The sequence below is a fragment of the Podarcis erhardii genome (genome assembly GCF_964252035.2).
Source record: "Podarcis erhardii genome assembly, chromosome: 5".
Taxonomy (NCBI): Eukaryota; Metazoa; Chordata; class Lepidosauria; order Squamata; family Lacertidae; genus Podarcis; species Podarcis erhardii.
Window position 1 is genome coordinate 94,049,284 of NC_138509.1, and position 109,243 is coordinate 94,158,526.

The 109,243-nt window shown below is 48.0% G+C and overlaps 2 protein-coding genes across 3 annotated transcripts; one reads left to right on the top strand and one right to left on the bottom strand.

The window, feature by feature from the left end:
• The first annotated feature begins 18,210 nt into the window (after nucleotides 1-18,210).
• On the top strand, nucleotides 18,211-93,604 carry CLCN2 (chloride voltage-gated channel 2). Of its 2 annotated transcripts, XM_081862305.1 has the most exons (24): nucleotides 18,211-18,376; nucleotides 46,028-46,184; nucleotides 61,524-61,655; nucleotides 62,382-62,510; nucleotides 63,002-63,135; nucleotides 63,312-63,389; nucleotides 64,801-64,879; nucleotides 68,913-69,038; nucleotides 70,217-70,301; nucleotides 70,400-70,501; nucleotides 71,863-71,947; nucleotides 73,162-73,317; nucleotides 74,117-74,186; nucleotides 75,892-76,002; nucleotides 79,074-79,287; nucleotides 79,569-79,702; nucleotides 84,268-84,452; nucleotides 84,663-84,768; nucleotides 85,437-85,513; nucleotides 85,675-85,734; nucleotides 88,753-88,791; nucleotides 89,937-90,041; nucleotides 91,586-91,672; nucleotides 92,130-93,604. In XM_081862305.1, the coding sequence occupies exons 1-24, from the start codon at nucleotides 18,323-18,325 to the stop codon at nucleotides 92,322-92,324; spliced, it is 2,700 nt and encodes an 899-aa protein (XP_081718431.1). In that variant the 5' UTR covers nucleotides 18,211-18,322; the 3' UTR covers nucleotides 92,325-93,604. The 2 variants fall into 2 exon arrangements, with proteins under 2 accessions (XP_081718431.1, XP_081718432.1); XM_081862306.1 differs by lacking the exon at nucleotides 85,675-85,734 and having other exon boundaries at nucleotides 18,212-18,376.
• Nucleotides 93,605-99,175: 5,571 nt separating this feature from the next.
• LOC309342941 (alpha-crystallin B chain-like) lies at nucleotides 99,176-102,040 on the bottom strand. Its single transcript, XM_081863932.1, has 3 exons — nucleotides 101,749-102,040; nucleotides 100,787-100,941; nucleotides 99,176-99,424 (listed from the first exon to the last, which is right to left on the bottom strand). Exons 1-3 carry the CDS (start codon nucleotides 102,023-102,025, stop codon nucleotides 99,251-99,253), a joined length of 606 nt encoding a protein of 201 aa, XP_081720058.1. The 5' UTR covers nucleotides 102,026-102,040; the 3' UTR covers nucleotides 99,176-99,250.
• Between the last annotated feature and the right edge of the window lie 7,203 nt (nucleotides 102,041-109,243).

A 109,243-nucleotide genomic window follows, 5' to 3' on the forward strand; every position in this document is an offset into this window, starting at 1 on the left:
TCCTATGCTCAATGCCCTGTTCAGAAAGAAAAGCCTCAAACTCTTCTGAACAAAACTCTCCACCCCTGTCAGTGAAAATACAATGTACATTCTCATGATGTACATTCCTGAGCCATTTACAAAACTGACGAAACTTAGTAAAGGCTTCAGACTTTTTCTGCAGCATATAGACCCATGCATATTTAGAGTAGGAGTCTATCAAAACCATGAAAAACCTTGAATTGCCTCTAGAGAGCGCTAGAGGCCCCACTAAGTCTGCATGAATGACTTCGTATGGTTTCTTTGCCTCTCTCCCAGACTCTGTACCTTTGGGAGCTTGCTTTGCCTTACTCTCAGCACAAGAAACACATTTCATGTGGTAGGGACATTCTTTCAGCTTCATACCCTGAACCATATCAGGCATTTTTGCCACAGCCTGGAAATTCAAATGACCATAAACACGGTGGTAATAATGAATACATTGGTCATGCAACTTCTCATTCTTATCAATAGACAAATTGCAACACTCCTTCTCAGTTGCTTCTGCAGTACCTGTACCTGAAACAAAAGGCAATTGGTACAGACCATTTACACATTTTGCATATAGAATGAGCTTGCCATCTCGACGAATTTCACAGCGAGATTTAGCAAACACCACCTTAAAACCCTGATGATCAAGCTGGGAAACACTCAACAAATTGTCCTGAATATCAGGCGCATACAGGACATTCTTAATAGTTGCATTCAGGCTCTTTAAGAACACAGTTCCCTTAGCCAAACTCGTGAGAACTGTCCCATCTGCTTGATGAATTTCTTTCTCTTGCTTCTCAAGCTGAACAAAGAGATCCTTATCTTTGGCTACGTGGTTGGAACAGCCAGAGTCAATCACGAAGAAACTCCGCCCACGTTGATTAGAGCAGCGAGAGATCAAAGCCTTTGAAGTAGCAGGTGCTTGGGGATTTCGTCCTCCTCCCCCTCTGCCTCTGAAGTTTCCCTTCTTCTTTGAAGATTTCTTGCAGCACTGAAAACTCAAATGGCCTTGTGCTCCACACGAAAAGCACCGCTTCAACTTTAGTGCTTTAACAGCAGCAGTTTCACTTTCACTTTCCCCTGCTAAAGACTCAGGCACATTTTCAAACACATTTTTAGCAGCACAGTCCCGGCTTTCTCTAACAGCCTGTCTGCGATCCCACTCATTCAAGAGCACGCTAGACACATAATCTTCTGTTAGCCGGTCACCAGGCATTGTAGAAATCTGGGCAGCTACTCCATCATAAGAATCATCTAGGCTATTTATCATCAGCATTGCAAACACAGCCTCTGAAATAGCCAGGTCTCGCTGAACAAGGTCCTGTCTGAGACGCTTTAACTGAGATAGATGGCTAGGCAAATCACCACCTTTCTGCAACTGCAACCTGCACAGCTTCTTGAAGAAAATCACACTGGAACCAGCATTTTGTCTCAGATGCATATCTCTCAACTTATGCCAAACAGCTTGTGCAGTCTCTTGACCCTCTAAGTTCACCAGCAAGTGGTCTGAAACACTCAAAACAATTGTCCCTCGGGCTTTCATATCTGCAGCATGCCACTCAGCCCAATCATCATCATCTTTATCTGGAGGGTCATCTTCTATCGTGTGAAATAGCTTTTCCCTCTGCAAAAGCGCTTTCATCTTAACTTGCCAAACTGCATAGTTTTCAGGCGTGAGGAGAGGAAAGGACAGAGCCATCTGGCCAGAATGTGCACAGGCCATGTCTGCTATTACTTAGAGCAAGACGCTTCCCTCGTGCAAACACAGATAAAGCCTTGGACTTCTTCAGCCACCCTCTCTCCCACTCAGAGCGCAATTAACAGGCAAACAGGGACGCTATCTTCTTTCTTTGGCAGTCAGCAACATACCTCAAGCAGCAGCAACAGCAACAGCGGCAGCTTGAGCACTCTGCTCCAAAACAGCTCTGCTTCTAGGCACCACAAATCAGTCCAGCATGCAGCCTCCGTTCCGCCGTCCAGCGATCAGCAACAGAAACCTCTGGCGACTGGGACGACTGGGATGACTGGAACAATGACTGGTCAGATGACTGGGCCCATAACCGATGTCAGCATCGCCCTTGAGCCAGTGTACCAACTGGACTCATGCACTACAGCCCCGACTGGGCTAGGCGAGCTGGGTAGCACTGCCAGAGACCTCCTTTCCCACAGGAACAGGTCACAGTGCTGTGGACTCACAGCTTGGAGCTGAGAGCACCAGATTCACTGTCTCAATTATACAGTCGTTGCGCAGCAGCGTTTTGCAGAGTCTTGCAGAGTATAAACCACTCGGAGAGCAGCTCTGTAGAATATATTCCTTTTATTCTATTGCTACAGCTATAATACAAGACTATATACAGAGCTAAATATTCTGAGCATAAATCAATGCTATACTCTGAGTGCCTGCAGCTGCTCTTAGCAGCAATCTTATCTATAAACACGATCTCTTGCACTCTCTCTCCGACACACTGACTGACTCTCTCTCTCTCACAGAGACTCACTCACTTGACTAATTAAGTAGAGAGCAGTACATTGCTCCTCCTCTCTGTAGAGTCAGCAGAGACCTCAGGAGATTCTCAGGAGATTCTTGGGTATGGGAGGGGTGAAATCTCCTCATGTACACCACCTTGAGCTCCTTGGAGTGTAAATGCAACCAGTGCTTTTTTTTCTTAAAAAATATATGTTTAGTAGTACTCTCATTTTGACTCAAGAAAATCACCATTTTATAGTTCAAATCGGAGGAAATAAATACAGTAAATGGACAAAAGTACAAAGATTCACAAAATGTTTAGGGGTATGCATACCCCTGCATTCCCCCAGAAAAGCACTGAATGCAACGATGATGATGATGATGATGATGATGCTCATCTGACTGGGTTGCTCCATTCTGGGTGGCTCCCAACAAAAATAGTAAAAATACAATACAACATCAAACACTAAAATCTTCCCTAATCAATTAACTCTGCCTGGAAGAACTCAACATTCAGTCTGCCTTTCCCTTTGCCAGTCTCCTAGGGGGTGGGTTGTGGGGGTGTTGTCAGTTCCACTCTGCCTCCTCCCTTTCAGCTGGAAATGCATCTTCTCCAAATTTTGGTGGGCATCTCTCAAAACATTCAGGCGAGATCCCCAGCTATCACAAGGCCATCTCTTGGTATTTAGCTCCTGTTGATGAAGCATCAGCCACCCACTCGCTCCTATTAGCCTGCAATCAGCCCTGACAAAGGCATATTTTGGAGGTCCCGCTGTTCTCTCAGATATATCTAGCTATCTCCACCAGTTAATGCCGGGTCCATTGAGAGCAGAGGTGTCCATGACGCATGAATGAAGGTGTCGCTTTACACATCCAGGTCCCCGGGAGAGCAATCTAGGGAACGGCCCATTCACAAAAGCAGCAGGAGGCCTTCACACTCCCTCTCCCTTCCTCATGCCACAAGCTGTGCCAAGAATGCAAGTTCTTCAGCAGCATTTATCCTTGTGCGTATTGACATGGATGGGCCTGGCAGTTGTGTAAGATCTTAGAAGGGCAGAAGAAAGCTCTGCAAGTAGAACACCCTGTTCACAGGATCTGGGCATGTTAGGTTAAGAAAGATCTCGATAAAAATTGATCCTGAGGGGGCAAGAAAAAGGACAAGCCTTGGGCTTTGGATCACATGCTGAACAGATCTGACCTGGTCAAACAATAGCTGGGAGTTGGGAGTGTCCACAGTTGGCAAGTCAAAGAAGGGGGACTTTTCAAACAGCTGCAATTCAGGAATCCTTACTGTTTGTGGTGGAAACAAAACTAAGAAATTTTAAAGGCTAACCCCTTCTAAATCTAAACAAAATAAAAAAATTCCTTCCAGTAGCACCTTAAAGACCAACTAAGTTAGTTCTAGGTATGAGCTTTCGTGTGCTCTAAAGACATTGGATTCTTATCTCATTATACATGACAAAGCCATTTTTCACCTTCTCACCCCTTGCTTTTTCCTGTAAGACCTATTGCAGTCGTTAAGAGTCGTCAACAGGCTCATCACAGCTATCTGCCAATCACCCATTCCCCCCACCCTTCTGAGTAATACCCCTCCCCACCTTCCCACTATTTAGAAGGGTCTGGTGACTTCTGTTTCAGGGTATCTGAAGAAGTGTGCATGCACATGAAAGCTCATACCTAGAACTGACTTAGTTGGTCTTTAAGGTGCTACTGGAAGGATTTTTTTTATTTTGTTTTGACTATGGCAGACCAACACGGCTATCTATCTGTAACCCTTCTAAATTTGCAGATGTTTAAAGTACTACAACGCTCTGTCTGCATACACATGAGATTTTATTCCAGAATCAACAGAGCCGTCAGTTCTTGTTCTTTCTACAGAGTCCTCACACAAGCTAGATCTACTGTGTAATTTATTTTTTGGCCCCCATAACAGCTTCTTGAGCAATTGGCTTCATTGGGGGGGGGGCTCATTGCGGATTGATTATGCATTGCCTCTCGGAGTGCCCATTTGAAAACAGATAGAAACAGGCATAGGCAGTCCCAGCAATGTTGTGTAACCACACCTGTACAATGACATTGATCACAATTATCGCTTCCTATTTCATTCGCCTGAGGCATGCGCAGAGAGGAAAAGAATGGATAGCCTGACCAAGGGGAGAGTTTTCAAATGCTTATCAAGTAACTAGTTTAAGTGTGCTTGTTAAGTGCTTGTTAAGTTGTTAAGTGTGCTGGGAACAGGTGGTTCTGTGATGGAAATAGAGACCTCCTAATAACTCTCTTGCCGACACCTTGTCACCTTGCCTACAAAGGTCCATATAATTAAGGCTATGGTTTTCCCAGTAATGATGTATGGAAGTGAGAGCTGGACCATAAAGAAGGCTGATCGCCAAAGAATTGATGCTTTTGAATTATGGTGCTGGAGGAGACTCTTGAGAGTCCCATGGACTGCAAGAAGATCAAACCTCTCCATTCTGAAGGAAGTCAGTGCCCACTGGAAGGACAGATCCTGAAGCTGAGACTCCAATACTTTGGCCACAAGAGAAGACTCCCTGGAAAAGACCCTGGTGTTGGGAAAGATTGAGGGCACAAGGAGAAGGGGATGACAGAGGACCAGATGGTTGGACAGTGTTCTCGAAGCTACCAGCATGAGTTTGACCAAGCTGCAGGAGGCAGTGGAGGACAGGAGTGCCTGGCGTGCTCTGGTCCATGGGGTCACGAAGTCGGACACGACTAAACGACTAAACGAACGACTCTCTCCTTTTCCCTCTTGAATTCCACAAGGACAATGGTGGGATTGAGCCGTGTTAAAGTTATAAATTTAATATACATAAAATGATGTGCTCAAATGCATTGTCTTAAAAAAGTTGTAATGGAAAGTTTGCCTTGGGTAAAAAGGTTCCACTCTGGCAAAAGCGTCAGAGAAGGCTGGAATTTTCCCATTAGATTGAGATCAGCTACTTTTGATGACTCATTTCTGGAAACACAAGCTGCAGAGTTCTCACAGCAGGGAGGTGAAACTTGAGAAGGCAACTTGTGCCTTTTGTAGATGGCTGGTGGCTGCAAGTTCTGCAACAATGAACAAGCTTAGGCTCTAGTTCTGGGACCAGAAAGAGGAAAGTTTACTGAACTGCATAAAGGACTGAAATTTATTGCTTGTTTGCTATGTGTTACTTTGCAACATTTATCTTATTGTAGCTAGTATTTAAGAAAAGCTTTGAAGCACATTCTTGTGGTGGAGAGAATTCCTTTTTATACAAAGGTCCAGATCAGGGATTGTGCTGAAATACTCTGACAAGGAGGAGGGATTACTGAAGCAGTATATTTGATGCACTTTAGAGCATGTAAAAGTGCTATAAAAATTTAGCCTTATTCTCAGCCCTGAGATTGCGGGTCTCTGGCTGTACTGGTGTATTCGGTCTGCAAATTCCCTTTGTTCCTTGGTGAACCTCAAGGTGGCATATATGGGCTTCTCAGGCTGCCTTGCATCCAGGAGGACCTGAATTCCAGGTGCTGTCCAGGCTCAGATCTGCTTAGCTTCAGAGAGGTGTGTACGTCTTGCACCTTTGAGACACATTCTTTGTCCCAGTTGAGAAACCACCGAGTATCATTAAAGGGAAGGGGGAGAGGAAGGTTACCAAGGTGGGTCAAGGTTTGTAGGAAAGAGACAAGAACCAGATTCAGAAAGTCGGATACAGGCTGGATGTTGCTTCTCTACCATAAATCCATTATATTTATGATGCTATAGTGGGAAGAGGTAAAGTCCACATGAAGAATGGGGTGGTGCATTTGAGGTCCCAGCCAGCAGCAGGCAGGACACAGGTCCACTCTGTGAGTGTGTGTGTGTGTGTGTGTGTGTGTGTGTGTGTGTGAGAGAGAGAGAGAGAGAGAGAGAGAGAGAGAGAGGGAGAGGGAGGGAGGGAGGGAGGAAAAGTAAGACAGGCTTGAAATTCAAGGCATCCACATGCACTAAGCTACCTCTTCACAACTGGGCCAAATGGTTCACATTTAAAAAAAATAAAATAGAACTTTATATTTGGATGGTCAACAGGAAAGCTTTTCTCTCTTAAGAGCTTTTTACATGCATGTTAGCTGCAGCTAGGATTTCAATAGCCCAGCAATGGAAAACCTTGAAAAACATACATTTGTCTTTGTGGTATAGGAACTTATGGACTAGGGCTATGGTGGAAAAAACAACAACACATAAACTGCATGTTTCAAGGTGGAGGATCCAGGTCACTCGTCTGTCATCTGATGGGATTTACATTTCACTTTGAACTGGTGCAAAAGAAGAAGAAGTAGCCATAATAAAAACATAACTTTAAAACAAACAACTTATATCCCGGCCTCTAGAGTGAGATGAGCGCACAACCCTAGAGTCTGTCAAGACTGGCCCGTACAGGCAGGGGTACCTTTACCTTTAATAAAATTAAATACCAGCAAACAGCAATTAAAGAGAAATTCACTCTTAACAATAGCCGCATATGATTGCTAAACTATAATCAATAAAAATGACAGCAAGACACAATGCATAAAATACCACTGGATGTACAAAACCATGTAAAAGAATCAAATTGAGAAACAAAGGCAGGTTTGCTTGGTATAAGTTATGATGTAATACCCTGCTACTGCACTTTTGGGTTGTTCATAATAGCAACAAAGGAAATTTCAAAAGCCCCAATTTTGTTTTTCAGTGACAACCCGCCTTCCTTTCCACCAAATGCTACAAGGGGGCAAGCTTTCTCCTTCTTTCCAAATTGCCATTTGTTTTGTTTCAAGGCGCCAGCCTCAGGAGCAACAGTTGAGGGGGCTGCTACTGCTGCCCCTCATAATCTGCAGCCTGAAGTCGTTGCTTCACGCTACCTAACGGTAGGAATGGTTCCACCTATGTTCACAGGGAGAAATTCAAGAGGCAGGAAGCTATCTACGTCAAGGCCAGCTTTTGCAAAATATCCTGGTATTTCATAATTCAGATTACACAGCTCAAGTACATATGCCTTTCCCTGGTTGTAGGATCCCAGGCTCTGCAGCTGCAGTCAGAGTGATGACTTCCTTATCGATGGAAGAAAAAGGGGATAGTTAGAACCCAGCCCCACCCTTTCGTACCAACCAAGACGGCCGCCATGACCTTGGCTCGAGATGGAAATCCATGGAAAGAGACACACTAGATGTGTCATAAAGCAGAGCTTATTTACAAAGAAAACAGGAACTGGCAAGACCTGAATTTAAGTAAGAAGCTGTTAAGACATACTGCGTAGGTTTCATCTAGAAACAAAAGCTGGAAAAACAAACAAATCTCTTTAAACTTCTGCTTTATTGATGTGGGCTTGAAAAGTCTAGTCTAGTCTATCTATGGGGTTTATTTTGCCTCTCCCCAGAGACTCTCAAGGCCCAAATGTGTCCTTTCTCCAGGGATTAGCCTGCGTCTCATTGTCACCTGGGGTAAGAGGGTAAAGCACATCCCATAACTGCATCCGCCCTGCCCATCTTCCCCCCTCCCTCCCTTCACTTGCCTACGTTGGACTAGGGATGGGCAAGAATGTCAATCGCAGTTTCTCATTTTTGCAACTCTTACATTCAGTTCTCCACATTTCCTCATGCTTGGTTTTGTTATGCTTATGATGGTGACTATTTCATCACTTCTCATGAAAGTTCACCAGCGTTTTGATGTGAATCTCTCCCACCAAGCACATCTTCGCACAAACACTTTGCCTCCTATACAAATGTCTAATGTCTTTTTATGGTATGTTACTTTCAGCAAGATGTGTGCTATGTTTATTTATTGCGTTCCTATCCCACCTTTTTCTCTAAGAGCCCCAAGGTTCTCCCCCTCCCTCACACAACAGCCCTGTGATAGAATTGTAGAGCTGGAACGGACACAGAAGGAATCTCAGGTCAAGCATCCTTGACAGATGTCTCCTGGGATTTTGTGGGACTCCAAATCCCATCAGCTCCAGCCAGGATGGCCAATGGTCAGGAATGATGGTGTCTGGAGGGTCAACTGTTCTAGAGAAAAAGAATTAAATGCTCCCTCCCTGCTGCCTCCTTGGTTCTCCTCTTCTAGGAATGCTGCCGGGCTTCTCCATATCAGTGACACAAGAGTGGAGTACCTGTAGGTCTCAGGGACACTAAGCCGAGGAGGCGCCATCTCAAAGCCAGGTAAGCAAGGCACTGGACTCTGGGAAGGAGACGTTAGACTCTGACAGGGTCCTAGAGTCTCCCTGTGTGCTGGGCCCGGGGGTAACCCGGTCCAGGTCCAGTCCAGAATCCGAAGGTTCCACTAGGAGCCAGTCTGACAGGGTCAAGGCAGGAAGCCAGGCAAGGACAGGCACAGGATCTCAGACAGGATCTGGCATACAGCAATGTTGCTCCCACAACCTGGGGCGGGGTCCAGCAGTCTTCTATCTTTGTCGGGGTAACGGCCGGTCCTGATCCCCCAGCCACTCACTCCTCTGTTTCGCCTGAAGGGGAGCACTCCCCCTGCGAGTACTCAGGTCTCTCCTTCTCTCAGACCTTAGTCTCTGCAGCTCGGGAGACATCGGTGGGTTACTTAGACCCAGGGGCCACCTCAGCCTCCCCTGACTAAACCGGTAGTGGAGCAGCTGTAAGTGATGGCCCAGCTGAAGGCAATGAGGTAATCCCCACATCTGGAGCCAGGGCTCAGGCCCCTGACTCGGCCCAGCTGGTGTTTGTGGCAGGGGAACCTGTGCAGACTGGGACTCTTCAGGATCAGGCCCCAGACTTGGTTCAGATGATGCCTGAGGCAAAGGATCCGGTGCAGACTGAGACTCCTCTGGTTCCGAGTCTGAGCCCAAGTCCCAGGCCATCACACTCTGCCTCTTCCCCAAAGCCTACTTAGTGCTTTCCCAGCTTCGTGTAGGAGGTGAGGGGGCTATAGGACCCTGCCCGAGGCCCCCACCTCCTTCCCAAAGCTTGGGGCCTCCTTAGCCACCTTTGTGAAGGCTGCACAAGGGCTGGCGGCAGGCAAATTGTGGCCTCGCACAGGGCGCCATAGTACCAAAGTCTGCCACTGCCCTGCAGCCCTCCCCCAAGCTGCATCCACCTGTCTCACCCCAGATGCCATGTTTGATGCCAAGTGAGGGGCAGGTAAAGATCTAGCTCCCACCAGGTTTGCAGCCACCTGGCGAAACCCCAGAACACTTGCAAGTGGATGGTGCTGGTGAAAGGTTGTGCAAGAGACTGTGATGAGGTGATTGGTGCCGCCTGCAAACTTGGGGCTCAGCTACATTAGTTAAAAAACGTTTTGAATTTGTTATAAACATGTAACACCACCAGAGAGCAAACAAATTCTCTATGTGATTTTTACATAGTGTCCCCCCCCCCTTTTCTTATAACGATTTAATTTCTGACTAATTTTAGCGGTTCCCCCCTGTGTGTAGATCCACCCTGGGTCAAATAAGAAGGGAGGGTAGAGGTAAGGATTCCACAAACAAAACCATAATGAAATATACTCAGAGTTGCAAAGTGATTTCATGCTCTTTATTCAGCTCATAGTGGTGAGGAGGAATGAATGCCAGTCCCCTCAAAGTATCTGCTTTATATACATTATTTACACAATGGGCTGCACATGATTGGCTAATTCTGGGATTCTACTGTAAGCCAATCAGGTTGTGGATTCACTTATATCTGGAGCATGATTGGGTGGTTCCTGCCAACCAATCATACTGCTGCATTGTTCTAGGACCAATCAGACTGCTGCATTCTGAATCCTATTGTTCTAGGACCAATCAGACTGCTGCAATTTGGATCCTATTGTTCTAGGACCAATCAGACTGCTGCAGTTTGGATCCTATTCAACTCAGTACATAACACATAACAAAGATGTGTGTGTTAATTACATCCACCCCATTAACATCAGTTTGGCCCATGGTCTTGAGTAGCTGACTAGGCTAGGCTCCTGCCACAGGGCCAAAGTACATGTGGAGCTATTACGGATCTGTGTGACCCTGCAGAGCTGGCTCTTATCAGGGGAAGAGGCTGCCAAGAGGCTGACTGACTTGCTGCTGAAACAGGAAGTGGTTATTGCCTCCCTGGAAGCCATAGCAGCTGAGAGGAGGAAGAGACTAAGGCTGTGTTCTCACACTCCTCTTTCCTGTGCCCTCTTTGGACTTCCAGTGCTGGGTTTTTAAACCCGTGTTCCCACGACATTATCCCAAATGCGCATGTATCTTGTACTACCCTTTGTAATAAAATAGCACTGCTTGATGCGCCGTTTCTCAAACCGTCCTCACATGGGTTGTGCTGTTCTCACTTCGCCTCTAGAGCAAGGCAGCATGCAACCACACATTAAAAACACACGGCTAGGGATCCCCAGCACTCTTAACAAGCCACAGTTCCCGAGATTCTCCCATGTGCTTTAAATGTTCTTTTAAAGATATACGGTGTGGGTGAGACCAAAAGTGTGGATGCCTTTGCATGGGGTAAATACATTCCTGGCCATCAATAACTCCTCCCCCCCCCCATGTGTACACAGAAACAAATCAGAGACAGCTGAAGGTGAAATCCTAACCCTGTCTACTCAGAAGTAAGGGGGTGAGGACTGGAGCAGCTTTAATCCTGTAGAGAGGGGGGAGAAGAGATATAAAAGCATCCATGCTCTCTGTTCAGCTATACCAGCACTTGCTTTGGGCTTGGCTCCTATTGCTGTTGTCAGGTTTCTCCTGCAAATATTCATATGGTTTTAATTGAGGAAATGCAATAAAGCAGATTTCTTGACTGCAATTTCTGGTTCAGTTATGACTCCAACCATAACTTCAGGCCATCAGCCACAGCATCTCCTGACACCTTATTTTCTTTTTCTTTTTTAAAGACAGCTATTGCGGAAGGGTTAACCCTTTCTCCACACTATTTTCCTCAATGGAAATTTACCCTCTCTTTCCCCTTTCTTTATTTTTCATTCATGATAGGGATATGAGGCTCACGTTGCAAGGCGGGCATAATTTTACACCACCTGGTACCACCAGACCTGTAGCCAAGCAGGAAGGCAGTATAAGAATGAATGAATGAATCTTTATTTGCGTCAGCCATCGGCCATAGCAATAAAACAACAATACGATATACAAAGAGTAGAAATAAAAAGTCAATTACCTGTATATAAAATACATTTTAGGGTTTTGAATCAATAGGAGGGCAGTGTAAAAAGCTCATGAGTCTGGGGTTTCCCTGGGCCTCGAGGCTGCAAGCAAAGGCACACCCCTTTCCATTCTGCTTGCTCAGATGAGCCATAACCAACCAGCATGTACAATGGACACCTCTCAAGTAGGCCATGGTTCACGGCCAGGCTCCTGCAATAGAACATTTTGTTTCTTTATGTTATTGTTCTCAATTGTCCCACCTACAACCATACTTTGTTAGCTTTGTGAATTGCATGCCATTCACAGGGCAGATATGGGCTGTTTTCTCGCCAAAGGATCAGCTTTCACCTTCCTTCTGAGTTGCTGCATTAGCAACCTCCCTGGGACGTGAGCCTGGGCAGTGCGTGTGGAAGTCCTGGGCTGCCCAGACAATAAGATCTCCCTGTCAACCACACTGATGGGGTCCAAAGGAAAGCAGAGCAATACATTTGGCACCAGCTTGGCTGCAGGAGTTGATGGAAGGAGGTGACAAGGCGCCACCTTAAGAGACTCCAATCCAGATTGGCGTAGGAATGCCCCAAGTGTCAATACTTGTCATGTTAATGGTTGATCTCCTTACTCTCTTAAGAACATAAGAAGATCCTACTGTATCAGGCCAATGACCCATCAAGTCCAGCATCCTGTTCCCACAATGACCAACCAGATACATCTGAGGAAACCCCCGCAAGCAGGATCCGAGTGCAAGAGCCCTCTCCTCTCCTGTGGTTTCCAACAACTGGTATTCAGAAGGCAGGGAAGTTTTTAATGTGTGACATTTTAATGCATTTTTAATCTTTGTTGGAAGCTGCCCAGAGTGGCTGGGGAAACTCAGCCAGATGGGCAGGGTACAAATAAAAAAAGTATTATTATTATTATTATTATTATTATTATTATTATTATTATTATTATTCAGAAGCACTGCTGCCTCTGACTATGGAGGGAGAATGACCATCATGGATGGCCAACACCCCTGCTTTTTAAATTTAGCTTTTACTTATGATTTTTTCTGTGACACAAAAAACAACAACAAATAAACAAGGAGAAGTACATCTAGTGTCTCCACTTTCAATTCATAGAGTCTTTTTTCACCGTTCGTTTACATTTGACATCTTCTTCTTCTTCTTTGGCGTTAACTCATAGCTGAGTAAGATTTTCTTCCATAAACACGGTTTTAACAGTGAATCCGTAAGTGACTGTGGAGGCCAATTCTGGATCCACACGTCCTTCCACAGTGGGGACATGGGTTTCCGGGTGGGAGCTGATCAGGGTTTGCCAAGCATGCCTTCCTCTTAGCACATTTCTCCATTTCGTCCTGAGTTCGAGCGTCTTCAAAGCCCATGACGCCTTTGGTAAAGACTGTTTTCCAACTGGAGCACTTGCAGGCCAGTGTTTCCCAGTTGTTGGTGTTTATACTACATTCTTTTAGATTTGCCTTGAGAGAGTCTTTAAACCACTTTTGTTGACCACCAGCATTACGCTTTCCATTCTTAAGTTGGAAATAGAGTAGCTGCTTTGGAAGACAATAATCAGGCATCCACACAACATGACCAAGTCCAACAAAGTTGAGGTTGAAGAATCATTGCTTTGACACTGGTGATCTTTGCTTCTTCCAATACACTGTCATTAGTTTGCCTGTCTTCCCAAGTGATGCGTAAAACTTTTCAGAGACACCATTGATGGAATCTTTCAAGGAGTTGGAGATGGTGTTTATAAGTGGTCCATGTTCCACAAGCATACAGTAAGGTTGGTAGTACAATTTGGTATGAGACACTATTGTCATAAATTTTGTGGGGAGAGAGGAGAGGGAGAGGGTTGGGGGCATGGAGGTGATGAACTTTTCATTCTCTTGCATAGTGTTTGAGCAGAGTTTTTTGTCAGAATCTCGTTGGTAGGTCCTTTATTTATATGGTCCTTTGTTTTTATTGGTGTTGTGAGAGATTGGAGTGTCCAATCCCTTTTAAAGCCCTCTAGGTTGGAGGCCATTGCTGCCTTCTATGGGAGTGAGTGCCATAGTTTTAACTATCCACTATGTGAGGAAGTAGGGATGCAGGTGGTGCTGTGGGTTAAACCACAGAGCCTAGGGGTTGCTGATCAGAAGGTCGGTGGTTCGAATCCCCATGACGGGGTGAGCTCCTGTTGCTCGGTCCCTGCTCCTGCCAACCTAGCAGTTCAAAAACACGTCAAAGTGCAAGTAGATAAATGGGTACCGCTCCGGCAGGAAGGTAAACGGCGTTTCCGTTTGCTGCTCTGGTTTGCCAGAAGCGGCTTAGTCATGCTGGTCACATGACCCGGAAGCTGTATGCCGGCTCCCTCGGCCAATAAAGTGAGACGAGCACCGCAACCCCAGACCTAATGGTCAGGGTCCCTTTACCTTTACCTTATGTGAGGAAGTACTTTTATTTAGGCTCTTCTAGCCTTTGGACATAGTCGTCTTTCTGTTTCAATAAGCAGGTGGTCCGAGCTGCATCTTCTGGTGTGCTTTTATTGACTATTGCTCCTGCGTTACAGGCCACGGCTGAAATTGCCTTGACTGGCTTTGCGTTTTGAAGTTTATGCAAGCAGCACCCTTAAGGAGTCGGGCAGGTGAGAAGTCAAGGGAACAAATTTGGGGAGTTTCTCGGAATGCCAGCAGACCTGACTTCCCCCTTTTACACATTAACAGCCCAGCCATCTGTCTGCCACCAGTGCAAAGGGCTGACAAAATCGTTTCCAAAATACTGGAGCAGTGTGTGGAAGCAGAGTCAAGTAAGGCAGAGACAGAAGGTGAAACGTAGTGGGATGGGCAGGATCCAAAACATGCTGGATTGTCAGAAACCTACAACATGGCAGATTCCCTGAAACCATGGGTGTAGCCAAAGGTGATGCCCGTGCCTGAAGCCCCTCCAAATATGACCCTCATCACAATTTGTTTTGGTTTGCTGTATTTTATTTTATTTTATTTTATTTCATGCACTGAATATGTTAGTGGCAAAGTGGGACATTAGTAAGGTTAAAAAACATAACATGGCTGGTTGCAAGGTGTTATGTACTGAGTTGAATAGGATCCAAAATGCAGCAGTCTGATTGGTCCTAGAACAATAGGATTCAGAATGCAGCAGTCTGATTGGCCCTAGAACAATAGGATCCAGAATGCAGCAGTCTGATTGGTCCACAGGAGCCACCCAATCCAACTCCAGGTAGAAGTGAATCCGCAACCTGATTGGCCTACAGGTGAATCCCAGAAACAGCCAATCACGTGGGACCCATTGTGTAAATAATGTATTTAAAGCAGACATTCTGGGGGAACCTCCATTCCTCCTCACCACTATGAGCTGAATAAAGAGCATGAAATCCACTCTCAACTCCAAGTATATTTCAGAAACAATGCAGGGAAGGATAAATTATTTCAAATTTTTGTTTTGTAAAGAGTCAAGAAATAAGCAGCCATTTGAAAAAAAAACAAAGCAAAACAAAACTCCAAAAGGGGGCAGTGCCTATTCTATTACAGAGCTGACCATTCACCAGTTCCTGTACCGCTGCCTGAATCCCAGAATTCAGAATTTGACCATTCCTGGCCTAGAAGAGCTTGAAGGTTCAACAACTTTTGAAGGGAGGGGAAACATTCCCAGGGCATCAATTTGCAGCTCTTCCCCTAAACCTCCATGTAGAAAAGGACAGGAGATGAACCTGCAGGAACAGGTCAATGGCACCCTATTCTCACAGCAGCCAGCCAGCCAGATGCCTGTGGGAAACTTGCATGCAGCCTCTGAGCACAAGAGCTCTCTCCCCTCCCATGATTTTCAGCAACTGGGATTTGGAAGCATTTCTGCCCCCAACTTTCCTTTCTCTGTTCCCAAATCTTCCAACATTCAGCTTCACTGGATGTCTATGAGTTCCAGTGTTGTGACGGAGAAAAACTTTTCTTTATTCACTTTCTCTGGCTGTGCATAATGCTATAAACTTATGACTTGCTTTTTCTCTATATTTAAGAGATCCAAACACTGCAACCTTTTCCACAGGGGGTAGGAAATGACCTTGGTCATTTCCCCAGAGTGGCTGGGGAAACCCAACAACAATAATAATAATCTCCAGGGAATTGTGAGACAATAGAAAGCTGCAATTTACCAAGCCTACCTCACTGAACTAAGGAGTTCCACCAAAGACAGGTTACGTTCCAGGAGCAACCTGGTAGACCTGCTTCTGAAATAGTTTCTGGTGATTAAGATCAGATTAAAGCAGGCATGTGGCATCTCCTTAGAGATCCATCATGCTTCCACCCAGTGGCACATGCAAGAAAACAGCTCTCCGAGGGCTGCCACCCCCTCCCCGCGCTGCCCTCTGCTTCTGTAATGTAGCCTGTAACCGGGAAAGGCTGTGAATAAGGAAGACACATCCTTGCTTGTTCTGCAGGGCACCTCCTGCCAAGCAGCTGTGCCCATTTCCAGGAATTACGCCTCTTGCAAAGGCTGGCAGCCATTGTTGACATTTCCACTTTACCCAAGCGGCTCCAAACCGGTGCCACGATGTGCTGCGTCCCAGTAAGCAAGAGCAGAGGAGGGAGACGGCATGGGTGCACCAACCCCGTGCAAGGGATCTACTGCCGCCCTCCCTAATTTGCCCGCGCAGTTAAGCTATGGAACTTGCTCTCACAAGAGGCAAGACGAAATTAATTCGTTCCGTGAGTTTTTTCGTCTTGCGATTTTTTCGTCTTGCGAAGCACGGACTTTGGAAAAGCTTCAAAAAGCACCAAAGTCTTCAAAAACCTCAAAAAAGGCTACCACACCGCGTGCTATGAGTTGCTCCTCGAAGTGAATGCACGGTTTTAAGAAAAAGGAAACAAACTCGCAAGACAAAGGAAACAAACTTGCAAGACGTTTTCGTCTTGCGAAGCAAGCCCATAGGGAAATCCGTCTTGCGAAGCAACTCAAAAAACGAAAAACCCTTTCGTTTTGCGAGTTTTTCGTCTTCCGAGGCATTCGTCTTGCGAGGTACCACTGTATAAGCTTAGATGGCTTTGATGGAGCGTTGGAAATATTCATGGGGGAGATGGCTGCCGATGGCTACTAGACCATAATAGCTATGAATCCAGAATTCAGAATGCGGCAGCTAGACTGGTGATGGGGAGTGGCCGCCAAAACCATATAACAACGGTCCTGAAAGATGTTCATTGGCTCCCTGTACGTTTCTGAGCACAATTCAAAGTGTTGGTGCTGACCTTGAAAGCCCCAAACGGCCTCAGTCCAGTATACCTGAAGGAGTGTCTCCACCCCCATCATTCTGCCTGGACATGAGGTCCAGTGCTGAGGGCCTTCTGGCGGTTCCCTCGCTGTGAGAAGCCAAGTTACAGGGAACCAGGCAGAGGGCCTTCTCGATAGTGGCACCCGCCTTGTGGAATGCCCTCCCGCCAGATGTTGAAGAGAAGAACAACTACCAGACTTTTAGAAGACATCTGAAGGCGGCCCTGTTTAGGGAAGCTTTTAATGTTTAACAGATTACTGTATTTTAATACTTTGTTGGAAGCCGCCCAGAGTGGCTGGGGAAACCCAGCCAGATGATGGGCGGGGTATAAATAATAATAAATTATTATTATCATTATTATTATTATTATTATTATTATTATTATTATCATTATTATTATTACTACTACTACTACTACTACTACTACTAGGGAAATAAATCACATTTCTTAAAGCTACGACAGTCTCTGCCGTGACTCAGTTCTCCAAAGGACCACAGACCTTGGGTGAGTGCCTGGGACCCCATGGGTTCTTGCCACCACTCGGCAGAGGGAGGCAGGGAGGCACCCAAGTTTTGAAACAATATTTTCAACAATATGGGTTAGGAAGGGGCAACCCATTCACAATGTACACCACATGTGCAGAAGATGGAGAGGCGCAACATGCGGCATAGAAATAAAATAAACGACTCTCCCGGCGACCCCCCTTTATGCAATTAACCTCAGCTCCTTCCGGCATCGGCTGGGAGGGGTGGGGGCACGAAAGGCCAGAGAAAAGTGATCACTGCAGGAAGCCACTGGATCCTGCTGCAACAGGATCGGGTGCGCGCGTGGGGAGGAGGGTCACCTTGGTCCTCCCCACCCCCCGCAGCGTTATACTGAGAATAAAGACGACATGGTGCGTGGGGGGAGAGAGAGGATAGGGTCGCACTTCTCAATCCTCCCCGCTGCAACCTCGATGGCTGCGCAGTCCTCTGCATTTCTCCTTAGGAGGTAACCTCTGCTGATTCAAAGTGGCTTCCTCGCGAGTAATACCGCCCGGCTGCGAACTTCCGCGCGCCTAACCCGAGAGGAAGTACCATATCGGACCTCCAGGGAGGCTTTCTCCCGTGTAAACGTGCCCGGGATGGGACCGTCCCACCTACGCGCGCTCCCGGCTTGCAGATCTTCGCCCCTTCGCTCCATCCCGGGCCGGTGGGCGTCGGGTTGCCCCGCCACGACGCGCCTCTTGCGGCCCCTCCCCAAGCGTCCCACCGGTCCGCCTCCTCCTCTCCTATTCCTCCTCCGCAGCGACGGCGCCTTTCCCGGTGGAGGCGGAGCGGCTGCCCCGGGACCTCCCTCGGGCCTGCCCTTGCCAGCCAGTCCGGTCCCGCCCCGTGCTGGGGGCGTGGGGAGAAGCGAGGAGAGGAGCCAGGCGTCCGGGCGCAGGGCGCAGCGAGTGCTGCCGGGGCTGCTCGTAGGAGCCTGCTGGCGGGAGAGGGGCGCCCGGAGCCGGCCACGATGGCGGCGGACAGCGGCCTGGAGCAGCGGGCGCTGCAGTACGAGCAGACCTTGGTGAGTGGGGCGGGCTGCGGGCGGGGGGCTCTGCCTCGGCGCTCAGCCCCGGGGTTTCTTTGCACCGCAGGAGAGGGGAGAGAGTGCCTTTGAGCGCGTGCAGAGCGCCGTTCGCCGCGCGCGGGTTCCCAAGGCTGCCTTCAAGCCAGGACCTTTTCACGGTCAAGTCCTGGGAATTTGGGGGAAGAGGCGGAGGAAAACAGGGCTGCTGCATTCAGAGGAGGGGAATCGCGGGACCGGTTTGCAAAAAAGAAGAAGAAGAGTGCTTCTGAGCATGCGAGGAGTGTCGCGTGGCACCTCAAAAGACCACCACATTAGTGCCGCTTGGCGGAGCGGGCGCTAAGAAGCTTGCGCTCTTGTGCGCTGTTCCCTGGGAGCAAGTCCCATTGAACTCAGCCAGACTTGCTTGCTCCAAAGATACGCTTAGGTTTGCACCGTGGAGTTAGCGGCAGGAGTGAGCTGTCTTGTGGAAAGCCAGGCCACTAGCCCATTCCTGTTCAGTGATGTCTGCACTGACAGGCAGGTGCTCTTAAGAGGGATCGTCCCCAGTTCTACCTGCGCGTTGAACCCGGGACGTTCTGCATGCAGAGCATGTGTTCTGCCACTTAGTTGTTGCCCTCTCTCTCCGAGTTCCCATCCCTGTTGCTCCAAGCCCGTTCCTACGCACCTGGGTTTATGCGGCATGGCTCAAAGGCAGTCATTGAGCTGCAAATCACCCCCACCCTCAAAAGACCCGAAGAGGAATGGCATGGTTGTGGGGCTGTTGGTTAATGCCCTTGGCTTCCTTCTCAACAGGATGCTAAATGTGGGGAGAAAGCCATTTTCCAAGGGATTTTAAGGTAGTGGGCACCCCCAGGGGTTGGTGCAGATCAGGGTGGCAAGAGGGGCACAGAAGGCGATGCTTCGGGGGGGGGTGTGTGAATAAGGCCACTTGTGGGTCCCTGGCTAGAGGCGGGTAGCAGGGCATCTTGAACGGGCATTGCCAAAGGGGATCTAAAAAGGTAAAGGGACCCCTGACCATTAGGTCCAGTTGTGGATGACTCTGGGGTTGCGGCGCTCATCTCGCTTTATTGGCTGAGGGAGCCGGCGTACAGCTTCCAGGTCATGTGGCCAGCATGAATAAGCTGCTTCTAGCGAACCAGAGCAGCACACAGAAACACCGTTTACCTTCCCGCCAGAGCGGTACCTATTTATCTACTTGCACTTTGACGTGCTTTCGAACTGCTAGGTTGGCAGGAGCAGGGACCGAGCAACAGGAGCTCCCCCCATCGCAGGGATTCAAACCGCTGACCTTCTGATCGGCCACAGCGCCACCCGCGCCCCTTAAAGGGGATCTAGCAATGTACATTCAAGCCACCTCAAGATTGTTGACCAGGACTTGTGTTTAGGGAGGGAGCATATGAATCCTGTTTGGGATTAAATATATTAAACAAAATAAGCAATAAGATGGATATCTCAGTTGTGGGGGAGGCTGGCGTCTTTCTCCTAATATCACAGGTGTTGTATGGGGTTTGGAAAGAGTTCATTTCAAATTTGGTCTTGCTGTTTCATTGCAAACTTTTTTTTTATTAAAAAAAACCACCTGCTGCCTGCCTGCCTGAGTTTGGCTTTAGTTTCCTTCTCAGAAAAGAATCCTTGCGGTAGAAGGACATGTGAGACAGGTTAAAAATAATAATTCTGTTTTTTTTGTATATGGTCTTGTTTTTGTACATTTTTCATTATTATGAAAACGATTTTGTTTCGATTTTGTGGGGGAGGAAGGGAAAGGAGATTGTTAGCCGCTTTGAGACTCCTTCGGGTAGTGATAAAGCGGGATATCAAATCCAAACTCTTCTTCTTCTTCCACTTGGGAACTGGTTTCACATTGGCATGGGAAAAAGTTGCCCGGAGTAAAGCGTGGTTTTGCCACGGGGAACTGAGGAAGGCAAAGCTGCTGTTGAGTGTATTGGGGGACAATTCCTGGGGCAGGGGTGTCCGTGAGAGCTCCCTGTCAGGGACTTGGACATTTGTTAGTGACAGTTTGGAAAGAGTCAAGACTGTCTGACGCTGGCAGGGGAGGTGGCAGCGCAGTCATGCAAAGAAAGCTTCACTTTCTGTCTCAGGGGAAGGGAGTCTTACTTGAATACGTGCTATGAAGATGACTTGTGTTTGTTTCTTATTTTAAGGGGGGGAAATAGAGCACTTAAAAAAACCCAGAGGAATCTACCTCAAACAATATAAAACCAATATCGAATAAAAACCAGCAAATAGTAAAAACAATGGTTTGTTTCTAAATTATGTGTTTGGATAGGCTTGCTATCAGGTTAGCTTCTTCTTGAAGCTGTGGGGAAGACAAATGCCTATGCATGTTCTGCTTTCACATCTGCAGCCCTCCAGATGTTGGGCTCCAACTCCCATCAGCCCCAGCCAGCTAGCCAATGATCCGGGAAGATGGGAAATGTAGTCCAGTAAGATCTGGAGTCTTCGTAGCTTTATGTACAAAATGGCTAATAATAATAATAATAATAATAATAATAATAATAATAATAATAATAATTTATTTATACCCTGCCCTTCCCGGTTCAGAAAACTGGGCTCAGGGTGCCTAACAACAAATTTAAAACACTTAATGGTGATACAACAAAAAATAGCATAAAATACAGTATAAAAGCGTGAATAACCATAAATTCAAAGCTCTAAAATCAATTTAGGGGAAAATCCATCCAATAAACATTAGGTGATTACCAGGACTAGCTGGCTAAATTAGTCCTATTTGGGCCAGCAAGGAGGCCAGGGGAGAATTAGCTGTGGGATCCCAGAGCGGGTAATCTTCATAAAGGGGGGGGGGGGAAGGAAGGGGAATAAAAGATCAGGATAAGTTCAAATTGAAAGCCAGGCGGAATAGCTCTGTCTTACAGGCCCTGCGGAAGGAAGTTAAATCCTGCAGGGCCCTGGTCTCATGGGACAGAGCATTCCACCAGGTCGGAGCCAGAGTTGAAAAGGCCCTGGCTCTGGTTGAAGCTAATCCAACTTCCTTAGGGCCCGGGACCTCTAAACTATGGTTATTCATGGACCTTAAGGTCCTCTACGGGGCATACTAGGAGAGGCGGTCCCGTAAATATGAGGGCCCTAAGCAGCTTGTTCTAGAGGCAGCTTGTGAAGAAGGAGACAGAGAGCTGAATTTTCAAGGAAGGTCCCTGGGATATTGTGGAAAAGATGGGCTCCCAACAACCTTTAGATGACCTATCCAGGACAGTAGTGAAATACTACTCCACCTCTGAGACGAAAACCAAAACACACAAAAAAGATTTATTAAAGTGGCCAAACACTTAGGTTATTCAAATAACTTCTGCAAACTATTTTGCATAAGTTGAATGGTCCAGAAAAAATGATATACATCAATAGGCTTTCCAGAAGAAGGCCTTCTCTGTGGCGGCCCCTAAGTTGTGGAATTCCCTCCCTACAGAGTGCACCTAGCAAATGCTGAATATTTGCCTCTTTGCTCTGGCCTTTGACCCCTGAGACCGGTGTTTTCTGGACTCACACTTATTCCTGCAACTGTAATCTGTTTTAACTGTTTTCAATCCTGCACTGGCTTTTCCAGGGGGTTGGACTAGATGACCCTTGGGACCCATCCAACTCTACAATTCTGTGATTCTACAACTGAATTTTCAGTTGTCGTAACCCACCCTGGGACCTGCTGGTGTAAATTGCTGCTGTTGTTGATGTGGGGAATATTAAAAAAAGTTAGTGATGGGTAGACATTCATACTTTCAACTGAATGTCACACTGCCCCAAATTCTACCACCTCATTATGCCTCCTTCACAGAGCGGCTGTTGAATCCATCTTTCTGCTGGGACCAAAACAGATTCCTGGCATCTTTTTACATGGGCCTTGATCCTCCAGCTGGGGTTCCTCCTTCTGCCGCTGCATCTGATGTGTGCTGTTGACCACAAACGAAACTTTCCAAATTGCTTACTGATCTGCTCCCCCCCCCAGCCCCCTTTCTACTTTGTGCTCCCATCGCCTTTCCGCCTAATCTCATGTTAACACCACTCAAATGCTTGCCACTGGCACCGGCCCCTGGCTAGACATATTTAGCTCCTTTAATCTTCCCTTGTAGTCAGCTCTCCCAGCTCCGTAATTGTGTAGCTGTGGGCATGTCCAATTTCTTGCTGTCATGCCTTCGTCCTCTGTTCTTCTATGTATCACACACACACACACAGCCTCAGCAGGGCATGACGACCACTGATTTTGGCTTTTGCATCTCTGCTCATTTCCTGGCTTCCACTACTTATTGCCTAATAATCATTGCCATCAAGTCATTGCAGCCAGTTTTCTATGGGTCCCTTTGACTAGGTTGTAAAGCTGCCCTTACTTCAGGGCTGCATGGGGAGCCTGCATGGTATACCACAAGGGTGGGGAACCAGTGGCCCACCACATGTTCAGGGAGAGGCCTTAGCTCAGTTGCAGAAGGTCACAGGTTCAGTTGCTGGCATCTCCAGGTGAGGCTGGGAAAGGAATCCTGCCTTGAAGTCCTGAAGTGATACTGCCAGTCAGTACTTAGCTACCTAGACACGGGTGGTCTAAACCACTGAGCTTCTTGGGCTTGTCGATTGGAAGGTTACCAGTTCGAATCCCCGCAACAGAGTGAGCTCCCGTTGCTCTGTCCCAGCTCCTGCCAACCTAGCAGTTTGAGAGCACACCAGTGCAAGTAGATAAATAGGTACCACTGCGGCGGGAAGGTAAACAGCATTTCCATGCGCTCTGGTTTCCGTCACGGTGTTCTGTTACGCCAGAAGCGATTTAGTCATGCTGGCCACATGATCCGGAAAGCTGTCCGTGGACAAACGCCGGCTCCCTTGGCCTGAAAGCGAGATGAGTGCCGCAACCCCATAGTCGCCTTTGACCGGACTTAACCATCCAGGGGTCATTTACCTTTACACATAGACCAATGGTCTGACTTGGTATCAATGTTAGAAACTCAGATATATAACCTGGGTGCCAAATGGCTCATTAAACCAAGGTTACAGTCGCCAAAACGGAATGTGTAGTTGCAAGACTTATTTTTCAAACAATGGACTGATTATGATTGATTCTTAGTTAAACATTGGACTTGTTCACATGACAACCTTGAGCTAGGTTGAGTTTTGAGAACTTGAAGAAGAAAAGTCACTTGATCCAAGGACAGTCCACATATATACTGGCCTATCCTGACCTCTTTTTCTTAATTCATTCTGATTGGGCAGATAAAATGTAACTGATAGAATAATACAGGATAGGGTATTGGTGTGTAAAAACAGTCAAGATCCAATGATCCCTAGGCATGTACCTCCCGATGGCACCTGGGCATCTTCACTTCGTCGCAAAATGCAGCTGGCTAATTTCGAACACAGTTTGGCATAAGGGACCTTCCTCTGTGCTGTCTCAAATGGCTGGACTACAGTTCCCCTCAAATGGCTGGGCTACAGTTCCCCTCACCCCTGGGCACGTTTGCTATGGTTGGTGGGAGTTGGAATTCAGTATCTGTAGGCTTGCAGGTTTCCCACACCTGGTGTAGTGGTTAGAGTGTTGCACCAGGACTGGGGAGGACCCGTGAAACGCATTGGGTGACTTTGAGCCAGTCAACAGCTCTGAGCCTGGTCCGCCTCACAGGATTTCAGGGAGAGTTGAATCATGATACAGTATACGCAACCTTGGATTTCTGGTTAAATGCAGCCAATGATTGCGAGTCTTGTAGAAGACTGCATGTTCAAAACTTGGATTCTGGGAGGAAGGTTAGGCTGAGCACTTGAGTCCATTCGCAGATGCAAGCTGTTGCTTGACTGGGTGAATCGGCCTTAGATACTGGGAAAAGGAGACTTCGGGAACAGAAACAGTTCCTTGATGCATCTCATTTTCTGAACACTTAAGTTTGGTTCGCCCTTTGAATAGTCGTTGTTTGATGACTACATCACCATCAGGAGACAAACCTGCCGGTGTGTCAAAGCTACATACCGTATTTTTTGCTCTATAAGACGCACCAGACCACAAGACGCACCTAGTTTTAGGAGGAGGAAAACAAGAAAAAAATTATTCTGAATCTCAGAAGCCAGAACATCAAGAGGGATCGCTGCGCCGTGAAAGCAGCAATCCCTCTTGCTGTTCTGGCTTCTGCGATAGCTGTGCAGCCTGCATTCGCTCCGTAAGACGCACACACATTTCCCCTTACTTTTTAGGAGGGAAAAAGTGAGTCTTATAGAGCAAAAAATACGGTACGTCTTCCCACGCCACCTGAAATTCAAGACTTTTCAACCATCCATTCAGCTGCCAGAGCCTCATTCATAATCCTTCAGTTACCCTGCACGCTGCAACTTGCAACCAAATTGACTTCCCTGGGAAGTGTTGCGTATGAAACATCACACGCAGGCGAGTTGCTCTGTGGGTGTTGCATTCTCTGTGATGACCCTGTCCCATGGGGAAATTAATCACCGGCTTTGTTAGCCTGTTCAGTCATCTGTCCCTGGTCACAATGGCCTTTGTCATAAGGTGTCTGTTACATACATACCGTATTTTTCGCTCTATAACACGCACCCGACCATAACACGCACATAGTTTTTAGAGGAGGAAAATCTGTAGGCATGCCACCCATAGGCATTCCCTCCATAACACACACAGACATTTCCCCTTACTTTCTAGGAGGAAAAAAGTGAGTGTTATGGTGCAAAAAATACGGTATGTATGTATGTAAAAATGGTAAAGGTAAATGCATGTATAATAATAATAATAAATTTTATTTATATCCTGCCCTCCCCAGCTGAAGCCGGGCTCAGAGCAGCTAACAACAATAAAAGTAACACAGCATTCTAAAATCAAGTCATTCTAAAATCAATTCAAAATCAAATTAATGGCAACCATTGGGCTAGAGTTCTGTGAGGATTACCAAAGGAGGGGGTCAGACTGTGCCTTGGCCAAAGGCCTGGCGGAACAGCTCTGTCTTGCAGGACCTGTGGAAAGATGTCAAGTCCCACAGGGCCCTAGTCTCTTGTGACAGAGCGTTCCACCAGATTGGGGCCATGGCCAAAAAAGCCTTGGCTCTGGTTGAGGCCAGCCTAACCTCCCTGTGGCCCAGGACCTCCAAGATGTTTTTGTTTGAGGACCGTAAGGTCCTCCGTGGGACATACCAGGAGAGGCGGTCCCGTAGGTACGAGGATCCTAGGCTGTATAGGGCTTTAAAGGCTAAAACCAGCACCTTAAACCTGATCCTGCACTCCACCAGGAGCCAGTTCAGTTGGCATAGCACTGGGTGAATGTGATCCCATGGCAAGGACCCCATAGGAGTCTTGCCACGGCATTCTGCACCCGCTGGAGTTTCTGGGTCAGTCTCAAGGGCAGCCCCATGTAGAGTGAGTTACAAGAGTATGCACGCAGAGCCAAGTATAGATGCTGTAGACTGCTTTTGCAATCTTTCTGTTGGCTACCTGAAAGTCTAGATATGCATGTGGAGAAAGTGGGCAGGAAGACATGGGCATCCAATGACTCCGAATTTTGGCATCTTAGGACTGGCAAAAGAAAGCATACCACACAAAACATACACTGGCAGTTTGTTTTTGGATTATACGCATCAAGAAGATTGTGTTTATAACCCCTGAGATTTCATGGTACTATCCTAGAATCGTAGAGTTGGAGAGTCATCTAGTCCAACCCCCTGCCAAGCAGGAATCTCAGCTAAAGCATTCGTGACAGACGGCCATTCCAAACTCTGCTTATGTGTAAAGGTTTTTTGGAGTCCCCAGAGAGAATTTGAATTGATATCTTTAAGCAAAGTGGTTGATGTGTTGTGAGTTGTGCTTTTTTTTATGCGTGGCGTGAACAATGAAAATCAATAAAAATATTTAAACGAAGACAAAACTATTCCGTTTGCTCCCCCGAGAGTCAGCAGTGGTCACCAGCTTGGATGGCTCCAAAAAGAGGATTAGGCAAGTTCGTGGACTGTCATGGACTGCTAGCCCTGCTGGCAATGTCATGCCTCCACTGTCAGAGGAAATGTGCCTCTGAATGCCAGTTCCTGGGAGTCACAAGTTGGGATACTGCTGTGGCGCCCAAATTCTGCTTGCGGGTTCCCACAGGCATCTGGTTGGCCACTGTGAGAGGAGAATGCTGAACTAATGGTCATTTGGCCTGATCTAGCAGATCTCTTCTTATGAAACCTTGTTTAACTGAAACTTCTGGGACCGAGGAGCTGCAGAAGGGAGGCAAAAGTCCGGGGTCCTGATCCAGGTCTGTGAAAATCTCTCTTTAAACTTGTTGCATAGTCTCTGTTTGCTGTTCCTGAAGGTCTAAAGCTAGGGAAGTGTTTCAGATTCTTAGAATCTGCAGAGGTACTTACTGATAAAAAATGTACCTGTCTAGGCCAAAGTCTGTCATGGAGAAGAAAAAGTTCAGCCTGCGTCTGTTGTCTTTTCCTAGGAAAGATGGTCAGAAACAATCGCTGAACTGCTGCTTCAGAAACACAGGAATCTTCCTTATACATTGCTCCATCTAGCACATTGTTTTCCAAACTTGGGTCTCTAGCTGTTTTTGGACTACAACTCCCACCATCCTTAGCTAGCAGGACCAGTGGTCAGGGATGATGGGAATTGCAGTTCCAAAACAGCTGGAGCCCAGGTTTGGGAAACGCTGATCTAGCCCCATAATGCCTGCACTGACTGACAGCAGCTCTCTGAAGGTTTCAGATGGGGAACACTCCCAGGGACCTTCTGCAGCCAAGGCAGATGCTCTGCTACTGAGTTCAAGCCCTTCCCTAAATATTCTTTCTCTCCTCCCTCTGGCCTTGCCTGTGCTCCTCTTGCATTTCTTACAAAGTTGTGAGCTGACAACGGTGCCACTTCCAGCCTTCTGGGGAAAACAGAGTCTCCGGCAATATCACACTTGCACGATTCAGGATTGTGTAACTGGAGAGGAGTCATAGCTCAGGGGTAGAGCATCTGATCTGAGTTCCTTTCCTGGTATCTCCAGGTGAAGAGCAGAGGCAGTGGCTTGCATTGGGGTAGGGGGTTGTGGGGGGAGAATCCCCCTTGAGACTGCAGAGAGTGACTGCCAGCCGCAGGCCCAGGTTGGATGAACAAATGGTTTGTCTCTGTGTAGGACAGCTTCATCTGTTTATGTTCCTTGGCCTCTGCGGTTATGTTCCCAAAAACCCAGGGCATTTGTTGTTGGGCACCTGATTTCACATTAGGTGGATCTCAGCCAGGGATGAAACTGGAGTCTCTCTTTTGCCAGAACTCTTGCAGTGCTGTCACAGAAGCAAGAAGGAATTTCAGGGCAGATTAAAGACTTAACAGATTGATCGTGGCATAGGTTTTTGTGGGACCAGATGTTTAAGGGGTTGTATACACACCTCTGTACATTTGCAAGCCAATCTCAGCCCATCAGCCATTCCCACCACCCTTCTGAGTAATAGCCCTCCCCATCCTCTCACTATATATAAGGGTCTGGTGACTTCTGCTTCAGTGTATCTGAAGAAGTGTGCATGCACACGAAAGCTCATGCCAAGAACAAATGTAGTTGGTCTCTAAGGTGCTACTGGAAGGAATCTTTTTATTTTGCTTGATCTACTACAGATCACCTTGAAATGTGCCAGAACACATCTTGATTTCCGTTTTGCCCATCCCTGTTATAAATATATTCCTTATGAAACACTCCATCTTTCCAAGAATTTCCATTGCTCTTTTGCAATATCTCCTATCTGTCTATCTGTCTTGTATCTGCTTGTAATATGATGGAACCACCTTTCCTGTCTGGGGTTCTTGGCAGACAAAGATATTGGGAAATGGAACTGTTGCTTAGATGGCTGCGGGCGACACATTTTGCCAGCTGTTGTGAAACTTCTTTCTCTCTCCCTCTCTGATCTGCCCTTCTGCCCAGTGTCTGGATTTGCAACCTCTGCAGTTGCCTCTCTCCTGTCCATCAGTCATGGTGTCTGGCTTTGGAAAACTTCAAAGGGGACTAGCGGATAGGCATTTGTGATGGTTATCTAGACAGGGCTGGGGAAAGGAGACCGCATACTGCCCAATGTGTTCCCCGTCCCACACTAGTCTGTCTTGCAGAGATGATGCCTTGATGGAGCTTGATCAAGCTGGTTTGAGCAGAGAGCCAGTGGGAACTGATCTCCCTGCCCCTCGCCCCACTTCCTTGCTCCTTTGTAGTCAATTAGATGCATCCTATTTTCCCAGGGGGGGTGGCTGGTGGACAAGTAGCTCAGTGTGAGAACAGGCTTATTTGATTCTTTGAACATTTATGATTATGCACGTGCATGCGATAAATCAAGGCAGCTCACATCATAAAATACAACAAAATCAATTTGTAAATATCTATAAAGCATAATTGAAAACAGCAAACAAACAGCAATAAGTTATAGATAGGTAGCCGTGTTGGTCTGCCATAGTCAAAACAAAATAAAAAAATTCCTTCCAGTAGCACCTTAAAGACCAACTAAGTTAGTTCTAGGTATGAGCTTTCGTGTACACACTGTGTATCTGAAGAAGTGTGCATACACACGAAAGCTCATACCTAGAACTAACTTAGTTGGTCTTTAAGGTGCTACTGGAAGGAATTTTTTTATTTTGTTTTAAACAGCAATAAGTCCTGGTTGGCTAAAAGGAGAAATCCATATTGTGAAGGCAATATGTATTGTCTAAAAAGTACAGCTTTCAAGAAGCACCTGAAAGAAGGCAGGGACAGTTCCTGCTGAATCTCCAAAGGTAGGATTGAGGTTGAATCCTGGCAAGGCATAGGTACTGTTTGGGCGGACAGGGGGAGGGCAGGTGTGGGGGATTCCCTGTTCCCGAATGGGGCAACTGTGCCCCTGAAGGGCCAGGTGCACAGCCTGGGAGTCATTCTGGGCTCACAGCTATCCATGGAGGTGCAGGTCACGACAGCTGAGACCCTACCTACCTGCACAATGTCTCACCAGAGTGGTCCATGCAATGGTCATCTCCCACTTGGACTACTGCTATGCGCTCTATGAAGGTGACTCGGAAATGACAACTGATCCAGAATGCGGCTGCCAGACTGGTGACTGGGAGTGGCTGCCGGGACCATATTACACCAGCCATAAAGGATCTTCACTGGCTCCCAAAACATTTCTGAGCATAATTCAAAGTGTTGGTGCTGACCTTTAAAGCCCTAAATGACATCTCCACCACCATCATTTATCCCAGACATTGAGATACTGCTCCGAGGGCCTTCTGGTGGTTCCCTCCCTGCGAGAAGTGAGGTTACAGGGAACCAGGCAGAGGGCCTTCTTGGTAGTAGCACCCTCCCTGTGGAACGCCCTCCCACCAGGTGTCAAGGAAATAAACAACTATCTGACTTTCGGAAGACATCTGAAAGCAGCCCTATATAGAGAAGTTCTTAATGTTTGGTTTTTTATATTGTGCTGGTAGCCGCCCAGAGTGGTTGGGGCAACTCAGTCAGGTGGGCAGCATATAAATAATAAAATTATTATTAATATTATTATTATTATTATTAGTAGTAGTAGTAGTAGTAGTAGTAGTAGTAATAGAGAGTTAATTCACAGGGCAGAGCCTGCAACGCTGATATGTATCTAAATCCTGGAGGGCTCCTATGTTCAGAGGCCTCTGAATTCTCCTTGCTGGAAATTGCAGGAGGAGAGAGGGCTCTTTCACAAAAGTCTTAATTGTCCAGGATGCTGGACTAGATGGAGCCTAGGGCTCATCCAGCAGCATCCTCTTATGTCCTTAAGATTTCTTCTTGTTTCACGCCTTAAGAGATGCCCTTCCCTTCCTTTAGAGGCACAGTTTCGAAAAGTGTATTTACACTCTCACTGAGTAACTAGCCATTAAAAAGCCAGGCATTTAATCAATTAGAAATTTGTCGAGTGGCAGATAGCCCTGATATTTACAAGTAAGTTTGTTTTTTAAACCATTGTAACCTGACCTTTGGATGGGCTGGAACACATTGGAAGACATCAACGCGCTCTTTGCAAGCTCTAGATGGGGACTGTGTTGCTGTTGTCGCCTTGGGGAGCAGCTTAAAAGAAGTTTTGGCCCATATCTGGATGTGGGGGGGGGGAGAAGACGATAAGTGGACAACGTGTTCAATACTAGGAGCGTCCTTGGAAGTTGGGGCTCAGTTTGGAAGCCCCCCTGCCCTTACTCTCCTGGCCCTCCTGTAGCATGAAAGTATATACTGCATATATTTCCAGTGATAATCTGTTGTTGGAGTCCTTGCGCCAATGGGACAGCTTGGTTGGAGTCAATCCTAAATAAAGAAATGCACGTGCTGCCTTTTTTTGTTGAGAAGGATAAAGAAAACCCTAATCGACAGGCCCTCTCTCCCTTTCTAACCACAAGCTTCAGTTCCCTTGTTTTCTTTCTCCCCTCCCCGCTTCCTTCACCCACCCCGCAAAAGTTTGCCCGACTCTCTTTGGCCATTCCAGTTTTGCCTCTAGCTGACCTTGATCTTTCCCCTGGTGGCTGCCTTATCGCCAGCGAGCTATCTGCCGCCTAATCCCATTTTATGACGGGCTTTTATGCTCTCCCTAGTCAATACACTTGCCCCAATTGCCAGCGCAAACGTTGCACAACTTTTTCCAGGGAATGGTGATACGGAGTTCTCTTCCTCTCTCTCTCCTCCGTCCCTGCAGCTCAACTTCTCCTGCCTTGCTTCCTGTCCACAGAGTTAGAGCTGGAAGTCATGGGTGTAGTCAAGGTGGGCCTCTGCCCCCCCCATCCAGTAAAACAATAGAAATACTTAACTAACTGACCAGTCACATCGGTTGATGGATCCGTGGTCTGGCTCAGTGTAAAGGCAGGATCCCTTTTTCCTGTGAGGCAGAGTGGCAAAACAGCGGCTACCTAATACTGAGTGGAGGGCATTTTGCAACACCTGCCCTCATTTCAAGGATTGTGTGCTGCTCAACACTCCCTTTCCCCAGTATGGTGCCTTCCAGATGTTCATAGAATCATAGAGTAGCGTCGTCTAGTTCAATCCCTCGCAATGCAGGAATCTTTTGCCCAACGTGGGGCTTGAACCCGTGAACCTGAGTCTCACCCTCTGCTGGCTGAGCCCTGCCAGCAGTAATTGGGGCGAATGGGAATCATAGCACAAAATGTCTGGAGGGAAGCAGGTTTGGGAAGGCTGCCTTAAGGTTTTGCTCTGCCCTGACTTTTGCCATAGTGTACCTTCCTACATTCATTCCTTCTCTCTCTCTCTCTCTCTCTCTCTCTCTCTCCGTCCCTCCCCTCCCCCAACAGTGTTTAATATAGAGTGGTACCTCGGGTTAAGTACTTAATTCGTTCTGGAGGTCCGTTCTTAACCTGAAACTGTTCTTAACCTGAAGAACCACTTTAGCTAATGGGGCCTCCTGCTGCTGCCATTCTGCCGGAGCACGATTTCTGTTCTCATCCTGAAGCAAAGTTCTTAACCCGAGGTAGTACTTCTGGGTTAGCGGAGTCTGTAACCTGAAGCATCTGTAACCGGAAGCGTATGTAACGTGAGGTACCGTTATACTGATTTATCTCCCAGTGCAGCCAGCTGTGCTTATTGCAGAATAGCTGCAACTCCAACCATACTCCGCAGTACAGTGGTACCTCGGGTTACATACGCTTCAGGTTGCATACGCTTCAGGTTACAGACTCCGCTAACCCAGAAGTACTACCTCGGGTTAAGAACTTTGCTTCAGGATGAGAACAGAAATTGTGCTCCAGCAGCATGGCGGCAGCCGGAGGCCCCATTAGCTAAAGTGGTTCTTCAGGTTAAGAACAGTTTCAGGTTAAGAACGGACCTCCAGAACGAATTAAGTTCTTAACTCGAGGTACCACTGTACTTATTTGCTAACTGGATTGGATGTTTTCCTGGGGTAGAGGGGGATGGAATAGAAGCAGGGATCTATTTTATTCTTTTGTTGTTCTTCATATGCATGCTTAGTTAGGCACAAGAGCGTCAGGAAGCACTTTACATCAGCATAAATGATGATGATGGTGATTATTTTATTTATTTGTATAGCTTCCTTCGTCCGAAGAGCTCAGGGAAGATCACAGCATAAAAATACAAGATAAAAACACAAGATACATAATAAAAAGAGGAACAAAAACAAAACAAAGCAATAACTCCCCTCTTCTTTCTGCACCTGTGTACACATACAAACTAATTTTTGCAATGGCAACTGGATAGTTCTCCCTATAATGCAGGGCTGTGTAAACTGGGGCCCTCCAAATGTTTCTGAACTCCAACTCCCATCACCCCAGGGAGAGTGAGTTAGAAAACAGGCATTCCCTCTGCCAAATAGGGATTGTTTGTGTGTATGGCCATCAAAGCACTAAGTAGCCCGATCCTGGGCATGTTTGGGGGTTTCTGCCTTCAGTTTGCAAAGCCTGCGTGGCTGTGATCAGCTTTCATGGCAACCTACATTCAAGGGAGACAAACGGATCTGTTCTTTTAGCTGCTGTTCATTTTGTTAAGAAGAGAACAAGGGACGGATAGTCTGACAGCAACTTGGGGTCAAAGTAGGCTTGACCCTTACTTACGTGGGTGCCATTAGCATATCTGTTTTTACCGTTTCTGTAAGCAAAAGCTCTTGTTGTCATTGTCTAAAGCAGTTCCAGTAAGTGGGACCTGCAACAAACGCGGCGTAGACAGCTCCTGTTCACTGTTCCAGCCGCACAGCCCATGCCCGCCTCCAGGAAACTCCATTTCATCCCTCCTCCCTCCCATCTGGTTTTCCATTCCCTGCCCGAACAGCCAGTCTGCATTCCTCAGAACACTGAGCATGCTCATATATTTATTTATTGTACTTCTGCAAGTCTTGGGGTTCCCTTCCCCGCAAAGTGCTGACACCTCCCTCTTGTATTACTGCTTTGGATCCACAAGTGTTGCTGCTTGCAGCAGAAAGGCAAGAAAGCAATTACGCTGTGCCATCAATGCACCTTAGATTTTGCAGCATGTGAACAGGTCCCTTTGCCTCCTAAAGAGGTAGAATCAATCCTAGAATTGTAGAGTTGGAAGGGGCCATGAGGGTCATCTAGTCAAACCCGCTGCAATGCAGGAATCTTTCCCCTAACGTGGGGCTCAAACCCATGACCCCAAGATTGAGAATCTCATGCTCTACCAACTAAGCTGCCATCAGATCTTGCAGTCTATGGCAGAGGAAGGGGAGGTGGGGCTGTGGGAGCAAACAGGGAAAGAAAATGAGTATTTCAGTTGCCAAAGGCTTTATGGAAAAAGTGAGGGGGTTTTTTGGGGGGGGGGTGGAGGAAGGATCTGTAGGAATGAGAGTGAAACCCACGGGTTTGCACATTTTGCAGCATAATAATAATAATACCCCGCCCATCTGACTGGGTTTCCCCAGTCACTCTGGGAGGCTCCCAACAAAATAATAATAATAATAATAATAATAATAAAGCAATAAAACATCAAACATTAAAATCTTCCCTAAGCAGGGCTGCCTTCAGATGTCTTCTAAAAGTCAAATAGTTGTTTATTTCCTTGACATCTGATGGTTTGTGGTCTTGCTGCCTTCCCATTAGCCATAGCCAACTGGAGTCCAAAGTGTCTGGAGGGCACTGGGGGAGGGCAGGGGGCAAGGGCTGGAATCTTTATTTGTCCACAAACGCACTTGGTGGCCATAGGCAAGGCGCTATCTCTCAGCCTTGGCTTTTCCTCCCCTCCTCCCCCCCAATCCCCCGGCAATAAGGGATTGATAATAATCCTGAATGGTTGCAAAGATTACTGAGATAAAATATGTGTGAATCACTTTGAACCTTCTAAAGCATAATATGAGAATGATGGGTGCTATCTATCCAGGACGTTTCATGCCACTTCCTTTGCCAGCAATTTTTACACGGTGCAGATAAAGAAGTCTGTGTTGGACATTCTGAGAATCAAACGCTGCCTGTGGTGTAGTGGACTGTAGCCAGCAATGCAATGCCTTTGCAGTTTCCTTCTGACTTGCCTGCTTATTTGGGGTTCCAATCCACAGGTTCATCACTGATGGCTGGCCTTGGTAGCCCAGCTAAAAATCGTGGTTGCCAGGCCCCTGTAGTGGTCTCTGACCTGTTAGCACCTCCTCATACTGAATTCAAGGTACAAGAATGGAGATTCTGACCCAACATCAGGAAGAACCTCCAGACACTGAGAGCTGTTTGACAGTGGAACAGACTCCCAGTAGAGGCGGTGGAGTCTCCTTCCTTTTAGGTTTGCAAGCAGAGTCTGGATGACCATCCGCAGTGGATGCTTTAGTTGAGTTTCCTGCATTGCAGGGGGCTGGACTAGATGACCCTTGGCGGTCCCTTCCAACTCTACAAGTCCATGATTCTGTGACTGCCAGCCTCTGAACCTGGAGGTTCCATTCCATTCCATTCCATTCCATTCCATTCCATTCCATTCCATACATTCATTTATTACATTTCTGGCCTGCCATTCTTCCAGAGAGCAAATGAATGTGTGCAAGGTCTTTGAACCTTCTCCTTTTCTTTATCACAACAACCCTGTGGGGTGCTACAACAGCAGCAAGAATACTTATTGCAAAGTATTGGAAGACACAAGATCTACCCACTCTGGAAGAATGGCAGATGAAGGTCATGGACTATATGGAATTAGCGGAAATGACTGGCAGAATCCAAGACCAGGGAGAAGAGTTGGTGGAAGAAGATTGGAAGAAATTTAAAGACTACTTATATAAATATTGCAAAATTAATGAATGTTAGAATGATGTTGGAAAGAAGTTAAGTGGTTTTTAGCAGCAATGTTGTAAAGGAATATGTAAAAATGAATTGTTATTAGGTGAGAATGTAAAGTTATAATACATCAAGGTAAAAGATTAAGATAAAAATAAGGAGGGAAAGGATTTGCTGAATTAACTAACTGAATTGGAATACAAAAAAGGGAGGTGTGAGGAAGTCAGAGAAATAAGCAAATGAAAAACAAGACATGAAAAGATTGATTTGTTTTTTACTTTGTATTTTTTCTTTTTTCTTTGTTCTTTTTTTTCTTATTTTGTAACCTTTTTGAAAATTTTTGAAACTTTAATAAATATCTTTAAAACAAAACAAAACAACCCTGTGGGTCCAGTTACAGATAGGTAGCCGTGTTGGTCTGCCATGGTCAAAACAAAATAAAAAAAATCCTTCCAGTAGCACCTTAAAGACCAACTGAGTTAGTTCTAGGTATGAGCTTTCGTGTGCATGCACACTTCTTCAGATGAACCCTGTGGGGTTGGCCAGGTTGAAGATGGATGGCTACTGGCCTAAGGCAGATTTTTGAGCTTCATAACCCAGCAGGGTGGATTTGAACCTGTGTCTCCCCAGTCTGACATGACTAGTGGCCATTGAGATACCTCTTCCATCCATTTGTCTAACCTCGTCTCAAAACTTTCTGAGCTACTGGCACATCACCATAATTTATGGAAGTGAATTACATAAAACAGTTGGGAAGAATTCTCAACGAGGGATGTAGAGAAACACAGAGGGGACTCCTCTTGGGTGGGGGGTACAAGCTTTAACATTTGGAAGAGTTTGCATTTATAACAGCAGCAGACAGACTTCAGGCTTGTAGGATCTACAACCGGATCCAGGTGTAAAAGACACATTTTGAACTAAAAAATTATTAAAAATCTCTGAGCAGCTGCTGAGCCCAGGGGGGGCCTCATCCACACTGTCACAATTTGGGCATGACATTCAATCACATGCCGAAAAATTCAGGTTTGCAGAATTGAAGTTGGTTAGTGCTCTTATGCAACAATTGGACTTCTTGCTATAAGAGAAAATGCACTGAAAAGCGTGGGAAAAGAATGGCTTGGCACAACGCTGTATAATCTGCCCGCAAAGAAATCAGGACGAATGTTCAGTAAATAGCCAATGTGGTTTAAGCTCCCTGCAAACTTTGCGCAAAAAAATAAATAAAAATCTGGGTGAAAGCTCGAGCGATGGGTTATCTGGAAGCTGAGAGGGGTTTGTTTTGAGTGCCAGAATGGAGCTGAATCCTTCCACACATAGATCCTATGTCTGGTCACCCTCAAGGGTTATTCCTTTTATCAGCTTAATTCTGGAGTGGGGAAGAGTCCTCTTGTTGTTAATTCCGTTAAACAGAGGGAATGTGGAAAGCCATGCTGATCTACTGCAAAATCACCCACAGTCTACCAGCTGATTCCATTCTGTCTTCTGCCCACCCCTGATTTGGAACATTCAAAGCTGATGGCCAAACCCTGGCAGAAGATCTGCATTGTGGGTCTCCTAGTTTTCTGTTTCTGTGATAGTGGTAACATCTCTGCTGCCATTTTCCCAGTCTAAATGCCTTCTTTCCCCAACCCCAAGCTACTACTTGCCCTGAATCTGTTGTCTGGTATCTTCCTGAAGCAGTGCCTGTGAATCCACTTATCAAAATTTAGCACATGCTGTCATCCAGTGTAGGAATGTTGCTTCCTGTCCTTGGTGACCAAGGTTTGTTACGAATCAAGTTGGCTCCCAGTGCATAGCCTAGCCTTGGGCCTTTCTTTGCCCCGGGGTCTGTTTCTTGGTCACTCCAGAGGTCCCTGTGGAATGCTGGGAATGGGCTTTCCTTGTACTACTCAGGTGAAGGGGCAATGATGGCTGGCTCTCCTGGCATCACTGTATGCCAAGCAACCATTGAGCATGGACATTCATATCCTTCCACACTTTATTGAGCCCTCTGCACTTGAGGGTCCAGAGGGGCCCTGTTTGCTGGGGCTGACGGGAGTTGTTGCTGGCACCCGTCTCTCTTGGGAGACAATGGAGAAGTGCGCCTTTTGCAGGTGAAGTCAAACTGTTGATGGTTACAGTGCCTGCTGTGGCTGTAGAGACCGATACAGGAGAGACATGTTTTGTTGCAGCTGGGGCAGAGCAAGGTGCCCGATTGTATTACTGCAGATGCACCATGGCATTTCGTTCTGACACAGCGCTTGTGGAAGGCATTGAGCTGTCCCTCCTGGCAGTTGCCCATGACTCACTTCCATAAAGCAGTAGTAGTCTGCAACATCTGGAAGACCAGAGTTCCCCAGATCTGGTCTACACTGGCTAGGGGTTGTTCTCCAGATTTCAGAGAAGGACCACACCCAGCCCCACCTGGTCATGATGAGGACTGACCTTACAAAGCTGGTGGTCTGTGTCTGAGCTGCCCTCCTTCCTTCTGTGTGTGTGATAGCCATCTTCACATATCTTAAGGACTGTTACATGGAAAAGGGAACATGCTTGTTTTCTACCTGTTCTGGAGAGTTGGACTTGAGGCAATGGCTTCATGTTACAAGAAAGGAGATTCCGACTAAACTTCAGGAAAAACTTTCTGACAGTAAGAGCTGTTCAACAGTGGAGCGGATTCCCACAAGAGGTGGTGGACACTCCTTCCTTGTAGGTTTCGAAGCAGAGGTTGGATGGCCATCTGTCATGGATGCTGTAGCTGATATTCCTGCATTGCAGGGGGTTGGATGAGATGATTCTATATATCAGCTTCCCTCTAGCAGATGGCCAAGCTCAACAATCCCTTCATGTGTTAAGAAATCTACCTTCAGTTGAGCAGGGCTCCATGGGGCTGTGCCTCTAGCCCCTCTCCTGACATCACAACTAGCCCAGGCCCCAGGATGGAGATAGTGATGATCATAGAATCAGTGCAAGAATCTCAGCTAAACCATCTATGGCAGATGGCGATCCAACCTCTGCTTAAAAACCTCCAAGGAAGGGAGTCGGTTCCACTGTCAAACAGCCCTTACTCTCAGAAAGTTCTTCCTGATGTTTAGTCAGAATTTCATTTCTTGTAACTTGGAATCCATTGGTCCGGGTCCTATCCTCCGGAGCAGGAGAAAACAAGTTTCCTTCACTTTCCATGTGTTGATGTTAGGAGCAGTGTTAGTGGAGTAGTCCCACAGCTCTGTCAGTAAATGGAACGCCTCTCCATTGAATAACTAACATGATTAGAGCCTGCTGGATCAGGCCAGCTGTCCATCAGTCCAGCATCAGTGACCAGAAGGATGCCTTTGGGAAACCCACAACCTGGACCCAGGGGCAGGAGCACTCTCCCCTCCTGCCTCCAGCTAGTAGCCATTGATAACCTTACCATCTATGAATTTGCCCAGTCCTCTTTTAAAGCTACCCAAGTTGGTGGCCATCACAGTCTCCTGTGGCAGCGAGTTCCACAGATAAACTATGTGCTGTGTGAACCAATGCAAGAATTCCTTAATGGGGAATTAATATTATTATCCCTGTGTAGCAGATGGCTAGTTTGTGGGTGGGTGCCCGCACACTGAGTTTGAACACTTATCTTGCCACCTAGAAAGTTTGTGTCGCGGGAGAGATTCAAACCAAGGATGTGCTTCTTTGTACTGTTCCTTGTCTGGACGTCTTGTCCTGTTCCAGCGTCTGCCCGAGACTCTATGAGTGAAGCCTTTGTGTGATGGCCCACAAAAACGGGGCCAATTGCTAAAGCGACATGAAACCATTCTGTACCTAAAGACAGCTTAATTCTTGGCGAAGTTGGAAACATGAAAAAGCCCCAGTTATTTTAAGATCTGTCAAGAATTTGATTTGCATATCGTCTCCCTGAATCTGACTGATGCGAAGATGCAATTGATGGACACTGCGGCGGCTGCTTAGCATTCGCTTAGCGCTGTGTGCTTGGGGACAGAGGCCTTGCTCTGGACTCCTGTTTGGAAATTAATGATTATTTTTTGGTTAACTTTTTATTCTGCTCTTCCTCTAGACTAGGTAGCATGCTTGGTGTCTCTGTGTGTTTTCACCACAGCCCTAGTGATAGGAAAGATTGATTGATTGATCGATCGATCGATCGATCGATCGATAGGAAAAGAGGTTTGGTTAAGGGTGCAGGGAACTGTATCTTTCCAAAGGAATGAAACAGGTGCATTGAATGCATTTGCGGTCTTGACATAACTCTGCAGCCCAGTCCTGAGTTGTACACCTTAGGAAACCTCCCAGAGTCCTTTGCAGTGTGCCAGGGTTCCATAGCTGGCAGGCAGGTTCGCCGGCGAGTCACTTTGGCACGGGAACTCCGCCACGAGAAGCAAAAGTTGTTTGCGTCGGGGGAAACCGCCGGCTTCTATGCGGAGAAAATGCTTCTGAGCAAGAATTTCCTCCACCTTAGCCGTCCCTGGGCCCAGCAGGGCAGAGGGTCCTTTGGGATTAAACTTCACAAGCTCCCGTTGTTCCGCGTGCAGCCGATCGGGACTGATTAGAGTGGCCTGGGAGAGATTTGCTGAATAAATTCAGCATGACACAGATTTTCAGCCGCTGTTCCCTTTGTATCCAGCGCTCTTGGCACTCTGTGGCAGGGGCAGACCAGGAAATTGTGCCAGAGAGAATAAAGGCTGGCAGGTTTTCTCTTCTTTCTTTCTTTCTTTCTTTCTTTCTTTCTTTCTTTCTTTCTTTCTTTCTTAGTGAGCAGTTGAATCTAGCGACATGGAAAGAGGGCAGCCACCTTCCCCTCAACGTTCCTGAACATTATATCTTTTTGAAACTGAGCTTGCTGGTGATTCAGTCCACAATTGAGCCTCTTCAACTCTGCCCTCCTCCTGGGCTGGAATTGTCTCTGGAGTATTCTGAATCTTCCTTCTTAGCATTAGAGTTCCTTTACCTAAGTGTCACATTGTGGGGCGGCAGGGGGAGAGGAGAGGAAGTTTTCCTCCATCTCACAACATTAGAACTCACGGACAGAAGCTGAACATTGAAATAAGATTGAGTGCAGACAAAAGAATGTACTTTTTTCCACCCAAATTTTTTAAATTGGTTTTCACAATATTATAAACAAACAAACACATAAGACAGACAAACATAAATCATAGCCTTATTGAAAATTACATTTATTAACTTTGTTAAGTGACTTCCTCGCTCCAAAAGAATGTACTTTTTTGCACAGTGCATAGCTGAACTGTGGAATTCGCAACCAGAAGACGTAATGACGACCACCAAGTTGAATAGGTTTTATTTTTGTTTTATTTTAAAGGATTTGTTTGGGGGGGGGAGGCACTCCTGTGGCTTCGGTGGCTTGCCTGCCCTGGGCACTGGCAACCCGCGCTACACTTCTGCCATGTTAGGTGCATTCGAGATACTTGTAGAGGTTCTGTGCAGCATTAAACGCCCACAGCCACCCATTTTCCGACAGAGGGACTAAGGGTGCACCAGGATTCCTTGCCTCAGACTTGGCTGCAGCCCATAAAAGTGGAGGGATCCTGGAAGCATTGCAGTTTCCCAGAAATCACTGGACAATTTGATATGTCGGATGGTGGGACACAAAGAAATTACTCTCCTCATTTTACTGACAGCGTTTCTTCACCACCCGTTCTTAACAGCAACACAAATTTCTTGGCAGTCCACAGACAACTGTGAAAGCAGAATGTCAAATCATAACACAACAATTAAAACAGGTGATCCGCAATCAGAATAAAACCAGCAGCAGGGAAAATAGCCATGGGTGGCACTCAGCTAAACAGTTCTACTAGTACAAGAACTTTTAGCTATGAAGTGGAAATTCATCGCCCTGTCCTCTCTCTGCATGCCCCCCCCCCCGACACGACTCCTAAATGTGCTCCAGAGGGTGGAAGGAACTGCGCAGCTAAAAGTTATTGTGCTAGCAGAACTGTTTTATATGCATGCTGCCCAGGAATGGTAACTGATCTTGTGAGTCTGGGAAGACGAAAAGGTCTTTACCTGGCAGCCAATATAGGTGCAAGAAATGCAAGAGAAATGGACATAATATTGACTTTCAGTCTGAAATCTAGAACAAACTTTACCATTGTTACCTAAACAATGAGCAGGCAGGAATTCCAAAAATGCGGAGCACGGCCTCTCTATGTACCCTTGAAGCTTTTGAGTTCTATGGATGTAGCTGTTTTCAGGGTGTGTCATGATCTCGCCGTTAATTTTTGCGCAGTGTTCCGAAGGCAAAGGGAGCCCCAGGGCGATTTCAGTTGGTTTCCCCCCCAGGTGGATTTCCATCATACGCTGGCAAATTCAGTCGGTCTGGGGGTCTTGTACAACAAACCTGCTTCCACAGAAGATAAAGAAGGGTGCAGAGGAAAGTGTGGCATAACACTTGCTTTGATGCAATGTCATCTAAAATCTCCGCAAACAAATCACAATAAGCACTCATTAGATCACCCACGTCATCTAATCCCTCTGCAAATAAACCAGAGTCTTCAATAAGCAGGTTGATGGCATTCCCAGATAAGCATCATTTTCTGATGTGATTGAGTCACATACTGGCAAATTCAGGTTGCATAATTAAAACTCTTGCAAGAAACTCATTTCCTCCCCAAACTGGACATCTTCTTTTTTTTGCAGTAACGGGCAGAAAATGCACTGGATAGTTCTGGATGCAATATCATATGACCTGCAGACAAATCAGAGTGAAGGTTCAGTAAATGCTCATTCCCCTTCCTGTCCACCAATGTGAAAACCAATCAAGGGGGTTGCTCAGCGAACAGGGTCACCTGGAAGTGACTCCAGAAGAATAATCTTTTCATTAGAGGGTGTTTGATTACAAATCAGTACACAGGTAGTGAAGCAGTATATATAATTCCTGTAGAAATTGGATGTATGCAGGAGATGTTTTAGCAAGTAGTAGTTGGAAGCAGCATATAATAAGGCCTGCAAGTCCTTTTTTAGGGAAGGTGGATGGCAGGACAGAATCCCAAAGCACTTAATGTATGTCAAGACAGGGAGGTCAGGGCACAGCCAGCCTTGCCTGGGGCTGCTGGGCTGGGCTGGTGGTCCTCTGTGGGGCTGCTGTACAGGGAGCAATGACTTGTTCGCAAGGGACAGGGAAGAGCCCAGTGGGTGCGGGGAGAAACACCAGTCTGGAAGGACCCAGTTCTATCACTTCCTCCTTCAGGGTTCCCCTCCTCAACATTTGTAACGATGCCCACATGATGGATGTGCTCACAACTCTGCAATCTGTTAACGTGAGTCAGCAGTGTGATACAGCAGCAAAAAAAGCTATCTCTATTCTAGGCTGCATCAACAGAATTTTAATGTCCCAATCAAGGGAAGTCATGGTACCACTCTGTTCTGCCTTGGTCAGACCACACCTGGAATGCTGTGTTCAACTCTGGGTGCCACAATTTAAGAAGGATGCTGACAAGCTGAAGGTGTGGCCAGAATGATCAAGGGCCTGGAAACCAAGCCTTATGAGGAACGGTTGAAGGAGCTGGATATGTTTAGCTTGGAAAAGAGGGGAGAGAGAGGAGGTAGGATAGCCATCTTCAAATATCTCCAGGGTTGTCACATGGAAGATGGAGCAAGCTTGTTCTCTCTTGCTCTGGAGGGTAAGACCCCAACCAATGCCTTCAATTTATGAGAAAGGAGATTCCAGCTAAACACCAGGAAAAACTTTCTGACAGTAAGAGCTGTTCGGCAGTAGAACAGACTCCCACGAGAGGTGGTGGACTCTCCTTCCTTGGAGGTTTCTAAGCAGAGGTTGGATGGCCATCTGTCATGGATGCTTTAGTTGAGATCCCTGCATTGCAGGGGGTTGGACTAGATGACCCTCGGGTCCCTTCCAACTCTGCAATTCTGTGATTCACGATGTGCAAAATTCTGCAAGTCTAAGCGTGTTTTATTTGAAGAAGCAAAGTCGTGTTGAAAGTGGGCTTGTGTGTAACTGCCCTTGTGTGCACCAATAATCAGGAGTGTGCAATAAAAATGACTTTTTGGAAGGGCCCTACATCTCTCTCTCTTCTAGCTGAAGCAGTCATCCACCCTGCCTGCCCTGCTAACTTCTCCTGGCTCTTTGGTATTCCTGGCTTAGGGCAGAGGGGTGGGAAGCCAGACAGTTAAATCTTTGGCAGGGCCTGAACGGACAGGCTGAATGCAACCACTGACCCCTCAATGATAATTTCCTGGTTGGAAGACTCCTGCTGGGTGATCCTAGAAGCTGGGAAGGAACTTCTAGAGCTCAGCAGAGCCACCCCCTGTTTGTGAATGGTTTCTCTGTACACAAACATATTTCCACACCCATTTTACAGGTGGCAGAGCTGAGGCGGAGAGAGCAGGGGGGCTTCCTTCAGGCTACCTAGATTGGGTTGTAGCTACCTCTTTGCCGGTGCTCAGTCTGGCCTGGCCTGACCCCCACCGCCCTTGCCCAGGCCCACGTGGCTATTCGTGAAATCGGGCTGGCTGGGTGGTGCTGTTCGCCAGTGCCAGCTGGGAACGCCAGCCCATTTCCGGCCTCAGTGCTGGGAGTAGCATTGCACTGGGGAACAATGGCTATTGATCCGCAGGGCAGCCTTCTTATCTGCCTGCCATTGTTCTGGAAGCGGCCTCCTTGGAGAGGGAAGAGGCCTCTGTGTTTGCATTGCCTAGACCCTTCTCTCTGCCTGGTCTGTACCATTGGCAGAACTGCCGGGCTGCCAGCGAGCCAAGAGGATGGGAAACGTGGAGAGAGAGGAAGGGGAAGCACCATAGGTCAGGGGTAGAAGCAGCATCTGTTTTGTATGCAGAAGGCTGGCTCCATCTGAAAACCTTGGAGAGCTGCTGCCAGCCAGTGTTGGTGGACCTTCCTGTGTTCCAGTGAGAGGCAAACCTGCAGCTAGGAAGGGGCTGTTCATGGCCTTTTCTGCAGAACACTGTTTGTTTTATTTTCTAAATCAAAGCTGGAAGCTTCTATTGCTTCTATTTATGCTGAGATAAGGGGAAATGCACAAGCAAGAGTCCACCCCACTGAGCGTGAAGGAAGTTTGTTCCCACCTTCTGATGTCTCCCCAGCAAGCAAAAAACCACTAGAAATGCCAAACAACTTTTGAATAACTTTCCACCTCGCAGGCTGCTACTTTGGAGCAGTGGTGGTGAATTACTATTTTCCTGGTCATTGATTGCATGATAGCAAACATGCTCACACACATAGGGGCATAGGAAGGCGCCTTATACTGAACCAGGCCATTGGTGTATCTGGTTCAGTATTGTCTACACTGACTGGCAGCAGCTTCCCAGGGTTTCAGGCAGGATGCTCTCCCAGCCCTAGCTGGAGATGATGATAATGGTGATTTGTTTTAAAAAGAGCCAGAGGTGCTGGGGATTGAACCAGGGACCTGCCACATGCAAGGCAGATGTTTTACCCTGGGAGCCATGCCCCCCCCCCCCGCAGGATGTTAAGGGATTCTGCTCCTTCCATCCTCACAAGACTTTTAGCTATAGTACCAAAGGGTAGGGACGCGGGTGGTGCTGTGGGTTAAACCACAGAGCCTAGGACTTGCCGATCAGAAGGTCGGCGGTTCGAATTCTCGCGACAGGATGAGCTCCCGTTGCTCGTGCTCCTGCCAACCTGGCAGTTTGAAAGCACACAGTGCAAGTAGATAAATAGGTACCGCTCTGGCGGGAAGGTAAACAGCATTTCCGTGCGCTGCTCTGGTTCACCAGAAGCGGCTTAGTCATGCTGGCCACATGACCCGGAAGCTGTACGCCGGCTCCCTCAGCCAATAAAGCAAGATGAGCGCCGCAACCCCAGAGTCGGTCACGACTGGACCTAATGGTCAAGGGTCCCTTTACCTTTACCTTTACCAAAGGGTAGTGATGTCAGCTTTTTGTTTCTGGGTCTCTAGGCCAGTCAGGAGAAGCACAGAGAGCCTGGCCAGCTTTGCTCAGAGCAAAGGACTTTGTGTATGTTGTGTCAGCAGAGAGAGTGGGGCTGAGTCTATTCTAGGCTCCTGGGACAAGGTGAAGGAGATGCTCCTGGAAGTATAGGGTCTGTAAGAGGTGATGTTATCAAGTGGCCACAGTGCCAGCTCAACTCCTAGGACATAAGAGCATGGAATCATAGAAAACAGGGTCATCTCATCCAACCCCCAGCAGTGCAGGAATCTTGACCAAAGCATCCATGACAGATGACTATCTAGCCCAGTTGTGTCTAGGCTGAAAGGCAGAAGCCCTCTGAGCTTTCACACAGCCTTGCCTGAAGCCTGGCTCCACCACTGAGCTACAGCCCTACACCTGGAGTAGGAGTCGGGGGGGACGCAGGTCAGAGAGACAGGATGGAGCCCGGACACCTCTCTTTAGAAACAAGTTAAGGGTTGCTTGAGGGCTTAACCTTGAGATTTGTTTTTCGTTCCAAGATCTCCTCAACCCTGGAACATTTTAGACGAGATAAGCTAGTGCTTCGCACAATGCATAGCTAACTTGAGGAATTTACTGCTGTGGGAGGGAGGACGAGGCTAGGCAGCAGCTTCTGGACGTCATTATGGCTATATGCTGCCTCCAGGATCCGAACTCCAGTCCCTGAGACACAACAGCCAGGGAGTGCTGCTGCATTAATACCCTGCATGTGCGTCTGTGGGAACAAAATGCAGAATTTGATTGATGTTATGGCCTGATTCAGGAGGACTCTTCTTACATTCTCGAGGAAAGGAGGAGAGCACCACCGAACATGTGCTGAGTGCATTTTGTGTACCTCCAAATAACTGCGGACCTCTGGGACAAAGGGGGAAATTCCATAGTTTCCAGTCTCTCTCCTGCCCCTTGCATTATGCGTTATTCTCCTGAACATTGCAGGGTCAGTACTTTGGGCAACTTGTATGCATAGCAGGAAGGCCTCCTCCATCCATGGGAGATTGACCCTTGACCTCCAAGGACAGGGAGGTGCCTTCTTTCTGACCACCCGAGTTGCTCCATCTCCTCCTTCTTGTGCCCTTGACCCTTCGCTGTGTGTTCCGTCCCCAGATGTATGGCCGCTACACGCAGGACCTGGGAGCCTACGCCAAGGATGAAGCCGCCCGCATCCGCCTGCAGCAAGAGCGCTGGAAGCCATCCCCAAAGGACCGCCTACGCCCCTCTGAGCTGCTGGAATATGACCAGAGCCGATGCGCCCGCTGCCGCAGTAAGGAGCCTGCCGTGTCCTGGGGAGCGGGGAGAGGACTGGGGGTGGAAATGCGTCTTTATAAGTCCTTGCAGCCTCTGGTGGGGGGAGAGGGGCATCCTGGGCCTGCCATTCAGCTCGTCAAAAATGTGACACCAGAGGGCTCTGCAGAGCAATGGAAAATCACATTGAGAGGTATATAACTTTTTTTTATAGCGTTTTTACAGATCAGTGTAGATCCAGCTCCTGTCAGAGCTGGTGTACGTAGTCCAAAACCTATGTTCAGAGGTTTGCTTGGCTTTGCACAATTGTGCTCTCGGCCTTCCATGCTCCCTTGGAGGTCACTAGCTAGTGTTTTTTGCTACATGCTGATAAAACTTCTGCCTTGCTGTGCTTTTACGTATTATCTCATTCTGTAAATGCAAGCAGGCCACATCAGATTTTGGGAGGCCTTGGGACGCATTGTTCTTTTCTCGCTTTGCAGTTGTCTCTGTCCGAAGATGGAGAACGTCTCAGCAGCATGAAATTGTCTGGGAACAGTGTAAACTCTGCTTCTGCCTCCAGGCGTTCACCCAGGGGGTTGAGGGTGGTGGTCCTGGGAAAAGATGTATTGGCCTTTCCCCAGGTCACTCCCCATGCTCCCCCTTCATTTCTCATGCTCCCGCTTATTTACCACAGCACTAAACCAGTAGTAGAGGGTTCATCTCTTGGACAACCCCTTACTGCAGCCACTTGGTGCATCCTGAGCCCTTTCTCATGCCTGTGCATAAATGGTACATGCATACTTTTTAAGAATCGGCATGCAACTTTGCTTTCAGTCTTTGTTTCGTGTGAACCAAGCTAGACTTTACCTGTTGCATACATCACTCTCTGTATTCATGAATTGCTGTATCGCTGTATACTTGACAGTTCTAGTACACCTGCTCCTGTGCACAATTTATTGGGTTGCAGGAAAGTTGTACTTATGCATCTATGCATGTGTTTCCACCCCCATCGTTCTACCCGGACACTGAGGTCCAGCGCCGAGGGCCTTCTGGCGGCTCCCTCACTGCAAGAAGCCAAGTTACAGGGAACCAGGCAGAGGGCCTTCTCGGTAGTGGCGCCCTCCCTGTGGAATGCCCTCCCACCAGATGTCAAAGAGAACAACAACTACCAGACTTTTAGAAGACATCTGAAGGCAGCCCTGTTTAGGGAAGCTTTTAATGTTTGATGTATCACAGTATTTTAATATTCTTTTGGAAGCTGCCCAGAGTGGCTAGGGAAACCCAGCCAGATGGGCGGGGTATAAATACTAAATTATTATTATTATTATTATTATTATTTGCACATGCAACTGTGCAGGGAGTCCTCTTTGCTACCGACTGACTTCTCCTTTCTGTCACTTCTCTTGTTTCCGCCTTCCTTTCTTGCTCAGCCTGTCTCTGTCTGTCTTCTCGGACCGAGCGCTCTCAGCATCCTCTAACAATAGGCAGAGTCAAAACAAAACAAATTCCTTCCAGTAGCACCTTAAAGACCAACTAAGTCAGTTCTTGGTATGAGCTTTCGTGTGCATGCACACTTATTCATGACCTCAGCCTGACAGGCCTCCGGCTGAATCCTTGGCATAAACCGGGCATGCGAGTGCACTGAGCCAGCGGGAGATACAATTTCGCACGACTATTTGTTGGGCTCTCGGAGGAACAGGGTTAGAGAGCTTTCACAACATCTCTTGTGTTGGAAGCTTCCCCAGCAAAATTGCCAGAGGTCCTGGGCGCCCTTGCTTGAAGGGCTGCTTCCCCCCATCTCCTGCAAGGTCACCCAGCAAGTTTGTGGCCGAGCGGGGATTTGAACCCTCGTCCCTTGCGGGATCTTAGTCCAACACTCTCTTTGATACCAGGTTCACAAAAGCTCAGGGGATGGAGGACAAAGACAGAGAACATTCTTTCAACTAAATAAATAAGTGGCACTTTTGATGTCCCTGCTCCTGCCAACCTAGCAATTCGAAAGTACATCAAAAGTGCAAGTAGATAAATTGGTACTGCTCTGGTGGGAAGGTAAACGGCGTTTCCGTGCGCTGCTTTGGTTTGCCAGAAGCGGTATAGTCATGCTGGCCACATGACCCAGAAGCTGTATACCGGCTCCCTCGACCAATAAAGCGAGATGAGCCCCACAACCCCAGAGTCGTCCGCGACTCTGCTCAGGGGTCCCTTTACCTTTACCTATTGCTCTATTGGGCAAACTAAGGCCCAAGGGCCGGATCCAGCCCAGTCGCCTTCTAAATCTGGCCCGTGGATGGTCTGGGAATCAGCGTGTTTTTACATGAGTAAAATGTGTACTTCTATTTAAAATGCATCTCTGGGTTATTTGTGGGGCATACGAATTTGTTCATCCCCCCCCCAAAAAAAAATATAGTCCGGACCTCCACAAGGTCTGAGGGACAGTGGACCCGCCCCCTGCTGAAAAAGTTGCTGACCCCTGCTCTCTTCCTTTATATCTTGACTTCAAATATATATCTATATTGCAAAGCACCAGCATATGAGGAGCAACTTTTAAACAGCCTTCTTCCAGCTTTAAAATCTTAAGACCCCTGTATAATCCAGACTCTCGTTCCCTCCCTCCTTCCACCCCAGGGCCTGATACCCTGGCCAAAGCTCTCCCGTCGTCATTCCCGGGATCTGCTTGTTCCTGCTGCCTTAAAATAGTTCCCTTAGCAACTGCTGAGGCTGAGGCCTGCATTGTTCTTGAGGCAAATTCTCTTGTTAAATGTCGCCGGCTCCCTGGGGCCGCAGCGTGAGCCAGAGAGCCGCTCAGAGCCGGCCTGTCCCGGCATGGCCCTGGGCGTGGCCGCCCTCTCCCCACCCCGCTCCCAGTTGCCGCGTTGTGTTGACCGATGCGTTGTGTTGCTCTAGCGTGACGGCATGTTTTGCTAACTCGGCGTGGGGCTCCTCCATCCTTGCCACCCCCTGGGCCCATCTGCCGGCTGCCTGTGGCTAGCATAGCAACCGAGTTGGGGGGGGTGGCAGGCCCCAGGCCCCCCCCTCACAAAGCCAGAGGGGGAAGGCCGTCCCCTCTGCAAACCCCAGGTGTCATGGGCCAGGGGGCTGTGGCGCAGGCGGGGTGCGCCGGTGGGGTGGCAACAGCCTTGTTCTTACAGCTGCGCGAGTGTCACAAAACAAGCGAGCTGGCTTGTGCCTGGAAACTTCTCTCTTTTGCCCACCTCAAAACAACTCCAACTTGGAAACTCAGCGGAAATATCTTCTTGGCATGTTTTTGTGATTCCGGTGCTCGGTGGAGCAGCTCAGGCGATCCCGTTACGCAATGAAGAAATGTCCGTGGTAGAGCCACAGCGGCAGAAGCTGGCTTAAGCATGTATGAAGAGCCTGCAAGATCAGGCCAGTGGCCCATTTGGTCCAGCATCCTGTTCCCACAGCGGCCAACCAGATACCTGAGGGAAACCCACAAGCAGGATCCAAGCACAGAGCAACTCTTCCCTCCGACAGTTTCCAGAAACTAGTACCGTAGATTCTGGCGTATAAGACGACTTTTTAACCCCGGAAAATCCTCTTAAAAGTTGGGGGTCGTCTTATATGTCAGGTATGGGTTTGCTGGGCAGCAGCAGAGGGCAGCGGGCTCCATGCCAGGAGGAAGCTGCCCAGCGATGCTAAGCCAGGTTTGCTGGGTGGCTTCCTCCCGGCACGGAGCGGAACCTGCCGTCCACTGCTGCTGCCCAGCAAAGCTGCCGCGTATACGACTGGGCGTATAAGTCATCTTATATGCCCAGTCGCCTAATACACCAGAATTACAGTATTCAGAAGCATGGCTGCCTCCAACCGTGGAAGGCAGAGTGGCTAGTAGCCGTCAATAGCCCTCTCCTCCTCCATGAATTGGCCAAATCCTCTTTCAAAGCCAACTAGGTGGGTGGCCATCATTGCCTCCCCTGGAAGAGAGTTCCATAGGTTAACAAGGCGCTCCGTGAAGCATTATTTTCTTTGGGCTGTCCTGAATCTTCCAGCTTCATTGGATGCCCAGAAGTTCTAGAGTTGGTCTAGTGCTTGTCAGGCTGGCTTGGCAAAATATCTTCTCTCTCTCTTTCTCTCTAGTGTCCCACGAAGAGTCTGCCAATTTTAAAAAATATATACATTTTTGTTGGTTTTTTTAACATATCATTTCCAACAATCATATAGCATAACTTCTTATCTTATACAGTGTTTTAGACTTCTGTCAACACCTCTGATGATTTTTCGTCACTTATTCTGCATTTCTTAATTTCTCTATTACTCTTAATTATCATTAACTAATAATTCTCCTCATAGTCTTTCTTGCAATATTTCAAATAGTCCTCCTTACAAAACTTCTTGCAGTCCTACTAGTGTAATCTGTTCATTACAGTTACTTTTCAAATACAGTGGTACCTCGGGTTACATACGCTTCAGGTTATGGACTCGGCTAACCCAGAAATATTACCTTGGGTTAAGAACTTTGCTTCAGGATGAGAACAGAAATCGTGCTCCGGTGGCGCGGTGGCAGCTGGAGGCCCCATTAGTGGTGCTTCAGGTTAAGAACAGTTTCAGGTTAAGAACAGACCTCCGGGATGAATTAAGTACTTAACCCGAGGTACCACTGTAGTTCATATATTTACTCCAGTCTTCTAAGAATCTCTGGTCCCGCAGGTTTTGAATCCTTCCTGTTAATTTATCTAATTCTGCATAGTCCATCAATTTCATCTGCCATTCTTCTTTCTGTGAGCCAGTGTGGTGTAGTGGTTAGGAGCGGTAGACTCGTAATCTGGTGAACCGGGTTCGCTTCCCCGCTCCTCCACATGCAGCTGCTGGGTGACCTTGGGCCAGTCACACTTCTGTGAAGTCTCTCAGCCCCACTCACCTCACAGAGTGTTTGTTGTCGGGGAGGAAGGGAAAGGAGATTGTTAGCCGCTTTGAGACTCCTTCAGGTAGTGATAAAGCGGGATATCAAATCCAAACTCTTCTTCTTTCGTAGGTAATTCTTCTTGCTTCCATTTTTGTGCCAATAATAGTCTTGCTGCTGTCACTGCATATAAAAACAACTTACAATCCTGTCTATCATCTCCTACAATGCCAAGTAAAAATGCTTCTGGTATCTTAATAAATAAGAGCCTGTCATTTTAGCATGCCGATGATGGTGCTACCTCTTGCTTCTATCCCCTGATTCTCTTTCTCTCTCTTTCTGGTCCCACGGAGTGTCTTTCATTTTATACTGCTCAGCTGGGTTTAGGCCACTTCCTGTGGGCTAGAGCCTGCCTGCCCTCATGCCTTCCATGGTCTCATTGGTCCTCCATGTTGGACATCTACTGCCAAAATATTGGCTGAGGGCCAGCAGGTTATTTCTTGCCTCCAGCAGGGACCTGAGCCTAAGGAGAGAGATCAGCCAGAGGTTTGGGGTCAACTTTCATTAGCCAGCTGATAACGGCACTACCTCTTGCTTCTATCCCTTGACTGTGATACGGAAGCGATAGAGGTGGTAAATTGGTGTCACTCACTTGGGAGAGATCCGCTGGAGCTTATTGCACTCCTGGTGGGTGTAAGTTGCCCATGACTCACTACTATAAAGCAGCATGCCCCACACTTTATTATTATCCATCGCATCCTGGTCACTGTCTCTTCGAGCTCCTGCCGTCGGGACGGAGATACAGGACGATGAAGACAAGAACAAGCCGTCTCAAGAACAGCTTCTTCTCCAGAGCGATCTTGGCCCTGAATGGGAAACCTGGACTTTGAAAGTCATCTAATCTTCCTTGCTGTATTATACTGTATTGTTTTAATTAGTGTTTTTATACTTGTTCTGATTTTGAGTGGAGTGCCCTACCTGGGTGGATGGAGCAGCCAAGTAATTTCGTTGTCCCCGAGAGGGGGCAATGACAATAAAGATATTATTATTATTATTATTATTATTATTATTATTATTATTATTATTATTATTATTTATATACCGCCCTATACCTGGGGGTCTCAGGGCGGTTCACAGAATAAAATCAAGATATAAAACCACAAAATGCATATTAAAACTAAAAACAAAAATCCAATAACACCCCCCCAAAAAAAAAACATTTTAAAAGGGCATAGGATGTAAATCAGATCAACCTAAAGCCTGGTTAAAGAGAAACGTTTTTGCCTGGTGCCTAAAGGGGTATAATGAAGGCACTTGGCAGACTTCCCTGGGGAAAGCATTCCACAGACAGGGAGCCACTGCAGAGAAGGCCCCGTTCTCGTGTCACCACCTTCTGGACCTCTCAAGGAGGAGGCACCCAAAGGAGGGCCTCAGAAGATGATTTCAGGCTCCTGGTAAATTCATATGGAAAGAGGCAGTCCTTGAGGTATTGTGGGCCAAGCCTAAGTCTGTGCTGCAAATTACGTGCCCTTGGTTTCAACCCCTTTTTTCATAGCTCTCTTCCCCCTCAACCTCTTGGTTTGAGAGCAGTGAAATCTGAATGATGCATTGAGAAACAACCTGCTCCTTTATCTGCAGATAAGACTGAAAGCAAGGGGGGGTGTTGATGGGGAGTCCTAACCAAGTCCTGAAGGTACAGAATGCTTAATGGTTCTTGTCTCCTTTATCGTTCCAACAACCTTGTTGAGCTGTGCAAGACACAGGGACCAAGAGAGCCAGCACCAACTCAGTAAGTTGTTCAGTGTGAGGCTCCCCTTAATTCCCAACTGGGGAAATGTTGAATGAGTTTAAAGCTTACAGCCCTTTTACAGCAGATGGGTCAAGCAGCTGTTCCGATTAGTTTTAGTGAGCTGAGACTTATTCGGTCTTATGACTATAGTTTTTGTGTTGAAGGGAACTTCAGACACTTCCTTAATGCTTCAAAGTCTGCCCTGCTATTAAAAGCTTGTTAGGAGCTTTTGGGGTGGGGGAGTAAAAATAATTACAATAATAATTTTATTATTTATACCCCGCCCATCTGGCTGGGGTGCCCCGGGCACTCTGGGTGGCTTCCAACACATAATAAAACACATAATAAAACATCAAACATAAACTTCCCAATATAGGGCTGCTTTCAGATGTCTTCTAAAAGTTGTGTAGTTATTTATCTCCTTGACATCTGACGGGAGGGCGTTCCACAGGGTGAGCGCCACTGCCAAGAAGGCCCTCTGCCTGGTTCCCTGTAACTTCACTTCTCTCTTGAGGGTTGTATATGAGCTCCTTTTAACTCCTGGATCCAGCAAGTGTTAAAATATAAGCCAGGCTAACTTCCAGTGTCAAGGTGATAGCCTGGGTGATGAGCCATTAAGGGAGAAACAAAGGAAAGGGGCTCTGTGTGAGATGGGCAATGGGTGGGGACTGTTGTTGTCGTTTAGTCGTTTAGTCGTGTCCAACTCTTCGTGACCCCATGGACCAGAGCACGCCAGGCACTCCTGTCTTCCACTGCCTCCCGCAGTTTGGTCAAACTCATGTCCATCTCTTCGAGAACACTATCCAACCTTCTCATCCTCTGTCGTCCCCTTCTCCTTCTGCCCTCCATCTTTCCCAACATCAGGGTCTTTTCCAGGGAGTCTTCTCTTCTCATGAGGTGGCCAAAGTCTTGGAGCCTCAGCTTCACTATCTGTCCTTCCAGCGAGCACTCAGGGCTGATTTCCTTCAGAATGGATAGGTTTGATCTTCTTACAGTCCATGGGACTCTCAAGAGTCACCTCCAGCACCATAATTCAAAAGCATCAATTCTTCGGCAATTGGGTGGAGACTAGGTCTGGGCAATTTAATGATAAATCGTTGCAAACCAGTTTGAAATCCACGTTGCAATTGCCGGTTCAAAATATCTGACTTGCCAATAAACTGCACAAAGCCAACTTTTGTTTGGTGCTCTGCCATCTCAGCTCTCCCCTTCCTCCTTCAGGGGACAGCAAAGCACAGAGCAGGGGCAGACCGGGAACTTCCTCTGGCGCTGCTGCCATAAGCTTCTCTTCCAGGCAGGCTACATGGTTGCTTGGTGGTGGTGTCTGTGGTCGGCAAATGGGAGCTGCGCCGCGGTACCCATGGAGCAGCTCCTGGTAGTCGCTGTTTGCAGGATGTGACCCTCAATGTGAGTGGGAGCTGGGGGTGGCCCAGGGTGGGCTCTGGGGAGAGACTGTGCCACGATGTCACTGATATGGAGGGCTGGCTGGCTACCAAGCCAATTCAAACCAATTTGAAGTTCTCCTTCCCCCTTACTTTCATACATTGTGATGTATCTCTGCACTGCAATGTTTAGCTGGCAATACATCACGATGTTGAAAACCTGATATTGCATAGCCCTAGTAGGGGCCCGATCATGGTTAGAGAGTTTAGAGTTGAGTTGCAGTGATGTAATCTAGAAGTAAAATAGCAAGCTGCAGAGTCAGAGCAACGTCTGAGAGCAACATTTGATTTCAGTTTGAATCCACGGCTGTGGCTATGGGGGAAAAGGCATGTTGGAGGAGTTAATGCTGCGAATCCCTCCACTGTAGGCTCGGGTTGTATATATGTGTAAATAAACCATAAATTATGTAGACACCAAAGTCTCTGCTGTACCTGTGTTCCAAAAGGAAACATAAGTGCCTGGATCCCCTGGAATCTTGCACCACTCAGAGATTGGGGTAGTGTGCAACACCGGTGTCAGAAGTGGGATTCGTGTTTCCTGGAGGAAGGGCCTGTGAGCTGGAGGGAGGAACAGCAACATAACTGGAGCAGTTCAGGCTTTATGATCCAGCAGCAAAGGCCAGCACCGGATAGAGCAGCAGAACTAGTGGTTCAGTGAAATGAAGCAGCTGCAAGCAGAATCTGTGAGAAGCCTCCTTGGAGAGAAAAGTGTGACTCCAGGCGAGGTGGAAGCCCTGTCTGATGAGATGCTACAGGGGGTTGAAAGTGACCCTGGAGCCCAGGTACAAGGCATCCAGGTGGAAGAGGTGGCTGAAGAGATCCAGAATGTGGATGGGCAATTGAGGGGCTGGGACTGCGAAGAGATGTGTACGGTAGCTGAAGGAAAGACTCACCTCAGAGAAGGGTGAACTGGGTGGGGCCGAGGAGCCGCTGATCGGTTTCTCCACTCCCTGGGAGCCTGCTACGGAAGACGGGGAGCAGCTGGAAGAATTGGAGGTGCGTGTGAATGTGCAAGAAGAGGGAAGTGACGGTGACTTCCTTACTGGAGGAGAAAACACAGGGAAGTCTTGAGACCTGCATGCATGTGTCAGAGGAGCAGCCAGCTCCTGCTGACAGTGCAGGAGGAGATGCAAGAGGCGCTCATGTGTGAGCAGGAGGAATGGAGATGCGCATGAATGTGCAGCAGAGGAAAACACACAGAAGAAGCTGGAGGCCTGTGTGCATGTGCCAGAGGAGCTCATGCTGAATTGGGTGAGATTAACCCCCCCCCAAATGAATCATAGAATCATAGAATCATAGGGTTGGAAGAGACCACAAGGGCCATCGAGTCCAACCCCCTGCCAAGCAGGAAACACCATCAGAGCACTCCTGACATATGGTTGTCAAGCCTCTGCTTAAAGACCTCCAAAGAAGGAGACTCCACCACACTCCTTGGCAGCAAATTCCACTGTCAAACAGCTCTTACTGTCAGGAAGTTCTTCCTAATGTTTAGGTGGAATCTTCTTTCTTGTAGTTTGGAGCCATTGCTCCGAGTCCGCTTCTCTGGAGCAGCAGAAAACAACCTTTCTCCCTCCTCTATGTGACATCCTTTTATATATTTGAACATGGCTATCATATCACCCCTTAACCTCCTCTTCGCCAGGCTAAACATGCCCAGCTCCCTTAGCCGTTCCTCATAAGGCATCGTTTCCAGGCCTTTGATCATTTTGGTTGCCCTCCTCTGGACACGTTCCAGTTTGTCAGTGTCCTTCTTGAACTGTGGTGCCCAGAACTGGACACAGTACTCCAGGTGAGGTCTGACCAGAGCATAATACAGTGGCACTATTACTTCCCTTGATCTAGATGCTATACTCCTATTGATGCAGCCCAGAATTGCATTGGCTTTTTTAGCTGCCGCGTCACACTGTTGGCTCATGTCAAGTTTGTGGTCAACCAAGACTCCTAGATCCTTTTCACATGTACTGCTCTCCCATCTTGTCACCCATCTTGTATTTGTGCCTCTCATTTTTTTTGCCCAAGTGCAATACTTTACATTTCTCCCTGTTAAAATTCATCTTGTTTGTTTTAGCCCTTTGAGTTCCCCAAGATGGGCTTGTGCAGTGGGAACCAGTCCCTATACTGGGTGCAGCCCTTAAGCAGGCCCCAGCAGGAAGGGACACCCAGGGTCCTGTGAGTTTGGTGGGCAAGAGACACTGGGATGGCTACCTGCCCATGAGGAGAGGTTGGGAGTAAGCAGAGAGGGGCATTCTTGGCAACGGACTTGCATGGACTGGGCCGGCTGATCCTGAAGAAGCTTGTGATAGAGACTTGTGGTAGGACTTTGATTTACAGTTTGGGCAGGAGATAAAGTGGACCAGTCCAGGGGCAGCAAATGGGAAGTTTTTAGTGTTTGACATTTCGCTATATTTTTTATGTGTTGTAAGCTGCCCAAAATGGCCGGGGGAACCCAGTAGCGTGTGGCTACTGAAACTGTTTTGGGACTAGAGTGTGAATTTGGGGGTCTGATCCACAACCAGAGGAGAGGCCTAGGAGAAATCAAGAGGCTCCAGAAGACTGAGCCTGCAATTAGAGCCCCAAATTAGCTGTTGATCTGCATGGACTGAGAAGTTTGTGAAATCCCGAGCCAAAGAGTCATGCAGGCAACCCCATAGTGATCCTTCCTAAAATGCTTTTTGCGTGTCTGCATCGATGGGAACTCTTTGAAGATTTTAAGGAATTGTTTTGATAGCTGTGTGTGCACCCAGATAACTGCTTTGCGCTGCAGTAGCCCAAGGCAAAGGATGAGCAAGGTTTTGGTGTACAGTCGTACCTTGGTTCTTGAATGGCTTAGTTGCCGAACAAATCGGTTCCTGAACGCCGCAAAACTGGAAGTGTTCCAGTGTGGTTTCTACTTGAGTGCGGGAAGCTTCAGCAGCCAATCGGAAGCCATGCCTTGGTTTTCGAACAGTTTCGGGAGTCGAATGGACTCTTGGAACGGATTAAGTTCGAGAACCAAGGTACCACTGTACTAAGTTCTGGTACTGAGGCTTGCATCCTGGGTTCAACATGTCAGAACTCCCTATTTGAGGCTGCCAAATGTGGGAGACTGTAAGCTGCTCTGGGATGCAGAACTGGGACTGGGACTGTGCAGCAAGAAGAAAGAAAAAGGCTTGAAGAGATCTTGTTGGACTGGAACTTGCCTGAAAAGAAGAAGCTGTTACTGTTCTGGTGTTGGGTTAAAATAGTAATTGTATTTTATTATCAGTTTTTGGCTATGTGTTCTCTAATGCCTTTGCTAACTTGTCTGTTTTTTGGGTTTTTTTACAAGGAAGCTGTTTGTGTGTTTTTTTTGCTGTTTGTTTGTACAAATGGGGACAGATGTCTTGTTTGGAGGGGTAATGTTATGGGTTTTGGGTGTGGAAGAACAAGCTGTTTCTTTTAGCAAAGCAAAAAAAGAGAATATTGGCAGGGGGTGGGCAAGGAACTGCATTTAGGACAGCTCTCAAGTTTCCACTGGAGGGAGCTACCGGTCCGCACTGATGCTAATTGTGATTGCTTCTAGAGAAAGCAAGCAAGCACAGTGGCTGACTCCAAAAGTAATGTATTGATGAAGCTCTTTATGTGAGCGTTAGGGGACACACGGGTTCATGTTTGTGTGGTTATGTAACAAGCTTTCGCGTAGAGTTCCAAATTGGCGACAGAGTCTTGTGTTCCAGTTGGCCGAGGCAAGTTTGCCAATCATTGTTCAGGCTGACCCAAAGGTTCTTAAAATGCAACTCCTTATTCAAACTCATTCATGGATTCCGCCCCCCCCCCTCCGTAGAGGCTGTTGGCTCTGCCGCCTCTGCTGAGACAAGAGGTCCCTTTTCAGATCTTGAATGTGTGTCGTTACTCGAATCAAAACAATTTAGTTTCACGGAAACGTCTAAAAATATAAATGTTTCCCCTTCCTCCTCCCGCCCCCCAGCTTGAAAAGTAACCGGAGATTTTAAAAGAGTAAGGAAAGGAAAGGGAGGCAGCTTTGGGCTGCTGAGTTTGCACAACACCCCAGCAAGCTGCAATCTAAGGATTAGGAGCGAGCACCGTGCTTATTTGTGGTACACGCCGTCGTGTTTGCAGAGGCTTGGCACGTCTCCGTCACTGTGTGTTCACGAATTGTACATGTGGCAAGGATCAGTAGCTGAACACGTGTGCTGGGATTAATGTTTGAAAGCCACTCAACGTGTACAGTGGATTGGTTTTACTGAGAATCTTGTTTTAAAAAAAGTTTTTTATTTATACTTTTCAAATTTATGCATTTCATTAATTTTACAATCCATTTAACATTTCAAAATTTGACTTCCTTCCCGCTCTTTCTGCAGTTCCTTAAATTCATTTTTTCATAACTTCTGCACATCCAAATTAATTTAGTTTACTCATTTAATTACCTACTGTAAATTACAGTACTCTTATAAAACTGCAGGTTATTACAATAATCCTGCTAATGTTTTAATCTGTTTATGATTTATCTGTAAATATTTAATAAACCATTTCCATTCTTTTATAAAGAGTTTATCATCTTGATTTCTTATTCTTCTGGTAAGTTTTGCTATTTTTGCATATTCCATAAGTTTTCCCCTTTGCTGGGGCTTCTGCTTATTTCAATTTTTGAGCAAGTAGCATTCTTCCTGCTGTAGTAGCATACATGAATAAATTTCTATACAAGTTAGGTAGTTCTGTCCCTATGATGCCCAAAAGAAAAGCTTCTGGGTTTTTTTAAAATAAAAGTTATTTTGAACATCTTTTTTCAATTCATTATATATCATTTCCCAGTAAGCTTTAACCTTACCTGAGCATCAAGGTGGGGAAAAGTGCTCTCTACGCAGCAGCAAGAATTCTCATCGCAAAACATTGGAAGACACAAGATGTACCCACCCTGGAAGACTGGCAGATGCAAGTGATGGAGTACATGGAGATGGCGGAAATGACTGGCAGAATCCGGGACCAGGGAGAAGAGTTGGCGGAAGAAGACTGGAAGAAATTTAAAATCTATTTACAGAAACATTGCAAAATTTTTGAATGTTAATGACGTTGGAATGAAACGAAGTGGTTTTGTCTGGCAGGGCAAAAAACCCAGAATAAAATTTAAGATTTTGACTGATGCAAAGGATAGAGGGGGCTTTGCCCTGCCGGACTTAAGACTTTACTATGAAGCAGCAGCTTTTTGCTGGCTGAAACAATGGCTACTTCTTGAGAATACAGATATTCTGGATCTGGAAGGTTACGATAACAACTTTGGCTGGCATGCATATTTATGGTATGACAAGGTAAAGGTTCATAGAAACTTTAAAAACCATATTGTCAGGAAAGCATTGTATAATGTATGGAACCGATATAAAGATTTGTTAGAGAGTAAAACCCCCAGGTGGTTGTCACCAATGGAAGCCAAGGCGGTAAAAAGACTGAACATGGATTCAGACTGGCCAAAATATTGTGAAATTATAGAATATGATGGTGAAAAGTTGAAACTACAGAGCTTTGAGAAATTGAAACCTAAAGTCCGAGACTGGTTACATTATTACCAGATTAATGAGACCTTTAAGCAGGACAGGAAACTAGGATTCCAGAAGGAGAGGTCAAAGTTAGAAACAGAATTGTTAGAACCCAATACTAAGAATTTGTCTAGAATGTATAATTTGCTGCTAAAATGGAACACACAGGATGAAACGGTTAAATCAGCCATGATTAAGTGGGCACAAGATATTGGTCATGATATTATGTTTGCTGACTGGGAGCAGTTATGGACCACAGGCATTAAATTTACGGCATGTAGTGCCCTAAAAGAGAATATAATGAAAATGATCTATAGGTGGTACATGACCCCAGTCAAGCTTGCAAAGATATATCATTTGCCCAATAACAACTGTTGGAAGTGTAATGAATGCGAAGGAACTTTTTATCATCTTTGGTGGACCTGCCTGAAGATTAAGGCCTACTGGGAAATGATCTATAATGAAATTAAGAAAATCCTTAAGTGGACATTTGTAAAGAAACCGGAGGCTTTTCTCTTGGGCATGGTAGGCCAAATGGTTCCAAAGAAAGATAGAACATTTTTTATGTACGCAACAACAGCAGCAAGAATTCTTTTGGCAAAGTATTGGAAGACTAAAGAATTACCTACTCTGGAAGAATGGCAGACCAAGGTGACTGAATTTATGGGACTGGCAGAGATGACCGGCAGAATCCGTGACCAGAGGAGAGAGACAGTGGAAGAAGACTGGAAAAAATTCAAAATCTATCTTAAAAATTGTTGTAAAATTTCGGAATGTTAAGATGTCAAGGGATTGGATATAAAGAATTACAGCTGTAAAAACTTAAGCTTAAGAAAATTTTAAAGAGAATTAAATATAAAAATGGATGAAGGATTGCTAAAAAAATTTAAAACAAGAATGCAGTGAAGGGGAGGTATGGGGAAGTCGTGTTATGTTTGTTTGTTTTTTGTTTATGTTGTAAAATTAATAAAAATTATTTTTTTAAAAAAATGAACAAGTATGGAACAAATTAAGCTTGATCAGTATTAGACATACAGTACTGGCATTGTGATTTGATTGCACAACGTAGGCAGCAGCTTAGATCTTTTCAGACATTAACAGGCTTTTATCCTAGAGCTTTCTAGGTAAATTGAAGTGGGGAGGGAAACATATAAAGTGAATTAAATCCATTGATTTCTGTAGGTCTGCTCTGAGTATGACTATTGTTGGATCTCACCCATGATAAATACAATGGGGCTGCTGAAATGAATAAAGATGATGAAGTTGAAAAAACAACAACAACAAAGTGGTTTTAGCAATATGGTTAGAAGTTATAATATGTGAGGATAAACAATTAAGGGTAAATTAAGAGGGTATGAATTTGCTGAACAAACTTTTAAATGGAATACAAAAAAGGGAGGTGTGAGGAAGTCATGAAAATAAGTAAATGAGTGGTATGATATCAGAAAGAGAGATTTTTATTTTTTCCTTTTAAATTTTGGTTTTTGATTTTTTTTCTCTTGTGTTTTTTGTTTACTGTTTTGTAATTTTTTTCTTGTAAAAATTTAATAAATATCATTAAAAAAAAACTACTTTTTTAAAAAAAGAAAGGTGCTCTCTATGCCTCATGACCAAGGGGGGAGTGCCTGGGAGGGGGTGCTCAAGGCCCCCCCTGCACCCGCTGACGCCATGTTGGCAACCCCAATTTATACAGAAAGTATTTCATTTGTTTATTTATACATTCATGGCCCTTGATCTCCATCCCTAAAACGTCCTCTCTCTCTTTCTCTTCCTGCAGTCTGCACTGTGCGGTGCCAAAAGTTCCTCATCTCCAAAGTGGGCGAGGACTGGATCTTCCTGATCCTCTTGGGGTTGCTTATGGCCCTGGTGAGCTGGGCCATGGATTTTGCCATCGCCACCTGCCTGCAAGGTAAGGAAAGTGTTGACACACGGTGACATCGAGAGGAAGGCTGGTGCTCCCCTCTGTCAACTGGATTGGGCCGGCTGGCTGCCCCAGCCCACAGGGCTATGAACTGGCTGTTCTCCATGGGGTCCAAGGCCCTTGGCATGAAAGGGAGGGAAGTTGGAGTCGTTTTAAGGAAGGAGGAGACTAGGGGACCAGATAGCAAACGGTAGAACTGGAGGAACAAAAGTCCTGGGCAGAGAGAGATTGGGAAACAAGGGCATAAAGATATAGAAGTTTTGCCTGCATACCCCTTTTCTACTGATGTCTGTTCTTGACTTCAGTGGAGCGTCTTTATTATGCCCTGAATATTTACTCTCATCCTTTCTCTTTTAAAAGGACCCCGAGGGTCATTTAATTCAACCTTCTGATCTCAACACACAGTCCCCCATCCAATTTGAAAACCTACTGGCCCCAGCTTAGCTTTGCAAATATGCTAGCAGTTTTATTCCTGCACCACTAGGAAGCCAAGATATTAGGCTTGGTCCTTAGGTGATGCAGCTGGAGCAGAGAGTGAGCATCACCTGCAAATATTCCCACCTGCTTTTTCCTTTGGCCTCCTGAAAAGGGGCCCTTTTGATGCTATAGCTGCCTTCAGGAGAGAGGAAGGATTCTCACCCCGGGCTTACCAGGCGAGAATATCCCCCCTGCACACTTTACAAAAGTACCCTCTCCTCTTCTGTCTCTGTGCAGCCCAGAAGTGGATGTATGGGGGTTTGGATGCCAACATCTTCCTGCAGTACATGGCCTGGGTCACTTACCCCGTGGTCCTCATCACCTTTTCAGCCGGCTTCACTCAGATCTTGGCTCCGCAAGCTGTAGGTGAGTCCAGGGATAGATAGCGGATTCCTGTTGGGACAAAAGGTATCATTTCCAAGGGGCTTATGAAAACAACCTTTTCTGCCAGAGTGTTCCTCGCCCCACATTTTGTGCTCAGCTCTGGAGGGGCAGCAACATTATCTCTGCGAAAAGCTTCAGTGTTCCAGACCTTGGAAATTTCCGTATTAGACTTTCATTTCCGTGTGAACTGGCTGAATCTGATTTACTTGCACACAGCGTGCCCTGTCTCTGCTCCGCAGAGGTCACTTATTTTGCAGTTTCAAGAGCAGGGGGTGGGAAGCCTGTGGTTCTTTGGGCGTTTATGGGCTTCCAACTCCCATCATTCTGAGCCAACATGGCCAGTGGCCAGGGATGATGATACTGTAGCTCATTGACACCCGGAGGACCACAGCTTTCCATTTATTTCTCTGTATAGCACCCTCTTCTTGTCCCTTTCTCTCCCTTCATCCCATTGTCTCTCACTTTCTCCCCAGGCTCTGGCATCCCCGAAATGAAGACAATTCTCCGGGGCGTGGTGCTGAAGGAGTACCTTACCCTCAAGACCTTTGTGGCCAAAGTGATTGGCCTGACGTGTGCCCTGGGCAGTGGGATGCCCTTGGGCAAAGAGGTAAGGGGGACAGGATTGAGGACTTCTTGGAGAAAGAGATCTGGGGGTATGGGGCAACGGGAGATATCCCCCTCCTTGAACCTGCTGCTGCTGCTGCTGCTTGATTCTCAAAGGATCTGTGTGTCGTGGGGCAGGTACGGCCACCTTGCTGACTCCTCTTTCCCTTCCCCACACAGGGACCGTTTGTCCACATTGCCAGCATGTGTGCTGCCCTCCTCAGCAAGTTCCTCTCACTCTTCGGTGGCATCTATGAGGTGAGGCGCATGGGGTTGCAAAATGCTGAGGTGTGAGGATCTCTGACCGCAGAGGGCCTTCTCGGTGGTGGCACCCTCCCTGCGGAATGCCTGTCAGGGACTGGACTGAGAAAGGAATGGTGGGAGCCGCCTCCCAAGGGCAGGAGGACAGTATTGATTTAGAACAGTGGTTTGCAGAGGGATATAGTCCAAAGGGAAAAAGCTGGGAAGTCCTGGCAGATTCACTGTCTTTGGACAGCATTCCTGACCCCCCTTCGCCTAGGACTAGACAGGCTCTGGGAGTGATAGAGCAGAAAGCGGAGCGACAGCAAGCTCAGATTACCCCCGATGTAGGAGTGACGTAGATTAATGGGGACGGAGGGGGTAAACTTTTACTGGGAGCAACGCCATTTTTTTAGAGAGATATACATTCCTTTTTCTCTTGCTGTAATTATGAAAGAAACTCTGGTATATAATAGTAATAATAATTTATTATTTATACCCCGCCCATCTGGCCAGGTTTCCCCAGCCACTCTGGTAAGAACGCTCCTTTTGTTTGATCTTCTTAATCACTGTCACCGGGGGAGGGATCCGATTTCCCAAAACCCAACAACGCTCTCCCATCAGATGTCAAGGCGATAAAGAACTACAAACTTTCAAATAACTTTCAAAATCTTCTGTACCTGGAAGATTTTAACGTTTGATGTTTTAGTATGTTTTTATATTTGCTGGAAGCCACCCAGAGTGGTTGGGGGAAACCCAGCCAGATGGGCGGGGTATAAATAATAACATTAGTATTAGTATTAGTATTAGTATTAGTATTAGTATTAGTATTAGTATTAGTATTAGTATGAGGGTTGCAAGGAGCTGAGGGGGTGAGAGAACCAGTTTGGAGAACTTCTGGGCAGAGGTTCTTGCTGCAAGAGTCGAGAAGCACAGGAGACGTATCAAGCAGGAGCTTTCAGATGGTGGGGCAAGTTTTTCATTTAAATATATATATATATATATTATAGAGGTTTATAGAGAAAAATACAAAATGTTATATCTTTTCTCTTTTCTTAATAAAAGAAAGAAAGAACTTCCAAATCGTCATCTGTCTGCTATATAAAACAATATTTTCTTCACCCAATCTAACATAACTGCCAACAAAGCCACTTTCTATAAACAAATGTTGTCTTCAACCCTCAAGTCCAGATATCATTTCTTTTTCGCGCAGGAAGTCCATGAGAGGTTTCCAAGCTTTAACAAATGCTAGCAATGGCTTTTCTCTGATGAAACATGTCAATTTTGTGGTGCCCATTGCTTCAAGTTAACCTGGTTCTTAAAGAGCCCCTTCTCTGAAGTGGAGAAGGGGAAGTCACCCATCCCATCAGACCTGCTTCTCTTTGAGCAGCTCCTCATGGATTCTGTGCCCTTTGGGCTTCTTTTGCAGAACGAATCCCGCAATATTGAGATGCTGGCAGCTGCCTGTGCTGTGGGCGTTGGCTGCTGCTTTGCTGCTCCGATTGGAGGTAAGGATACCAGAATGGACTCTGAGTATACAAAGAGTTCCAGATTCCTAGTTTTGTATATTACAATTAAATCCCACCACAAAAGGGTTGGTTTTAGAATCATAGAGTTGTAGAGGTGGAAGGGACCTTGAGGATCGCCTAGTAATCTATTAACATCCCCCCCCACCTCTTAAACATGCATCTACTCAGATTTCAAGCCAACCCCACCTAAAGTCTGATGGGCCAAGAAGTGACTGCCTTAATGCATAAGCGGATCAAGCCAGATTGAATTACATTGTGCATTATGTTCTGAATCGCAACCCACCTTGTGATAGATCAGAAGTCATCTGGGATAGATTCCTCTGCTTGTTCCAGAATTTTTTAAGAAGGTCAATCAAGCTATTTCAAAATCAGATGGTTGCTGGCCAATATAGACAAGTTTGTCGCCTGAAGGATAGCTTTATATAAGCTAGCAGTGAGAAAGTTATATATGGGCTTTTGGGGGGGGGGGGTTAAACTTAAAACAGTGTGGCCAGCCAAGGGGATCCCCCCCCCCAATCTAAAATGATCTGGTGAACTTCACAATTTCAAATTTTAAGAATTTGCCAGGCTGAAAGTGATGTCTTAACTTGCACTCTAGGATTGCCTTGTTTGCTTTTTGTGATTTATGTTGTGATTTGGGGCTGGCTACAAAAAAACACACACACCCAAAACCTGAATGAAAGTGTATCCACATTGAATGGCCCTGAGAGATGCGTGGAGTGACCTGGAGAAAACAGTTTCCAAATCTTATTACTAATATATGCATTTTTATGCACACACATGCTAGGGAAACGTGCACATAAAAATGCACACACTAGTGAAAATAACGTGCACAAATTCATTATATGGGGGATTTTTTTGTGCAAAAATATGTGTGTGTTAGGCTAAATCGCATACAAAAAATAGGTAGGAGAATTTCAGTGTAGAATGCTGATTAATTGCCTGATTGCTAGCTTCCTTCTCAGTCTCAGTGTCACCCTGATAGAACAGCAGGGAGGAGAGCAGTTTTGAGTTGGCTCCTCTGCCTGTCATTGGCTCTGGCGCCACCTACTGTTCGTCTCCTTGTATCCCACCCTACCAGGCGCAATGAACACCAGCCTGTGAGAGCTCCTGCCCAGAGCATTCACTTCCACCTGCCTAAGTGCTGTGGCCAGTTGCAAATGGATTAGTGGGAAGAGTTTTCTGAGGAAGGAGTGGCCCCCAGCTGACACCCTCCACCAACCTCTCCTGGCAGTGTGGTGTAGTGGTTAAAAGCGGTAGTCTCGTAATCTGGGGAACCAGGTTCGGGTCTCCACTCCTCCACATGCAGCTGCTGGGTGACCTTGGGCCAGTCACACTCCTCTGAAGTCTCTCAGCCTCACTCACCTCACAGAGTGTTTGTTGTGGGGGAGGAAGGGAAAGGAGAATGTTAGCCGCTTTGAAACTCCTTCAGGTAGTGATAAAGTGGGATATCAAATCCAAACTCTTCTTCTTCTTCTTCTTCTTCTGCTTCCCATATCTCTACAGAGGGAGCAAAGAGTAGGAGCTGTTTGGGAAGGGTCTGCTTTACAGGGTCTGGGGAGTGAGAAGAGTAGGGACATCTCTCTCAGCTGGACCCCCTCTGGTTGGGGAGGTGAACCCTGACCGACAATGTCCACAGGGTCACGCCCCTCTCCCAAAATATGTCTTTGCTTCTGCTCAGTGCAGAAATGAAGCCTAAAATTTATTGCACCCTAGTCCTAGTTATGTGGGAGCTGGCTGTGCTTAAGGACTGAGAGAAATAGCACTCTGCATGCACTTAAGTGCAGTCTCTTCTTTGGTAATGCCAAAAAATGGAGTCTGGGGCCTAAGCAACACCCAGAGTGGCTGGGGAAACCCAGCCGGATGGGCAGGGTATAAGAAAATGTTGTTGTTGTTGTTGTTGTTGTTGTTGTTGTTGTTGTTATTATTATTATTATTATTATTGAGAGCTGGGGAGCCTAGCCTCAAAATAAGCCCCCTGAACCATGAGGATTGGAAAGAAGCAATTTGTATCCTCCTTAACTGGGCTGAGCAAAGGGTTCTCCATCATTTGATCCCTGAGTATTTTGGATTTTCAGGTTATACGCTCAGCCAGAGCTTAGAGAGTTGGTCTTGGACCCAGGAGACCGGAGCTCAAACCTGCGGTCAGCCATGAGTCTCACTGGCTGACCCTGGGCTAGTCCCCTTCTCTAGGCCCAGCCTACCTCACAGAGTTGTTCTGAGGATATAAAGAGGGAGGTGAGGGAGAGATGTTGTATAGTACCTTGGATAATAATAAGTGCAATAACCCAATGCTGATGTGAGCCTGGGGTGGGCTTTGGGGGTCGGGGCGAACCCTCTCTCCAACTGCAGGCATAACTTCGTTTCCTCCTTCCCCCCTTTTGCTGCGGGCTCCTCCCAGGCAGTCCTTGCTGTGCATCCTCTTCGCCGCTGCTTTTGCTCTTCTAGGTTGGTGACTGGTGTCTGTGTCCCTTTCCGTGTTGGTTTCTGTTGTGAGCAAAGGCTTGGTCTGTGTATCTCTGTGTGTCTTTCCCTTTCTGCCAGCTTTCCCAAAAGAAATAAGGGGAGGGAGGGAGGGAGACCCTTTCTCATTTGCCCAGATAACACCTGTCGGCGTGTGCGGACGTAAGAGTTCAAAAGCCAAGCGAAACCAACGGATGGGGGGGGGGAATGCTCCACCGCAGGGAGCTTCTAAGTGACTAAGTGGCCCCCCATCCAGGCTGCCTCTTTCTTTAAGAGGAATTCAATCCACAGCAGTTGCAGGAAGGAAGGGACTGAATTTGCTGGTGAGAGCAAATGAAGAGAGAGGCTTCCAGGCAGGGCATTGCACGGCCCCGGTTAAATCTGCAAAGGCACACAGCCACTCATTGCATGAAGAGCGTGAATCAGGCCAGTGGTCCATCTCGTCCAACATCCTCTTTCACAGCAGCTAGCCAGAGGTCTCTAGCAAGGAGGACCTGAGAGCAAGAGGCCTCTCCCCGCTTGCATTCCCAAGGAACCAATATTCAGAGGAAATACTGTCTCCAATATTGTGGCCAAGAACATGAGGGGTTTTTTCCTAATTATTTTTTGAAGCAATCAAAGCTGGTGGCCACCACTCCATCTTGCAGGAGCAAATTCCAGATTCTAACACAACAAAATTAATAGTTGCAATCAAGCACTTTTCCAGAAAGAGGGATTCTAGTGCCATGGAAGAATTCCTGCTGTGCATGAGGGTTCAGTCCCTCATACCTCAACTTTCTCCCCCCCTTGTTTCATTTTGCTGACTTCTAGCAGTAGAGGCAGGGAAGAACACAGCCCAAGTTGGGTTGTATTGGCATGTTCCCAGAAAGCCAATGGAAAGAGAGACCGAGTTCTGATAACTCCTGTCTCTTGTAACATCTCCTTCCACCCTCAGGCTGGCACCATTTTTGTCGTCTCCTGCTTCCAAGCAACAGTCGTGGTGATGCAGGACAAGGGAAGGGGGAGTGTGGTTGGGTGGGGTCCCACTAATGCAGGACAAGGGTTCAAAAATGGAGATTATTGAGAGGAGAGGAGGCACGGGACAGGAAGCGGTATTATATATAGTGCCACATGCTGACCACTAGAACAACGGAGGGCTGCCTCCTCTTAGCCCAAGATTCATCCTTGACCACCCCTGATTGCTGCATATCAGTTGTCCTTGGGCCACCCTGCTTGCACTCCCATGCATGTTCATGTGCACAAAATCTGCCAGATTTTCCACAGCACAGCTGCGGCCTTTGTCTATTCCCAGCTCAGTAATTCCCAACTTGAGGGAGCTGGGACTGGACCTGCCGTTGGATCAGTAGTTGTGCCAGGCTTCCAGCACCGCATGGATGCAGCCTCTGTTTTCCATTCAGTGCTGGACGTGTACTGCATTCCCTAACTCTATGAGTTTGGCGAACTCAGTCCTAGGAGGAGAACCCCGGTAGTGGTTTAGGGGCCTCATGTGTATTGAGTTTAGAACCCTCTGGTGGCTCCCAGACTCTTCCCTCTTCTTTGTGTCCACCAGGTGTCCTCTTCAGCATCGAAGTCACGTCAACCTTCTTCGCCGTCCGCAACTATTGGCGTGGCTTCTTTGCCGCTACCTTCAGTGCTTTCATCTTCCGGGTTCTCGCTGTGTGGAACAAGGATGAAGGTACGGCCCCTGTCTTCCTTCCCAGACAGGAACATCTCCAGTGCTTGCTTCCAAACTTGTCTACTTTGGTGGTGAGGCCGGGGCTGGAACGAGGGAGTGCTGGGGTCCATGCAGAACTGGACATCTCTCTTGACCAATCATGATGACCCCTCTGCAGAACTCTTGAATCTATGCAGCCCAAAAATCGTGAATCAGAATAACTCATTCAACTTGCATTAAAAAGAAAATAATAATAAGTGCTTTATGCCTGCCTGCCTAAAATCAAGACCTCAAACTGTCATTCCAGAAATACAGAACAAGAACTGTCAGAAGATAAACCCAGTCAAATACAACAATTTCCGGGCTTGCACATCATGAGAAGCCATAGTTTGTTTTGCATAGTTCTAGTGGCAAAATTGACAGTAAAATTAAGAGAATCTAATGATGAGTGTTTTACTGAAGAGTGGATGCCTTTTTCGGACAATTTAAGGAGCAGAATTTGAGCTATGAGCAACAGAAGTAATTAGATTATAATATTGTGGGTATGATCTGATAGATAGAAGATAGGGTGCACCAGAAAGGGGGGGGGGAACTCATTGAAAAAAAATAAGGGAAAAGATGGAATTGTCTTGACTGTATATGTTAAAAATGTTGAAACTTAATCAAATATAACTGGGGATTAAAAGAGAGAAGCCATGGTTTGTCTTAAACCATGGTTCAATTGTGGGCATGGCTCCCCTACTCCCCACCTAAAGCGTGCTGTGTCATCTGAACCCTGGCCACCGTTTTGTTCATTTCATGCAAACTGTGAGTGTTGAACCAGATATCAGCCAAGTGCAAACCTTGGCTGATTTCTGGCTTACGGGCCATGGTTTGTTTTTTTGGGGTGGGGAAAGCAAACTATGGTCTGGGTTCATCTGACACAACAAGCCATTGTATGGTTTGTATGAGCTGGGCAGCAGGCAGAAGGCACGTTTGCAAATAAACCATGATGTAAGGCAAACCATGGTTTATTGTGATGCATGAGGCAGACCAACATTCTAGATCCGTTTGTAACAAAATCCATAATGTCTGTTTCAAAAAAACCAAAAACGTTGTGGGTTCCTAAGGCCAGGTAGAGAAGCCTAGGGGCCACCCCCCCACACCTCTTGTCCTAGAGACCAGAGATTGGTCACCCCAAACCCTTCTCTTTCCCTCAGAAACCATCACAGCTCTCTTCAAAACCCGCTTCCGACTGGATTTCCCTTTCGACCTGCAGGAGCTGCCGGCCTTTGCTGTCATTGGGTGAGTCTCATAGGGTTTCTCTGGCGCTACCCCACACTTCCCTCCCTCCCTGCAGGACCCCTCTTCCCCACACTGAGGCCTTCTTCTCTCCTCTTCAGGATCGCCAGCGGTTTTGGCGGGGCACTCTTCGTGTACTTCAACCGGAAGATTGTCCAGTTCATGCGCAAGCAGAAGGCCATTAACCGGTTCCTCATGAAAAAGTAAGACACAACGGCTGCTGGACACATGGGTGCCTTGTCCTGAGCATGAGTGGGGCCCCAGAGAGGGCAATGGAGGCCCAAGGGTGGCTTAGTCCAGCTATGTAACAGGTGGGGTCAGGTTGGAAATGGAGGTTAGAGGGCCTTTAGTACCTACTTCTGAGTTGATATTTGCATAACCCAGCCTTCCCCAACCTGCATGTTTTGGACTACAATTTCCATCGTGCTGGCTGGTGCTTATGGGAATTCTAGCCCAAAACCTCTGGAGGACCCTGGCTCGGAAGTAGTCTGATAAACTAGGGAGGTTTCTATGTGGGTGAGTGTTGGGCGCATTTTATTTCAAGTGGTGAATGCAGCCCTGTATGAAATGCTGCAGAGAGTCGTTCGTTTAGTCGTGTCCGACTCTTAGTGACCCCATGGACCAGAGCACACCAGGCACTCCTGTCTTCCACTGCCTCCCGCAGTTCCGTCAAACTCATGTTCGTAGCTTCGAGAACACTGTCCAACCATCTTGTCTTCTGTCGTCCCCTTCTCCTTCTGCCCTCCATCTTTCCCAACATCAGGGTCTTTTCCAGGGAGTCTTCTCTTCTCATGAGGTGGCCAAAGTACTGGAGCCTCAGCTTCAGGATCTGTCCTTCCAGTGAGCACTCAGGGCTGATTTCCTTAAGAATGGATAGGTTTGATCTTGCAGTCCATGGGACTCTCAAGAGTCTCCTCCAGCACCATAATTCAAAAGCATCCATTCTTCGGCGATCAGCCTTCTTTATGGTCCAGCTCTCACTTCCATACAGAGAGTACGCTGTTCTAATACTGCTTCCACCCAGCTGCAGGGAAATTGTGGCTCGGGAGGGGGGGTTCCCTTGCCTGCCTCTCCCCCACTCGCATGCGCCTAATCCACTTTCTGTGCACGAACAGTCGCAGAATACTGACCTCCCCTGGTCCTTAAGATGGAAGCCTGCTAATCCTCCTAGGGGCAGCTGCTTCCCCAAGCAAGTGGTGATGACCTTCTGAGCCTCCGAGGGTTTGCCAGCCTTGGGGAGCATAGTTGTGCCCGCTGTTTGTCTGTTTATTATTATCACCTGTCACATTTACATCCCACCTTTTCCTCCCAAGGAGCTCGAGGTGGCGATCTTGGTTCTCCCGCTCCTCATTTTAGGCTCACAACAACCCTGTGAGGTAGAGTCGGCTGAGAGGCAGTGACTGGCTCAAGGTCACACCCAGGGAGAGCTTTGTGGCCAAGTGGGGATTTGAACCCGGCCATAGTCCAATGCTCTAACCACTACACCACGCTGCCTCTGTTGGGGGGTGGGACGTGCAGTGGGGCCACTCTCTTTTTTTAACCACTGCTGTCTGTGACCTTCCAGGCGCCTGCTGTTCCCCGCTCTCGTCACGCTTCTCATAGCAACGCTGACCTTCCCACCTGGCTTTGGGCAGTTCATGGCTGGGCAGGTAATTTGTAGCTCTTGAACATTTATTAGTAGTAGTAGTAGTAGTTGTATTTGTTAATTGTATATACCACATTTATCAAGAGATCCCAGGGTACTGTACAGCATTAAGAACACTTTATGTAGCATCAATAATAAAAATATAGTCATAAAAAAATAACAATAATGGTCTCTCCCCCTCCCTTGACTCACCTAAGAAGAGTAACTTGCAATTCTGGGCTGACGGTACCCTGTTTATTTATTGCTATGATCCACTTGCAGGCCACTTAACTATCTGTAAGATAGTTTAATAAGTACCAGGGAGGGGGGTGGAATAAACCTCTGCATCAAATGATGTGGGTGGCAAAATACATAAATCGTATCCATAAGCATAACGTAACATAAATAAAACCAGGGAGAAGTACCGGGCAGTATAAGGTAAGATTTCAAGCCACTCAACATACCGTACTTTTCTGTGTATAATACAGCCCCATGTATAACACGCCCCCTATTTTGGGGGACTCAAAATTAAGAAAAGGGGGGGCGGAGATTCCACGAAGTTCATGGGGGGGGGCAGAGTTCTTGAGCTTTTTTTCAGGGGAGATGCCGAAAAGCACTCACCCACCAGACTCCTCTGTCTCATCGCCAAATAAAGCAGCAAATAACCCGCCCAATTGCTGCAGCGACAGCGAATCAGCAACAGCCCTTGCCGCAGCCACCAATAACAATCTCCAACTCGTGGCAGCAGCCACTCCCACGGCCCCACGATGTATAAGACGACACCTAATTTTGAACATAATTTTTTAATTTAAAAAGACAGTCTTATACAGTAGAACCTCGGCTTACATTACCCTCGGGTAACGTAAACTTGGGGTTGCGAAAACGTCAAACCCGGAGGTATTTTTTCTGGGTTTGGTCGCATGCTCAGAAGCACTCGTGTTGCGCCGTGCGCATGCGCAGAACAGGCACCTCTGGCTGCGGAAACCTCAGGATTTGACCGGAGCTCCGGAACACATCCTGTTCGCACCACTGTACACGGAAACGTACGGTACATGCCATCGTTCGCCCGGTGTCACTTCGTTTCACACAACTGCTACAACCATTCCCCACCTCTGTCCCTAAGGAAGACTGCGGTGTTAAGCCTATTCAGTTCTGTAAACACACAGCCAGAGCTTACGCTTGCGGGCAGGCATGGCTCCCTTCTTGCCCCCTGATTTCTTCCCCTTCTTTGCCTCTCAGCTCACGCAGAAGGAGACGCTCGTGACCCTGTTCGATAACCGCACGTGGGCCAAGCAGGGCCTGGCTGAAGAGTTTGAGTATGTGGGCCCCTCCGAGGCCTGGAAGCACCCACGCTCCAACGTCTTTGTCACCCTGGTGGTCTTCATCCTCATGAAGGTGTGTCGCCCTTCCCCATCACCCCTTTCTTCCAGTTGAATCATATGATTGTAGAGTGGAAAGGGACCCTCAAGGGCTATCCAGTCCAACCCCCAGAAATGCAGGAATCCTGCCCCTACAGCCATCCCTGGCTGGGATCGAACCGCCAACCTTCTGCTCAACCGCAAGGTGCGCTTGACCCATTGTGCCACTGAAGCAGTTGCCAGCTGCAGGGACCACGCTGTCTGTAGCATCCGTGAACAAGAGCTTTGCTGGTTACCTTCCCAGGACTCAGCTGGGCTGAGTCACCGAACAATTGCCCCTGGGTCTTCAGGGCTGTGGTACACGAGACGCTGCTGAGGGGTCTAGAAAATGCAAGCATATGTTCCGTTTCCTGCCCACCCTCCCCTCTCCTTCCTCTCTCCCTTCCCCCTGTACTATCTGATTGCTTAAGTGCTGGAGTCAAAACAGCCTCTTCTCCCTTTGCAGATAAAACCAACCAGTAGGGAATTCTGAGGACTTCTCCATTTCAGACTGCAGCTGGTTCCTTCAACCACGCTGCTGCAGATTAGTCCCCAGGCACTCGGGTCTCGTTTGCTGGTTCCCAAACTTCTCCCAAGAGGGGCTGCTTGAAAATTGCAGAGGTTTTCCTGCCTGTTGTGGGAATTGTAATCTTCAGTCTCTTTTTCTGTCCTGGGGTTTGGGCCCTTCTCCTTTCTTCTCTCCCCCTCCCACAGCGCTTCAGCACAAAGAGGTCACTAGGGCATTCCTGGTTCTCCCCTCCTGATAACGGGCACCTCTCTCTTTGTCCTCTCCCCAGTTCTGGATGTCAGCCTTGGCCACTACCATCCCAGTGCCCTGTGGAGCCTTCATGCCTGTCTTTGTCATTGGTGAGTAGGAGACTCTAGAACTTTCTCTGTGCTTCTATGACACTTAACTCTTCCCAGAAGAGGATCAAGCAGCCTCCCTTGGTGGCCAATGGGAACAGGACAGAAATCCGTGCCATTTGCATTTTAAAAGTGACCCGGCCTAATTCACACTTGCCAGACCAATAAGCAAACTGAAACGAAGCCTTCCTTCGGAAGTTGCAGTTCTGCAACCAATGTTTGCGTGTGAAAGGTACATGTAGCAGTGAAAATGATTCATGTTTTGCACACAAAATTCCATTTGTTGGGATAAATGGCACAAAATTACATATAGACAATGCATGCAAATTTTCATATGAACTTTGTTTAAACAAAAAAATAGGCAAACTGAGTTTCCTAAGTTTGGAAAACTGATAGACTGAGAATAACCAAAATGGACAAATATTCACCCACCCTAGTGACCACTTTTGACTAAAGCTATTTGTGGTGACAAGATTACCCATAATTCCTTTGTGCATGCTGAATAGCCGTTTCTGCTCTTGTTTGTCCTGGTCCCAAGCCCTATATCCCCCTGTTGCCATCTCCTCTGTGGGTTAAACAAACAAACAAACCACATATGGGGTTTTATTTTACTTAAAAAAAAAATTGGGGGGCCAAACTTAAAGAGCCAGGAAGATTTGCTGGCAGGGACATGGGCATCCTAACTGTGGCCTCTTGGTGCCTGGATTTTTGCACATTTTTTATTGTTTTCTATACATATTATATTTATATACCGCCTTCTGCCAAAAGATCTCAGGGCAGATCACAAGATAAAAGTGCAAATAAATAGTTTAACCAGAAGCCACGTCACAATACCCGCCCCCCGCACAAACACATTTAAAAGACCGTAGCGTCGAAGATTAATCAGCCAAAGGCCTGGTTAAAGAGGAATATTTTTGCCTGGCACTTAAAGGTGTGCAATTAAGGCGCCAGCCAAACCTCCTTGGGGAGTCTGTTCCCCAAATGGGGAGACACTGCAGAAAAGGCCCTTTCTTTCTTTTTCTTTTTTTAATATGATTTTTATTAAATTTTCTGTTTTACAATTTCAGACAAACATTTTACTTACTTAAGATATCACTGACTTCCCCTCTTCTCTTTCCATGGTTCATTTTGCATATTGTATATCCCTGCATATTTCACAAAAACTATATGAATCAGTTTTCCATTATTACATCCATCAGAAATTATTTACGCTGTTGAATTTATCTTAATGCTGCCAGCGTTTTCAGCTTGCATACAATTATTTCCCGTATATTCAATAAACGTTTTCCAATCTTCTTTAAACGTATGTCATTCTTGTTCTCTTATTCTGTGTTAAGTCTGCAAGTTGTGCATGTTCTGTCAACTTAACCTGCCAATCTTCTTTAGTTGGGACCTTGCTCATTTTCCATTTGGGGGCTAACGAAACACGGGCCGCAGTTGTTGCATACATAAGTAACCTTTTCTAACACCTGGAAATTTCAGTCTGAATTACCCCCAACAAAAAGGACTCTGGGGGTGTGTTTTTTTGGGGGGGAGAAGGCCCTTTCCTGTGCTGCCACTCTCTGGACCTGACATGGAGGAGGCACGCAAAGATAGGCCTCAGATGATGATTGCAGAGTCCGGGTGGGTTCAGAGTGTTCCTCTGCTCTTCTTCCAACCATACCTACCCAAATCCACCTTTGGACTCTGCCTCTGTCTCTCCGGGCAGGTGCGGCCTTTGGGCGGCTGGTGGGCGAGAGCATGGCGGCATGGTTCCCGGACGGCATCCACACCGACAGCAACATCTACCGCATTGTTCCCGGCGGCTACGCAGTGGTGGGTAAGAGGCAGCTTCTCTTGTACCATTTCCAAAAACTGGGATGTTCAGCTGGGGGTGGGCACTCCCTCATCGAAAGAGGGTCAAGGCGCGGTGACAGGAGCCCAGATGGATCAGACCAAAGTCCATCTTCTTTTCCCACATTGACCATCCTTGTGGGCAGCCCACAAGGAGGGCTTGAGAGGAATAACCCTCTCGGGCTGTTTTTCGTTCCCTAGCAAGTGGTATTCAGAGCTGCACTGCTTCTGATCTTGGAGACAGTGCATGTCTCCTTCTGTAATCCTCATAGAACTCTAGCCCAATGGTTGCCGTTAATTTGACTCTGAATTGATTTTAGAATCGAATTGATTTTAGAATGTATTTCAATTAACTGATTGTGATTTTATGTGAACTGTGTTATTTTTACTGTTGTTAGCCGCTCTGAGCCCGGCTTCATCTGGGGAGGGTGGGATATAAATTATTATTATTATTATTATTATTATTATTATTATTATTATTATTATGCCAGTCACAGCTGGGAGCTACTGATAGCCTTATCCAAGGTGAATTTTGACACTCCATTCGACTTCTGCATGACCTCTTTGGCACAGGAGCCTTTGAGAATGATAGGAGCTGAAACAGAGCTTCTGGATCCTTTCTGAGTGTCTCATTCAAACTGTGGATTTTCAGACATGGGCCCCTTCCTCCACCACCACCTCTGTCAAGAACAGGGTGGCATAGTGGTTAGGGCCTGGGCACTTCCTGGTGAAGAAGGAACGATTGTTAAGCCACTCTGGTAATGGTAGCTCTGTGAGGGGGAAGACGGCTCTCCTGACAACTCTCAGCACCCTTAGCAGAACTACCACTCCCAGAATCCTTTGGGAGAAGTCATGACTGTTTAAGGCGGCATCATCATAGTATAATGCAGGCATAGGCAAACTTGGCCCTCCAGATGTTTTGGGACTACAACTCCCATCATCCCTGACCACTGGTCATGTTAGCTAGGGATGATGGGAGTTGTAGTCCCAAAACATCTGGAGGGCCGAGTTTGCCTGTGCCTGGTATAATGTGTGTATAATGTGAATGCAGCCCACGCCTCTGCCTCTCCTTCTGTCACCATGGACCTTTCCACAAACTGCAGCAGTCCAGAGATTGGGAGTGGGGCCTTTGAGCTCAGACGCAGGGGTCAGATGTGGCCCTCCAGGGCCCTCAGTCGCTCAAGCCTCTCCGCAAACCATGCCCTCCATCAGCCCTGCTTCACTCTTTCCTAGAGCGTCCCCCCTCCCAGCTGAAGCTCTAATAATTCATATTGGTTGCCTGGGTTAAGAACAGAGAGGAGGGGTGTTTTGGGTGGGGGTGTAGAAACTAGCCTGCTGTGCAAAGGCAAAATTTGCCTGGGTTGCCCTGTCCACTTTTGCCCTTGGCCCCACCCATCCCTGACATGTGGCCCCAGAAGAGAGGGAGGGCGTCGGTCTCCAAAAAGCATTTCCTCCCTTTCCCTCCTAGAATGCATGAGGCCTTGAGGTGTGGCATTTCCGCTGGCGGTGCCTTTAGGCTCCCAAGAGCCATCGTGAGAGCTGGGCTGGGCTGGGCTTGGCATACTGCATCCGACTTAGCCTACTCCTGCCTGGTCTTTTGGGGTGGCTGGGTGCTTTCTCAGGCTCTTGCTTGCCTCTCTCCCCTGCTTGCTCTAAGACCTCCCTGCATTTCTGTCAGGATGCTGTCAGTGGCTCCTGGCTGGTTGCCCAGGAAAGTATAAAGACAAGGGACAGTTTATTTCCATGTTACAGAGAGAGGCTATAGAACCCAGCCTCTTGGGTAGTGTCGTTGTCCCGAGCAAATCTCCACTCCTGTCTCTCCCACTTCCTCATTCGTCTCCTCTACGGGTGCTGCTATGTGCCCTCTGTCTTTGAGCTCTTTGCTCTCCTACTTTTAAGGCTCGCCAGGTTCTGGGAGATGAGGGGTCTGAAATGCTTTCTAAAGACTGAAACAAGATTCGGAATACTTTATGGGCCCTAGCTTTAACTCTGGAAATCTGGCAGACCTGTCAAGAAGGAATATAAGCATCGTTGGGTTGGAGCTCCCCCGAGATCTGCTTTTTAGCACCAAAGATTATCAAGAAGATCGGCAAAAGGGGAGTGAAGAAGAGTTAAGAGCCTCGGATATAAGATCTCCAGGTTGATGGACGCTGGGAGGTTGATGGAACTGACGGCAGGAGCCGAGACCGGGGAGGGGAGACGGTGGAAGAAAATTGGGAATTTAAGGTGTATATATGGAGATTAAAAAAAAAAAATTAATGAGAGATGGAAAAATCGTGGAATGAAATTTTTATGACCCTAGGGGAAATGTCTTAAGAGATTAAGTTCAAATATATTAGTTTTAAGGAGAAATAAGATTAAACAAAGTAAAAATGGATGATTAATTGGTGAGAATTAATTGGATTAATTGAAGAGAATGTTAAATTACAGTATATTAAGATAAATTATTAGGATAAAAACAAAGATGAAGGATTTGCTGAAATATCCAACTGAACCAGAATACAAAGAGGGGAGGTGTGAGGAGGTCAAGGAAATAAGCTAAAGAAAGAAAGTTATGTAAAGGTTTGATTTGTTCTTTTTTTTTTTATTGTACGCATTTTTTTTCTTTTTTGTCTGTTTTCCTTTTTTTATCTTTTTTCTTTGATGGGACTTGTTTTTATGTATTGTTTTGCTTTCTTATTTGGTCTAATTGGGTGTTTTTCTGCTGTTATTTTTTTATTACTCATGTAACCTTTAAAATTTTAATAAAAATCTATTTTAAAAAAATGAAATGCTTTCTAAACACACTGTGTCCGCCAGCTTCTGCTCCGGTTCTGCCTCCTCCTCTCCCATTATTTCCCAACTTTCCCCCTCATCTGCCTCTGAGCTGGGACCTCCCGAAAACCCCTGTTGTAAATCTATACTGTCTTCCTCTTCCTCCTCCCTGGAAGGGTCAGGATGAGGGGAGGCGGCCTCCACCATTCCTCCTCCTCCTCTGCCTAGTCGGTGACAGTTTTCGAAGGACCTGAGCTGACGGTGCCCTTCACACAGCTCACTCCCGTGCTTAACCCCCTCCAGGTGCAGCTGCGTTGTCTGGAGCCGTCACTCACACCGTGTCCACGGCGGTCATCGTCTTTGAGCTGACAGGCCAGATCTCCCACATCCTGCCGGTCATGATCGCAGTGATCCTGGCCAACGCCGTGGCCCAGAGCTTACAGCCCTCTCTTTACGACAGCATCATCCGCATCAAGAAGTTGCCCTACTTGCCAGAGCTGGGTTGGGGACATCAGGAGTAAGTGTGCCTCTGTGTGTTGGCCTGGTGGCTGTCAGGGACGGGTTGGACCCAGAGGAATTGTGGGAGGAATCAGCTGGGGAACCCCCAGAGGAAGAAGGCTCAGAGCCCGGGGAGTGGTGGTGGGTTGACGGTGAGCGGTCAGAGGGAGAAGCCTGGGAGGAGGAGGAGGAGGTTTGGGAGCGGAAGAGGCAACAGGGCTTAGTGAGCTGGGAGACTCTGTGGCAGAGAGAAGTGCAGAGATGGGTCAGGCTTCCTTCAGCGCCTCTTGTGTATTGCAGGAAGTACAATGTGCGCGTGGAGGACATCATGGTGCGCGACGTGCGCTACATAACCCTGAACTGCCGCTACCGCGATCTTCAGGATGTGCTGCATGGAACCAAAATGAAGAGCTTGGCTTTGGTGGAATCAGCTGGTAAGAGAGAGGCAAGGCAGATCCTCATGAATACGTGTTTCCAGAGGAGTAGTCTCTGTGTTGCTCTTTTGCAGCAAAAAATATAGTCTTCTGGAACCTTAAACACTAACAAATAGATACAGTGGTACCTCTGGTTATGAACTTAATTCATTTTGGAGGTCTGTTCTTAACCTGAGGTACCACTTTAGCTAATGGGACCTCCCGCTGCTGCCAGCGTGCGATTTCTGTTCTCATCCTTGGGCGAAGTTCTTAACCCAAGGTATTACTTTTGGGTTAGCAGAGTCTGTAACCTGAAGTGTTTGTAACCCGAGGTACCACTGTACTCAGGTATATTTATCCTGGAAAAGAGGAGACTGAGGTGGCATGATAGCCATATTCAACTATCTGAGGAGTTATTACATGAAGAGTGGAGCAAGCTTGTTTTGGGAAATTTTTAATGTCTAATGTTTTACATTTTTTTATGTTCTGTAAGCTGCCTCAAGTGGCTGGGGAAACAAGATGGAAAGCCAGCCAGATGGGTGGGGTATAAATAACATTATTATTATTATTATTATTATTATTATTATTATTATTATTACTATTTCTGCTGCTCCAGAGGGTAGGACCTGAACCAATGGATTTCTGACAGTAAGAGGTGTTTAATAGTGGAACAGACTCCCTCGGGAGGTGATCGACTCTCCTTCCTTGGAGGTTCTTAAGCAGAGGTTGTGTGGCCATCTGTCATGGATGCTTCAGCTGAGATTCCTGCATTGCAGGAGGTTGGGCCAGATGACTCTCAGGGTCCCTTTCAACTCTACAATGCTATGATTCTAGTGTTCTTTCCTAGAGTACAGCCCACCTCATCGGGTACAGGAAGTGTTATCCTCAGATGCATAAATACATAGCTGCTAGGAGGGGTTGTAAGAAGTGGGTGAGATCCTTGTTTCCCCCACCCTCAGCAGGCAGGTTTGCCCACCTGTCAGCTACCTGACATAGTGACTCGCAGGCCAAATGGGGAGACCCAACAGGCCTGATTAAGTAATTGTTGGGAGATTTCCCACCATTGCATTAAACAGATGCCATTCTTCTCATTCCGGAACCTGCCAATTCCGCGTCCAATTGGAACAGAAATTCTGCTGCACGATGGGCAGGGGAGGGCACAGAGTGAGTCACCAAGTCTCCACCTCTGCTGCAGAAGCCAGACAAGCACAGCCAAGCCTCCCCCTTTTTTATTGGCTTTGTTGAGTTTCTCGTGCTTGTCTCTGCCTCTGCAATGCTCACATAATGCAGGCAAATAATAAGCGTTGCACATCTACAATTGAGTGTTTTCATCGATTATTTAATTGAAGGCCTCTTTCATGGCGACAAATTTAGATCCTCCAACTTCTCCTGACGCCTCTTCCAAGGCAGCTGATGTAATAGGCTATTTTCCTACACGTATCGATTTAGTGAGTCGGTGGAATAGTTACCAAGATAATTTGGCCAAAACGATAACAAAATCAGAGCATTCGGGGCCATAGCTGAACTGGAAACATAACTGGACCAGAAACGTTTACTAATCCAATCACTGTCAGTAGCGCAACAGTCTTTTCAAATCCCTCTCAAGTTTGTTTGTTTGTTTTGCTTTTGTTTTCACATGGATGAAGCTCCAGCAGGTTTTTGCACCCTCAGGCACTGCCTCCATCCATCGTACACATTGAGCAAACAGGACTTCCGTATATACATTTTCTCCATTACTTGCTGGGCTCTTGGTACCCTCAGCTGCAGACACCTCTTTGGAGGGACTCTGGAAATGTCTGTGGCCACTTATCCTGCTATGTGGAATCACAGAATTGTAAAATGATAGAGCTGGAAGGAATCCCAGAGGTCATTTAGTCCAACCCCCTTCAGTGCACAAATCTCAGCTAAAGCATCCAGGACAAGTGGCCAACCGACCTCTGCTTCAAAACATCCAAGGAAGGAGAGCCCACCACCTCTTGACTATCAGAAAGTTCTTCCTGATGTTTAGTCGGAATCGCCTTTCTTGTAACTTGAAGCCGTTGGTTTGAGTCCTACCCTCCAGAGCAGGAGAAAACAAGCTTGCTCCATCTTCCATGTGACAGACCTTAAGATATTTGAAGATGGCTATCATATCTCCTCTCAGGCTCCTCTTTTCCAAGCTAAACATACCCAGTTCCTTCAAACACTCCTCGTAAGGCTTAGTTTCCAGACCTTTTGTCATCTTGGGTGCCCTCCTGTTCCAGCTTCTCAATATCCTTCTCAAATTGTGGCGCCCAGAACTGGGCACAGCATTCCAGGTGTGGTGTGACCAAGGCAGAATAGAGTGGTACTATTACTTCCCACGATGGAGCTCCCCTTGAGGTTGGTCCAAAGGCTGCAGCTTGTGCAGAGCCAGCACCTAAGCTGTTTGTAAGAGGAAGCCACTGCCAACATAGAACACTTTGTCCGTGGGATCTGTACTGGCTGATCATCTGCTACTGGGCAAACTCTGAGGCAGAGCATAACCATCAGGAATTTGGTGATCATCACTGCCTCTTGTGGGAGTGAGTTTCACTCTGAGCTGTGTGAAGAGGGGATTTCTTTTCTCTGTCCTGATTTATTTGGCCTCATGGTTGCAGTTTTTGACCGGTGTATTTTACACGAGTAGTTCTGAACCTGACTAGGATTGCAGTTTTGCGCTTGCAGAACCTCCTCTTCCAATATGTGCATTCTGGGGGCCTTTTTACAGACTTGCCTCCAAAAACCATCTTGGCAAAGTGACTATGCAGCAGCACCATCCTCTCTCTGCCCACCTTTCATCCCTCCTGCCTGCCACCTGTTGCTCCCTGGGAGATGCCATTGTCATCCTGCCTGCCTGGGGCTTGATCCTCTCCTTCCAGCTTCATGCCACGCAGCTCCCCTGCTGCGACATCGATATCCTCCTGCTAGCCACAGCTATCATTTACAGGGCTACCGCAGCAACAGGGACAATGCCGTGTTGTCATGGCAATTTGCAAAGTTTGATGGGGAGGGAGTCAAGGCCAACTGATTGGAGCCAGGCCCTGATAAGCAAGATAAACTGGCAGGGAATGCAGGTGTCTTCTGTCCTCCATCTAAAGACCTAGAAGTTGTGCTGACTTGCCACACCAAAAAGCAAGACCCCAGCTGTGCATTGCACCCACCTCATGGTTCACTCCCAGAATCCATTTGCAACAAGGCAGCGCACACACAAAGGCGCAGTAGCAACCAGCAACTTCCAGTCAAAGCTTCTGCATCAAAATAGTTGGCTGTTTCAGAGGCATTTCTGAGGTATTGTGATTCATCAGAAACTACCAGCGTAGCAAAGCGAGGATCATGCTTGAATACTCACTCCTGTTACCAAGAAAACATTGCATTTGGACAGCTAGCCCCTTTCAGGAGAAGGGCACTCATAAATTCTCCCGGATGACCCATACCTTTCTATGCACAGGGGTGTTATTCTGTGTGTGGGTCTGAGGATTTCCCTTCAACATGGAGCACCTCCGCCCTCCCACACAAATTAGCCCTGTTGGTAGAGCATGAGACTTGATTTCAAGGTGTGAGCTCGAGCCTCACGTTGGGGGAAAGATTCCTGCATTGCGGGGGGTTGGGCTAGATGTCCCTCGGGATCCCTTCCAATTCTATGGTTCTATGAAATGCCTGTATTCTGAAGTGGCAGTGTTCAGTGATGCCTGCATGGGGCACTTTACCAAACATTTGAACCTGGTGTCGAGGCTTCAGGGAATCCTATCCCTCAAGAAGCAGAAAAAACAAGAAGAGTTCTTACCAAGTAGTTTATTCAATATTCACAGAGAGAAACAAAGGAATGTGGTCTCTCTTAGATAATGGTGTTGCTCCAAGTGAAGTCCCACCCCCTCAGTCACTCCTATTCTACGTCAGCCCTGCGCCTGTGCTTTCTGCCTCTGAGATTTCTGATCTGCTACTCTGACGGCACGCCTGGTTGTGGGAGAGGGAGGATTAGGAATGTTTTCAAGAGACACTGAGTCTGTTAGCTGCCTCCCCCTGGTGCTTCTTCTTCCTGATGCTCCCCCAATATTTCCCAGCTTCCCCCCTCTGCTTCCTCTGAACTATGCCCTTCTGCAAACCACTGTTCTAAATCTATACTGTCCTCCTCTTCTCTGGAAGGTGCAGAGAGTGGGCAGGCGGCTCCCACCATTACTCCTCAATCCAGCCCCTGACACCTGGCTAGCATGAGCACCTTTGGAGATGAAGGTGTTGCAGATGGGAAGCACCCAATGTCACATTTCAGGTGCCTCCCCCAACACAGTCATGTGCAAAATTTGGCCTTGCTGTTTCTCCTTGCGGAGGCATGTTGCCCGTATCTCAGATGGAGAAGGTACCAAAGTTGTACTTCAGACAAGCTGGCAGTGTCCTGGGCTTCCTCTTCAACCCACAACATCTCAAGCTGTCCTTGATCTCCTTCTGCCTCTCCCCTGTCTTGTCCCCTATCTCTGAATTATTTTTAAAAGCTTGCCATTTTACCATCAAAGCACACACCTGGTCTATTAGCAAAAAAATGGCTTCTCGGCCCAGAAATAAGCTCAGCCTGGTTTCCCTTGCCTCTGCAGAGTCCATGATCCTTCTGGGCTCCATCGAGCGCACACAGATCGTGACCCTCCTGAGCGAGCAGCTGAGCTACGCACGCCGGCTCCACTACATGCGCGAGAAGGCCCAGGCCGACCGCCGAGCCACCGAGAAGGTTCCAGAAGGCGAGGAGGAGCACCAGACGCCTGACACGGGCGTGCGCTTTCAGGTGGGCAAAGACCAAGGAGAGTGGTGGTGGTGGTGTTGTTAGTATTTTGGCAAAATATGCTCATTGTTGAGGGCCTACGTTGATTTGGAGAGGCAAAGAGCAGACGTAACTGAGGAATGTAGCGTCAACAGAAGAAGCAGCCCATGTTGTCTTGAGGTGGCAAAGCGATAGGGTCCAAGTCTTGATCCCTTTTTCTCCCTCGACACTTAGATCATCACCGAAGAATCCTCCTTTGTCCCGCCACGAAGTGAGTCCCGTAAGCCCCTGAAGCCGGCACTAAAGCGAGCCTCCAGCACTTTATCCGAGAGTGTCTCCAGTGAGTCCTGTGTCCCCCTTTAGCCCTACGGCAGGGGTCAGCAAACGTTTTCTGCAGGGGGCCGGTTCACTGTCCCTCAGAACTTGCGGTGGGCTGGACCACACGCATGCGCCTGCGGTCACACGCCTTCCCTCCGGCTAGGGAGGGGGCACCCCGCCAGTGCTGGGTCTCGGTTTGCGTGGAGGGGCCCCTACACCAGGGTGTCCATCCTCCTCCCTCCTCCACTCCCGCCCCTTTGCTTCTCCTCCCTTCTCGGAGCTAGACTTCAACAAGGCGCCCTGCCCTGTGCCCCAGTTGGAGCAATGAGGTTCGGGAAGGGTCGCCATTGGCCGCCAGCTCGCATCAAACTGGCCAGTGGAGGGGAGGCCTGAAGTTGCTAAGGCTTTGGATTGGCCAGCGTCACGGAAGTCTGAGCAACCTCGGAGCATGCTGGGAGATGTACTCCCAGGAAAGCGCCTCTCCCCAGAGCTAAACTGGCGCGACGACTGACTGAGTGGGTGGCAGGCGCCACGGGCCAGATTTACAACCCTGGCGGGCCTTATCCAACCTCCAGGCCTTAGTTTGCTGACCCATGCTTTACAGTGTCCCTTTCTAGTGAGGCCCCTCTGATGTTTAACACTCTCTCTCTCTCTCTCTCTCTCTCTCTCTGTCTCTCTCTCTCTGGGCAGCTGGGACTGTGGACCCCCCAGGCATCGCTCTGAGGAGCCTTTTTTGCGCTAACAACACAACAGCAGAGCCAGCTGAGGTGAGGCCTCTTTCCTCCCCACCCTCCACCCCACCATGTGCCGCGTTTGGGTCTGTTTCTGGGCAGAGGCTCTTCTCTTCCCCTGGGAATTATGTGCTAGCCGTCCCACTCCCATAATTCCTCTCTCTCTTCCTTATTTTCTCCCCCCTTGGTAAAATAAGGATGAGAATTCGGGCCTGCCTGAAAAGCGCAAGTCGAAGCGTGTCCGCATTTCCGTGGCGGTAAGTGTGGGCCACGCCACGTCCATGCAGCTCCCACCCAGACAATCACAGGGCAAGAAGCCTTTTCCTCCCCCAAATGTGTCCATCAAGGCCTGGGACTGTGCTGAAGGTTTTTTCTTTCTGTTTTGTAGTGCCATGCCCCCCAACAACTGGGGCCTGCCCAAGATACTGAGAATAATAAGATTCCTGTTAGATTAGGCCAGTGGCCCACCTAGTCCAGCATCCTGTTCTCACAGTGGCCAACCAGATGCCTGTGGGAACCCAGAAAGCAGGATTCGAACACAAGAGCACTCCCCACTCCAGGCTGAAGCTGGAGGCAGAGAGCACAGACGATTACTCCCTTCCATCACCGCTCCCCATGTACATGTGGGTGGGTGGGTGTTGTTCCACTAAGGTTGAACAATGATCCCGTACAATCGTCATTTGAATTAAATGTGATTTGCACAAGAAAAGTCCTGCTTCCCTATGACTTGGGACCCAATGACGCTTGGCGAGCAACAGGTCCAAAATAGACAAAATCTCCCTTCCCACCTCCCCAAAGTTCTAGCTCAGGGTTTCCCAAACTCGAGTCTCCAGCTGTTTGAGGACTACAGTTGCCATCATCCCTAACCACTGGTCCGGCTAGCTAGAGATGATGGGAGTTGTGGTCCAAAAACCCAAGTTTGAGAAACCCTGATCCAGCCACTCCCTTAGGTGAGTTTTTAAAAGAAAAGGAAAAGAATCCCCCCAATTAACCACAAAAGTTTAAAAAGAGAACAAGAACTCATCGCTGTGAATTTGCGAATCACTGCCTGGTAGTCCTAAAGTCTGAATAAAACCTTCATGTTCAAGCACGGGATATCCGTGAATACGGTTGGAAGCAGAATGCTGGGCATGGCTGGACCTTTTGGTCTGATCCACGTGGGCGATTTGTACAAGGGAAGCAAGGTGCAGTATTGGTCTGGAGTGAACCCAGGATTGCTCCCGATGCTGTATAGGAAATGCTCTGAGGCCACTGCTCCTTCCTCGGTTGACTGACTGCTGAAATTATCTAGTGCCACAGTGTGAAAGCAGGGCAACGGCACAGCCAGAGCCTTCAGCACAGTTCGGCCTCTTGTTTTGATTCATCTTTTCTCTCTTAGTGGCGCACCCCCCCCCAAAAAAAAAATCCATACCCCCTCCCATTTTTTTATCGACTAACTATTTATATAGTGATCTTCTGGAACAGCCAATCAGAAATCTCCATCGCCTTCATCCTTGCTTCAGAATCACTTGTTTCCCTAGCTAATTCACGCCTCTTCCAACTCCTGTAGTGAAATCCTGCAACATTGAGATGATTTCCTCGATTCTGTGTGAGCTTCCAGAAATACCATGATTTGGTTGGGGTTCAAATTATCTTGTTGGGTTGTTGCTTCGGCCACCAGTCCCTCGGTTTTTACACCAACTCTGCTGCCTGTTGTCTCCCCACCCACCTTAACCGAGAAGCACCAGAAGAGAGACTGATCTGATCTATTATTGAAGAGCAGGAATCCTTTTTGCTGCCAAGATGTGTGTTAAAACCAGAAGCTGGTTCAGCAAACCACACAGCTAAGTGTGTATCTTAACACACTAAGGACTTTTGAGGTGATGGGGAAGCCTCTGGCAGTGGTTTGCTCAGCTTCCCTGAATTGTCACAGAGGTCTGACAGATAGAAGGGCTGCCTCTTGGCTGAGTTATCCTGGCCCCAAGTCTGGATCCGTGCAATGCAAACTTAAAAGAGGCATTCGCTCTCCTAAGGAACTCAGGGAACTGTGGTTTCTGTTAGGTTGGGTTTGGTATTTCTTAACAGTCTCTGACTGCCATTTGAAGAAATGTCCTCCTCCTAGAGAGAGGGGGCTGGGCAGGGAGAAGGACCCCGGAAAGGAAAGAGAAAAGAAATGGGGAGCTAGGAAGCAACCCCAAGGATTGACATGCTAGAGAGCTGAGAAAAGGGGGTCACAGCTACCCTCAGTGACAAACCAGGTTTCTCTGACACACAGCATTTGGGGTGTCTCTGAGGCCTATCAGTCTGCACATCAAGTATAAAAGGTAAAGGACCCCTGGACAGTTAAGTTCAGTCAAAAGCGACTATGGGGTGCAGCATTCATCTCGCACTCAGGTCGAGGGAGCCGGCGTTTGTCCACAGACAGCTTTCTGGGTCATGTGACCAGCAGGACTAAACCGCTTCTGGCGCAACAGAACACTGTGACGTAAGCCAGAGCACACAGAAACACCGTTTACCTTCCCGCGACAGCAGTACCTATTTATCTACTTGCACTGGTGTGCTTTCGAACTGCTAGGTTGGCAGGAGTTGGGCCAGAGCAATGGGAGTTCACCACTGTCGTGTGGATTCAAACCGCTAACCTTCCAGTTGGCAAGCCCAAGAGGATCAGTGGTTTAGACCACAGCGCCACAGGCGTCCCTGACCAAGTATACAAGAAGCATTCAGCTTGAGGGGCTTGTAAATCCTGAGCAGAAACCTACCTGTCAGACAACGCCAATCTTACATTGCTGTGGGGAAACAAGTCTCCAACTTAAAAGCATAGGAATATTACCACATAAAAGGCTTTGCGTGGTGAGAACTGATATTTACCACACTGAAGAGTCTGTTCCAGTATAGTAAATAGCAGCTTTTTCCACAGGAGGGTGCCTTCAGGCAATGTATTCACTATGCAAAATCAACAGGGCAAAATTCACTTTGTGGTGGCATTGCCGCATCAGAAAGTAATGTATGACTAGGGCTCAATTTAAACCGAAATGTGCACAGAAGCCTTTGATCTCATTGCCCTCGCAAAGCTGGGATGCACAACTCTCTTCTTTGCCACCTGCTATCCCTGGATGCCCAGAACTTTTCACACCTTGGGCCCCGATTCTGGACTGTTAAGAGCCTCATATTCTCCTGGAGTCAAGTTCACTCCCTGCCCCGTCTCCATCTCTCTCTGTTCTTCCTTGCTCAGCTCCTCCCCAATACTTTCCCAGGGTGGCATTGACCAATGCGGCTCCTTTTCTCCCTGCTTGTAGGATGAATATGAAGTAGCTGGCGAAATGACCCCTGCAGAGGTGAGTACCCATCATTCACAGGCCCAGACAAGCAAAGAGGCCTCCTTATAGTACAGAGCAGGTGGGTGATGAAGGCCCCCTGTGTTGAAATTGTGCTGCGCCCTGACTTTTGCCCTCTTGGAGGGCTAACTCCTTACGCCCCTAGAGAAAATAACTGCAAAACCCCAGCATTCCAAAAGATGGCATATAGCATACAGCTTGGCTGGCTCGATTCACCTGGGTCAGTCACTGGCTCTGGTTGTTACTCCCCAGCCAAAGGAAATCACATGGCAGATGTGATTGTTAAAAGTGGACACTTACCGTAGTTTCCATAGCTCCAAATACCCATGCACACAAGCCTAGCATCTAGGCAGCTGTTCTCAGGTCTGAGCTCTACGGTGCAGTTGCAGCAATCGGTGCCACTCCTCCTCCAGCAGCTTAAGTATCTTCCCCAGATGTGCTGTGTGCATGCAGTCAGAGACTATGCCTTCCTGGAAGCATCCTCTGCTCTTCCCTCTTCGATCCCCTCCTGGTTCTGGGACACAGTGAATGCTCCAGCCCTTCACTTGCCTGAACTGCCTCTTCCTCGTCTTCCTCCAGTGCTCCACCCTCCAGCTCTCAAGCTTCCTTTGGCTCTGACTCTTGGCTCCTGGCTGGTCCCCACAAATCACTGCCCCCCTCTCCCGAGTCAGACTCCAGCCCGCTTTCTCCCGGTGCACCCTCGTCAGCATCCTGCCAGCCCCCTGACCCGGTTGGCGTTTGGCTTTCTGCTGCTCCCCGCTGTTCAACATTGTGGTTGGGATCTTGTGGGCTAATACCAGAACTGAGAGCCACCCAAATGAAGGTGAACAGCAGGCGATTCCTGCCAGACACAGAAGGAATTGCTTCTTCACTGTGCAGCCAGGGGGTGAGGAACCTCCGGTCCAGACCCTGAATGCTGCCCCAAGCATCTCTGCCTGGCCCCCGAGACTCTTCCCAGGCCATACCCCTTGCCAATCCTAGCCCATATCCTCCTTTGCCTGGCTGGAACGTGTCCTTAAACTGACTCTTGCTTGTCTAGATGGGGTATATATAAAATGTAATGAGCAGAATCTGGTCTGGCTTACAAGCCTGGCAGCTACAGGCTCCTCCTGGCAGACACGCTAACTTGATTTGTCGCCTTTCAGATCCTGGAATGGGAGGAGCAGCAGCTAGAGCAGTTTGTCAACTTCAACAACAGCAAGATTGACCCAGCACCCTTCCAGTTGGTGGAACGCACTTCTTTGCACAAGGTGTGTGTACATTGCGTGTGCGCGCTCTGGTTCTGCAAGCATACCACACGAGTGCTGAATTCACTCTATCGAATTCAGCAAAGCCTTCCCAAGGCAGCTTGCATGCATAAATAAAACAGGAAAACCAAAGTGCATTGCTCCAATAAAACTAAACCATCAAAACAACAGTTTGAAAACATTTCGCAGTGCAGCAGAGCGCTCATGTAAAAGCAGCTGAAGCAACTGGAAACCTCTTTGAATGGCGAAACTGACATGGCAAAATGTATATCCATTGGGAGTTGCACAAACTTGGAGCCACCACTGAGAAGACACCGTTTCTTGAATTGTTCTTAAGGGCTGGGCACAAACAGGGCCTTCAAGGCCCAGGCAGGTTCATACAGATGCAGACAGGTTTTCAAATAACCTGCCCCGAAACCCAGTTTAGGCCTCTAAAGTAAACACCAATATGTAAAATTAGAAACCAAGATGAGGCAGAATTCAAGGAGGATTGGAGGAAGTTTGTAGATTATTTTAAAAAAACTATTGTAAATATGTTAAAATGCAAGTGGCTTTAGAGTAAGAACAGCAGTAAAATATATGTTTGAAAGTACTGTGGAGAAGATAAGGTATACAATAATATGCAGTGTAATTTGGAAAATTAGGGAAACCATAGAGGGATTTTTTTTGGGGGGGGGGGAGTCCAAAGTTAAATGATTGTAAATCGGAAAATGTTTTAACTTTGGGTGTGGGTGTGGGTGTGTAAAAGGGGGGGGGGGATAAACACCAATACTTGTAGTTGGGCCTGAAAGCATGCAGGTAATCGCTGAAACTTACCGGAAGAGTAAGAAATCAAGATAACAATCTTTTTATAAAAGAATGGAAATGGTTTATTGAATATTTACAGATAAATTGTAAACAGATAAGAACATTGGCAGGATTATTGTTGTAATCTGCAGTTTCAGAAGAGTATATATTTAAAGAAGATGACTAAATGAGCAAATTAAGTTAACTTGGATATGCAGAAGATATTAAAAATAAATTTAAGGAACTGCAGAAAGGGGAGGGAAGTAAGTCAAGCTTTGAAATGTCAAAATGATTGTAAAATTAGTGAGATGTATAAACTTGAAACATAAAAGTGAAGAAGAAGAAGAAGAAGAAGAAGAAGAAGAAACATGCAGGTAACCAATGCAACTGGTTTACCTGTAGTTGCATGTAAGAAGAACATGGGTGCTGGATGAGGCCAAAGGTCCATTTAGTGCAACATCCTGTCCTCACAGTGACCAGCTGGATGCCTGTGGAAATTCTTCAAGCAGGACCCAAGTGCTACAGAAGTAGAATGCAATGTCTTCCGAGAGAATCACCTCAAGGTGCTTCTAGGTGGCTATGTTCTGTACCAGTTGAAGTTTCTTCAAGGGCTGTCTCATGTGGAGCACATTGCAGTAGTCTAGTCCTGATGGTTTGTCAGGGCAGGAGTCACAGAATCTTGGTTCAATTCTAGATACTGAGATAGTGGAGCAAAGGTGTATGTGAGTGATTGCTGCTGATTTTGCTTTTGGCTCTTCCAGACACACACCATATTCTCTCTCCTGGGGGTGGACCACGCCTATGTCACCAGCATCGGGCGCCTCATTGGCATGGTGTCTCTCAAGGAGGTGAGTACTCAGTCTGAGGGTGGGGAAGGTTAAGAGGGCTTCCTTTCAGTCCTAACATGCTTGAGCCCCCTCCAGCACACACACACAGTGGAAGGGGGTCTGCCGTCTATCCACCCCAGATGCCTGAGTGTAGCATCACCCCCATTTAACCCCAGTGGTTTGTTGGCAATAACTGGGATGGAGCAAAAGGTGGCTGTGGCGAGGCAGGGACCTTCAGTCTCAGCAGCTGATCGATCCATGAAGCCAAACCTGGCAGATACAAGTAGCTGTGCTCATTAGACCTAACACGCCTGTGCAAATCCTGGTTCTGCTAATAAAGAGTTAACACCAACTTGCTCAGTGTGATTTATTGCTGGCTCACTCCTGTTACCTGGCTGGAGAAAAAATGTGGGATATAAATGTCGTAAATAAATAGTAAATCAATCAATCTCTCCCTCCTCTTTCTCTCTTTCTCCAGTTGCGGAAAGCCATTGAAGGCTCGGTAACCGCCAAGGGGGTGAAGGTGCGGCCCCCATTGGCCAGCTTCCGGGACAGCACGACTAGCAGCAGCGAGACAGAGGCCACAGAGATCCACCAGCTGTGGGACCGGCGAAACAGGCACTCCATCCCCCGCGAGTCCAGCCCTTCGGAGAGTGACGAGAAATGCCAGTGACGGCGGGAGGAGTCTTGCTAACCGGCTGGCAGAGAAGCCAGCATCGCCACTCCACGGCCATTTAGTTCCGGCCAGAGTCTTCCCAGGGTCCTTCGCTTAGCGTTCCAGCCCGGGGACCCACTACTGCACCGAGAGACTTGACTTGTGAAAAGGCCTCTCGGCCAGATAACCAGAGCAGCTTCAAGGCCTCACCGGGCACGAAGCCACAAGCCCGTCCCTGCCCCGTTCTTGCTCTGGAGGAGAGGAGGCGGCAGAAAAAAATTGGGGCTGAGTGAGAGGTTCCTGCTCCTCTCGTCACCCCACACCTCAGTGGGGCCTAGATGTCTGAGAACGGCAAGGAAGTCCTTCATCCTGCGCCTTGTCTGATGTTGAAGTCACACCTGTGCCACTGTTGGGGTCCTGTTTTTGCTCGTACACGCCTGCAGTCCCTCCCATGCTGCCATTAGTCTCAGGGCTTCCTCAAGATGTTTGTGGGTAAGAGGGCACCAGTTTTACAAATGCACACACACAAAATAAGTAAACACACCCCCTCCTACCTTTCCATTGGCCTCGCCTCTACCTTAAAATGGGATCCCATCAGATAGGACCAAGGAAATTGAGCTGAGGTGTTCAAACCCCACCTGGTCCACCTCTGCTTCTTTGCACAGGTCACTCTTAAGCTGAGGAGTGGGGGCATAAGACACCTGAAGGAGCCACTCCTGCAAGTAGGACTAGGCCCAAAATCCAGTTGTCCAGGCCATTATCACCTGCCTTTTCCTTTTTTGCTTACCTCTGCTCTCTCACTGCCACTCCACACCCATTTGCAGTCCAGTCGACGAGTCCTGGGTCTCCAGCTTAGGGATGTCTGAATGTGAAAACAGTGCAGGAGTGGGGGAGCCTGTGTCCCCCCCCCCCGAAGTTGCTGGACTACAACTGCCACCACCCCTGACCATTGGCCACACTGCCTGGGGCTGCTGGAGAGTTCTCCATCCCTGATGCAACGGATAGGCCTTCCCCCGCTTTTATTAATGATTTTTACATGGGTGAACACACTGGATATCTTGAGCTACTGAGCCTTGGGGAGCCTCTTTCTCCCTCTCTTCCCCACTGCCCCCCAATAAGGACTCTGAACTGCTTCACTTTCCCCACCCCCCTCTCTGGCGCCCACCCTATTCTTGAATCCAGAGGTGAGGAGCGGCGAGTGGGGTTGGTACCTGACATGTAAATACAGAGGGGTTTTTTATATTAATTTAATAAAAAGAAGAAGAGAGATTGCAAATAGAGCTATGAAATAAAACGAACTAATGAGTGTCTGTTGTCTTGTGTAAGCCACATGGTACTGCTGGAACGTTAGGGGAGGGGTAGTATCTCTGGTGAGGGGCATGCCATACTTCTTCTGGGGCAGTTTGCCCACCTTTGGTCCCCACACTGCACTCAGCTGTCAGCATGCGGCAGTGGCCCCGCCCTAGGAATGGTTTTGACTGGCTAGCTAAGCCAAGTGAAGAAGGCAATGGGTCTCAAGCCCTCGGTGAGTTAGGGACTTCCCCTTGTAGGGATGTGTATAGAAACTAGGAGGATATATTTCTTAGATATTAGCCCTCCTTGCGTTTATGAGTTCAGCAGGGTACATCCCTTTGTCAGCAAAAACAAGGAAGCTTTAGCCGTTTCATTTAAGTAATCCAGGATGCTTTACTGCAGACTGGATTTCCTGTTATTTCCCCTGTTCCTCTCCCTTAAAACAATAAACACGCAAAACACTCTTCTTGTTAAGTAAAGATCAGTTTACTCACTCAGTTTCACAGTAGCAGTCTTGAGGCAGGCTTAAAACGGAACCACAGTCGTACCTTGGTTGTCAAACTTAATCCGTTCCTGGAGTCCGTCTGACTCCCAGAACGGTTCGAAAACCAAGGCGCAGCTTCCGATTGGCTGCAGGAGCTTCCTGCACTCAATCGGAAGCTGCATCGGATGTTCGGCTTCCGAAAAACTCATGCAAACCAGAACACTCACTTCCAGGTTTGTGGCGTTCGGGAGCCAAAACGTCCGAGTACCAAGGCGTTCAGCAACCAGGGTACGACTGTACAGACATAGTTTAGATTAGGATTGGAGTCTGAGCTGTGACTCAGCACGCGTCCTGCATCCCTAGTCAATGATGAAGCATCGAAGAGAAGAGACCACATAGCAGGGATCCGAGAGAGAGAGAGCGCAGGCTGGGGACGTGCACAGCTTCTATAGGTTGTGCCCCTTTACCTGGCTGGGCACAGTGGGAGTGGCGCTCTCAGAGTATTTCCTGTAGACCCTGGGAGATCCAGCTTCCTCCATGTGTGTGCTTCTCTAGCAATCAAAAGTAGTCGGTTTTGATTGCCTTATTTTAGATATAGCACACCATTGCATGAGAATACAGGCTCTGGCAGATTGTGTGGGGGGTGTCACATGCCAGCGCTTCACGCCCAAAACTTGCCCTATGTGGAAATCCCTGTGTCCTCAACTCTATTTTGGCAATAAATGCCCCCCTTTGAATTTAACCTGCAGGTTTTTAGAAATGCACATGGCACCAGAGGTTGGGGGAAGAGAGAAGGGACTGATGGTGAATTGCGACCACAACAGGGGTGGAGTGTGCGTGTTTGTGCGGAGGGGAGGGGAGGCGGTTTAAACCTTTGCTCCCCTGCTGCAGGTCCTGAGGAAAACCCGCTTCCAGACCAAGGGAGCTTGACCGCCTGTTTTAACCCTTTCCCGCCCATCTACCCTCCCTCCTCCTCCTCCAACAAGCCCACCCTGGCCTCTCCGGAGAGCCTCATTAACCCCAAAATTTTGGGTCCCCTCCAAACCTGTGCCAAAGTTTTGTAGTCGTTTCGATTACTCAGTTTTGGGGTGCGTGGCAGAACAAAACGACGACGAATCCTTGGCGCCAGTTTGGAGGGGATTCGAAATTTCGGGGTTCCTAGTTCATTGAAGTTTCGCTGCAGCCTACCCCTTGCATCGGCCTGCCCTTCCACCGCCTCTCCCACCCCGCCACCAGCGCCGCCTCCTGGCTCCAGCTGCTCCCCGCCGCTTATCCTCCTCCCGGCCGCCTCTCTCCGCTGACACCGAAGGAGAAGCTCTCCCTGGGGCTGCAGCCGCGCTCGTCAGGACGCGCGGCGGCGGCGGCGGCGGCGCGTCAGAGCGGCCGTGTGGCTGCTGCAGCGGGCCGAGCCTGCTTCAAGACCCGCGACCCTCCGACCTCTTTGCTCGCCGGCGGCAGCTGGCGCGCTCCGCAGCTGTTGCGCAGGGCTCGCCTCGGCCCCCGGAAAAGCCTTTTCCGCCGCGTGATGAGTGCCGCGTTGCAGGAGGAGGAAAAACGAGGGAGGCAGAGGGATGGAGGCGCCTGGACCAGTACGCGGGTGCCCGGAGCTGCTGCACTAAGGGGAGAGGCTTCTACAGGCAAAAGCAAACAAACAGACCAGACTACCCAGGAAGGGGATAGAATCTCCTTCAAGGAGAGGTTGGATAGCCAGCTGTCAGCGATTCTTTAACTGGGGTTTCTGCGTTGCAAAGTTAGGACTACTCTAGATGACCCTTTGCAACGCTACAATTCTGCGATGCTTTGAAAAGGCAGGAAGGGGCTATCCTTCATGGTTTGCATGCAGAGTTCAGTCCCAACTGAGGTCATTCACAGAAGCCCAGCAGAGAAATGGCAACCCTGCTTGAACTGCGGAACTCCCTGCCACAACGGGTCACAGTGGCTGCCAAGCTGGCTAGGTTTAGAAGGGGATAGGACAAATTCAGCTGTCAAAGGTGATTAACCGCCTCCGTTTGTCTAACAATAGGGCCGGCCCTATGTGGGCCAAAGTACTGACTTAAAATTATAGAATTGGAGAGCTGGAAGGTACCCGCAAGGATCATTTAGTCCAACCCCTTGCAATGCAGGAATCTTTTTGGCCAAAGTAGGGCTTGAACCCATGACCCTGAGATGAAGAATCACATGCTCTACCAAGTGAGCTATCCCAGCTTGGTAGAAGGCAGCTGCATGCGACACAGAGCTAAGTAGCACACACGGAAGTCCTCACCCATCCCTTGGCACACTTTTAAAATTTTCTTATGGGCTGCTGTCTCGCCTGGATTTTTCTTAAAAGGTGAAAGCACAACCTCATTGCTGCCACCATCTCTATTGCCCCTGGCAGCTGGATTCTGTGCTAGAGAACCAGGCCTGTGTTTTCCACGGGGAAGTGTGCCACATAGGAATTGGCCTGCATTCGTCACTGAAGGATTCTGGGAAGCTAGGATTCTGCCCTCGAGCTCAGATCTTGCAGAACTCATCTCCTCCTGCCAACTCCAGCAGCTCTCTCTCCCCCTCTGCCTTTATTTTATTTTATTGCCAGAAACACACACACACACACACACACACACTGCCTAGTCAATAAAGAGTCTGAGCTGGCCTTCCGGGAGCTGTGCAAAAGAATGCTGAGCCAGGGATCCTGGGGCTTGGAATAGAGAGGGAAACGGAAATAAAACTACTGTGCTATAGAGATGTAATGAGCAGCTGGCATCTCCTCTGGAAAAAAAAAGAGGGAGAGAAAAAAACGAGGCAGTCAGCGAGCGCCAGCAGCTCCTCCTCTGCCAAAGTTGTGCTGGTCCTTTCAAAAGAGCTTTCGGTGGGGTGGAGGCGGCGGGCTGGTCAGCTGCGGAGAAATAAAACTATTTCGGGTTTGTTGGCAAAGGTTTAGACTGGGGCCAGTGAGAGGAGGGGCAGAAATGCTGCCTGCCCCTGTGGGCAGCAAGTATATGGGTGCAGCAAGGTCAGAACTGGGCAATTCTTTTGGAGCTGGGCAAGCACTGAAAAGCCCCGCGCAGAGGTCAAGTGGCTCTTTTTTTAGCTAGCCTCTCTGAGCTCTCCTGCTTTCTACTTTGAGCTCTTGGGGAAAGGCCTAGCTTAGCTTTAGAGCATTTGCTTTGGATGCACAAGGTCCTGGGTTCGATTTCTTGCATCTCCAGGTAGGTCTGGGAAGGACTACTGCCTGAAAACTCTTTCACAGCCTTGGAGGGCCAAGCAATGTTGATAATAATGAGCCTGGTGGACCAGTGGTCTGACTCAGCATACAACTCCTATGTGATGGTGGTTTTGGCACGGGGGGGGGGGGTCTTCAGCTTTAGCCCTTTCCTGACCCTTTCCTTCCTTTCTCTTTCTCTTACACACCCAAAGCAACACCTTGAACTAGCGATGGCCAGCTGTGGGACAACAGCATCAGCAGGCACAGTGGCCGCTGCTGCCCATTGAGGCTGGGAGGGCAGGAGGCTGGGAGGCTACCAGCAGGTGGAGCCACGGCCAAACCATTATACTTTTGATTCCACCCTCCTACCGGCCAAGTTCTCATTGCATCTGTAAGCTGACTTGAGTCTCTATTAGGGAAAATGGTGGGAAGAAATAATAATAATAATAATAATAATAATAATAATAATAATAATAATGCCAATTGGACAACTTTCATGCCATGAAGACTGTCCAACACACATGTGTATTGACCTTCTCCAAAGAATCCTGGGAAGCACAGTTTGTTGAGAGGGCTGGGAATTGGGTCACGAAGAGTTGGACACGACTAAACAACAACAACAACAAAGGGGAAAATACAGCTGCCAGGATTCTTGGGGAGAAGCAATATACTTTGGATTTGCTTGAAATGTAAGGTGTGTGCAGTGCCATCCCCTCGATTGGTTGTAAGGAAGGTAGACAAGTGGGTGCTGGCAGAGAGGTTTGGGGGGCAGTGCCCCATCTACTCTAACATTCTGCTGTGATCTGGCACCTGTCCTCTGCTAGCACCCCAGCAGGGACCCTCTGCCCCCCCTCTGGCCCTGCTCCTCTTCCTCTTCATTGCCCCTGTCTCTTCACCTGCCCCTGCTCTCTCCCAGTGGGCCAGGAGGGCAGCCTTCAGGTGCCTTGCCCTCTTCTTCAAGACATGTCTGGGGCTTGGGATCAGGAGGAGAGGGCAGCCGAGGCCATGGAGAGCAGGCAGGGCTAGATTGAGGGTATCTTCTCCCAAGTGTCCTGCAAAACGTGGCGTAACTGGCACTGAATGTGGCCCACTGGCTCATTCCTGGTGGACCTGCCAGTTACCAAGATTCCCTTCCTGCAAAGGGTGTTAGATAAAGTTTGGCACTCCCCAACCTGATGTCTTCCAGAATTTTTGGAAGAGACTTAACCAATTTGTCTTTGAGGTGCCACAAGACTCTTTTATTGCTTTTGCTGCAAAAAATATATCAACACAGCTAATCTTCCAGCAATAGATAAAGGTCTGGGTCCCATTTCATCCTTGCCCATGCTATCAAAGAGGGGAATTGCTAGGGAAAGAAGCCAAGAAGAAGGTGACATTGAGACAATTCTAGTCAGGAGCAGAGACTTTGCAGGACAGGAAGTGATCTTTATTGAAGGGTGGAAAAATGGGAGGTGCCTGAGCAGGATTAAGGGCCTCTTCTTCTGCTCCTATAGTGGTTTCCAGAATTGTAGCAGGGGTCTCCCAGTCCCACAGCAGGACCCCAGAGTCCTAGTTTGCATCTAGTGCCAGGGAAGGAAGGGCCATAGCTCAGGGGTAGAGCATCTGCCTCGCGTGCAGAAGGTAGCAGGTTCAATTCCTGGCATCTCCAGGTAGGGCTGGGGGAAAACCCTGTGCCTGAAATGCTGGGCAGCTTCCGCCTGTCACTTGGCAGTACTGAGATAGTCTGACTCAGTATAGACACACTGCTCTAAGTCTACAGGTAGTTTTTATCCCTGCAGCAAGAGAGATGCGCATGGGGATGGGTCCCACCATGCATTGCAGGCAGAAGTTCCAAGGTTCTGCAGCAGCAGTGTATGATGGGACATTGGGCTATTCAGAGGTGCCAATCAAACAATTCAAGAACAAGACTACTAGGCAAATCTACCCAAGGCAAGGTAGTTTTATGAAGGTTCCCTGCTTCCCAGGTTGTGACAAAATGCGCTGTTACAGCTTGACCTCCGTGCGGAAGACAGGAGGTGGCGCCAGGAGTTGTCGCCTGGCAGTGATGACCAACATGCCGGAATCGTTCAGGGAGCAGCTGATGGACAGAGGATCCATGTCTGCCGGGAGCTGGCACTTGTGAGTGAAAGTGTTGGAGACAGTGCCATCTTCGGCCACCTGTGGGGCAAGCAAAACACCCTGCCTTAGACGTTTCCCCAAAACCAGCTCTTGCATTTTACACATCTCACGTACCAAACTTACACTGGCTAAAAGATAACTTCAGTTCTTCAAAGGAGCACCTACCATCATGCACCAAAGCAGGACAAAAAGTTCAAAGGTGCACAAATTAGGGAAAACCTGAGGCATCCATCTCTAGCTGTTGGTTCTTTTGAGTAGATAAAATGTAAGAAACTGCCTTATCCCAAGCCAGGTCTTCCATGCATTCAATTCAGTAATAGAACTGTCTGCACCTGCATTCCCCAATCTGGTTCCCCCACCCCTATAATTTCATACTTCAACTCCCATCTGCACCAGCACGGCCATGTTCTGGGTGGAAGGGAGTTGTCGTTCAAACCATTTGGAAGGCACCAGTTTGGGGATGCCTTGTTGACACTGACTGACAGAGGCTCTCCAAGGATTTTCCTAGCTCTCCTGCATGCAGATCAGATGTCCCCACCCCCTCCCCAGCTAAGGTCTTTCCATGCAAAGCTGTCCTCGCCCCCGAGCTATAGCCAGGGCTGGAAAATTTGCAGCCAAAATCACAAATGCATGACTGCTACAGAGTCACAAACAGGAGACTATATGGTGTCACATTCTCTAAACTTTTGTGGGAAGAAAGGGAACAATAGAAGACTTAATCTTTTTCTTCCTGTGGCCGCACTCTCTTCTTCTAACCTACAATGGGATGGGCCGTTTGCGAGCTCTCCTCAAGAGTGTGTACTCCATTTCAGACTGGACTATAGATTTTTGTAACTTTTAGGATTATTGCCTGCTTGATTTTCACTAGTGTATGTGTTGAATCCTGGCAAGACTTACAAGTGAGTAAACCTTATATTTTCTTCTTTGCCTAAAAAGTCTGAGGGTGATTTTCTTTGTCTGAGGGTTTGCACATATAAGAAGAGAGGTGATCCGAATCTGCCTAAGCATCCTTGCAGATCATAATTGTTCTTTCTAGAAGGTTATACAACCTTGTCTCCCAAGCTTCTAAATATAAGCTGCACATGGATGGCGATTTTTAACTGTGCTGAAACAGGTGTTTGCATTCTTACAAAAGTAAGAGGATAATGAATAAACAAAATATCTTCTCCTGCTCATCAAAAATCCACCCAACAGCCCATGGGTGTAACCAGGATTTTCTTGAGATTTTCTTAGGGGATCAGCCAAAGTTGTTGAGCTGGGTGTGTGTGATTCTTTTCAATGCTTTTCAGTATTTTTTGGTGGATCTGTCCCCCCTTGGCTACACCCATACAACAGCCTGCAACCACACCTCCTACAGTTTTGATTCCAGCTCCCCCACTCCACCGCCATTAGCCATCTCACCTTCTCTGCCTGGATGACAATGCAATAGTTATATGTGGTCACCACGATGTCGTGAGGTTCAAACTGACTGACGTCTGCCATGACCTGGTACTTGTCGCCACTGGCGATCACGTTGCTGCTGCCCAGAGCAGAAGGGTGTGCTGATGGGGGTGAGCCTGTGGCAGGGTGGAGGGAAGCAAAGGCAGAGGGGTGAGCGTGGGCACTTGGAACTCAGGTCTGGCCATTGCAACAACGGGTGTGGGTGGGTGTGAAGAGGAGGCTGGAGGGAGAGAAAGAGGGCTGGAGAGGGAATAGGAAGGGGCGAAGCTGAAATGGATGGGGTGATGGGACGTGGAAGGGGGAAAGCCCTTGGCAAACCATCACTTCAGAGCTCTGGCAGGAAGGAGGACCTGTTCCTGTCACAGCAGGAGAAAGATGGAAGTGCAGAGAGAGGAGAGGGGAAAGAGAGAGAGACAGACAGAAGGGGATGGCAGAAGGAGAGAGGGAAGGAGGGAGGGATAAAAGGGGTGGCAGAGAAAGAAAGAGAGAGAGAGAGAAAGGGGGTGGTGAAAAAGGGTAGCAATGTGGCAAGAGAGAGAAAGGGGTGGTGAAAAAGGGTAGCAATGTGGCAAAAAAGAGAGAGCAAGAAAGGGGTTGGCAGGGACAGAGAGGAGGGATGGGATGGAGAGAAAGGGATGGAAGGGAGGAGAAAAGAGAGAAAGGGGTTGACAGAGAAAGAGGGGGGTGGCTTTGCCTGCTTTGGCTGCAGTCCCATCAGCAGCCATAGATTAGGCTCCCCAGAATGTGGCCTTTGAACAAAGATACCCAGCCACTGACCTAAGGTCAGGCAGCCAAAAGACTCAAAAAATCCATTTGCCTGGCACTGGCACTCCCTTGGGCCAACCCTGACTCTCGCCTCCTGTTGCTGAAGCCATAGCCTGTGGGATCGGTGCCCCTGGCTGCCCCCAGATGGGCTCACTCACCTGAGTACCCGTAGGACTCTCGAGCTCTCCCGGCCCCGAAGATCCCATGGGGAGGGTCCAGCAGAGGTTCGAAGCGAGGCTTCCCAGGACTGTAGGTGCTGATGTGCTCTGAGCGGAAGGTGGAAGAGGACGAGGACGAGCTCACCGAAGACATGGCCTGGGCGATGGTGGTGGCAGCTCTCTCCTGGGTGCAGTGTGGGACTAAGGGGTCTGCAGTGCCTACATGGGCGGGGGAGGGGAGGGCTTTGTCCTGGCCCAGCAGAGCCAAGATGTCCATAATTGGCCTAGTCTCTGTGCCCTTGTGCTGGAATGTGAGATAAGGAGGCTGCATTCTCAGCGGGAGTGAGAGGTGATGAGAACAATGGGGCAGGGTGAAGCCCACCCCCACCCTCTCTGAACCTCAGTTTTGCTGCTCAGCTACCTGGGAGACTATATATATATATACACCACATCAAACAATGGTTGGAATGGGAGCGGTGTCCAGCAGAGGACCTATTTTATGGGAAAGGGCCATAGCTCAGTATTATTATTATTATTATTATTATTATTATTATTATTATTATTATTTTATTCATATGCTGGCCATCTGACTGAATTGCCCCAGCCACTCTGGGTAGCTTCCAACAAATTTAAAACATGGAGCACAGTAAAACATCAAACATTAAAAGCTTCCCTATACAGGGCTGCCTTCAAATGTCTTCTAAAAGTCAGATAGTGGTTTGTTTCCTTGACACCTGGTGGGAGGGCGTTCCACAGGCAGGTGCCACTACTGAGAAGGCCCTGTGCCTGGTTCCCTGTAACCCCACTTCTCGCAATTTGGGAACCGCTAGAAGGCCCTCAGAGCTGGATCTAGGGGTCCGGGCTGCACGATGAGGGTGGAGACACTCCTTCAGGTATGCAGGGCCAAAGTCCCAGGTTCAAACCCCAGCATTCCCTGGCAGGGCTAAGAGAGAGCCCTAAAGGGAGCTGCTGCCAGCCAGGGTAGACAATACTAGGCTAGATAGACCAGTGGCCTGGCTCAGCTTCCTATGAATGAAGCAGGATACTGATGACCATATTAAGCATTGGGGCTCAAAGTGCTTTATGCACGACCTCACACAACAGCCTTACAGGGTAGGCGAGTGCTTTATTATTCCTGTATTGCAGGAGAGAAGGAGAGGCTGGCAGATGGTGGCTTGGCTATTGCCACCACATGATGTTGTGGTTGTTCCACACCACCTCCTATGATGTCTGGCGAGCAACAGCTCTTCTTGGGCCAGCCTCCAACTCCCAGCCTGACCTACCTGACAGGGTCGTTGTAAGAATCCAAAGGGCAGGAGGAGACCCAGGTAAACCATCTGGAGATCCTCAGATAAGAATGGGAGCAAGTCAGTGCTGCCCCAGTCATTGTGACCCCAGTCTCTGGGTGACTGCACGTGGGTCCCTGTGCATACTCCTGGTCATCTCATCTCAAAAAGGATTTTGCAAAACTGCAGAAAAGGGCAGCAGAAATTTTCAGCAGCGAGAATTCCCCTAGGAGAAAAATCTAAACTACAGAAATCTAACCTATGGGTTGAGATCTCCATTTCTTGAACTAAGTGAAGGTCGTGGTGATTACAAAAGAAGACACTGAGTTTATAAGTAAGATCTCATGGGAACACAGCCAGTTGTTCATATTGATCAGTTCCCTGGGGATATGCTGAGATCTGCTGAGATGGTGTGGAAAGCTGGTAAAGATTAGACTGCGGTAGTCTGGGGTGGTGGAACTGCAACAAAACCTTGCAGTGTGTTCAGGAGTCCAGTCATGCCATTCTGTTCTCTAACACACACACACACACACACACACACACACACACACACGGATTTTGTTCCTTTTTGAAAGCTTCTGAGATTCTTTCCCCCCCTTATGGCTTTTTTATACTTCTGAAAAGCTTGAGATTCCCCCAGCCCTACCAACACATACCTCTTGGGAGTGGGTGATTACCTTGTGGCTACACAAGAGGCAGTGCAGCGTAGTGGTTAGAGTTTCAGGCTAGGACCTTAGAGACTAGTGTCAAAATCCTCACTCAGCCATGAAGCTCACTCAGTGGGCCAGTCTCCATCTCTCAGCCTAACCTACCTTACAGGGTTGTTGTGAGGGTAAAATGAAGAGCAGGGTAAACCATGCCTGCCACTGTGAGCTCCTTAGAGGAAAGGTAGGGTGAAAATGTAATAAATCAAACAAAAATGAAATAATCAATACAGTGGTGTTGCGTGGGGTGGCCCTGGGCGCAAAATTGTTAGGGGTGCAAAATTTCAACACCTGGTGCTGCCTCTATGCAGCTGCACACTTCCATTGCAAACGGCTTCTCCATGCGAACCATGAAGTGACCTCTCCAGGCTCTTCTGATCTCTGTGGCTGCAGTGGCTCAGATACCACTGGATGTGCACGCATAATCTGTTTCCCTCCCTTCTGTGCAGCCCCGGGCAATGGCAACCCACGTTACGCCACTGAATCAGCAGCACTCAAACCTTGAACGTAGTGGGAATGATTCCTTCTGGATGACCTTGCGACTTCTTGGAAACCCAACAGGGATCCCTCAGTGAGAAGCTCACTGGTGGCAGATTGGCTCCCCTGAATGATAGCTTGCCCTCTGTTTTTCTAGGTTATGCTCTCAGTCTGGGAAGGAGGAGGAGGCTTTCTGCTTGTCCATCCAAGAACCCTCTGGGAAAAGGGCTCCGAAGGTGGAACGTTTGCAAACCACCCTCCCAATCCTACTTGTGGGAGGATGCAGTGAGCGAAGTTAGTAGGGCCAGTCCACAGAGACAGAGAGAGACACACACACATGGAGAGACACAGTCAGGTAGAACCAGCCTTTTAATGAATTACAGATACAAACAGAACGAAAACAGACACTCGTACCAGCCAGGGGCATACATCGGGAGCAGGGCAGGGCAGAAACAGGGACACACGGAAACAATATTGTGCATTTGGGGGCAGGGAGCCTAGTGCAAGGGCTGGAGAGGGTGGGGGAAAGTGGGGGAGGGGTGCATAGGCTTTGGGGCACAGCTCTGCAGGTGCATCAAGGGGGGTGGCAGGAAGGGGAGGGCTGCCCAGAGGCTAGTTGTGGGGCAGGGTGGTCCACCGACTTTGGACTGGGTTTTCACAAAGTTGTGGTGAGGGGAGGAAGCCATGATAACTACTCAAGCATCCTTGACTGGAAGGGATCTCCTTGAACTGAACCTGGTTTTATTCCTCCCTCTCTCCTCCCCTCCACATCACCTGAACAGTCCTTCAGCCCTTCGTCCCTCATCTTTCACTGTCATCCTTGTAGGCTGTGCCAGAGCTGCCTCAAAATAGCTACAAGGGACCATTGCAGTACCTGACTGTCATCGCACCTTCAGCAAACCTGTCCTCTCCAGTCAGGATGGCATGCAGCTGGTGAGAGATGCCCTGGTCAATGTCCATCCCTTGGTCCACCCCTTGCCACAGAGCAGCCCCCTTAAATTCTTAGGAATGAACTACTTTTTCCAAAGGCCTTGCTTCTCCTAAAAGATGGGCAGCTGTCTGTGAAATTGCACTTTCCATAGAAGGTGCCAACAAACACAGAGAAGCCTGGGGCAAAACAGAGACCAGGGCCTGCGTGCGACCCTGCTGGGACACACACATACACATTTCTGCATTTAGCAGTAACCACTCATTTCCAGACTTTGGAGCCCGCCCACCTCGTGTCCTGTTCCTGCTGCCCACCGTTTTGCCATCTCCCTCCGAGCCCAACTAGTGCAACCACCCAGAGTGGAGAGCACAAGGCAAGCAAAAGATGCTGCTGTTTCCTCGCTCTAAGCAGGTGAATAGATGGTGAAAGCAAGGAGGAGGAGCAAGGTCAGGAGGTTGCAGGGTTCGGAGACACCCAGCGAAGCCAGTGGCCCTGCAAACCATTTTTCCCCACCCTCACCTCCAGATCATGAGAGGTATTAGGAACTTGGTTCTTTCCCTGCTCCCCGTTCCACACACCAAACAGAAGCATCTCTCAGAAGTCCCACTTCAGTGCTCCCCAACCTGCTCTCTGTGGATTACCTGGTTAAAAACAAAAAATGGGAGAGGCAGCCAAACCAGGAGGGATGGACCTGATTGTCTTGATAGGGGAGTTGGGGTCTGTATTCATGCATGCGTGTGTGTGTGTGTGTGTGTGTGTGTGTGTGCGCGCGTGCACGCAAGTTCTTTGGGGCATGTGTTTGCATTTACCACACTTCTCTCCTGATGTGCATTCTTCAGGGATATTTCTCAATGGTCATGCTGAACACAGGGTGACCAAGTGCAATAGATAGCAGGGCTCCTGTGCATTGAAGAGTTGTGCCAAAGAATGAAATCTGCAGAGTCACGGGATGGGGGGGGGGGGGCTTGTGCGAATGCTGAATCAGATGAGCCCAAGATGAGCCCTGTGGATTAGACCAGAGGTATACTGCTGGCTCCCTCAGCCAATAAAGTGAGATGAGCGCCGCAACCCCAGAGTCGGTCGCGACTGGACCTAATGGTCAGCGGTCCCTTTACCTTTACCTTTATACTGCCTCTAAACATGGAGGTTCTGCTCCCTCTAGAGAAAACCAGGGGGAGACCTCACATCCATTAGAGTTGATCATCTGCACTGAGGAAACAAGTAGAAAGCTGGGATTAAAATGGGGGCAAAGAGCCAAATGCAAAATGGTTTAAAACTAGTCAGCAGGGCTTCACCCCAAAAGTGTGTAGGGAAGCATAGCTACTGTGATGGCCTGGGAATCCAATTCAGAGGCTGAACCAGAGGAATCCCAGCCTGCACAGGAGTCCCCGCCTCCAGGGCCGGCTGAGCTGGGGCAGGGCCTTGATTCTGAAGCACCTGCACCTGCGCCTGATCGGATCATCAGGAGCAGGCACCAGGTGAATCCACTCTGGCTCCGGAGGCGACTGAGGACGCACTGCCTACAGGTGCCTCTCCCAGCCCTGTCAGGGGAAGGTGAGTCTCCTCCTGGGTCCAGTAACCCACCGGCCTCTCCTGAGCTGCAGAGGCTCAGGGCAGAGAGGCGCAGGGAACTGGTTTCTCCCAGGAGGAGTGCTCGCCTTAAGGCCAGGAGAGGTGGGTCACCTGGGGGCCGGGACCGCCCCTGGCCTCAGAGAAGATAAAGGCAGTCAGCCCGGTCCCCGGTTGCGGGAGCAACATCGTTGAAGAGCTGTTTCGGCCAGCATCCAGTCCTGTTCCCCCAGAGTTCCTGTCCTTGCCTGGCTCCTTGCTGTGGACCCCGCTTCGCCCGTGGAGGACTGTCTGCCGACCCTCGACTCAGGTCCTGGACCTCGCCCCATGGTAACCTCCCCCCTGGACCAGCACAGCTACTGGGGTTGCTGAAACATCTTTGTTAAAACGAACCAGCCACCTATCAGAATTAGGGTTACCAACTTTTATTACTGATCCTGGGGCCTTTATCAACTGCCTGACCCACTGAAATTTATCAGATGATAAGCAATTTAGCATAGAGAAACAGGGGTGGACAGTGAAGCTTCACCTGTAACACTTCTGTGGGTCAGGCTGATATCACAGACCTAGGAGAAGGGGCAGTCTTAAACATCGGCAACCCTAAGAATTACAATTCCCAGAATTACTGGTGGGTGGGAAAGGGGTTATGCCTTTTAACTGCTTTAAAAGAGGTGTGTGTCTCACACAGCATGTGCATGTGGGGGGGGGAGGAGCAGACTTGTGCTACAGTACACCTGTGTGCATGCAGGTGGCAGGATTTATGGAGCTATGCACACCAAGGGGATACGCAGGCTTGCATCTGTGTGTCCCCTTTTTTTCTGGGCGTATAGGTGCACACTGCAGACTTAACACTGCTTTTTCATAGCTCTCCTCCCCAGGGAACTTTGCTACAATAGTTGTGCGAGGAGGTGCTAAGGATCTTTAACAGAACCCTCAGTGCTCTGACCAAACCGCAGTCCCTGGGGATCCTTCTGAAGCAGCCGTAACAGTTGAGCAGGCATAAAACTGGCAGAAGTTTGGAGACTAGATAAACCTGGCCTGTATGCCTAATTAACCCACCATACAGATTTAGGCCTGCCCATACCCTGGTGGTTGTTGAATCCCTAGTGCCTCCTTTAACTTCTCCTTGTCCACGTGGCGTTCTCCGCACAACTACTGCTGCCCCACACTTTCTCATCCCTAATTCTATGGCTGGTGCAGAAATCAGCAGCCAGGTTGCTCAGCGGGGGGAAACAGTTCAAGCGTATTACACCTACCCTGGCCTTTCAAACTGTGCTTGCCGCCAATTACTTTCCAGGCCCGATTCAAAGTGCTGGTCTTAAACGGCTCAGGACTGCAATATCTCAAGGACCACCTCTCCCCACATGAACTGATCCAGACCCTGAGATCATAATCCGAGCCCCTTCTTCATGTGCCTCCTCCACAAGAGGTCCAGAGGGTGGCAACACAAGAACAGGGCCTTTTCTGCAGTGGCTTCCCATTTGTGGAATGCTCTCCCCAGGGAGGCTTGACTGGCGCCTTCATTACATGCCTTTAAGAACCAGACCTTTGGCTAATTAAACAATCCATTGCCTTTTAAATGTGTCTGCGGAGGGGTGGGTGTTGCTTATTATTTTAATTTTTTTGTTACGTGTTTTGTGTCCTTATACTGTATCTTTGGGTGAAGAGCATTATAAATTGGAATAAATAATAAAATAAATCTGGAGAGTCCTTGTGCAACTGATGCAGTCGTCTTGTTTGGATTTTCTAAGCGCAAGGAAACTTTGCTTAGGAGTGAGAAAGTGTGGAACAGCAGTAGTCGGCCGCATGGACGATGGGGAATTAAAGGGAGCATGAAAGGTTCCCTAATCCACCGTTAGCCAAGGCATGAGTGGACCTGAAGTCATTCTAACCCCCTGGCACCACCTTAGAGCCCTGCTGGAGGGTAAGGGTCCCCCTCACATTTGGAGCTGCTTAGAGCTGGGGGCTGGGGGAGGCGGATCCCTTCCTCACGGGGTCTTGTGCAGTGGTGTGAACTGCTAAGGGGCAGAGGAGAGGTGGGATGAGGATCACAGTATTTTCCCACCCCGGGCTGTCCAGGATGGAAGCGTGGAGGGAGCGGCGGACCCCTTAGAAAACCCGTCCACAGGAGGAAGGGCAATGCCCGCGAGGATGACAGCAACACAGACACACACACACGCACACACACATACAAAAATATAGAAAAGATCTGGGGTGGGAGGACTGGCTGCTCCTACCGACGCCCTGCCATGCTCCCGGCTTCTTCCCAAGGAAGGGAGTTGGGGGGAAGAGGAGCACATAGCAATTCCGCCCCCCCCCCGCTCCCTCCTTAACCTTTCTTTCCCCCGGCGGGTCCATAGTATAAAATTCAATACAGTAAAAGCCGAGAAGTGTCCATTTGGGCCAGTGTGGATTTTTTTCTTTTTTTTCTTTTTTTATATATAAAAAAGGCATAACAAATCAAGCATCCATTGCATTCCACATTCTGTTTCAGCCCTTCAACCTCGAGCCGGAGAAGTTGGAAGGGGAAG

Excerpts from the sequence above, each read along its gene's own strand:
- CLCN2 (XM_081862305.1), top strand. The coding sequence starts at position 18,323 with ATGGCGGCGGACAGCGGCCTGGAGCAGCGGGCGCTGCAGTACGAGCAG. Across the intron at positions 63,390-64,800 it reads TCTTCGGTGGCATCTATGAG|AACGAATCCCGCAATATTGA; the intron begins GTGAGGCGCATG and ends CTTCTTTTGCAG. Across the intron at positions 71,948-73,161 it reads GGCAGTTCATGGCTGGGCAG|CTCACGCAGAAGGAGACGCT; the intron begins GTAATTTGTAGC and ends TTTGCCTCTCAG.
- LOC309342941 (XM_081863932.1), bottom strand. The coding sequence starts at position 102,025 with ATGGACATCTTGGCTCTGCTGGGCCAGGACAAAGCCCTCCCCTCCCCC. Across the intron at positions 100,942-101,748 it reads AGAGTCCTACGGGTACTCAG|GCTCACCCCCATCAGCACAC; the intron begins GTGAGTGAGCCC and ends ACCCTGCCACAG. Across the intron at positions 99,425-100,786 it reads TTGTCATCCAGGCAGAGAAG|GTGGCCGAAGATGGCACTGT; the intron begins GTGAGATGGCTA and ends CTTGCCCCACAG.